General features: G+C 46.9%; 5 protein-coding genes and 1 pseudogene across 18 annotated transcripts in view; 3 read left to right on the forward strand and 3 right to left on the reverse strand.

Moving 5' to 3' along the window:
• Positions 1-9475: 9475 nt before the first annotated feature.
• Positions 9476-10396, reverse strand: LOC128334933 (cytochrome P450 1A5-like; annotated as a pseudogene).
• An 894-nt stretch (positions 10397-11290) lies between these two features.
• On the reverse strand, positions 11291-29028 carry LOC128334711 (protein SREK1IP1-like). Of its 4 annotated transcripts, none has more exons than XR_008311369.1 (3): positions 28066-29028; positions 21902-21974; positions 13539-13639 (listed from the first exon to the last, which is right to left on the reverse strand). XR_008311369.1 is itself a non-coding variant. In XM_053271766.1 (2 exons), exons 1-2 carry the CDS (start codon positions 15067-15069, stop codon positions 13424-13426), a joined length of 249 nt encoding a protein of 82 aa, XP_053127741.1. In that variant the 5' UTR covers positions 15070-15194; the 3' UTR covers positions 11291-13423. The 4 variants fall into 4 exon arrangements, 1 of the variants encoding a protein (XP_053127741.1); XR_008311368.1 differs by having other exon boundaries at positions 28030-29028; XR_008311367.1 differs by having other exon boundaries at positions 27927-29028.
• An 11690-nt stretch (positions 29029-40718) lies between these two features.
• LOC128334995 (cytochrome P450 1A5-like) lies at positions 40719-49266 on the forward strand. Its single transcript, XM_053272694.1, has 6 exons — positions 40719-41555; positions 42810-42936; positions 44632-44721; positions 44817-44940; positions 46851-46937; positions 48978-49266. Exons 1-6 carry the CDS (start codon positions 40719-40721, stop codon positions 49264-49266), a joined length of 1554 nt encoding a protein of 517 aa, XP_053128669.1.
• Positions 49267-54104: 4838 nt separating this feature from the next.
• On the forward strand, positions 54105-87692 carry EDC3 (enhancer of mRNA decapping 3). Of its 7 annotated transcripts, none has more exons than XM_053272954.1 (7): positions 54105-54228; positions 57953-58130; positions 59947-60266; positions 70964-71296; positions 80472-80625; positions 81599-81816; positions 85978-87692. In XM_053272954.1, the coding sequence occupies exons 2-7, from the start codon at positions 57967-57969 to the stop codon at positions 86310-86312; spliced, it is 1524 nt and encodes a 507-aa protein (XP_053128929.1). In that variant the 5' UTR covers positions 54105-54228; positions 57953-57966; the 3' UTR covers positions 86313-87692. The 7 variants fall into 7 exon arrangements, with proteins under 7 accessions (XP_053128929.1, XP_053128926.1, XP_053128928.1 ...); XM_053272951.1 differs by having other exon boundaries at positions 54198-54334; XM_053272953.1 differs by lacking the exon at positions 54105-54228 and adding an exon at positions 54248-54361.
• Positions 87693-91890: 4198 nt separating this feature from the next.
• Positions 91891-119180, reverse strand: CLK3 (CDC like kinase 3). 2 transcript variants are annotated; one of them, XM_053272677.1, is made up of 13 exons: positions 119015-119180; positions 111681-111832; positions 106651-106867; positions 104059-104152; positions 103725-103791; positions 101437-101553; positions 100401-100567; positions 98320-98414; positions 97699-97858; positions 97495-97577; positions 95279-95358; positions 94536-94626; positions 91891-92300 (listed from the first exon to the last, which is right to left on the reverse strand). In XM_053272677.1, exons 2-13 carry the CDS (start codon positions 111830-111832, stop codon positions 92115-92117), a joined length of 1509 nt encoding a protein of 502 aa, XP_053128652.1. In that variant the 5' UTR covers positions 119015-119180; the 3' UTR covers positions 91891-92114. The 2 variants fall into 2 exon arrangements, with proteins under 2 accessions (XP_053128652.1, XP_053128653.1); XM_053272678.1 differs by having other exon boundaries at positions 97699-97828; positions 119015-119176.
• A 5800-nt stretch (positions 119181-124980) lies between these two features.
• LOC128334989 (GRIP1-associated protein 1) overlaps positions 124981-141889 on the forward strand; it is a 36042-nt gene continuing 19133 nt past the window's right edge. Inside the window, exons 1-8 of one of the 4 annotated variants that reach the window (XM_053272673.1) lie at positions 124981-125074; positions 129816-129967; positions 130949-131261; positions 134010-134107; positions 135565-135667; positions 136819-136944; positions 139429-139533; positions 140335-140523. In XM_053272673.1, the coding sequence (XP_053128648.1) occupies positions 125000-125074; positions 129816-129967; positions 130949-131261; positions 134010-134107; positions 135565-135667; positions 136819-136944; positions 139429-139533; positions 140335-140523 (1161 nt within the window). In that variant the 5' untranslated portion in view covers positions 124981-124999. Of the gene's footprint in view, positions 125075-129815; positions 129968-130948; positions 131262-132246; positions 132361-134009; positions 134108-135564; positions 135668-136818; positions 136945-139428; positions 139534-140334; positions 140524-141889 lie in introns of those variants that run through there. The other 3 variants (XM_053272674.1, XM_053272675.1, XM_053272676.1) reach the window with 3 other exon arrangements.

A 141889-nucleotide genomic window follows, 5' to 3' on the forward strand; every position in this document is an offset into this window, starting at 1 on the left:
CCATTCCTTGATCCAGGCCAGCTTTTGACTGGGGCTTTTGTTACTTGTATTCCAATCCGAGCTTAGAGGCGGGGCTAACAAACAGCCAGCAGCAAGAGCAAGGAAAAGCAGCCTGCACTTGTCTCTCTCTAGTGTACATAATATCTATTTCATTAAACTATTCATATGCCTGATTCCACTCCACTGTCTTGTCCATGCATACCACAACTCTTTCCCTTGGAGTCTACATAGAGGGCTTTCCTTGGGGCTGGGGATCTCAGCTAGGGCCAGCTCAGCCTCCTTCTCTGAGAAAGTGTTCTCTGGGTTGGAGGTGGCTCCTGACACTAACTTGGATCTCATAGTGGAAGACGCAGAGTATTCCCAGTGGGGTATTCCAGAGTGGTCGGGCCTGAAGAAAGGAGTAAGTAAAGAGAAAGAAACCCCTGGGTATTTTGTCCGAGCGGGAGATTGGACCTGGTCAGAAGCCGTAGTCAGTAGCACATCAGTAGCAGATGTAGAGCCAGTGTGGTGTAGTGGTTAGAGTGTTGGACTAAGACCAGGACCTGAGTTTGAATTCCCATTCAGCCATGAACCTCACTGAGTGCCTCTGAGCCTGTAAACTCTCTCTTGGCCTAACCTACCCCACAGGGTTGTTGTGAGGATGACCATAACCATGTACTTTGCTCTGGATTCCATGGAGGAAGAGCAGAATATAAATGCAATCAATCAATCAGTCAGTCAATAAAAGCTAGCCGCATGGTTTACCTGCAGAGCCAGCATCCTGGGTCAGTATATTGGGCACTTACTTAGTGTGCCATTGAGTCGGTGTCGACTCCTGGCGCCCACAGAGCCCTGTGGTTGTCTTTGGTAGAATACAGGAAGGGTTTACCGTTACCTCCTCCCACGCAGTGTGAGATGATGCCTTTCAGCATCTTCCTATATCGCTGCTGCCCGATTTAGGTGTTTCCCATAGTCTGGGAAACATACCAGCGGGGATTCGAACCGGCAACCTCTGGCTTGCTAGTCAATTCATCTCCCCACTGCATCATTAGGTGGGGGACACTTACTTACTAGGCAGTTTATACGAATATGACAAATATTTATATACCACTTTTCAACAAATGTTCCTAAGGTGATTTACATATATATTCCCCAGTAGGGGAAGGGGGCTTCAGTTCAGTGGCAGAGTGTCTGCTTGCATGCAGAAGATCCCAGGTTCAATCCCAGGCAGCATCTCCAGATAAGGCTGGGAGAGATTCCTGTCTGAAACTTTGGAGCGCTGCTGCTAGTCAGAGTACACGATACTGAGCTACCGTGACCAAGGGTCAGACTCAGTATAAGGCAGCTTCTTATGTTCCTGTGTACCAAGGGTCGGAACCCTGAGGCCACCTTTGTGCCCATAACCTTCGTGCGAGGGTGGCAGGTGGGTGATGCCCCTGGGACCCACTCGAGTGGAAGGGGTCTCACAGAGGGCCGTTTGCCCAGGGCCGCCTGAAGCCAAAAGCAGGCCAGTGGCCTTGCTGGTTTGTGACTGCCCAGGTCAGCCCCGGGTTAAAGATTGCCTAGGTTTGCGTGAGAAGCCGTTTGGCTGAGTTTCGCAGTGACCCCTGGAGCCAAGCAGAATCAAGAAAACAGCCAGGGAGGACGCAGGGGAAAGGAGAGTTCAGGGGGAGTTAGGCTGAGAGGCAGAAGCGGAGGACAGCTGGGTGTGTGTGTGTGTGTGTGTGTGTGTGTGTGTGTGTGTGTGTGTGTGTTGAAGGGCCTTTTGAAATGGAGATGTTTGAAAAGGAAGCTCAACAATTAGTTGTCAAAAATAGAGGCTCTGCACACAATCCGTGTGTTGAACCTCACTGGGCTAAGCCCACTCTCCCCGCAGACGAGCAGGGTGGCCGGATCCTGGGTGGCCGGATCGGCTGCTCTCACCACTACCCGCTCCGTCACAGAGCCGGTAAGGGTGGAGGGGATTGGGGGCCACCTGGCCCCAGGAGGAGAGCTGGTCTTAGGGAGGAGAGCTGGGCTTGTGGTAACAAGCAGGACTTGTCCCCATAGCTAAGCAGGGTCTGCCCTGGTTGCATCTGAATGGGAGACTTGATGTGTGAGCACTGTGAGATATTCCCCTCCGGGGATGGAGCCGCTCTGGGAAGAGCATCTAGGTTCCAAGTTCCCTCCCTGGCAGCATCTCCAAGATAGATCTGAGAGAAACTCCTGCCTGCAGCCTTGGAGAAGCCACTTCCAGTCTGTGAAGACAATACTGAGCTAGATAGACCAATGTTGGTCTGACTCAGTATATGGCAGCTTCCTATGTTCCTATGACTTGATGTGTGAGCACTGGAAGATATTCCCCTTAAGGCAGTGGTTCTCAACGTGTGGGTCCCCAGATGTTGCTGAACTACAACTCCCAGCATCCCTAACCAAAGGCCAATGGAGCTAGGGATGCTGGGAGTTGTAGTTCAGCAACATCTGGGGACCCACACGTTGAGAACCACTGCCTTAAGAGATGGAGCCGCTCTGGGAAGAGCAGAAGGTTCCAAATTCCCTCCCTGGCACCTCCAGGTTAGCTCTGAGAGAGACTTCTGCCTGCAACTCTGAGGAACCTGCTGCCATTCTGTGTATATTTGTACAGCATAATGTCCTAACAGGGATCATGTGCAAAGCATGCGTGTTTACTTCCTACCCGTACCCTGCATTTGAGGGAGTCTGTAGCTAGGTTCACTGCTGATAAAACGCATGTAGTGTAACTCACACAAACACATGCACATGTGTACAGGCAACTGTACAGGAGGACCTCGTTATTCCCGGATCTGGCATCTGCAGTTTCACATACCCACAGTCAGGTAATACGCATCCAACCTCAGTATATGGAAGGAAAAAAATGGGTTTAAAAGGGTTAAATCTGCATATTCGCAGATTGAGGTGGCTGGAAATGACCTCCGAGGTCATTTCCAACCGCCATTTAGAGCACTGCAGCCATTTTGTAGCTCCTTTTCACTTTAAAAAATGCTTGAAAATCATGATTTCCCGCCAAAAAATGGCCAAATGGACCATTGGGGGTCATTGCTAGAACATTGGGGATCCGTATAGACAGTACGACATTTAATTTGGCATTTGTTGTTTTTTGTCCACTTTTCACCATTTCCATGCCATTTGGAACAGCAGCGTAAGGAGGCTGGCGGCAGGCCGTATGCGGCCGCCACGGGCCCCTGGACAGCCGCGCCCACGTGTCTGATGTCAGACCCAGGGGGCGTGGTCTCCCTTCCAAATGGGGCCGCGCAGCCCTGTTTAAGAGGGAGATCGGCCCGTGCTGCGTTGGGCAGCGTGGGCCAGAGCTGTCAATGCAGTGCGGGTCGATCTCTCTCCTAAATGGGCCACGCAGCCCCATTTGGGAAGGAGATCAATCGGCCCCACTGCATTGGCAGTGAGACCAGGATTGGTTCTCCCTGCCTTTATGGCAGCGCGGGCCAATTTTGGCTCCAAAAATAACAGCTCCTGCATCTGATGTCAGACATGGGAGGCATGTCTGGGGCCGCGCTCGCAAGCCCTGATTGGTGACGGCCCGGGTTCTTTGAATCCGTTCGCCCAGTGATGGCTCTGCTCCTGATTTGGAACCTAACCCCTGGATTTCCATAGCCACAATGCCTCAGTATTCGCAGTTCTGGTATCCTGAGTATCTGGTATCACTGAGAACAGAATCCCCGTGAATACCGAGGTTTTACTGTTTGCACATATAACATAACGAGGTCATTCACACAATCAAAAAACCCTGTGTTCTACCCAGGTTTGGAAGCTGTGTGTGCTCTCAGTTTTCGGTTGTGTGGAAGCAAGGTAGGATAAGAACCTGGGCAGAAGTGATTGTGTGGAAGCAAGGTAGGAGGGAAACCTGGGTGGACATGATTGTGTGGAAGCAAAGTCGGAGGATAACCTGGGTAGCTTTTCCTCCTCCCATGCTTCCATGCTATCACTTCTACCCAGGTTTCCCTCTAACCTTGCTTCCACACAACCAAAAATTGGAAGCACACACAGCTCCCAAACACAGGCAGAACACAGTTTCTGATTGTGTGCATGACCTCCATGTCTGAAGGGAATGTCTGTGCTGCAGTGCTGTAAATGCAGGGCCCTTTCAGACAGGCCTTCTCCTCTGACTGGTAAATTGCCTATATTTATGTATTATTTATTTGCATGACTTGTCCCCCTAGCTAAGCAGGGTCCACCCTGGTTGCATATGAATGGGAGCACTGTAAGATATTCCCCTCAGGGGATGGAGCTGCTCTGGGAAGAGCGTCTAGGTTCCAAATTCCCTCCCTGGCAGCATCTCCAAGATAGGGTTGAGAGAGATTCCTGCCTGCCACCTTGGAGAAACCGCTGCCAGTCTGTGAAGACAATACTGAGCTAAATAGACCAATGGTCTGACTCAGTATATGGCAGCTTTCTATGTTCCTATGTTCCTAAATAGTAGTAGTGTAGTAGTAGTAGTAGTAGTAGTAGTAGTAGTAGTAGTATATTGTGTCACTTACAAAGGGTACACACACATGCTCAGACTGTGGCTTTCCTTCAAAGAAGATTGTATGTTGACCAAAAGAAGAAGAAAACCACAGTTTAAACAAGTTCATGTCTTTAACATCTCATTGGATCAGCATGTATTTTCTATCCAGGTATCAGAAACCTGGTACAAAATGTCTGATGAGGAGAATCCAAATATAGTCGAAAGTTCAGAGCAAAGATTATCATGCCCTATACAGGGCCAATTCTGTCCACCAATGCCAGATTTAGGCACAAGTTAAGTAAGCTACTGCTTAGGGCCTCACATTATGAGGACCTTTGAATAAATTTTTTAAAGGCTACATTTCAAATTTTACATAATGTACACTTTCTAATGCAAAGAGACTCATTGCAAGATAAATGTTTTTGTTAAATTATTTGGTTTTTGTTGTGTCTTTGCCAAGCAAAAAGCAAAGCATTATTATTTCTGTTTTCATCGTCCTTTTTGTTAGAATAATGATTTTTTATTTCTATTTTGGGGTGTGTGCATGATGCTACATGGCCTTTTAAACATTACTTGCCTCCTGAGGCTGTGTTGGCATATTCTTCCACGTCCTTTCAAAGGGAAATGAACATCTTTTTATTTCATTGTATCTTTGATTTTACTGGACGATTTTGGAAAATTGCCACTGAGCCATTATCTGCTGATTTGATTTGTTGTTTTGATAATTGATTGTAGTTCTAAAGTAATTGTTTGAATTGATTGATTGATTGATTGCATTGCATTGCATTACATTTCTAGACTGCCCCATCCAAAGGCTCTGGGCAATGCACAACAAATTAAAAAAACAAACATTAAAAACAAACACAATTTAAAAACACACTGCTTAAAACAATATAAAACAATTTTAAAACAATTCAGAGCCATTTAAAAACCAATTAAAATACTTTAAAACAATTTAAAAACCTTGGAAGGCCAGGCCAAACGAGTACGTTTTTAGGGCTTTCTTAAAGCCCTAAAAATGGTCTTTGGGTCATCTCGGAGAGACCATATTACTCCTGTATTAAAAGAGCTACGCTGGCTGCTGATAAGCTTCCAGGTAAAATACAAGGTGCTGGTTATAACCTATAAAGCTCTAAATGGCTTAGGCCCTGGGTATTTAAGAGAACATCTTCTTTGTTATGAACCCCACCGCCTGTTGGGATCATCAGGAGCAGTCTGTCAGCAGTTGCCACCGGCTCGTCTGGTGGCTACTCCGGGATGGGACTTCTCCGCTGCTGCCCCAAAACTTTGGAATGCCCTCCCTGCTGAAATAAGAACTTCCCCATCTCTGACAATTTTTTTAATTGTCAGAAATGGGAAGACATATCTTTAAAGACACATCTGCTCACCCAGGCTTTTTAATTAAATGCCATTATTATTATTATTATTATTATTATTACATTGATATCCCGCTCTTCCTCCAAGGAGCCCAGAGCGGTGTACTACATACTTGAGTTTCTCTTTCACAACAACCCTGTGAAGTAGGTTAGGCTGAGAGAGAAGTGACTGGCCCAGAGTCACCCAGCTAGTTTTCATGGCTGAATGGGGATTTGAACTCGGGTCTCCCCGGTCCTAGTCTAGCACTCTAACCACTATACCACGCTGGTTTTAACATTGTTTTAAAATATTGGTTGTAATGTTTTAACTTTTTGCTGTCATTTATTTGAACCAGTGTTTTAATTTTTCTGTTGTTGGTTTGTTTTAACTAATGTTTTAACTTTTCTGTTGTCATGATGTAAGTTTTGGGCGGCATAAAAATATGTTAAATAAATAAATTATAAACAAATAAAGGCCAACGATGAGCCTAAATTAGGGATATCTGCTGGGAGGAGTGCATTCCATAGGCCTGGAACAGCTACAGAGAAGGCCTGGCTCTGAGTCGCCATCAGAGATACCAGTGGTAACTGGAGACAGACCTTCTCAGATGACCTCAACGTGCGATGGGGATCATACACTGATGTTGCTTTAATAGTTGTGTGTCATTACTGTGCACTGCTTTGAGAACAATTATGGCTGAAAAGCAGGACACAAATACTGGGAGGGGGAAAATACTGTAAATGAACAGGTGCCTTTCTGCATGTGTGAATGGCTGCACGTGTGTGAAAGAGATTGTGGATGACTGGGTGAACATAAACTGATATTGTAGGGAAAGATGGGGTCAATGAGGTGGGGGGAAGAAAAGGCAGCAACTGTAACATCACAATAACATAAGCAACAGAAGAAGGTAGGAAACTACCATCTATTGAGTCGCCCATTGGTCTATTTAGCTCAATATTTAACTTGGTTCACATGATCATTTGAATCGAGTTTTAAAGTTGGTAACTGACATTAACGTAATTGTGTAAACCCACAAGAAGGCAAGGATATTGGATTCCTCTTGGGTCACAAACTACCAGCAGCAATCTTGGCATGGTTTCACACAATCACACTAACGTCAGTTATTTTATTTTAATCTATTTATTTATTTATTTATTTATTTATCTATCTACCAACTTAACCTAGATTCAAATGATTGTGTGAACCCAGGAGCAGCTCTCCAAGGTTTCAGACAGGAGTCATTCTCTGCCCTATCTGGAGATGCCAGGGATTGAACCTGGGACCTTCTGCATGCAAAACAGATGCTCTGCCACTGAGCTATGGTCCATCCTAGCAAAAATGGCTAGTCTTGGCCCAGAGAAACTTAGAATCTAAATTTCATCAGTGGAGGAGGCAGCAAAGGGACCATAGGAGAGGAGAGAAAGGATAACAAGGCTCAGTATAACACCCCTTGATCCATCAATCCACCCATAGTTAAGCAACCAAGATTGTAATTGCGTGACTGCAGGATTACTCCGAGAGCCAGTATCTGGGAGGAAAAGGATTTCACATCAGCCATTCTTCTTTCTACGAGCAGATGACACAGTGTTGACCTTTCTTAGATAGCCATGCCCCATGGAAGCAATATCTGCTCCTGTCCAAAGCACAAGTTAACGATTGTCCAGGTTGCGTGCAAAGCAGCTTGGCTAATGTTTTCCACAGCAAACAAGGAGAAGAAAAGAGGTGGGGAGGGCATAGAAGTTCATGCATCTAGAGGACCTTTCCATGTTCTGAAACCATCTGGTCTGCATGGACAAGATATGACAAGGGAGACTGCTGTAGATACCACTAGTTGGAAGAAACCTGGTGGTGTCTTTGGAGAAGGTCTCTGGCAGTCTTCCCTCTAACAGGGATTCCCAGATGTTGTTGACTACAACTCCCAGAATCCCTAGCCGCAATGGCTTTTGCTTGGGATTAGAAGAGTTCTAGTCAACAACATCTGGGAATCCCTGTTCAAGGGAACACTGGTCTCTTGGACCTTGAAGGTCACCCCTACCATGAAGAGTTTTCCTTCCCCTTACCAAAATGTGGGTTGGTTGGTTTGTTGTTCAATTTTTAATACCACCTTCCATAAAGCATCCCAAGGCAGTTTAAAAAAGCTGGTGACTGGCTGTCAAAAACCACACAAATACATGGAACTCCTTTTCCCCTGCTGAGCAAAGAGGCGCCTTTTAAAAGTGGTGATGCTCTTTATTTAGCAGGGGGAGAGCAACTGGCCCTATCCATCCCCAGCACAGCCTCCCTCCAGGAGCTGTGCTCCAGCCTCCCTCCAGGAGCAACTGGCCCTATCCATCCCCAGCACAGCCTCCCTCCAGGAGCTGTGCTCCAGCCTCCCTCCAGGAGCAACTGGCCCTATCCATCCCCAGCACAGCCTCCCTCCAGGAGCTGTGCTCCAGCCTCCCTCCAGGAGCTCTTATGTTTCTAACCAACTCTTCTGTTGTTGTTGTTGTTGTTTATGGCTTCAGCAAGGTGACCATATTGTATGCTATAGACCAGGGCTGCTCAGTTTTGACCCTTCTGCAGACATTGGCTTACAATTCTCATAATCCCTGGCTATTGGCCACTGTGGCTGGGGATTATGGGAGTTGTAGTTCAAAAACAGCTAGGGGTTGAGCATGCCTGGCATAGACTATGCTCTGGCAGTTAAATCTCTGAGTGGGATATGTTTATGCCCTTTGCCTCCAGTGAGCATGTATCTAACGTTAGCATACAAACCTATGAATATAGGAAACTAGGAAGCTGCTTTATACTGAGTCAGACCCTTGGTCCATCTCGTTCAGAATTGTCTACACTGACTGGAAGCAGCTCTCCAAGGTTGCAGGCAGAAGTCTCTCTCAGCCCTACCTGGAGATGCTGGCAAGGAATGAATGGGGGACCTTTTACATGCAAAATGTCTCTGCCCCTGAGCTATGGCTCCAACCCCTAAGGGGAAGAGCTTACAACTCTCACATGTGATCTCCCATCTAGATGCACACCAAGGCAGACCTTGCTGAGCCGAGGGGACAATTCATGCTCACGACCACACGACCAGCTCTCCTCCCCTAATAAGCACTAAGGCCCAGTCTGCCATTTTATAATCTGAAGCTGCTGAGATCTATCGAGAACTGTGTGGGTAACGCTCCTCACTCCCTCAAGTGTTGAGAAATCCCAAAGGTGCAGTGCTGCTGTGCTTGTGACCTCCTCTGGAGGACAGATCACTCAAGCCTTGGGTTGCCTTTGTGATATTAGGTTTATTGACAAGTTGACCATCAGATGGCATTGGAAATGCAGAGCACACTCCGTGGAGTGCTCAGTTCGTGGAGGACAGGTTTGTCAAGGGCTACAGGTCTGAGGGCTATAGGCCACGTCAGCAGGAGGGGATCTGAAGTCACCCCTTGCCTGTGGGCCACTGTGTGAAACAGGATGCTGGACTAGATAGGCCTTGGGCCTGATCCAGCAGGGCTGTTCTTGTGTTCTTAAGTTCCTAGAAGCAGCAACAGGTTACATAAGTATTTTGTTGTAGTTGTTCCTACGGAAACACCATTGCATGACTGGTGGGTTGCTCCCTAGGAGCTCTCCCAGGTCCTGTAATACCAGAGTCTGATCAACTGACTATAATTGGGTGCTGCTTAGTTAAACAAATCATCTCCCTCCTTCCTCCTGTATCCAGAGATCTTCTGCTTGTTGCCTTCTGTGCTTCCTAATGCCAGACTGTGCCCCTGCCTTTACCTGGTTGAAGCTCTCATAGTGCTCCTTGACACGCTTCTGCAGGAAGGTGAGCAACCTCTTGTTTACAGCCTTGAACCTCTTCATGGAGGGACTGGGGAAATGCTGGAGCACCGGAAAGAAATCGGCAGGGCTCCCGGCAGCAGTGATGTCCTCAAAGGAATCAAAGACATTCACGATGCTGAGCAGTTCCTGATTGTTGTGGCTGTAGCGCGTCCCAAAACAGATGCCACACATCACATTCATCATCGAGATGACCACGTATTGAAAAGGGTCAAAGCTCTTCTTTTCTTGACTCACCTGCAGCAACTTTGTGACCAGGTAGTTAGCTTCTTTGGAGATGTGCTCTTCCAGGAGACAGGTGGAGGAGGAGGTCAGGCTGGGCGAGGTAGAGAAGGACTTCAGGGCATTCTGAATGAGTTTCTTGCGAGCCCGCCAGACTGCCTCGGAATCCCTCCCAAAGGTTAAGCTCTGGCCATCACCGATGAAGCGGAAGCTGTAGAAGTCAGGTCATCCCATGAAGTCTCCTCCTTGCCTCACCAAGGCCTGCTTGATGGTCTCCTGCCCACTTACCACCAGCACTGGTCTCATGCCAATGTGTATCTTCATCACATCCCCATATTTCTGCCTCATCTGGGTCAGACTCAGATGGGGGTTCTTCCCTAGTTGCAGCATGTTCCCAATCAATGGGTAAGCCATTGGGCCTGGGAGCTTCTTCAGAACTTCTGGCATCTGCAGCTGGAAGGATTTGACAATGGCAAAAACCAGGCAGAAGACGGCCAGTGCAACAAGGGCTTCAGTGACGGATATGGAGGTCAGGTTTCCAACAAGCATTGTTGCAATATCTCAGGAACCCTAGTTAATGTTAGAAGAAAGGCACAGGACTTTTTAGACTACAGCCACAGTGGCCAACCTACTGCCACAATGGCCAATCGCCAGGGATTGTGGGTTGTAGGCCAACATCTGCAGGAGGGCCAAAGTTGAGCAGCCCTGACATAGATGATCAAGAAAAATCATTTTTGATCTTTTTAATATATATTTCCAAAAGAGCTGGAAATGTTATGATCCTTATGAATGCATAACCAGTGCTGTGGAACCATTAGGGAACAGTGATCATAGTGTGATCCAATTTAGCATACATGTGAGTAGAAAACTGCCCAGGAAGTCCAACACAGGCACTTTGGACTTCAGAAGAGGAAACTTCTCAAAAATAAGGGGACTAGTGTAAAGAAAGCTGAAAAGGAAAGAGGGTCAAAATGCTCCAAAAAGCATGGAGCCTACTTAAAACCACAATAATAGAAACTCAGTTAGAATGTATACCAAAATGGAGGAAAGGTACCTCCTCCAGGAGCGTTCTCAGATAGCAGGCTTTATCCCAGGTTTACTACAGGTTCAAAGTTGTCCCCCCCAAACTTTGCAAAAACTCTTTTTTTTTTAAACTGGATCACAGTTCGAATTTGAACCGGACTGCCCAGAGCAGTTCCATGAACACCCCTAGAACAGGGCTTGTTGGAAGATAACCAGCATGGCTTCTGCAAAGATAAGTCTTGTCTTACTAATAATTTCTTGGAGTTCTATGAGAGTGTCAACAGGCATGTGGATACAGGTGATGCAGTTTACATAGTATACTTGGTCTTTCAAAATGTTTTTGATAAAGTTCCTCTTCAAAGGCTCTTGAGCAAACTTAGCAGTCATAGAATAAGGATTGAGGTTCAATCAATCAATCATCTTTATTACGGTCTTAGACAAGCATAAAATGAAGGCAAGAAGGTACATGTCATGGTAGCCTAAAATTATTATTACGTTATTTATTATTTAAAATCAGGAGTAAACTATAAAACTATCGAACTATTACACTATACAAAATTATAAATGTATGAACTCTACAGCTGCAGGGTATAAGACCTAAGACATATGAAAACTGTGGCATCATTAAAGTATATTCTATAATAATTAATTATATTAAAATAGTTGTAAAATATGATTGTACATATTATGATAAAAGTTGATTATAAAAGAGTGTAATCAAATGGCAAAAGCATGAAATACGAGCAGAGGCGCACTAATCCCAGGACCTTTGGGACCCGGTCCGGTCCTCCAAGGTCCGGGGGAACCTCCAAATGGCCAGGGTCCTCCAGCCACTGAGCCACCCTGTGCCCACCCCGCCAAAGCTCCGCTTTTAAAAAAAAGTCTTACCGGGACCGGGGGGGGGGGGGGCTGAGGGAGGGAGCAGAGCAGTCCTTTTCCCTCTCCCCCCCACTGGCGGTGGTGGGGTGGGAGCAGGAGAGACAGTGCCCCCATCCATCTGGGCCAGCATCTTTAAGCAACTGCTAGACGTGCCTGCACAGGTGTGATTGCCGCACGCCCGTGACGTCACGTGACGAACGCTCCGCTAACCGCATTTATTTGCTCTTGTGCCGCCACGGAGCTCAGCAACACATGAGTAGACTCCCAGCAGGGAGGCTACAAGCAGCCTCCGGGTTCTGGGGTCCCCCCCCCCCGAATGCCCCATGCACTTGCATCCTGGGACTTCCGGGGGCTGAGTGACCCCCAATCCCCGCAGCCCCCACCGGCTCTGTGACAGAGCCAGCAGTTGCGTGGGCAGGTCAGGACTACGTGTTTGATTGTCTGCGGGGAGAGCGGGCTAAACCCACTCTCCCCGCAAACCACCACGAGGCGCTTCACACCACCCATGTGAAGTGCCTCAATCAATCAATAAAACCAATAAAATCAATCAATAAAATAAAATCAATCAATAAAAACTAGCTGTCCCGAAGCATCTGCGCCCCTAGTTCTCTGTCTCTCCTCCCCATCTTCATTTCCCCTCCTCCCTTCAGCCCCAGTCCCCGTTCTGCTTTCCTTTCCCTCCCTTCAGCTGGCCTGGTGGCACTTTCCTCCCTGCCCACCGACGGCGGTTTCCCTCACCGGCCTGGCTGGCACTTCCATGCCAACCCACCCCTGGCGGCCACTGCTTCTCCATGGCCGCCTGCCGGCCTGGTGCACTTCTGCACCACGGCCGACCAGCCTGGTGGCAGCTGCTTGCCCTCCACAGCCGGCTGATTAGTAGCCTCCATAATTTTGTCAAAGCCCCTTTTAAATTTATTAGTATTATTATTATTATTATTACATTTATATCCCGCTCTTCTTCCAAGGAGCCCAGAGCGGTGTACTACATACTTGAGTTTCTCTTTCACAACAACCCTGTGAAGTAGGTTAGGCTGAGAGAGAAGTGACTGGCCCAGAGTCACCCAGCTAGTTTCATGGCTGAATGGGGATTTGAACTCAGGTCTCCCCGGTCCTAGTCCAGCACTCTAACCACTACACCACGCTGGCTCTCAAAAAGCCATCGAAGCTAGTGGCTTTCACCACATGCTTGGATGGCTTCGAAAGAGGCTTCGACAAATTCATGGGCGGAGACTGGACAGCAATTAGGGATGCTCGAGTGCTGGATTTCCGGCATCAAGCAGGGGGTTGGACTGGATGACCTTCAAGGCCCCAGGGATTCTGTAACTCTTTATGTTTATCATGGAGGAACCTGATTCTGTGGCAAGGCAGCTGCAATCCTTAAAGCCGGGGCTGTGAGAACACAGGGACACACATGAATGCATGTGGATGGAAGCCATGCCCAAGCAACCACAGGCAAATTCCCCCACCACACGCACAGCTTCTCCATAAATGCATCAACACCGGCATGTGCGTGACAACTAAGGCTGGCATCAAAACATCTGCCTGTGCCAGGCAGCAGGGTGAGATACTGTGCCTCCTGGCTGCTGGGTATCAGGGTTCGTCCTTGCGTGCCAGGGAACTATCGTGCGGCCTCGCACACCTGCTGAACACGCCCTTTCTGCCGAAGACTCTGCCTCCTCAACAGATTGCTGTGCAAAGCAGGCCGGCCGTGGGAAATGCATCTGGCTCCAGCCTGCGAGCTAGCAAAGAGGGCAGAGGGCATTTCTTTCTTTTCTTCTTCTTCTTCTTCTTCTTCTTCTTCTTCTTCTTCTTCTTCTTCTTCTTCTTCTTCTTCTTCTTCTTCTTCTTCTCCTTCTCCTTCTCCTTCTCCTTCTCCTTCTCCTTCTTCTCCTTCTAAATTTAAAAAATCCAGAAATACCAATTACAAGGTCTTATTCCGAGCCTTTGTGCGGTGAATTTAAACAAAACCATTTCAACAAAATGGAGAGAAAGAATCCAAAGCTGCTTAAAAAAACAATGTAAAAGTATTATATTAAAGCAAAAGGGAAAGCAAGGGTGCATTTCTACATTTCTTTTCAACAACAACAAATATTTATATACTGCTTTTCAACAAAAGTTTCCAAAGTGGTCTACATAGAGAAATAATGAATGAATGAATGAATGAATGAATGAATAAGATGGGAGCCCTGTCCCCAAAGGTTCACCATCTGAAAAAGAAACATAAGATAGACACCAGCAACAGCCACTGGAGGGATGCTGTGCTGGGGATGGATAGGGCCAGTTGCTCTCCCCCTGCTAAAGAGAATCACCATGTGGAAAAGGTGCCTCTTAGTCTTAGCCCAGTTAGCAAGGGATTTTCAGACAGACTGTTGTCGTGGTTACTATTCATTTGCATCCTTTGCAGTCCGATGTAGCTATTCATTCCTTATAGCTTAACACTAATTGTTTAACCAGGTCAAACTAGAGGGGATGTTTGGAATTCGGATTAAATCTCTCATGATTTTGAAGAGGTAAATGCAGGAGTGGTGTGTAGGGAGGGAGGATGAATTACTACTACTAGTAGTAGTAGTTTTAGATACTAGAATTAAGTTCTGTGGTGCTGGCAGGAGAGAGAACTTAACTCTTTCCTTCCATGCTTTTAGAAAAGATACAAGCACTTTGTGTGTGGAGGGGTGGATTTAAAGGTCCTGATCCATCTCCACACAGTTCTATTTACCTTTCCTTAAAAACAACAACACCAACACCTTGACATGGGACTTCTAACCACAGATCTCCCAATGGCACTGAGAAGAGAGAGAGGCATCATCAAATCATGTTAAATGCCCAGAGACAAAAGTTTGGGCGTTATATAAGTTTGATGAATAAATAAATAAGTCTGGGAGTTGGTTCCGGGCATCAGGGACATCAAGGTAGAAAGGGAAGCATTTTTTGAGAGGGCAGAGGTGACTTCTGGTAGCTGGAAGGGGTGGAGATGGGGGAACAAATGTTACAGGCAGAGATGCATCCAAAAGATCACCCTTATGCACCAAACAGATCATCCTTATTGGTATGGGGTTCCCATCCAATGCAAATCAATTTGAATTGTGTCGCCAGTGCAAAGGTGAGTCAATATTGCAAAGGTGAGTCATACTGCAAATATTGTGTCCCCGATATTGTGGCACCGCAAATACTGTGTCGCCAATTTTGCGATATTGCAAAATTGTGTTGCCGATGCAAAGGCGAGCCAGTATTCAAATTGAGCCAATATTGTGGGTCAGTTCAATGCATGGGGCAGGGAGGTAGGGGCTTACCTGGAGGAGAGCTGGTCTTGTGGTAGCAAGCATGACTTGTCCCCTTAGCTAAGCAACGTCCACCCTGGTTGCATATGAATGGGAGAATTGATGTGTGAGCACTGAAAGATATTCCCTTTAAGGGATGGAGCTGTTCTGGTAAGACCATCTAGGTTCAAAGTTCCCTCCCTGGCAGCATCTCCAAGATAGGGCTGAGAGAGATTCCTGCCTGCAACCCTGGAGAAGCCGCTGCCAGCCTGTGTAGACAGTACTGAGCTGGATGGACCAATGGTCTGACTCAGTATATGGCAGCTTCCTGTGTTCCTATGTACCTGAGTTCAAGAAGCAGGCCTCCCTCTAGCTTTTGTTTGGAGAGTAACTTCCTTCTGAGAAGCTGCAGTGACTGTGCTTTAAAATGATGCCTCCCCCACCCAGAATTGCCCCACAGTACCCCAGGGAAAGGAAGTGACATCATGACACTGCCTCCTTCCCCTGGAGCATTACTAGTGGGCAAGGGAGATGGCTGAGCCCTACAGTTATAGGATGCTGCTACTCCCCCCACCTCAAAAAAATGGAGAAATGTTGCATCCTCTCCCGGAGCATCGCGGGGCAATTCTAGGAAGAAAAGGCGGCATGTGAAAGTGCTGCTGTTGCTGCCGCCTCATAACAGCCCTGCGAGGTAGGTTAGGCTGAGAGATAAGTGAGTGGCCCAAAGTCACCCCGTGAGTTTCATGGCTGAACAGGGATTTGAACTCGGGTCCCCCCGGTCCTATTCCAGCACTCTCACCACTACAACATGTGTCTGGAATATGCTCACCTGGAGCACCTCATTTGTCTACATGCATAAAGGTAAAGTATGCCGTCGAGTCGGTGTCGACTCCTGGCGACCACAGAGCCCTGCAGTTGTAGAATACAGGAGGGGTTTACCATTAATGTAAACCACCCTGGGCCTTTTGGAAGGGCGGTATAAAAGTAATAATAATAATAATAATAATAATAATAATAATAATAATAATAAATAATTGCCAACTCCCACTCAGTATGAGATGATGGCTTTTTCAGCATCGCTCTATATTGCTGATATAGCTGATATATTGCTGATATAGCAATATATCAATAAAATAATAAATAAATAAAATCTATATCACTGCTGCCTGATATAGGTGGTTCCCATAGTCTGGGAAACATACCAGCGGGGATTCGAACTGGCAACCTCATGCTTGCTAGTCAAGTCATTTCCCGGCTGTGCCATTAGGTGGCTTATTCTGCATGCATAGACCAAGCCAAATGCTTGTAACCCCACGTACAATTTACTTGGGAGTAAATCCTATTGAAACCAGTGGGACTTACTTCTGAGTATATCTTCCTAGGCTTGAGTTGGAAATAGCAAGTTCCATTGTGTCAGTTCTATCTCCTGATCTCTGCCTAAGCCCGAGAGGCTGGTTGCTCCCGGGGTTAATGAGGTCAGGGATCAGACCTTGCGTGCCAGGCTGCTCCTGAGCTTCTCATGCAGCTGAACACACCCTGCCATGTGAACCTCCCATCCTTGGCCACAAATGGAAGGGACACACGAAGTGTCAAACTAGGTTGCAACAACAACACACCATTTAGGGCAAGGCCAGGCCTACAGAAGGAACTGGCTTCTAAATCCTTCTGCAAGCTGTCAAAAACATGGAGGAATGGAGAAAGGAGAGGCGAGATGCTAAGAGCCAGACTAAGAGGATTGCCGGAACGTGTGCCTAGATTCAGGCTAGGCATTCGGAGAATTGGGATGCAGAATCAGAATGCAGATTCAGGCAAAAAAAATCGAAGAATCAGGATGCAGATTCAGGCTAGGCATTTGGAGAATCGGGATGGGGAATCAGGATGCAGATTCAGGCTAAAAATTCAGAGTATCGGCATGCGGAATCAGGGTACAGATTCAGACTAGGCATTCAGAGAATCGGGATGGGGAATCAGGATGCAGATTCAGGCTAGGAATTCAGAGAAATTCCTGACTGTAAGAGCAAACTAGGCAGCCATATGTCAGGAATGTTTTCGCAGAATCTACACTGAACAAGGGTTTGGACTAGAGGACCTCAAAGACCCTCCCAACTCTAAAATTCTGGTTCTAAGAAGTGTGCTTCTAATCGGAAGCACCGTTTCCCCCACAAGAACAGTCTTGGCCGGGGGGCCAAGGGGGTGCTGATCTTACATAGGAACATAGAAAGCTGCCTTATACTGAATTAGAACAGTGGTATGCTCTGACTGGCAACAACTTCTCCAGGGTTTCAGGCTGGAGTCTTTCCCAGCCTTACCTGGAGACACTGCCAAGGGTTGAACCTTGGAGCATCTGCAGATGCTCTGCCATGGAGCTACGGCCCCATCCCATCTTGATAGTTCTTGTGATAGCAAGCATGACTTGTCCCCTTAGCTAAGCAGGGTCTGCCCTGGTTGAATGGGAGAAGATGTGTGAGCACTGGGAGATATTCCCCTCAGGGGATGGAGCCGCTCTGGGGAGAGCAGAAGGTGCAAAGTTCCCTCCCTGGCAGCATCTCCAAGAAAGGGCTGAGAGAACCTCCTGCCTGCAGCCTTGGAGAAGCCGCTGCCAGTCTGTGAAGACAATACTGAGCTAGATGGACCAATGGTCTGACTCAGTACATGGCAGTTGCCTATGTTCCTATGAAACTGGGTCCTTCTGCATGCCAGGCAGACACTGTGCTACAGCCCCATTCCCAATAAAGATAAAAGAATCACCAGTGACCTAGGAAAATAGGGAGCTGCCTTATACTGAGTCAGACCATTGGTCCATCTAGCTCAGTATTGTCTACCCAGCCTGGCAGCGGCTTCTCCAAGGTTGCAGGCAGGAATCTCTCTCAGCCCTACCAGGAGATGTCAGGAATTGAACCTGGGACCTTCTGCATGCAAAGTGGACGCTCTACCTTTGCCATCCCACAACCCCTTACAGCTTTGGGGTTTCCTTGCATGCCTTCCTGGCCTTGTATTCTGTGAAAAGAAAAGTGACATCTATCAATGCATCAGGGACGTTCGGCAGGCACGAGAAGAAGACCCCTGGGATCACCCATAGTGCTCATCTCCATTGTTGCGTTACTGAAAGGGCAGCTGAAACCCATGCTTCCCCATGGGTGTGTCCCACATCACCCTGCTAACATGTGTCATTCTGAATCCCATGGAATCACGCTGAACATGTTGTTCCTTCCCAGGCCAGCAAGAGTAGCTGGGAGGGGAGGATTACACTATAATGGGAAGGAACATGATCAGCTCACACTACATGATTCAGAGTGCCATATATTACCAAGGTGCCATGGGGCAGCATAGGAATATAGGAACATAGAAAGCTGCCATATACTGAGTCAGGCCATTGGTCTATCTAGCTCAGTATTGTCTTCACAGACTGGCAGCGGCTTCTCCAAGGTTGCAGGCAGGACTCTCTCTCAGCACTGTCTTGGAGGGCTGAAGGAGGGAGGGAACTTGGAACTTGGAGGGAGGGAACTTGGAACCTTCTGCTCTTCCCAGAGTGGCTCCATCCCCTGAGGGGAATATCTTCCAGTGCTCATACTTCTAGTCTCCCATTCATATGCAACCACAGCAGACCCTGCTTAGCAAAGGGGACAATTCATGCTTGGTACTCGACGACACACTTTACTTTACTTTACAAGACCAGCTCTCCTCCCCAAAACAGAGACGCACTTTGCATTGGCAGGGAAGTGAACCTCTGCCTCCCGCGTGGCAGGCGGAAATTCCACCACTGAACCACCAACGGAAAATGCTCACAGAGTTGCTCAGTACACAGAGTCCCAGGATAGGAAGCAGCAGGCAAGCCAAGTCCCACGAAGGGAGACGGCCCAACCAAGGCCCAACCTGTGAGTGACATGTTCTACAGCAAGGGTCGCTAACTTCCCCTAGCCACAGCAGAAGGAAGACACATCATGGGAATGCTCACTCTCAGCTGCTGCCCTCTTCAGTCCAGCCATATACCAGGAACCAGGGAGGATTTGATTTAAATCAAATTGATTTGAATCAAATCACTATTCAGTAAGACTAGATTTAAATCATGGTTTTTACATAAAGTCTCATCCTTGCTGGTATAATCTTAATATTTACAACCAGATGAAAGTTTCATTTTTGGTCCTCTTCTAGATAGAAAAATTGCCCAAAATAATCTTACGGAAACCTCTGGAAGAGTATGACATTGTGAATGGGTTAATGGAATTCATTTACCCAAAAAATTAAACATTGCGTATATACAGCCTCATGCAACATAATTAAAAACTAATCCTTATTTCATGATGAATAACCTTTGGACTATAATGTATCTTAAATAGAAAACTATCTTTAGATATTTTCCTCAAAAAGCATTTTATTTTTTAAAAAAAATCTGATTTAAATAAAAAATCTGATTTAAATTAAAAATCTATTTATTTATTTATTTATTTTTAAAAATCATTAATTTTTATCCACCCTGCCAAGAACAGAGGTTAGTTCATAAGCCCCGCTGGGACAGGGAACCATCATGCTCTAAATCCCTAACAACAACCCCTACTAACCAAGCAAAGAGGCACCTTATAAAGAGGCATTTTTTAATAAGGGAGGAGAGCTGATCTTGTAGTAGCAAGCATGACTTGTCCCCTTAGCTAAGCAGGGTCCACCTGGTTGCATATGAATGGGAGACTAGAAGTGTGAGCGCGCTGTAAGGTATTCCCTTTAGGGGATGGAGCTGTTCTGGGAAGAGCAGAAGGTTCCAAGTTCCCTCCCTGGAGGCATCTCCAAGATAGAACAAGATTTATTTATTTTTAAAATAGGACAAGATTTTTTTATTGTACCAACAAACTACCAAAGCACACAGTACGTTGCCAAAGCACAATTATATACAAAGTGGTTGTTTGTACATGATATATCTCCAAGATAGGGCTGAAAGAGATTCCTGCCTGCAACCTTGGAGAAGCCGCTGCCAGTCTGTGTCGACAATACTGAGCTAGATAGACCAATGGTCTGACTCAGTATATGGTGGCTTCCTAAGTCTCTATTACATATTCACACAGGGACGGGGGTATTGGATTGCTGGCTTTGTTCCCCCTGGAAAGAGTCCTGCTGGCGCCCCTAGATGCAAAGCAGATGCTCTACCACTGAACTTTGGCCCCATCCCTAAAACAGTATTGCCTTTTGCTCTGCTCTGCGGACCTTTGGGGGGTTGAAAGGCAGTATACAAATATTTTCGGTCATCCTGTCCAGGCTGTCCCTTTTTCACGTCTGGAGTACTTTAAGACCATAAGGACAGCCCTGCTGGATCAGGCCCAAGAAGGCTATCTAGTCCAGCATCCTGCTTTGCACAGTGGCCCACCAGATGCCTCTGGGGAGCCCACAAGCAAGAGATAAGGGCATGCCCTCCCTCCTGCTGTTACTCCCCTGCAACTGGTACTCAGAGGCATCCTGCCTTTGAGGCTGGAGGTGGCCTGTGTAGCCCTCCGACTAGTAGCCGTCGATAGACCTCTCCGACTTGCTGCAAGCCAGCCTGGCAGCCTCCAAGATCGGGCTGAGAGAGCAACGTGGAGAAGCCGCGCCCGCCCGCTGCTAGTCCGCGTCGACAACCCGGAGCTAGACGGACCAAGGGTCCGACTCGGTCCGTGGCAGCAGCTCCTCTGCTGCAGGCAGCCAGCCAGCCCTCGCGGTGGGTCTATGGATCCCGCCCGCCTGCCTGCGGCTGCCCTCCGCAGTGCCAGCTGGGCAGAATGAGGCCTTCTTCGGCCCTCTCTCTCCATTGTTCCCAGCGGAGCCCGGCAGCAGCAGCAGCAGCAGCGAGACGGGTTGTCTGGGAGGTGCGTGTGAAGGAAATGCCTCCGAGGGGTGTTGACGGGCTTTGCCCACACGCAACGATTGTTGCTGCTGCTGCCGCCGCCGCCGCGACTCCCTCGCTGCCCTCTGCGTGAGAAGAGGAGCCCGGGCCCCCGGCTTCCTGTCCCGCTCGCAGGACCAGCCACGCGGCTCTCGCCCAGGGCGCTGGCCCTGGAAGAACCCGCCCAGCATTGCGTGCCTGCAGTGACCAGGGCTGGGCGCCGCCGCCGCCGCCGCCTCGGGGTTGCCAGCCAGCGGCCCCTTCTCACGCAACCGCCCCCTAACCCCAGCCCAGCAGCCTGGCCTCCCTCCTCCCGCCGCCGCCGCTGCTGCAACAAGACGGCGCCCCAGGGCGCGTGGAGAGGCGGCCGCAGCCGCGATCCCCCAGCAGCTTGAGGCGGAGAGGTGTTGGAAGGAGTCTGCTGGGGCGGGGGGGGGGTGGAGAGGCAAACTGCCCCCCACCCCGCGCGCCCGGGTGGTCCCACAGCAAAGGCTGGTGAGATCCAGACGCAGTTAGTCAGGACTAAGGGAGGACTAGGGGGAATCACGAAATAGGAGTTAGTCCTGACTAACTGTGCCTGGAGGCGTCGGCAAACTTGGCCCTCCCGCTGTGGTTGCTGAACTACAACTCCCATCATCCCCAGGCTGGGGATGATGGGAGTTGCAGTTCAGCAGCTAGAGGGCCAGGCTTGCCCATCCGTGGTCAACTGGTGGATCATGCCCACTACCTACCTTTGGGCGGTATATTTGTATACTGCCCAAAACGCAAGTTTCTGGGCTGGTTTACAACAAAACTATTAATAATAATAATATGATATGATATAATATATGATATAATATAATATAATAAAGCCAGCGTGGTTAAAGCAGGGCTGTACAACTGTGGCCCCCGCCCCAGCTGCTTCAGACTACAATTCCCATCATCCCCAGCCACAATAGCCCATAGTCAGCGATTATATTTTTATACTGCCGAATATTTACATCTCTAGGTGATGCACAAAGTTTAAAACACAACATAAAACAGAGTAAAAACAGTTTTAAAATGGCAACATACCATAAAAACAGTCTGATAGAAACAAATTCAACAGTTTGAAATTGATTTCATCAGGTGTGTCTTGAGGGTCTTCCTAAAAACAAACAGAGAAGGAGATGCTCTTATTTCAGCAGGGAGCGTATTCCTCTAGCTGTTGAACTGCAACTCCCATCATCCCCAGCCTGGGGATGATGGGAGTTGTAGTTCAGCAACAACAGCGGGAGGGCCAAGTTTGCTGACCCCTGATCTAGGCGCAGTTAGTCAGGACTAACTCCTATTTCGTGATTCCCCCTAGTCACATTTTTTGCTGTGTTGTGAGCTGCTCAGAGAACAATTTGTTATGGGGCAGCTAACATCATATTAATTATCATCATCATCAATTTATTTTTTAAAAGCAGCTGCTAGAATTCAGACTTCCCTGAAGCTGCCCTCTGATCCCAGATATTAGATGAGAGACAAGTGGAGATGTTCAGAAGTTCTCTTTTCAAACTAATGGTTATCATTTGAACCAGATTCTGGGGCTGAACTGCTCTGTTTCCTAGAGAAATGCCCTATTCCTGGCTACCAGTCCTGGAGAATTGAGTCCTCTCGGAGAGACTTTTGGAGCTGTCTTTGTTCATAAGCTTGTGTGTGTCCTGTCCCCTGCATCTTCCATGTAACCACCTTCCCAGAACAGGGGTTCTCAAATCTGGGTCCTCAAATGCTTTCAGACTACAGTTCCCATCATCCCCTGCCATAATGGCCCACTTTGGTGGGGGTGATGGGAATTGTAGTCCAGCAGCGTCTGGGGACCCAGGTTTGAGAAGTTAGTACATGTTGCTGAATGTGTTTAGCTATTAAAGGTAAAGTGTGCCATCAAGTCGGTGTCAACTCCTAGTGACCACAGAGCCCTGTGGTTGTCTGGTAGAATACAGGAGGGGTTGACCATTGCCTCCTCCCATGCAGTATGAGATGATGCCTTTCCACTTCTTCCTATATCACTGCTGCCCAATATAGGTATTAGATCACCTGAAAGATTCAGCATTGTGTTAAACTTTCACTAACACAGGTGCTTCAGAAGCCTATGCAACTGCAAGACATGTTGCTGCAAACTCCATGAATCCTTCTCTTGTGACGTCAAACAGAATCCATTTTTGAGAATTTGATTGGGTCTCCCTCCAGGCACACTGGCATAGGGACATGGGAAGCCGCCATATACCGAGTCAGACCATTGGTCCCTCTTGCTCAGGATTGTCTACCCAGACTGGCAGTGGCTTCTCCAAGGTTGCAGGCAGGAGTCTCTCTCAGCCCTATCTTAGAAATGTGCTAGGGCACGCAGACGCTGAAGACTTCTGCATGCAGATGTTTCTGTTTAGAAAAAGGACGACTGCGGGGAGACATGATAGAGGTCTATAAAATCATGCATGGTGTGGAGAAAGTGGACAGAGAGAAATGCTTCTCCCTCTCCCATAACACTAGAACCAGGGGTCATCCCATGGAATTGAACTGCCAGGAAATCTAGGACCAACAAATGGAAGTACTTTTTCACGCAACGCATAATCAACTTGTGGAATTCTCTGCCACAAGATGAGGTGACAGCCAACAACCTGGATGGCTTTAAGAGGGGCTTGGATAATTTCATGGAGGAGAGGTCTATCGACGGCTACTAGTCGGAGGGCTATAGGCCACTTCCAGCCTCAAAGGCATGATGCCTCTGAGTACCAGTTGCAGGGGAGTAACAGCAGGAGAGAAGGCATGCCCTCAACCCTGCCTGTAGGCTTCCAGCGGCATCTGGTGGGCCACTGTGTGAAACAGGATGCTGGACTAGATGGGCCTCCTTGGGCCTGATCCAGCAGGGCTCTTCTGATGTTCAGATGCTCTTGCCCAAGTGGCCCCTTTCTTACAGTGCTCACACAGGTAGCCTCCCATTCATATACAACCAGGACAGACCCTGCTTAGCAAAGGGGACCAGCTCACCTGGTCTTCCAGTTCCCACCTTCCTTCTGTTAAAACTCAAATGCATACCTGTGTATCTGTTAAAATTAAACAAAATGGCTGATTCCAGACTTCCTAAAAATGTTTGTAAGATCAGATGGCCTCAGTCAGTTTCTGGGATGGACAAGGTGACAATTTATTTATGAAGTAACGATCTGTCATTTGAAACTTGAAGTACAATTGAGCCCTTGGTACAGAAAACGTTAAAGAGCAGATATTTGGTAAGACTTTCTAACAGCATATAGTGCCACACCTGAAATTAATATAGGGACATAGGAAGCTGCCTACTGAGTCAGACCACTGGCCCATCTAGCGCAGTATTGTCTACACTGACTGGCAGTGACTCTCCAGGCTATTAGGCGGGAGTTTTCCCCAGTCCTGCCTGGAGATTTCACCAGGGATTGAACCTGGGTTGTCCTTCCAGCAATGCTGATGCTCTGCCACTCAGCTAATATCACGTCTGTCTGTTATCTACCTTACAAAGGGTCCTGTTTGCTTTGACTAGTGCGGAAACAAGTATCTGCTGGATTTCATATTTTCTAATATTGATCATATGAGAACTCGGGGTCAGCACATAAAACTGTGAATCCAGGATGGACAAAAGGAGAGGAGAGCTGGTCTTGTGGTAGCAAGCATGACTTGTCCCCTTAGCTAAGCAGGGTCTGCCCTGGTTGCATATGAATGGGAGACTAGAAGTGTGAGCACTGTCAGATATTCCCCTCAGGGGATGGAGCCACTCTGGGAAGAGCATCTAGGTTCCACGTTCCCTCTCTGGCAGCATCTCCAAGATAGGGCTGAGAGAAATTCCTGCCTGCAAACTGAGAGAGATTCCTGCCTGCAACCTTGGAGAAGCTGCTGCCAGTCTGTGAAGACAATACTGAGCTAGATGGACCAATGGTCTCACTCAGTATATGGCAGCTTCCTATGTTCCTAGAAGGATGTCTTTCTGCACATAATGAGTAATTATTATATGGAACTCCGTGGCAATCGTCACTATGGCTTTCAAGGGGGCTAAGACAAATTCATGGAAGACAGTCTGTAAATGCCTATAAGCCAAGTGGAACCTCCAGCTTCAGTGGCTGCATATCTCTGAACACTGAGCCCTTCTTTGCCTTCTTTAACAGGGATTCTTAACCTTCTTGTACCTGTAGCGCCCCACCCCACCCCATTACTGCGAATTGACCCAAACCTATTTACATTAATAAAGTAGTGTGGTCCCCATGGACCCCACCCTATTTATATAATACAAGGGTTCCCAGCCTTGTGTCCCCATATATGTTGTTGGACTACAACTCCCAAGATATTATTGGACTACGACTCCCAAGAACCATTGTGGCTGGGGGCGATGGGAGCTCTAGACCACCAACATCTGGGAATCCATGTTTGGGAACTCCAGACATAATATATTTTCATCAGGGTCAGGTAAAAAATTAGAGAGAGAAATACCTGTAAGTATCTGCTGACATGATGAAGAAACTTACTCAGAGAAGTCCCATTGGGATGAAAAGGACAAGTTAGGCATTGCAGGTATCTAACTTGCCCTCTTAACTTGCCTTTAGGTATTGCAATATCTAATTTGCCCTCTTAATTTCAATGGGACTACTTTAAGTAATTTTCCTCATCGTGCCAGCAGGTATTTATTTTTACCAGGGCCATTACTAGGGTACTGGTAAAAGTGCCTAACTGGTAGGCATTGACTAACTTGTCCTTTTAATTTCAATAGATTACTTTGTATCATTTTCCTTGTGGCAACCACTGTATTTGATTGGAAACGGTGTTTTGGGGGGAGCTACCTTTAATTATAGCCACCTAATGGTGCAGCGGGGAAATGACTTGACTAGTAAGTCAGAGCTTGCCGGTTCGAATCCCTGCCGGTGTGTTCCCCATACTATGGGGAAGAACGCCTATATCGGGCAGCACCAATCTAGGAAGGTGCTGAAGGCATCATCTCATACTGTGCGGGAGATGGCAATGGTCAACCCCTCCTGTATTCTACCAAAGACAACCACAGGGCTCTGTGGTCGCCACGATTCGACACCGACTCGATGGCACAACGTTACCTTTTTCTTTACCTTTAATTATATATGTAACTGTCCACGAACCACCTGGGCCCAGGGCCATAGGAAGCTGCCTTCTACTGAGTCAGACTACTGGTCCATCTAGCTCAATACTGTCTACTCTGATTGGCAGCAGCTCTCCAAAGTTTCAGGCCCAGGGATTGAACTTGGGACCTTCTACATGCATGCAGATGCTCTACCACTGAACTACAGCCTCATCCCTTAAGGGGAATGTCTTAACAGCAGACAGTGCTATCACATTGTCACCCATCCAAATACCAAACCAAGGTGAACCCTGCTTAGCAAAGGGGACAATTTCTACTTGCTACTGAAAGAACTGCTCTCCACCCTACCTCATGGACCCCCAGGGGGGCTTGGACCCCAGGCTAAGAGCCCCGAATCTGCAGGAATCCGGACCCGGAAGCTGAGATGAGACCAACTCTTCCCACCCAGACATGGGTATTGCCTAACTGGTAGCCATTGCTTAACTTGTTCTTTTCATTTCAGTGGAATGACTTTGAGTCATTTCCCTCATCGTGTCAGCCACTGTGTTTAACTAGAAATGATGTTTTGGGAACTACCTTTGTATACTAGGAGATGAGGCCTGTTGTTGACAGGGCAAAGTCATTTTGCAAAGATGACATTGTTAGAAAAGTTCAAGGAATTAAATATATGCCATAGGGGTTTTTTGGGGGGTTTTTTTTAATTAATGTGCTTGCAAAAGAGAAGTAAAAGAACAGTTTGAAATTTGTAGGATTTCAACTTCAAACATTATTCATTTTATTGAATAATTAGTCAATGTGAATTCTAGTAAATTTGAATATGAGAAAGATCATCTGCTTCTCTTGGGCATAGTGTCATTTTTGAATTATTGATCTGATTAAAGGTAAAGGTAAAGTGTGCCCTCGAGTCGGTGTCGACTCCTGGCGACCGCAGAGCCCTGTGGTTGTCTTTGATAGAATACAGGAGGGGTTGACCATTGCCATCTCCCACTCAGTATGAGATGATGCCTTTCAGCATCTTCCTATATCGCTGCTGCCCAATATAGGTGTTTCCCATAGTCTGGGAAACATACCAGCGGGGATTCAAACTGGCAACCTCTGTCTTGCTAGTCAAGTCATTTCCCCGCTGCACCATTACTGAGTGTTAAAAATCTGTTGAGAACAACAGTTTAAAATATGATTGATGTACATCTATGTGTGTATCTATCTATCTATCTATCTATCTATCTATCTATCTATCTATCTATCATCTTTTCTGGCTGCCTGATATGTACATCTCTAGGCATTGTACAAAATGTAAAACAATATAAAAGAGAGTAAAAACAGTTAAAATTCCACAAAACACAGTAAAAACAATCTCATAAAATAAAAACAAATTAAACAGTTTAAAACTGATTTTCAGTTAAAAGCCTGAGAAAACAGGTGCATCTTGAGGGTCTTCTTAAAAGCAAACAGAGAAGGAGATGCTCTTATTTCATCAGGGAGCATATTCCAATGCCCTGGGCCAGCCACAGAGAAGGCCCAGTCCCGAGTCCAAACGAACCGACAGCAACCGTATGGACCTCTCCAGATGATCTCAACAGGGCACATGACAATGAAGGTGCTTGGATCCAAGCCATTGAGGGCTTTATAGGCAAGGACCAGCACCTTGTATTTTGCTTGGAAACATATCGGCAGCTGGTACAGTTCTTTAAAATCAGTGTTATATAGTGCCTTCAGGTTGTCCCAGAGACCAGTCTGGCTGCCTCATTCTACACCAATTGTAGTTTCTGGACTATGTACAATGGCAGCCCCACATAGGGTGCATTACAGTAGTCAAGCACCACTGTTTTAAGGACATATACCTTCAGAAATGGACAGAGCTGACATATCAGCCAAAGGTTATAAAAAGCACTCCTGGCCACTCACTGCCTCAACCTGAGAAACCAGGGAAAGTTTGGGATCCAGGAGCACACCCAAGCGACATGAGCTTTCAGGGAGAGAATAACCCCATCCAGAACAAGCTGGATTTACCTTTATCTGTATATCATCTATATGTATATACTGCCCTTCGACCTCAGACCCCGATATATGATTATATTCAGAATTTCTTCTACAAAATATAGAAGAAAAATACCCAAAACAGATTTAAACCTTTCATCCAGCATATTACAGGTTAAAAAGTAGTATATTTCGGCTCATTTCAGCAGCAGGGTTGTTCATGCACACTGTTGTATCTGGAAGTAATTGGGAAGTGCGATATTCAGAATGTCTTCTAAAAATGCCGCTGCCGCCCCCCAATTAAAAAGTATTTAAATTTTCACCGAGCCATTTTCACCCCCACTACCGCAAAAAGTAGTGCATTTGGGCTAATTTCATTGGCAGGCCTGTGCATTCAAAATTGGGTCATTGGAAAATATGAGATTCAGAATTTCTTCTTTAAATATGAAAGAGGAAGATATATTCCTCTTTCTCTCTCCCCCCCAGATCGAGCATATTCGGGTGCAAAAAAACCAGTGCATTGGGCTACTTTCAGCGGCAGGCTTATGCACGCAAAACTGGGTGTCTCTCTGTAGAGTCATCGGGGCAAGGACTTGGGGCGCAAGGTCTTTCTCGCGGCCCAGCAAGCAGCTCCTCCTCCAAACAGAGAATAGATCTGGCTTCTGCTTCTTCTTCCTGGCCTGGCCTGCTCCTCCTCCTCCTCCCCACAGCCTGGTCAGCTCTCCTCCGGGCATCATCTGGCCCCAGAAGCTGCGATCGGACCCGCTCCGCGACTCCCATGCCCGGCCACCCAGGCCTTGGCGTGCCGAGGTGGTGCCCGGCCAGCCTCCCTGCCGTCGTGCAAGGCTAGCGTGCTTCTTCGTGCCTGGGTGTTTCCCGGAGCAGCCGCTCCGGGGGCCGGGCGCTTCTTCCGGCACCTCCGAGGCCGCTGCCCGCCGATTAGCCCGGCTAATCAGAGCTCGCGATCTCTGCCCCCCTCCCGCCGCTGCCGCCGGGCCCTCCCCTGGTCACGCCACCGCTGCTGCTGCTGCTGCCCGGCGCCCTCCAGGGACGTCCCCTTTCCCGGCTCCTGCGCGCCCCGATGGCTTCCCGGCCGGGCTTCCTCGGAAGCGGCCAGGCACGCAGCCCCAGCGCTTCTCACGCGAAGGGGCCGGGCGATCTTTAACCCCAGCCACCCCCAGGAGGCCGACGGTGCAGCAGGTCGGAGGGGAAAGGAGGGTGGCCTCGCCCGGTTCCCCCTGCTTGGGCGGCTGTGCCAAAGAGGCTTGTTTTCATTGTTCAGACAATCCCTCCAAGTAGTCGCCCCTCGCTGAAATGAAGGGTAATGCAACTCCCTCCCAGTCTTCATTTAATTCACTCTTCTTCATTCCCTTGCCAGAAGCAACAACATGACTTCCAGTTTGGTCATTCGGGTTGCGTTTCAGTGCCAGTGTGAGGCCGCCTGGAGGAACTCTCCCCATCATCAGGTTGCCGGCCAATATTTATACAACAAAGTCCAGCAGCAAATATTCGGCGACCCAAGTGACCAAAGTTGACATAAGCAGAGGTGCGCCTAGGTAATTTTGGTGCCTGGATCTAAAGGCCGCTGGGAGCACCCCCACACCCCCTGCAAATTAAGCATCATCATGCTCCATCGGGTGATCACACAACCTGGGACAGACTAAAGAGGATTTGGGGGTCCCGGGGGCTGGAGAGGCTCTGGGCTTTGGCCCCAAAGTCCAGGGGTAAGAGCTCCTCTGAGCAGAAGGAATAAGAAGATAGGGCTCTGTCCTCCACGGACTCAGGATCTAAAAAGAAAACCCAGGCAGATGTAAGCACCAGCAGGAGAGGAATATCATGCTGAACACCACCACCATCATCATCATCATCATCATCATCCCAGGGGATAGACGAGTCGACAAAAAACAATTGGAGAAAATAACAAGATACAAGGACCTTCAGATTGAAATTGAGCGGCTCTGGAAAAAGAAAACAATAGTTGTTGGTGTCCTTGGTGCCGTACCAAAAAAATCTGAACACCACCTCAACACCCTGGGCATCAATAAAATTACAACACATCAACCACAGAAGGCCACACTACTCGAGACGGCACAAATACTACGATGATATCTTGAATTCTTCTTTCGTTATTCTAGACCCTTGGAAAGGGCCCGATAATTAAAGTATCAAATCCAGTCAATAACATCTGGTAGACTGTGTGTAAATAAATATAATAATAATAATAATAATAATAATACACCTGTCTGTGTAAATAAATAAATAAATAAATAAATAATATTGATCGGCTCCCATACTGGCCCATAACCAGTCTAACATTTGAGGGAGGCAGACAAAAAAGTGCACGGGGGGGGGGGCAAACAGCTTGCAGCCTGAAGCACTTAAACTTTTTGGTAGAGGAGGAGAGAAAAATGTAGCGGGACAGGCCTGTTGTAGCCCCCCCCCCCCGCCCACTGCTACAGGTCTAGTTATTTATTTGCTTGCTACATTTATTTGCTTGCTACGTTTACTCTCCCTCCAAGGAAGCCAGAGGTTGGTTCTCACAACCACCACCTTGGGAGGTAGGTTAGACTGAGAGAGAGGTGGCTGGCCCAACCTCACCCAGTGAACTTCATGGCTGTGTGGGGATTCGAACTCGGTCCTCCCTGCTTCTAGTCCAACACGCTAACCACACAACACCACACTGGCTGCTTACATACTGTGCAGCGAACCACCTGCCAAAGCAACAGTCAAGCTGGCTGCTTCCGTGCCCCTTGCAACCCCGCCGGCATGCCTTGCAGAGGAGAGGGAGGCTCTGCTGTTACTAAGGAGGGCATCTCAGCACTCCCGTCGCTGCTCCCGTTGGGAATCATGGGAGACACACTCCTTAGCAGTTATGGAACCTCCCAGCCTTCGCAGGCTGTGCGGGTGGGGTTGAAAGTCTGATGCCAAACTCTTTTCAGGTAGTGAAATCCAAAACAGAGCGTAAGGAGCTCCAAAAGGATCTCTCCAATTACATGGTGATTTTCCTGGTGACACCCTGATGTTAACCTGGCTGCTTTGTGTGAATTGGCACGCGGATCTTCTGGGTGGTATGTACATTTCCATGTCAGTGACAGCTGCCTTCAGGAATACCTGGCATTGCCACAGACTTGCCCAGAAGGATTCAAGGACTCATTCACACATGCATGTTCTACCACTTGATTCCACTGAAAATTATTGCATGTGAAAATTATCTCCCACTTCTTTACTATGTACTGTATGTATGTATGTATGTATCCTGTTCTTCCTCCAGGGAGCCCAGAGCTCCCTGGTTAGAGCCATCCAGTGGTTATATCCATGGTTATATCCATCCCAACAACCCATAGGAAGCTGCCATATACCAAGTCAGACCCTTGGTCCATCTAGCTCAGGACTGTCTACCCAGACTGGCAGCAGCTTCTCCAAGGTTGTAGGCAGGAGTCTCTCCCAGCCCTAACTTGGAGATGCTGCCAGGGAGGGAACTTGGAACCTTCTGTTCTTTCCAGAGTGGCTACGTCCCCTAAAGGGAATATCTTACAGTGCTTCACACATCAAGTCTCCCATTCAAATGCAACCAGGGCAGACCCTGCTTAGCTAAGGGGACAATTCCTTCTTGCTACCACAAGACCAGCTCTCCTTTCCTTAAAAAAACCCCTCTTCTTGAGGTTTGTGTAATACATAAGCAGGCAAATTATTCAGGAACCAACTTCACTCCTGTCCTGTCCTACTCACACACCTCTGCACCAGAGGTTCTCAATCTGTGGTCCATGGACCACCACCAGTGATCCACAAGCTCCATCCAGGTGCATCCAATGAGACTGCAGAACAGTTGACATGCGGCACTTGGTTTACTGTTTATTTATATACCAGTAAAACAGGCCTGCAGTTTGCAAGCATTCATCCCTGTAGGACAGAATGACCATACACTCTCCATTCACTCATTCATTGCTGGTTGATGTCCAGAGGAAATTATTGTTCTGAATACTGTATTTATATCTCCAGCACTGATGCTTTTTCATGTTTGTTGATTTCCTAAGCAATTCTCATGGAAATCTGACATGGATTTAAATTAAGTTAACTGGAAAAAATATATCGATTGTTTGTTGCTTCATAATTCAGTGGAAGTTCAGACTTTCTGTCTGGAACGGTACCCGAGAAAACTGCCAAATTTTACCAGAGGGTATAATTCCCCATCCGTTTCCAATGGGAGAGTTTTCCCACATTTGTTGGCCAATTAATCAATTGTTCCAGGATTTTTGATTTCTCTAATAGTCTGGATGAGGTCTGGGACCTAGCTGTAAAACTGCATGTTTCTATCTTTCATGGTTTGGTCCGGAAGTTAGATGTGCACAAAACCAACTGGCCTGGTTTAGTTTGAACCAAACTCAAACTGCACCAGGCCAGTTTGGTTTTTGCCCCCTTCAAACCCCCCAGTTTGGTGGGGGGGGGGGGAAGTGGTTCGACAGAACTTAACTTTTTTTTCTTTTACTTACCCCTCTGGGGGGCTTCTCTAAGGTGTGGGGGTTGGGGCTGCGGAAGTTTCGTCTCCCCACGCCGGCCTTCCTTCTATTTGAAATTTCCCAGTTGGGGCATCTCTGGCCCTTTTCGGGCCTATTCCCTGGCATGGTGGCCATTTTGGAGGCCACCCCGCCTGCGCAGTGGGACCCTGCATGGCCTGGGTCATGACCTGGGTAGTTCGGCTCAACCCTGAACCTTCTAACCGAATTGGTTCAATGTCAAACCAGTTCGGATTTGAGCCTGTTTGCACATCCCTACTGGAAGTTTCATATCAGTGAGTGAGTCCCTCCCCCCCACCAGCTGCTTGGGCCTCTCTATCTATCTATCTATCTATCTATCTATCTATCTATCTATCTATCTATCTATCTATCTATCAAAGTTATGTGCTTTTATTTGCAGAACCACCACCAAACATGCAATGAGTGAACTCAAAAGGCTGAGATCCACTTGGGGTGCAGTTTTGAAAAACTCCAGATCCCCGTTCCTTGTGCTTCCAGCTGGGATTCTGCGAGGACTTTTTGGAAAGAATCAGTGGCGCTCTTACCCCTGGACTTCGGGGCCAAAGTCTAGGGCCTTCACACCCCCTGGGACCCCCCAAATCTGTACTGGGTGGTGTGGTTGCCACTGGCCGGCACTGAGCTGGGCACTGAGCTGGGCAGCCAAGTGTGATTATGACTTGTGCCTGGTGCTGGGGAAAAATATGTGGGATGGGAATATATTAAGTTGCATGATGAGATGTTTCTGCTAATGCATATTTACATAAATATACCTGCTTTACATTCTTACATTCTTGTGAGTCCAGTTGTCGCTTGTGCCCTCAAGAACCCATGTGTTAAAAATACTGTGTGTCTCACGGTGTGTGTGCGTCATGGTGTGTACGTGTGCGTAGGAGGAGGATGCCTAACTTGCAGTGGCGGAACCTCTATTGGGTGTGTGTGTGTGGCCCCAGTGGCCTTTAGTCCAGGCTCCCAAATTACCTAGGTGCACCTCTGTAAGGAAGATTCAGAACTGCATCATGGTATGTGAGTGTAAATCATGCATGTCATGTGAACCATGACAACGCACACTTGTGCCTCTTCCTCGCCTGGGCACACAATCTTTGCTGAATAGAATCACAACCGATGAGATCCGGAAGTCTACACACCGTGGGAGAGAATCCTCAGAAGTGGGAATCTGACAGACAACTCTGTGGGGAGTAGCAGTGGAATCTGCAGGAATTCTATTTATTTATTTATATTTCTATCCTGCTCATCCTCCAAGGAGCCCAGAGTGGTGTGTACATGGTTATGTTTATCCTTACAACAACCCTGTGAGGCAGGGGCGTAGCCAGGGGAGAGGGAGCCCGTGTTCACCCCTCTCTCTGGCAGCTCCTCAGAGTGAGGGAGATAATGAAGAAAGTAGGGAGGGGTGGAGCTGGGGGGGTCCTCAAGAGCTGGGGGCCCGGGTTCTTTGAACCCCTTCGCTCAATTTCAGCTACACTCCTGCTGTGAGGTAGGTTAGGCTGAGAGATAAGTGGCTGGCCCAGAGTCACCCAATGAGCTTCATGGCTGAATGAGGATTTGAACTCGGGTCCACCACTCTAACCACTATGCCATGTGGGCTGTCTTTCAAAGGAAGCATCTTTGGCAGTGGTGGGGCAGAGAGAGAAGTGGAGATCAATGGGGAAATGGAGAAATGGGGACCAGGGTCTGGGTTCTAAAGAAACCTACATGACACACTTCACTTTTCTCCCAGTTACCAGTTCGTCTTGTTATCTGGCTACTCTGGCTGAATTAAAGTAACAGTAAAGTTGTGCCGTGGAGTCAGTGTCGACTCCTGGTGCCCATAGAGCCCTGTGGTTGTCTTTGGTAGAATACAGGAGGGGTTTACCATTGCCATCTCCCGCACAGTATGAGATGATGCGTTTCAGCTTCTTTCTAGATTGCTGCTGCCCGATATAGGTGTTTCCTATCACTGGATTAAATTACTCATAATAAGCAGTCTTCCTGAAACGGGAATTAGTGGGACAAGTTTACTTGCTCCATCAATTTCGATGGGAGTGTTCATGAGTAAATTAATCTGGATGTAAGTCAGTGACTGAAGCAGCCTATCTCATAACTGTTACACACACCAAAAAAAATCTCTGTGTGGTACCTGAGCTGAATAGAAGGGGAACACTTTTTTAAAAAGGTTGGAAACCCCTGATCCAACATAACAACTTTTGCAGGGCTTGAATTTTTGAACTGCACAGGTGTGCTTTTAGAATTGCACATTTATTATTGTTATTGTTATTGTATTGAACTGCATGTTTTGTTTCCCTGTCTAACATAAGATAACTTTTGCACTGGTGATTTATATGTTGATAGCAGCCAGAATGGTGATAACAAAAATAAAAATAAAAAATGGAAACATGGAATATTATCTGTAGATGAATGGTACAACAAATTCTGGCTTATTGCTACAGTGGAGAAATCAAATGAACCGATTTGTTGCATCTCACAACAGGACAATAAAAACCACATTCGTTCTTTGAGATCTGACAAGATTTAATATTTTTTATCAATCAAAGAAATTATGGTGAAGCATCACCTGCTCGTTACATTCAGATATGGAAAGATGTGTGTTATTCATAAAGTGCTCAGATTTGACTGGGTTAATGACAATGTTTTGAATTGGTAACACAGGAACATAAGAAGCTGCCATATACTGAGTCAGACTGAGTCCATCTAGCTCAGTATTGTCTAACCAGACTGGCAGCAGCTTCTCCAAGTTTGCAGGCAGGAATCTTTCTCAGCCTCATCTGTCAATTACGGGGAGGGAACTTGGAACCTTTTGCATGCAAGCACGCAGATGCTTTTCCAAGAACGGCTACATCCCTAAGGGGAATATTTTCCAGTGCTCAGACATGTAGTCTCCCATTCAAATGCAAACCAGGGTGGACCCTGCTTAGCAAAGTGGACAGTTAATGCTTGCTACCACAAGACCAGCTCTCCTCCCTCAGTATATTATCATCTTTAATAATAATTGAGAACTGATCTCTAGGAAGCTAAAGTGTAAGAAGGTGTGTGTGTGTGTGTGTGTGTGTTTAGATGTTTTAAAATATTGTTTTAAAATTTTAAATTGTTGTAATGTTTTAACTTTTTCGGTTGTCATTTATTTTGTTTTAACGAATGTTTTAACCTTTTATCCTGTCATTTATTTTGCTTAGTTGTAAACCGCCCCGAGAGGTAAGTTTTGGGCAGTATAAAAATATGTCAAACAAACCAACAAAAATGTATTCTGTGATATCATACTATGTATCGTTCTGCCTTTAATAAACAAACAAACAAACAAACAAACAAACAAAATTTTAAGACCTTTGCACGACTTGGATTCTAGAACTGCACGTTTCCCACCCACTCCCTTTCTAAAATTGCACGTTTTGTGTTCTCTCTCTCTCTCTCTCTCTCTCTCTCCTGGATTCTTTGTCCTTCTTAACCTCTCTGCTTATATATATATATATGCTTATATCTATAACCTCTCTTATATATAACCTCTCTGCGTATTATATATCTATATCTATATCTATATCTATATCTATATATCCTGGATTCTTTGTCCTTCTTAACCTCTCTGCTTTAGGCGCTCGCTTCGATCCAGGGTAGACACTTTCCTCCGCGCACCGAGCGTGCATGGCATGGACAATGGTGAAAACTCATGCACCCACAGAGATCCTCGCACTTCTGGCCAGCCAGCAGCGGCAGCCAGCGGCTCGCCTTCGCGGGATCGCCCTACTGCTGCCGCCGCCGCCTCTGACGCTGCTCGGTGGCTATTGCTCTGCAAGCGATCGCTTTTGCGAGATCGAGGGTTTTTTTCCCCCGATCGCAGAGCCTTGGAAAGGAAAGGTAGCAGCAGATCGCACAAGAGAAAAAGCATTTCGTGCGGTCCAGCCCGGACAACCGGCAGTTTTGTGCCTCTCCTGCCACGTGACCCAAGGGGGCTCGGCCAATCAGCATCCAGGGAGGTGCATATAAAGCTGGCAGAAAGTTGCACACGGAATGAGCACGCTGAGAGAAGCGAGGGCTTAGTCCGCGATCCGGAGGCAGAAGCATCCCGGCCACTCGACTGGCTGCACTGAGGAGCTACGATCTTCGCCCCATTGAGCGCAGCAGAGGTAACCGGGCTCCCCGCCCCTCCAGTCCCTGCGCTTCGAGTCTGCAAAGTCGGCAACGCTTGCTTTGATTGTGTGTTGTCTGTATGCCTGCAGGCGTGTCTGTCTGCTGATGCGAGTCTATTTTTGACCCTCTGGTCAACTTGCATGCTAGTGGGAGATCTTCCCAGAGGATCCAGCCCCTTCATGAGGCTTAAATGCTGCTAACTAGCCCTAGCCATGAAACAGTAAAGTGTGCCCTCGAATGGTATCGACTCCTGGCACCCACAGAGCCCTGTGGTTGTCTTTGGTCGAATGCAGGAGGGGTTGACCATGGCCTCCTCCTGCGCAGTGTGAGATGATGCCTTTCAGCATCTTCCTAGATCGCTGCTGCCCGATATAGGTGTTGCCCATTGTCTGGGAAACATACCAGCGGGGATTTGAACTGGCAACCTCTGGCTTGCTAATCAAGTCAGTACTCGGCTTTTAATTTTGATCCAGGGTCTGAGGTCCCTTCTGAATAGCAAGGCCAGGTAGACATGAATAAGGATATACAATATAGATCGATATATAGAGAGAGTTCTTAAGAACGTCAGGTAAAAGAGTCTAATCCTGATGCCTTTCAGGCATCAAATCCTTTCTCGGCTGCAATTGCATGATCGGGTCTGCACCTCTTTTGTTGAAACTGGTGGCCAACCTGGCAATTTATCAAACACAAGAGATAGGCTATAACCCATCTTCAAAATGCTGCAAGCAGGAAGTCATGTAATGTTCTATAACTATAGATTTACTTTTTTACATTTATGTCCCGTTCGTCCTCTGAGGCGTACATGCTTATTTTTATCCTCATAACAACCCTGTGAGGTAGGTTAGGCTGAGAGAGACATGACTGGACCAGAGTCACCCAGTGAGTTTCATGGTTGAATGGGGATTCGAACTCGGGTCTTCCCGGTCCTAGTCCAGCACTCTAACCACTATGCTATGCTGGCTCTTTTAAAAATTTATAGCTCACTCTAGCTCTCTGGAGCAATACAATAATCTGGTCTACTATGGGGCCCTCTGAAATGAATTGGTGGCAATACGCCAGAACTTGGTTGCGTTTCTATCCCTTGCAGTCTGTATTAACTGTGACTAGGAATCCCTTTTTACCTTGGCTTTTTAATTTCTTTTAGTAAGGTCTGATAAGGATAGAGTTAACATGTATTGCAAAATGTCCCTGAGCATGTGCAGAGTGCCTTTTGGTCTAGCTAAGTAACCACAATTCACCATGCACCAGCTGAGATGTCAGGATAAAGCTGTAGGTTAGAACAGGAGTGCCCAACTGCAGCCCTCCAGCTGCATTTGACTACAGTTTCCATCATCCCTGATGACTGGTGACTGTGGTTGAGGATGATGGGAGCTGTAGTCCAACTCTCAACAAGGTGGAGGGCTGAAACTTGGCACTCCAGGGTTAGAATGTGATGTTCAGGCAGGCTTGTTTGAGCTGGAACTAACCCCCACATCTCTGTTTTGAGAGATAAAATTAAAAGGAACGGAATAAACCAAATACTGTATGGCATTTTCACTATTCCAAGCACTTGAGAGACTTTTCAGATTGCTATACATTTATATATATATTTTGCATTTCTATCCCACTCTTCCTCTATGGAGCCCAGAGCTTTGGACATGGCTATGTTTATTCCCACAACAACCCTGTGAGGTAGGCTGAGAGATGCTTGACTGGCCCAGATCTGTTCAGTTCCATTGCATGACTTTCTGTGGGTGCCTCTCAGGGGCGTAGCTGTAATAGAGCGAGGGGAGACAGTTGTCTGGGGGCCCACTGCCTTGGGGGGGGGCAGAGGCAAGTCACATGACTGACTCCCCCAGCCGTGCACCTGCCCGGGCTTCCTTCAGTTGTATTCATCCTCCGAAAGTGACGTGAATGTTAAGACCTGGAGCTACCAGAACAGCATGTCTTTCTCTAGTCCCATGATATGACTTGCATCATCCAAAATTTACAAAACCTTTTAAAAAATAATTTAGGATGATGTTCTATTGTGGCACATTGGAGATACACACACACACGCGCTTTGTCTTACCACTATTCACCCTATTTCAAGATTTCTTTCCTTCATGAGCTGAGCTTCAGTGGGGGGGGGGCATTTTAAAATCTTATCTCTGGGCCCACTTCAACCTTGCTACGCCCCTGGTCGCCGTTCTTGCAGCATTTTGAAGAGCAGACATGCCCCTTCGGTCCAGTTACTTCTTTGTCCTCTCTGCCTTTGCCCTCTGTGCTCCGAATCCCAGTTGCTGGAAGAACATAGGAAGCTGCCATATACTGAGTCAGGCCCTTGGTCCATCTACCTCAGTACTGTCTACACAGACTGGCAGCGGCTTCTCCAAAGTTGCAGGCAGGAGTCTCTGCCAGCCTTATCTGGAGAGGCTAGGGAGGGAACTTGGGACCTTTTGCATGCGGAAGTGGCATGCAGGTGCTCTTCCCTGGGTGGCCCCATCTTCTCAGGGGAATATCTTCCAGTGCTCACACATGTAGTCTCCCATCCAAATGCAAACCAGGGTGGTCCCTGCTTAGCAAAGGAGACAAATCGTGCTTGCTACCATAAAACCCCATTTTTTCCTTCCTCCAAGCATTACGCCCCTGGACTGAATCAAATGGCAATAATCCTGCACTACATGGTGATCAGCCACCTAATGGCACAGTGGGGAAGTAACCTGCCTAGAGAGCAGGAGGCTGCTGGTTCAAATCCTTGCTGGTGTGTCCCCCAGAATATGGGAAACTCCTATATCAGGCAGCAACAATATAGGAAGATGCTAAAAGGCATCATCTCATACTGCCTGGGGGGAGGCAATGGTAAACCCTTCCTGTATTCTACCAAGAAAACCACCACAGGTTCTTGACGGCACAAACTCCTCCACATGACGATCGTCTGTGTCCTTATGTGAAGCTGGGACTACAGAGCTGCTAGCACTTAGTGGTGCTAGTAGCCTAGGAACACAGGAAGCGGCCATATATTGAGTCAGACCATTGGTCTATCTAGCTCAGGATTGTCTACACAGACTGGCAGCGGCTTCTCCAAGGTTGCAGGCAGGAGTCTCTCTCAGCCCTGTCTGGGAGATGCCAGGGAAAGGGGAAAAACACACACACATTACATCAAACACCATGGGCTATATTGCTTACATTTCACAGCCTTTGGCTTCCAATGCTTACAATTTCTCCCCATACCTCGGCAGGATATACATGTCGGCCAACTGAGGATAACCATCCAATAAAGCAGGCTCTAGGCCAAGAAAGCTGGCCTGTTAATGTTTAAAGGTGCCACAAAACTCTTGTATTTGCCATAGCAGAGAAACCGCCTTAATGAAAAGAGCAGTTGGACGGATGGAACCGATTGCCGATGGCAGGGAGTTGTAGACTCTCCCTTGCTGGAGGTCTTCCAGCAGAGACTGGATAGCCATGTCCATGGACACTCTAGCTCTGGATTTTCTGCATCAAGCATGGGTGGCCAATAAGACTCTCCAACCATATGATTCTAGCTTGCTTAGAGTTGCCATGCCCCCCCAAATTCTGGGTTTCACCTAGATTTTAAGCATCTCACCCAGATTGCTTAGCTCACCTGGATTCGCCCGGATTTCAGCTTTTTAAAGCACTAGCCCTTGTAGAAGCGGAGTTATGGAACAAAATGTGCAGTCACTCTTCTGCTCAGAAATTATGTTCAAGCCAATTTGCATAACATGCAAATTAGGCACTCGGATTTGGAAAGCCAGAATATGGCAACCCTAAACTTGCTCCACCTCTTTGCCCCCCATTCAGCCCCTGCCCCGCAGGGCCACCTCTCTGCCCAATGATCCTGGCACCGCCTGTGTGATCCCAGGTATGGTGAGAGGAGTTTTCCCATGACCCATTCTGTCTTCTGGAGAAATACTTTCTGTCTGAACATCCAATTGGCTGCTGGGAGCAGGAGAAAACTGGAAATCAAGTTCTAGTACAGATAAGAAGTTTATGTCATTTTATTTATTTATAGCCATATAAACCGCTTTGGGAACTTGTGTTGAAAAGCGGTATATAAATATTTGTTGTCTTTGTATAATGTTAAGATTGGTTTCTTCTAACCACTGAAACAAGATCATCCTCTTCCAGATCTTGCTCACAGAACGTTTCTCCCTCCTGCTTGCTTTGTTGTTTTAGGGTACTTAAGCCTATAAAGATGAAATCTGCTCTGATGGGGAGCCAGGACATCATGGATGTCACCAACCTCCTAATTGTTCTTACCGTTTCCTGCCTGGTTCTGATGATCCTCAAATCCTTCTGGCAGCAGGTCCCACAGGGGTTGAAGAGACTTCCAGGGCCGTGGGGCTACCCCTTGCTTGGCAACATCCTGCATCTGGGGAAGAACCCCCACCTGGCCTTGACTCGGATGAGCCAGAAATATGGGGATGTGATGCAAATACGTCTTGGCACCCGGCCAGTGTTAGTCTTGAGTGGGCTGGAGACCATCAAGCAAGCCCTAACCAAGCAAGGAGAAGACTTCTTGGGACGCCCTGATCTCTACAGCTTCCAGTTCATTGGGGATGGCCAGAGCTTGACCTTTGGAAGGGATTCTGGGGAAGTCTGGAGAGCCCATCGGAAGCTGGCCCAGAACGCCCTGAAGACCTTTTCCTCTTCAGCCAGCTTGACCTCTTCCACTTGCCTGCTAGAAGAGCACGTCTCCAAAGAAGCTGACTACCTAGTGGTGAAGTTCCAGGAGCTGATGGAGGAAGAGAAGGGCTTCGACCCTTACTGCTTCCTGGTGATCTCCGTGGCCAACGTCATCTGTGCCATGTGCTTCGGGAAGCACTATAGCCATGACGACCAGGAGCTGCTGAGTATGGTGAACCTGAACAATGAGTTTGGGGAGGCTGCCGCTTCCGGCAACCCTGCCGACTTCATCCCAGTCCTCCAGTACCTCCCCAGCCGCACCATGAAGGCCTTCAAGGATCTCAACCAGCGGTTCAATGCATTTGTGCAGAAGATTGTGAAGGATCACCATGCGAGCTTTGACAAGGTAAGGGAGTGTTGACCATTCTGTGTGACAGAATACTCTTTTTTTTTTTTGGTCTTTTAAATGTGCAACGGCACACAATGTGCTGTTCCAAAAAAACAAAATTGTGTGGTTCTCAAAATAATCTGTGCAGTTTGAAAACTGAAGCCGTGTGGAAGTTGCCTTGTGTTAGATCAGGGGTCCCCAACATGTGGTACTCCAGATGTTGTTGCAGAACCACAACCCCCATCGTCCCAAGCCACAACAAATTGTACCTGGGTATGATGGGAGTTATCAGCTGTGGTGGTGCAGTGGGGAAGCAGCTTGCCTAGGGAGCAAGAGGCTGTGAGTTTGAATCCCTGCCGGTGTGCTTCCCAGACTGTGCCTAGTAAATCTATATTTATTTATTTATTATTTATTTTGTTTTACATATTTTTATACCACCCAAAACTTACGTCTCTGGGTGGTTTACAACAAGATAAAAACAACATTAAAGCATTAGTTAAAAACAAAAAACAAGAAATTTAAAACACAACCATTTAAAAATTTAAAAACAATATTCTAGAACAATCAAAACAGTATCAGTTAAAAGCCTGGGTGAACAGATGCATCTTTAAAGACGTTATAAAAATTGTCAGAGATGGGGAGACTCTTATTTCACTAGGGAGCGCATTCCAAAGCCTCGGGGCAGCAATGGAGAAGGCCTGTCCCCGAGTAGCCACCAGTCAAGCTGGTGGCAAATGCAGACGGACCTCTCCTGATGATCTCAGTGGGTGGTGGGGTTCATGACGAAGAAGATGTTCTCTTAAATACCCTGGGCCCAAGCTGTTTAGGGCTTTATAGGTTATAACCAACACTTTATATTTTGCCCGGAAACATATCGGCAGCCAGTGTAACTCCTTCAATACAGCAGCTGATTTGTAGTCACCTACATATCAACTAGTCACCTTAAATGATGCAGCAGGAAAATGCTTGACTAACAAGCAGAAGGTTGCCGGTTCAAATCCCTGCTCGTACTATATCGGGCAGCAGCGATTCAGGAAGATGCTGAAAGGCATCATCTCATCCTGCGCGGGAGGAGGCAATGGTAGACCCAAGAAAAACCACAGGGCTCTGTGGGCCTCAGGAGTCGGAATTGACTTGACGGCACACTTTACCTTTACTTTACACATCAACTGAAGTAGTCCGATGCAAGTCAATACAATGGCACTGCAGTAAGAGAGAACTGATGTGTTTGAATTTGCCACTACAGCTGTTCTCTGGGCTTCTGTGTTGTAGGACAACATCCGAGACATCACTGACTCCCTGATCGACCACTGTCAGGATGAAAAAGGGGATGAGAATGCCAACGTCCAGTCCTTGGATCAAAAGATTATCAATATTGTCAGTGATCTCTTTGGAGCTGGTAAGACTCTGATAAGCTAAAGACAACTCCAGCCGCTTTTGTTTCTGCTGCAGCTACAGTGCTGCTTAACACTTGCTGCTGTCAGCTGCTTCTAAAGACAACAAACTCTTACAACCAGAACTTACGTAATCTGATATACTGTTCACACCAATGCACCACACACAAGAGCCAATGTATTGGAGCTTCAGAGAGCAGCAGACCCCCCTCACTTCATTGTGGCAGTAACATTTCATGCCTCTGAAGTGGGCTCCAGTCCACAAAAGCTTCTGCTGGAATAAGTGTTCATGGTTTGCAGGTACCCCCAAATCCCATGTTTTTGCTGCTGCAGACTACAGCACTTGGTAGCTCTCTTAATCCTTGCAGTTAGAGAGTGCAAACATCATTTGCCATTGGAATGTTCCTAGTGGCACTTAAATTCATTTAACATGTGTTGTTATTTGAACATGTTTTGGCTAGCAGGATTCTATAAACTGCAGAATTTTTACAAAAACAAAAAACCCACAACAATCCTACTTTATTATTATTTCTTGTTTACACAGTCAGACAGGTGTTATTGACTGGTTTGTTTTATCCAGACATCGAGTCCTTCCCAAGGACCTGGGATGCCAGAATTTTATTGTCAATGGTTATAGATATCATCGCAGAATATAGGCTGTTCCCAGTAAAGCTGCTTTTTGTAATTGGCTGATGGTGATTTCTGTGGCCCCTATGGTGTTGAGGTGCTCTTCAAGGTCTTTTGGAACTGCACCCAGGGTGCCAATTACCACTGGGATTATTTGGGTCTTTTTCTGCCACACCCTTTCAATTTCAATTTGTAGATCTTTGTATTTGGTGATTTTTTCTATTTCTTTTTCTTCTATTCTGATATCCCCTGGTATTGCTATGTCGATTATTTTAACTTGTTTTTCTTTCTTCTCGACTACAGTTCTATCTGGTGTATTGTGTGGCAGATGTTTGTCTGTTGTTGTTGTTATTATTATTATTAATATACCACCCCAAACACAGATTAAAACAATGATGGCTCCTAGAAGTCTAATTAAAAGCCTAGATGAATAAATGTGTCTTAACAGCTCTCTTAAAAACTGTCCGCTGGGGAGGCTCTTATTTCAGCCTATCTACACACACCTAGATTCTCTGCAGGGCAAGGGTGGTTGTTGTGCTGTTGACACCTGGTGCCCACAGAGCTCTGTGGTTTTCTTTGGTAGAATACAGGAGGGGTTGACCATTGCCATCTCCCGCACAGTATGTGATGATGCCTTTCAGCATCTTTCTATATCGCTGCTGCCTGACATAGGTGTTTCCCCCACACCAGCGGGGATTTGAACCAGCAACCTCTTTCTCCCTAGGCAAGTTACTTCCCCACGGCACCATTAGGTGGCTCAGGCCAGGGTCTCCATGAGAATCCATCTGTCTTTCTGGATGGAGATCCTCCAGAGGATCTCTTCTCGGGTCTTCTTCCAAAAGAACTGCAAAAATGTCCCTCCCCCCATTACTGTCCACTGCTGAGAGACACTATGATAGTCTTGGATCACTATTCTAAGAAGGCTTTATTCTCTGTATTAGTTGATAACTTTATGCCCACTGTGAGTTCTCAAATAGGTCGACTGGGGGGAAAAACAAGCAAGACTATATGTGCACTTAGGTTCATTCCTCTGCGCCTGACATCGAGCAATGTACTCTTTTCTGTCTGTCTAGGTTTTGACACTGTGACCACAGCTCTGTCTTGGTCCCTCATTTATCTGGTGACGTACCCAGAAACCCAGAAGAAGATTCAGGAAGAAATAGGTAAATCCTGGCCTTTGTAACTTCAGAGTTAAAACATGTTTCTCCTAGAGGCCAGACTTCCGGTAATCTCTCTCTCCCTCTCTCTCAACCTGCAGACCAAACCATTGGCAGAGAAAGGAAGCCACTGCTGTCTGACCGCACCATATTGCCCTACACAGAAGCTTTTATCTTGGAGATGTTCAGACATTCCTCCTTCCTGCCCTTCACAATCCCTCACTGGTAAGAGTTGTGCAAGAATGGGCTGGCCGGAGGGCAACTTAGACTGGGAGGAGAGCTAGTTTTGTGGTAGCAAGCATGAACGCTTTGCTAAGCAGGGTCTGCCCTGGTTCCCATTTGAATGGGAGACCACGTTTGAGTGCTGAAAGATATTCCCCTTAGGGGACGGGGCTCCTCTGGGAAAAGCACCTGCGTGCAGAAGGTCCCAAGTTCCCTCCCTGGCGTCTTGAAGATAAGGCTGAGAGAGACTCCTGCCTGAAACCTTGGAGAAGCTGCTGCCAGTCTGTGTAGACAGTACTGAGCTGGATGGACCAATGATCTGACTCTGATAAGACAGCTTCCTATGTGCTAAATTTTCTCTGATTTCAAACGCCCTCAGTCTTTTTAATTTACCTAAGGACTCATTTGTTTCTATATTTTTAAAAAATCTGTTTGTGTGGTGTGTGTTTTGAAGCAATATGAAGTGGCTTGCCAAAGCTAAAATACAAAAGAAACCCATAAATAAAATAAAATAATAATAATAATAATTATTATTAGTTTGATTTCTATACCGCCCTTCCAAAAATGGCTCAGGGCAGTTTACACAGAGAAATAATAAATAAATAAGACAAGATGGCTCCCTGTCCCCAAAGGGCTCACAGTCTAAAAAGAAACATAAGATAGACACCAGCAACAGTCACTGGAAGTCCTGTGCTGGGGGTGGATAGGGCTAGGTACTCTCCCCCTGCTGAATAAAGAGAGTCACCACATTAGAAGGTGCCTCTTTGCCAAGTTAGGAGGGGTTGAATGAAATGAAATAAATGAAAATGACCAGTAAATAAAAACTTGTGCAGCAGAACAAAACTAGCCTTAAAACTGGCAAAGATGACCACTTAATCAGAGATTGAACATTAGCTGGAAAAAGCCATTCTGGGGGCCTGTTGGATACCCTCGGATCAACATAGGAAGCTGCCTTCTACTGAGTCAGACCATTGGTCCATCTATTCAGTATTGTTTACTCTGACTGGCAGCAGGTCTCCGGGGTTTGAGAGGAGTCTTTCCCAGCACTACCTGGAGATGCTGCTAGGGATTGAACCTGGCACCGTCTGCATGTAAAGCAGATACTCTTCCTCTGAGCTGCTGCTCCATTCCCCATAAGGGATTACGCGGGTGTGGTGCCACCACCAGAAAGGTCCTGTCCTGGCTACTGCCAGTCAGATTGAGTTAGCAGTGGGACAGAGAGAAGGACCCATGATTACCTCAGGGTTCAGGCAGATTAATATGAGCACAGGCACTTATTTTCAGAGAGTACAATTAGGATCACAGCCTCAGTTTGTTCAGCCCATGCCACCATGGCGCTTTCTAGATTAACCCCTACAAGTGTCACAACGTATCTAAGTGTGCTTCCGTACTTCCTGTGTTGTGACACCGCAGTCCCTGCGCTGACAGCAGGGTGCCGTTCACATTTTGGTTGCCTTGTTTTGAATTTTATCACTGCGATTTAGTGGTATAACGTTGTATGTCCATTGGAAAAAAGTAGCTTTATTATTATTATTATTATTATTAATTATTATTATTAATTATTAATTATTAATTATTACATTTATATCCCGCTCTTCCTCCAAGGAGCCCAGAGGGGTGTACTACATACTTAAGTTTCTCTTTCACAACAACCCTGTGAAGTAGGCTAGGCTGTTAGAGAAGTGACTGGCCCAGAGTCACCCAGCTAGTTTCATGGCTGAACCGGGATTTCCCACTGTGGGGGAATTTTCCCATTGTAGATTCTGGGGATCGTTTTCAATTCGGTCCTGCCAAGCCAAAGCATTTTACCACAATTGTAGCGGGTAATCTGGAAAGCGTCCCTATGAAATAAGAACAGGAAGCTTGCAGACATGTGCCTTGATACAGCATTGTGTGTGCTTTCCCCCTTGTAGCACAAAGAGGGAAACTGTATTGAACGGCTTCTACATCCCGAAGGATCTCTGTGTGTTTGTGAATCAGTGGCAAGTCAACCATGATGCGTAAGTATCTCTGGAGCTCACTTTAAAGCTCTGCTGAGGCAGACTTTGCCAGCGTCTTGACACTCAACAGATAAGCTTCATTAATATCAGGCAGATCTAGATATGTGCCAGGTTTGGGGCGGCCCTTCTATGAGGCATGGTGAGATGTTTGCCTCGGGCGTGGGTTTAGGGAGGAGTAAGCCATCCCATCATTCACTGCCCGTCCTTGTTCTATTGGTACACACTGTTCATTTCCCCCCTCATCATCTCCCAAGAATAAACCTCTGTCCCCACCCCCAATTTAAGCTAGCAGTGCCCCTGCCACTTTGACCTAGCTGGGTGGCATAGTCTGAATGGACTCACATTGCTGCCACTGCTTTGCCAAGGTAGCCTGAAAATGCCTGCAGATGGGAGGGCATCCTATTGGGACATCCCTGGCCAAGTTCTAGATCAGGTCCCCAATTAAAGTGCAGGGGGTTTACCCATCAGTATTTCAGCTTCTTTTTCCAAGCACCAGCTGAACTCTTTAAACTGGGAAGGAGAAGGAAGGCTAGCTTGGAGGCTTAATGTGGGTTGCTGTCAGAAGGGAAAAGAGGCTAGCTCAATAACACTCTGAGGTCATTCACACAATCAAAAACTGCATTCCACCTGGGTTTGGGAGCTGCGTGTGCTCCCAGTTTTTGGTTGTCTAGAAGCAAGGTAGGACAAAAAGCTACCAAGGTTTTCCTCCTCCCTTGCTTCCACATAGCCAAATATCTAGGTACAGTTTTTGATTGTTTGCATGACCTCATTGTGTGAACCCATGCCAAGATGGGAAGCTTGGGTCATAAATCACCTTGGTGGAGATTCCCACAATCAGGGGGGGATTAAGCTTTTTGCTGCCTGTAGGCAACCAAAGATTTGCCGCCCCGGCTTGAGGGGCTCAACAGCTATACTTGTAAAGGGGAATCCGGCAAGGATTCCCCTTTAAAAGTAATGGGCTTGCCCCGGGTGGGGGAGTTAAATCTTTTTTACGATGCGCAGAGAGCCCCCCCAAATGGGCTGAAAACAGCACGACCTGTCATTTGGGAGGCAGGCGGGCCCGTGGGAGGAGCTCTCGCTGCCATCCTTACCGTGCCGCCACCATCCTTCCGCCATCCCGACGCGCAGTGGCGGTTTTTAAAAGGTAGAGAAGGAAGATTTAACTCCCCCCCCCTCAACCCAAGCCCTTTACTTGCACACCACTCCCAAAAGTTGCCAGCCCTCAAAATTTGGCGCCATAGGCAGGTGCCTATATGGCCTATGCGTTAATCCGCCCCAGGAAAAAGCTGCCTTATACCAAGTCAGACCTTTAGTCCATCTAGCTCTGTGTTGTCGATCCTGACCGGCAGTGGCTTCTCCAGGGTTTCAGGCAGGAATCTTTCCCAGCCCTGCCTGGAGATAACCAAGAGTTTAGTTAACTCTTAACATTTAGAAACATAGATGGAGCTGAGGTCAACCACTGGCTATCCAGGCATAGGTTACATAGGAAGCTTATACAGAGTCAGGCCATTGGGCTATCTAGCTCAGGGTTTCTTAACCTTGGGCCCCCAGATGTTGTTGGACTACAATTCCCATCATCCCCAGACATGGCCTTTGTGGCCGAGGATGATGAGAGTTGTCGTCCAGAAACATCTGGGGGCCCAAGGTTCAGAAACTCTGATCTAGCTCAGTACTGTCTACTCTGACTGGCAGCAGCTCTCCAAGGTTTCAGGCCGGAGTCTTTCCCAGCCCTCCTGGAGATGCTGCCAGGAAGTGAACCTGGCACCTTCTGCATGCCAAGCAGAATGCCACTGCGCTAGGGCTTCATTCACTGGATGGATCCTCTTTTAGAACTTCACAGCTTAGGTTGCTTTCTGTGTCTCATTAACGAGAATGTTCCCTCAATGTTCTGCCAGTATCAGGGCAGCCTGAGTTATCCTGTCCCTTAACTTTTCCCAGGATCTGAGGACAGCTTCAAGTCAGAATGGCTCCAGCCGTTCTGACTTTCATTTAGGGTTTATAAAAACGGCAGTCCTGAACAGCTGTTCTTCCTTTTCCCAGGAAGCTGTGGAGGGACCCTGATGCCTTCAACCCAGAACGTTTCCTCACTCCTGGCGGGACTGGAATAAACAGAGCAGAGAGCGAGAAGGTTCTGACATTTGGTCTGGGGAAAAGAAGGTGCATCGGAGAGTCCATCGGCAAAGGAGAGGTCTTCCTGTTCTTGACCAACCTAGTCCAAAAGCTGGAATTCAGCGTGTGCAGTGGAGAGACGGTGGACATAACTCCCCAGTACGGACTCACCATGAAGCACAAGAAGTGTGAGCATTTCCAGGTCAAACAGCGCTTCTGAAGGGCGAAATCTGCGCAGCAAGCAGAGACAGACTGTCGGACAAACAGGAAAACCAAACTTTCTTGCAAGGTTTGCCTTCCAGTGGGGTCGGCCACCAGGGCATCTGGATGCTGCCGATGCTAAGATAAAAGGCAGTTCGGATGATATGACTTTTGTAAAGAGAAGTGAGTGGTGGACATCTGCTAGGTAAAGGGGTCGCGAGGCTTGGTAAGCAGTTATTTGTTTCAAGCGACTTGAAGCAGTTTGGCCAGAACAGTGTATGCATAAGAGCATTTTGGGATTGTGATGGGATCATAATATAGTGCAACTCTGTTCATATAGTAAGTAAGGCATACTCGACTGAATGAACTTTTCGTGTGTATGGTGACTGATCAGTTAAGCAATTATCCTCTTTGCAAAACCATGAGACTTTAAGAAAAAAGTTGAGATGCATGTATGTAGCCATTGGATGTTACCAGCTGAAGGCCTTGTGATACACCAGGGACTCCCAACATGGGTTCTGCAGATGTTAGACTACAACTCCCATCATCCCCAGCCACAATGACGTTTGGGGGATGATGGGAGTTGTAGTCTAACAACATTTGCAGACCCAAAGTTGGGAATCCTTGTGATGGATTATTGGGAGGATGCATATTTTAATCTTCTTGCTTCTAACAGGGCTCTAAGGGGATCATATTTACTAACAAATATGCATGTAAACATACATATATATTTTGTAATGTATTTTCATATCTTTAAGCGTCACAGATGGAAGCTGGAAAACGGCTTGTTGGGTTTCAAAAGGATTTAATGTAAAATGGCAATCCAGTGAACAGTTATGCACACATTAAACCTCGTTAGTTTAAGGGAACAGGGCTGTAGCAGCTCAGAGGGAGAACATCTGCCTGGCATGCAGAAGGTGCCAGGTTCACTTCCTGGCAGCATCTCCAGGTAGGCCTGGGAAAGATCCCTGCCTGAAACCTTGGAGAGTTGCTACCAGCCAGGACAAACAATACTGAGCTAGATGGACCAATGGTCTGACTCTGTATAAAGCAGCTTCCTAAGCTGTCCTGCCTCCATTTTGTCTTCTCCAGTAGTGGGAACTGCCTGGAGGTGCCAAGGGCTGAATCTAGGAACTTCTGCATGCAAAGCAGATGCTCTTCCACTGAGCTATGATCCTTCTCCATTAGGGAAGATGAAGAAAAGCTTGAACATCAAGCCTTATTAAATTATGAGAGCTTTTCCATTCTCCAGAAGGTTTCAAGTTCCCTCTCTTGACTTCTTCAAGATAGGACTGAGAGAGATTCCTGCCTGCAAGCTTGAAGAAGCCGTTGTCAGTCTGTGAAGACAATACTGAGCTAGATGGACCAATGGTCTGACTCGGTATATGGCAGCTTCCTGCCCTTTATTCCTAGATCTCCCTCCCAGAACACCCACATAAATAAAGCCATCTCTCTTGAGAATCACATTTTCTGCGAAGACTTAACCTCCACAACCATAACAACACCTGAGTATGTGCAAAAGCAGATCACATTCATCCCTACTTATCCCTTGCATCTCCCCTTCCTTCTCCACTATCAGTATTCAGATTGTAAGCCACTTGGCGCCAGGAGCTTTAAGTAAGATGTCATATATAATATTGGTGTATAAATAAAAATAAGTGATTTCTAGAACACTGAAGCATGCTTTATTCATATTTGGTTGATGATCTTTGGGGAAAACCTCTTGGAGCATATTAGATTTTAATTTATTTTTACATTTATATTAGGGATGTGCCGAAACACGATTCGGCTGTCTTAATCGTAGGCACCTCCCTTTAAAATCAAGCCCCTTTAAAGCTCAAGAGAGCAACCATGCTGGCCATGCAAATGGTCGCCAGGGCAGCTGGGAGATAACCTGCTGGTGCATGGGCATAGCTGGGCGGAGTGATGGGAGAGGGGCGAGCAGAGAAGGAGCAGGTATGGACTGGCTCTCCTCAGCTTTAAAGGGGCTGTGTAAGCCCTCGGTTTTTAAAGGGAGGTGCCCACGATTCGGGCAGCCGAATCGTGTTTCGGCACATCCCTAATTTATCTCACACTTTGTCCACAGGGCCAAGTAGTGTCCACGGTTAAGGGAGGGCGGGGGAACAAATCAATTATATGCCTTTATAAATGTATTTCATCTTCCATTGGTTTTAGAAGCGAAGTTTTTAGTCAAGAGTTCTCTATATCGTGACATTTAAGCGTCTACCCTAAGTAGATGGATCTCTCAGCATTGGTTTCAGTGCACTCTTAACGTGTCTCTGAAATCACTACTGGACATTGAACATCCCCCAACCAACCCCGGGCAACCACATATTGTGATTCTTCTGTTTTTAAAAATCCAAATACTATGTTTGAAAAATAAAAAGATTTGCCAAAACAGTGCTGTGAGTACACTGACCCAGCTTTTTAAAATTTATTTATTTATATCCCGCTCTACCTCCAAGGAGACCAGAGCAGTGAACTACATACTTAGGTTTCTCCTCACAACAACCCTGTGAAGTAGGTTAGGCTGAGAGAGAAGTGAATGGCCCAGTCACCCAGCTAGTTTCATGGCTGAATGGGGATTTGAACTCGGGTCTCCCCGGTCCTAGTCCAGCACTCTAGCCACTACACCACACTGGCTTTATATGCCAAGTAGTAAAATGTCAAGTATTATTGATGTTACAGTCTTGGGCAAGTATTATTGATGTTACAGTCTCTCAAACTTGGGTCCCTATGTAAAATCTCCAGCCTCAAAGGCCAAGAGAGCAGGCAGGAAGTGGTGGCTGAATTAGGCTTCCTTCTGGGTGAATTTAGGGTCTCGGCTAATGGCGTAGGGCATCGGAGGCCTGTTTTCTTATGGGCAATCTCCCCCCTCCCCTATAGTGGCAGCACAGTCCTTGCCTCGCTCACCTCCTGGGAAAGACTCCTGCCTGATACCTTGAAAAGTCAGTGCAGACAATACTGAGCTAGATGAACCAGTGACCTGACTCCGTATGAGGCAGTTTCCTATGGAACAAGTATGGCATTAATCTTTTGCTCAGGCAGAATCTGAAAAGTCTGTGTAGTTAGCCATGGTCAGCAGAAGTCAGTGATCAGTAACTGGAATAAGGAACAACAGAAGGTGCATAGGAGAGTGGTGTGTTCCAGAGGTTGTCTTCCAAGCAGGAGATGTGATGTATGGCAAGGTGGCTAATTAGCATTTGGCAGTCCCAAAGGTTGCCAGTTCCAGACTGCTATCAGCTTGAAGGACACTGCAGGAAGGAACTCTGAGCAGCTCTACTATTTCAAGCAGCTCCCTGTGGAGTTTTGGGTTAATCCGTTCCTTGATCCAGGCCAGCTTTTGAGTGGGGCTTGAATTACTTGTATTCCTTCCTGTCCTGGTTGTAGAGGTGGGGCTAAAACACAGCCAGCAGCAAGCGCACTGAAAAGAGATGGGGCTAACAAACAGCCAGCAGCAAGAGCACTGAAAAGCAGTCTGCATTCGCCTCTCTGTACATAATCTCTATTAATAAGCCTGATTCCACTCAAGAGCCGATTAGCCTTTTTGTCAGCCTTAAAAAAAAAAGTTCTGGGGAGGGGGGGCAAGAGGAAAGTTGCCCCCTTTAATTTAGAAAAAAAAGCTGCAGCGGCAGCAGTAGCTGCGGGGAGCGGGGCAACAGGATGAGGGGAAAGCTCCCCCTTTTGCCCCCTAAAGATAACTGGTGGTGGGAATTGGATGGGGCGTGGTGGTGGCTGGCTGCTGGGAGGAGAGGCGAGGAGGAGAGAGTCACAGTGCCCCCCCCTTTTTACCTCTAAGCCCACTGTGTGGTCAGCGCCGCCACAAGCGCCTTCCTCTCCCCCCACCCCGCCAGGTGACCGCACGGCTGCCGGGCTCTGCTATGCAGCCGATTTCCAGCTTTGGGCTGCAGATAGCAGAGACTCTGCAGTCACCTGGCGGGGGTGGGGGGCAGGAAGGAGCTTGTGACGGTGCTGCCCACACAGTGGGCTTAAGAGGTTATAAAAATGGGCACTGTGACTCTCCCCTCCTCGCCCCCCTGCAGTGAGCCACCGCTGCCCCCCCCCGCCAGCAATCTTGAGGGGGCAAAAGGCGGAACTTTCCCTTCGCCAGGTTGCCACCCCCACCCCCACCCCCGCCACTACTGCTGCTGCCGCTTCTCAGATTTTGCCGCCATAGGCAGATGCTTGCCCTGCGTTAATCAGCCCGATTCCACCCCGACGCCTTGTCCTTGCACACAACTTTCCCCCTTGGATTCTATACTATGGTTTGCTATGATAAGCTAGCCCAGTAAGGGAGCGGGCTAGCCTAGTGGTCGCTCCTGAGGGTTCTTTTATTTTTTGTAGGGGGGTCTTCCATTGGAGGATTGGAGGGCGCGGGGAGAAGAAGAGCACAGGCACAGTGTCACACAGGGCACTCTTGCACCGGAAGTACTGGACTTCTGGGGTGCCGAGCTAACTTTTGCCCTGCCCCAAAGCCCCAGGCAGGTGTTGCCACGTGCACTGAGGAGAATGCTCTATAACAACGACATGGGTCCGATGTTCTCAGGCTGGGGTCGCCAGATGTTGTTGGACTATAACTCCCATCATCCCAGGTGGCTGGGGGTGATGGGAGTTGTAGTCCAACATGATCGGGGACCCAAGTTTGAGACGTGTGCGTAGTACAGCAGTCCAACCCCTCAGGCTATTTACAGCTTTTCCTACTCGTTGGAATCAGACGTGCATTTTTTTTTAAAAAAAGAGCATTCCAGGCGAGCCCTTCACACGACCTCGTGCAGAATCCCTGCGTAAAAGGCAGAGCGGTGTCTCTCCTTAGGCGCATGCGCAACAGCGCGCGCGCGGCCCTCCACTCAACGGCCACCCGCGCCTATTGCGCCAGGCAGGCTCGAGCCTCCCGACGCTGGCAAAGGGCGACGTGCGCATGCGCCACCTTTCTTCCCTCGAGCGCCTTCCCAAACCCACCCCCCGGTTCCCGAGAACGTTGGTAAGAAGGCGCGGAGGATGTGACGTTAGGTGACCTTTAGGGCTGCGAAGCTCTTCCGGGGCACGGGAATCTGGCGGGGAGGCGGAAAGAGCGGAGCGAGCAGCGAGTGAGTGGCCCCAGCCCAGGTGTGGAGGTGCGGCGGGAGGCTGCGGGGTGGCGGGCTCCTGGCAGCAAGGCGGCTTCGCCCTTTAGCGGGCCGCTTCGGGGAATGGAGTCGGGGAGGAGGAAAAAGGGGGCGTGAGGGAGCCTGCCCCTCCCCCACTCTTTGTGAGGAGCCGCCGTCGGTTTAACCGACGGTACAGGAAGGGGTTGGTGACGTCACTTCCTCCTCTCCACTCCATAATTACCTTAATGCAGAGCCACCAATTATGATTGTATAACTAATACAGAGCCAGCAATAACTTAGTATGCAGGGTTAATATAGGCCAAAAGAAGAAGAAAAGGGTCCCTTGCTTCAGGGAGCTTACAAAAAAGTTAGTGATGTCACTTCCTTCCACAGTTGAGAAACCACTCTTGGTTATAAAGGGTACCTTACAGCCAGGGTTTTTCAAACTGGGGTCCCCAGTTTGAGAACTCCTCCTTTGCAGAGTTTATTCAGTGCAAATATGTGCAGAATTACAAGCAGAAGCTGAAGTGGGCCATCTGCTCTGTTTCTCATACTTCTTAGTCGTAATATTTTGTGCATGAGCCATGTGTGTTAAAACAAATCTGTAGGATGCCCACTAGCTTTGGATCTTATAACTGCTGGTGTCCCATGTTTTAAAGCAGGCCGTGACCATTTTTTTCTTTGATTTCAGGAGCCAGCTCAAAACTTAAAAGCCAGACAATGAACGTTTGTAAAAATTACCAGATTTAGTGGAGGGCAAATGGGCTTCTCTTTACAAGTAATATACTTAGAACAGAAGTATATTACTTGTAAAGTGGGAAAACAAAGAATTTATTAAATAACTGTGCCTTTGAATATCCTGGTTTACGTACCATGGTTAAGTTTCTAGGTGCCTTGGCCCCCTGGTGCCTGAGATTTGTTAAGCCCTGCTCCAAATGATTTATATTTTTGCTTGAATAAATTCTTAGGTTTAGAAACACAAAGGGATACTCTCATGTATGTAAATAGACTTGGGATATTAGCTCCTTAAGTGAGTTGGTTAAAAGTGCTGAAGTATGGTCTTCCACTGTCTATACTAATGTTAAATTATTATTATTATTATTATTATTATTTACATTTATATCCCACTCTTCCTCCAAGGAGCCCAGAGCAGTGTACTACATACTTGAGTTTCTCTTTCACAACAACCCTGTGAATTAGGTTAGGCTGAGAGAGAAGTGACTGGCCCAGAGTCACCCAGCTAGTTTCATGGCTGAATGGGGATTCGAACTCGGGTCTCCCCGGTCCTAGTCCAGCACTCTAACCACTGTACCACGCTGGCTCTCTTATTACTCTCTTATTACTGCAAAACAGCAACAAAAACCCAAACCTACTCTTCTCCATGCTGGATAAAGTGTGGAGCTATAGATCCATACTACTACATTTGTTGACTCTTAAATTTGTTTGGGCCTGACTTCTCCAAGTTATCAAAACTATTGCAGGATATTCCATAGAACTGGCCTTTGAAGCAGGAGTCAATTGTCTGTGACTCTTGTGTGGCTTTCGCATTCTACTTGTCCATTCAAGTTTACTACGTGATCTTGGGTCAGTTACTGAGGCTGTTCACACACACAGCCAAGAGCGGGCTAAGGCAGTCAAGCCTGGTCTTGGCTGTACATGTGTACCGCCGGGAGGCGAGCGGCTCCCATAGGAACATAGGAAGCTGCCATATACTGAGTCAGACCATTGGTCTGTCTAGCTCAGTGTTATCTTCACAGATTGGCAGCAGCTTCTCCAAGGTTGAAGGCAGGAATCTCTCTCAGCCCTATCTTGGAGATGCTGCCAGGGAGGGAACTTGGAACCTTCTGCTCATCCCAGAGTGGCTCCATCCCTTGAGGGGAATATCTTACAGTGCTCACATGTAGTCTCCCATTCATATACAACCAGGGCAGACCCTGCTTAGCTAAGGCGACAAGTTGTGCTTGCTACCACAAGGCCAGCTTTCCTCCCGGCAGCGGCACATTGGCAAACCCACTTAGGGAACCCACTGCTTAGTCAGTTTTAAGGGCATGAAGGCTTCCTTAACCAAGGCTAAGTTCTCGTGCGTCTTCACCAGCTCCCGGCCAGCGCTGGGGGATCCCCACAATGCACCATGCACTTGCGCAGTGCATTATGGAGTTCCAGGGGCCAGGACATTTCATCCTGGCCCCCAAACCTCTGCGCTGCCAGGCGCAGCCAGTGTCCATGTGGGCGTGCAGTTCATGTGCCCAGCATGAACTGGACAATCTGCGGGGGAGGTAAGTTCTAGCAGCCTTCCTCCCCACCCGTCCGGTAGCCCTTCTCACTGATTGTGAGAAAGGGCTCACTGACTAACCTCACAGGGTGGTTATGAAGGCAAAATGGGATTACTCCATTTATGTTGTTCTGACCTCATTGAAGGAAGGGCAGGCTGCCCCCATAATATATAAATACTACCACCCGGGTTTGTTTGTTTGTCTTTTCAAGCAAAAACAACTAAGACCCTTGTGGAAATGGAAAGACTAATAAAGTATTGTGGCATAAAAAGAATCTTAAGGTTTGGCTAGGCATGGTTTCTTAATACATGCAGGGCCCACTCTCTGTGTTGCCACCTCCATTGCAATCCATCACTACTTCTGGTTTGGATGGGTGGGACTCTTGCTACCATCCTATGATAGCTTTCCAAGGGTGCCATTAGAAGAAATGAATGAGCTATGGAAATCATGGGGTTCAAAATCACTTTGAGCGTTCCCCCCAGTTCTCTTATCTTACTACACTTTCCCCCACAAAAACTCCTGTTTGCCATTCACATTACTGATTGTTGTTCTAACTTCCCCAAGTGACACATGGTGCTGGGGGGAAAAGAATCAGATTTCTGATGTAACTGCCAGTAGCTTTTGAAACTTCAAGCAACAATCATTTTTTCAAAAAGCACATTTTTATTTATTTATTATTGCATTTATATTCCGCTCTTCCTCCAAGGAGCCTGGAGCAGTGTACATAGTTAAATTTCTCCTCACAACAACCCTGTGAAGTAGGTTAGGCTGAGAGAGAAGTGACTGGCCCAGAGTCACCCAGCAAATATCATGGCTGAATGGGAATTTGAACTCGGGTCTCCCCAGTCCTAATCCAGCACTCTAACCACTACACCGTGCTGGCTCTTAATAACGAAAAACCCTGAAATCTAACTGGTGTGTGGCAATTTGTGTTAGTGTTCATGAAAGCTTGGAGTCTTCCAGTAATTCAACTCCCATGACTGATATTGTTTCTATTAATATTAGAAAGGATTTCTAACATATAGTCATAAAGGTTTGGAAGTTGACATCATGCCCAGTTAGAACAACAACAACAAAAAAATCCAATTGCTGTAACCTATTACTAGAATTAGAAACAGGATTAGATGAGAATTCAGTGGCTTTGCTACTGAAATCACTAAGAATTTGTAAACCGTAATGATTGGGAGTTAGTGATTGCAAATAGGGAGTATAAAATAAACCCATACTGGAAATATAAAGCAGTTAAGGCTAAACCCTGGGATGATCATTGATATGAGATCCCCCCCCCCCCCGTCTAATGCAGAACATCTTATCCATCTTATCTTCTTACACCTTCATTTTGCAGTGATCAGGGAAAATATGGCTACAGATTGGCTTGGAAGCATTGTCTCTATCAGTTGTGGAGACAGCCTGGGAGTCTATCAGGGCAGAGTGTCCGCTGTGGATCAGGTCAGCCAGACAATCTCCTTAACACGGCCTTTCCACAATGGGGTTAAGTGTTTGGTGCCAGAGGTCACCTTCAGGTAAGTGTCTTCTGTTTCTGCTTTCTCTGGACTTGGACAAGCAACATGTTGAGCAGCACAGTCTAATCAGAAATATGCCCTGAGCCCAGTGGCCACCGCTAATATGAATATTTAGGTGCATAGAATCCACAGTTTATTGTTTGTTTCTAGATCTGGCAGATGCCAGGGTAGTTGGTAAATACGTTGCCTTTTTTCTGCCTTGTGTTCTGAAATGGATGCTTTCTAGTTTGAAAAACTGGAGCCATCTCTTGTAGCATCTTGATATACATGCTGGCAAATCTTACAAGATAAACATTAATTTCAATGATAGCATTTATATGCTTTCTGCAAAGACATGATCATGAGCAAAAAACTTGAAAAACAAACAAAACTTGAATTCTTCTAATTCTAACAAAAGTGAGTGGTGGAGAGGAAAGATGCTTCCATGCCCTGCCTTGCGTGAAAGTTCTTCAATTTAAAAATGCCTTTCTTATCTTGTTGCTGTACTTTAGTAGTCTGAGAAACCACACTTTTCTGACTTCTGTTAGGTGATAGGTAGAAGGCAAGGGAATGTCTTCCGGTGTTGCTCTCTGCTTGTAGCAGTATTGCAAATCTGAATCCTCACTGAATCAAGTTTGTGCTTCATGTGTCATGTTGCCTGTCTCTTGCTTCTGACTAGGAGAGACTAATGATTGCAAGTTGATAGTTTTGCTTTCCATAAAAGTGAAAGAGTGTCCAAAGTAAGCAAGTTGACTACTGTTTAAGGACTGCCAAATTTAATTAACTTTAAACTGTGCTGTTCGCTTACTAGGTAGTAGACACTGAAGGTGTGCAGTACCGATTTATTTATTTATTTGATTTATATACCGCCCTTCCAAAATGGCTCAGGGTGGTTTACAACAGAATAAAAACAAAGAAAACCAGTTAACAATTAAAATCAAAACTATAAAAACAGAATAAAACCAATTAAACATTCAAACAGCTAAAAATCCTGGAGAACCAGGGCAAACATTAAAACAATTAAAACAAATTAAAAACCCTGAAAGGCCAGGCCAAACAGATGCGTTTTAAGGGCTCTCTTGAAGGACAGTAAGGAATTAAGATTACAAATTTCTGCTGGGAGTGCTTTCCACAGCCCGGGAGCAGCTACAGAGAAGGCCCGCCTCCGAGTCGCCACCAAACGAACCAGTGGTAACTGGAGACGGACCTCCTCAGATGACCTTAACGTGCGGTGGGGATCATGTAAAAGAAGGCGCTCTCTGAGATATCTCAGGCCCAAGCCGTTCAGGGCTTTAAAGATAATAACCAGCACTTTGTATTTTGCTCGGAAACATATCAGCAGCCAGTGTAACTGTTTCAAAACAGGCATAATATGATCTCTCCGCGTTGCCCCAGAGACCAATCTGGCTGCCGCATTCTGAACTAACTGAAGTTTCTGGACTACATTCAAAGGCAGCCCCACGTAGAGCGCATTGCAATAGTCAAGCTGGGAGGTTACCAGCTGATGCACCACTGTTTTGAGGTCATCCTTTTCAAGGAATGGGCGCAACTGTCGAATCAGCTGAATCTGATGGAAAGCACTCCTGGCCATGGCCTCCACCTGAGATACCAGGGTGAGGCCTGGGTCCAGGAGTACTCCCAAGCTGCGCACCTGCTCCTTCTGGGGGAGTGTAACCCCATCCAGCACAGATTTTCTCATCTTTTCCTCCCTCAAAATCTTCCTAATGTAGGAAAAGTCTTAAAATTTAAGTCACTTCTGTAAGAAGAGAAACTTGCCTTTAGAGGAGGGCACTACTGCAAAGTCACAGCTTGCTTTTTGGCCTCTTCCTCTGTTTAGGGCGGGTGACATTACTGAGCTGAAGATCCTGGAGATTCCTGGCCCCGGTGATAATGGACAATGTGGAGACTTCAAGCAGAATGACCTTGGCATTCCTGGTATTGGATGCCCAGGTGGTTCCAGCCAGAATGGCACTGGCAAGCTGCTCAAGAAACCTGGGCCTGCTAGCAGCGTCCCACAGAATATCCCCAGGAGGACAGATGGGAAGAGTCAGGACGCTGCCGTTTCCCCCCAGCAGCATCAGTGTTCCAAGAGCTACATGGATCGGCACATGGAGTCCTTGAATCAGTCCAAAGGCTTCCGTCGGAGGCACAACTCCTGTGAGTATGTTGGCCACAAACTGCTCTTCGGTCACTGTTTGTCCTGAAGACTGTGCCGTGGTGGCATAGATAGTTCTGATGGTGCCCTGCTATAATGGAGCTGAAAAGGTCTGCCTTTTTCATTAGCCAGAGTCATTGGCTACTGCCATCTTAGCATCCACTGCCTCTCACCCTCTAGGAGTTTATATGCCAGGCCAGTGGACTATAAGCTGATGGTGCATTAGATGAAAGCATGTGAAGCTTAGGGTATTTTGAGCGACCTATGCATTTCCAACACGGACTCTAGCATTGGCTTCTGTGTGGTCTGCTTTTACCAGGCCATTTGGGGGAGGGGTGGAGACCTTCATTTCGGAGTGATGTGCTGCCAAATCCAGAAAGCTTTCCCTGTAGTATGACACAAGTGGGAGCAAACTAGCAAGTAGGGATGTGCACAGACCTGTTTAGAGGCCCTTTTTCGGGCCTCCGAACAGGTTCAAAAGACCAGCAGTTTGAAGGCGGGGGGAGAGAACTTTAAGGACTGGGGAGAGTGCACTTATTCCCCCCCAGCCCCGCCCCCCCCACCGCGTATCCCCTGCCGGCACTCTCTTTAAAAACAGTCCAGCGGGGCGGCAGCTGCTGCCCCATTGCCACCACGGACCGGAAGTACCTGGTATGCCTGTGCACATTGGGCACGGGTGCGCGCACGTCGTGCCCACTTGCGTGCATGCCCAACGTGCGACAGGTAATGCAGGTCACTTCTGGTCCAAGGAGGCAACACGCTGCCATCCCGCTGGACTGTTTTTAAAGAGAATGCTGGCGGGGGAAACGCAGTTGGGGTGGTGGTGGATAAGAGCACCCTTCCCAGTCCTTAAAGTTACCCCCCTCCCCCGGCTTCAAACCAGCAGGCACCGGTTCTGTGCCTTCCACTACTAGCAAGGAGAGAGAGCCTCATTCTTGCTGGCATCTCTGTTTGATGTCTCTGTCAGCTTTGAAGAGATAGGCATAGCCACACAGAGGCTGGGCATTCTAGTAAGGGAATCGCTCCTCATCTTGTCCCTTCAGGCCCACTTTTCTGCCTGGCCTTCCATCAGAGGAAGGCTGAAATGGCAGCACCTGAACAAAAGACTGCCCTTCTCTCATCCAAAGGTGAGGGAGGAGCTGGACCAAGACCAAGATGCCAGTCTGTGCTTCGTATTTGTCTCTTTCCCTCCTCCTCCTATTTCAAAAAGCTTTAAAGGAAAGGTTTAGTAGCTAGAAAGCGTGAGCCGCAGAAGGTGGCGGTCAGGTTGACAGAGCTGAAGCAGCAGCATGCTAGTTGCGGACTCCTGGCCTAATGCATGGGGCTGTACATAGGAAGCTGCCTTCCACCAAGTCAGACCATTGGTCCATCTAGCTCAGTATTGTCTGCGCAGACTGGCAGTGGCTTCTCTAAGGTTGCAGGCAAGAATGTCTCTCAGGCCTGACAGGGAGGGGGAAACCTGGAACCTTCTGCATGCAAGCAGGCAGGTGCTCTTCTCAGAGTGGCCCCATCCCCTAAGGGGAATCTCTTACAGTGCTCACATGTAGTCTTCCATTCAAATGCAAACCAGGGCGGATCCTGCTTAACCAAGGGGATAATTCATGCTTGCTACCACAAGACCAGCTCGCCTCCTCACTGGAAGCACTGGGTCAGTGTGAAAAAGATGTAATGGTTCAAGCACTCTATAAAAGGAAGGATTATCTCCTGTGCACTTCCTTTCCATGCTCGGAGCGCCGGAGATGTCATTAACTTTCATTACACTCTTTGTGAATATATTGAACACATAAATCGGTTAGTCATTCTGGCGAAGGTGAAATGCTATATGCGAAGCTAGCCCTGTTTTCTTTGCAGATGTCCTAGGAATCATCCAGACAGGTTTGAAGATGCTTTTATGATGTCATCCACTTGACCATAAAGGCTCATTGGCACTTGCCTTGTTGGCAGATACCCATTTTCACAGTATTCCTGCTTGCAGGTCTGTGGTGGCTTATGTGAGAAATAGCCGGTATTAAGTGTTCTTTTGTTTCATGCCTTTGTATAAAGCACTGTGTCAGAGTCAGTGACTTCTCCAGAGTAATGTCTTTAGCTGTGTTGGCTGTTAGTGTTTGGAAACTGTCTCAGTGCCTCATTTAAGGACTGCTCTACCCTTTACTTCAATCTTACAGCTAGTAAGTGTTTTGAATGTTTCTTAATTGCAGCCGGTTGCTAGGCTGAGCAAGTTGCAGGGAGAGCTGGTCCATGGGAGGAGAGCTCGTCTTGTGGTAGAAAGCATGAATTGTCCCCTTAGCAAAGCAGGGCCCACACTGCTTTGCATTTGAATGAGAGACTACATATGTGTGAGCGTTGTAAGATATAACCCTTAGAAGAACATCTTAATGCTTGCCTACAGAAGGTTCCAAGTTCCCTTCCTGGCACCTTCAGATAGGGCTGAGGGAGACGCCTGCCTGTAACCTTGGAGAAGCCACTGCCAGTTGGGGTTAGAGTTGCCATGCAGTGAAATTCTGGGTTTCACCCGGATTCTAAGCATCTCACCCAGATTGCTTAGCCCACCCAGATTTACCCGGTTTTCAGCTTTCATTTTTTTAAAAAAGCAAGGGGGGGAAAACGCGAAGCTTTAGCCGTTGTAGAAGCGGAATTATGGAGCAAAACGTGCAGTCACTATTCTGCTCAAAAAACTATTTTCAAGTCAATTTACATAATATGCAAATTAGGCACACGGATTTGGAAAGCCAGAATATGGCAACCCTAGTCTGGGTAGACAATACTAAGCTAGATGGACCAATGGTCTGACTCAGTAGAAGGCAGGTTCCTATGTTCCTAAGTGTATGAGTTTGCATTTAGAGATCAGGAAGGCTCTGCAAATTAAATCTTGCTACTTGTTTCCTTTAGTTGCAGTTTCTGTGTGACAGTCTTTTCCAGCTTGAAACCTGTGCTTGCTCCTCTAGCTTGCCACTAATACCACAAAGCTGGCTTTTGGAGAAGGCTGAAAAACATTTTCCCCTGAAAACCTCCATGCATATTCATGTCTGTCAGCTTTTCTTAATTGCTTAGACTATATTATTATTATTTCTTGTTTACACAGTCAGACAGGTGTTATTGACTGGTTTGTTTTATCCAGACATCAAGTCCTTCCCAAGGACCTGGGATGGCTGAATTTTATCATCAGTACTGTTGGTTATTATAGATATCGTGGCAAAATGTAGTCTGTTCCCAGTAAAGTTGTTTTTTGTAATAGGCTGATGGTGATTTCTGTGGCCCCTATGGTGTTGAGGTGCTCTTCAAGTTGTTTTGGAATTGCACCTAGGGTGCCAATTACCACTGGGATTACTTTGGTCTTTTTCTGCCACAGCCTTTCAATTTCAATTTGTAAATCTTTGTATTTTGTTGTTTTTTCTATTTCTTTTTCTTCTATTCTGCTATCCCCTAGTATTGCTATGTCGATTATTTTGACTTGTTTTTCTTTCTTCTCGACTACAGTTATATCTGGTGTATTGTGTGGCAGATGTTCGTCTGTTTGTAGTCAGAAGTCCCATAATATTTTTGCATCTTCATTTTCTACCACTTTTTCAATTTTATGGTCCCACCAATCTTTGGCTACCGGTAGCTTGTATTTTTTGCAGATGTTCCAGTGTATCATCCCTGCTACCTTGTCATATCTTTGTTTGTAGTCAGTCTGTGCAATCTTTTTACAACAGCTGATTAGGTGGTCCATGGATTCATCTGCTTCTTTACAAAGGTGGCACGTGCTGTTTGTTGTTGATTTTACAACTTTTGCTCTTATTGCATTTGTTCTTAGTGCCTGTTCTTGTGCAGCCAATATTAGATCCTCTGTTTCTTTCTTCAAGTTGCCATTCTTAAGCCATTGCCAGGTCTTGGTGATGTCTGATTTTTCACTTATATTGTGTAAATATTGACCATGCAGTGGCTTATTTTTCCATTTTTCTGCTCGATTCTTGTCTTGATCTTTCTTGTAGGCCTGCTTTGTTTCATTGGTTTTGAATAGTTTCTCATTGTTGACCATTTTAAGTGCATTTTCTTCACTGTCCTTGATATATTCTTCAAGGCCTCTTTTCTCCTCTACAGTTTGATGGACTTGCAGCATTCCTCTTCCACCTGAGCTGCGAGGGAGGTATAGCCTATCGACATCACTGCGGGCGTGCAGAGCATGATTGATGGTCATTATTTTTCTGGTCTTACGATCTAGCGTCTCTAGCTCTGCCTGGGTCCAGTCTATTATTCCTGCAGTGTATTTGATAACAGGTAAAGCCCAGGTGTTTATGGATTGTATGGTGTTTGCACCATTGAGTTTGGACTTGAGGATTTTTCTAACTCTCCTGATGTTTCTAACTTTCTCTCTCACTTCCAATTTTTCTTTTAACTTCAGTGTGTGCGATGTTATCAGCCTGGAGGATGCCCAAGTATTTGTAATGTTCTTTCTCTTCCAGGTTCTTGGTGTTGCTTCCGTTGGGCAGTTCTATTCCTTCTTTTTTTCTTATTTTCCCTCTGTTCATTATTAATGCAGCACACTTGTCTAGTCCAAACTCCATTGCTATATCGCTACTGAATATACAAACAGTGTTTAGCAGTGATTCGATTTCTGACTAGGGCTTTCCATATAACTTCAGATCATCCATGTACAGCAGATGGTTGATTTTACTTGAAGTTTTAGATGTTTGGTATCCGAGGCCTGTTTTGTTTAGTATTTGTGAAAGTGGGGTCATGGTGATTATGAACAAAAGAGGGGATAGTGAGTCCCCTTGGAAAATACCTCTTCTAATGCTAACCTGTCCAAGTGTCTCGCCATTGATTGTTAACTGTGTACTCCACATGCTCATTGCTTTTTAAAATAAATATCTGAATGTTTTTGCTGACACCAGTTGTTTCTAAACATTTTAGTATCCATGTGTGAGGCAATGAATCGAAGGCTTTTTTGTAGTCAATCCATGCAACACTTAGATTTGTTTTTCTTCTCTTGCAATTTTCTAAAATCATTTTGTCAATCAGCAGCTGGTCTTTTGTGCCTCTGGTGTTTGGGCAATTTCCTTTCTGTTCAACTGGAAGCTGTTTTTTAGTTAATAAGTGTTGCATCACTTCATCTGCTATTATTCCAGTTAATAATTTGAACATGGTTGGCAGGCAGGTGATCGGTCTGTAATTACTTGGAACTGTACCTTTTGCTGGGTGTTTCATAATGAGATGAGTTTTCTCAGTTGTTAGCCATTGTTCAATATCACCTCCTTGCAAAATGTGATTGTTTTGATAGTTGTTTATGGAGGCTTGTTAGGTGTTTAAGCCAAAAGCCATGCAGTTCATCGTCGCCTGGAGCAGTCCAATTTTTAATTTTCTTTGCTTTTTCACTTATTAATTCTGGTGTTATTATTAGATCTTGCATTTGTTGGTTACATTTTTCGACCTCTTTCACCCAGCCTGCTTTTTTATTATAATCTATTGGATTATCCCATAATTTCCTCCAGAATTGCACTGTTTCTTCTTTATTTGGTGTTTCTATGTTTCTTGCAGTTTCTCCTTCTATGCTTCTTCTGCTGCTGCTTCTTCTGCTTCTGCTTCTTCTGCTTCTTATTATTTCAGTTTCTATACCGCCCTTCCAAAAATGGCTCAGGGCGGTTTACACAGAGAAGTAATAAATAAATAAGATGGACTGTACTCCTATAATTCCTGATTAACAAACTTCTGTAGCAAGCAGAGATTTGAAGGAGTTGAAGTCCAGCATCATCTGGGGACCCAGGTTTGAGAACACCTGCCAGTTTTTGTGGAAAGAAGATCTGGAACCTGTTCTGTTAACAGGTTTCTGAGGCATGGTGACTTGAGGATGTGTCAAGTGTTCTGGCTCTGAAATAAGCACTTGTTTATGGTGGGGCTGTTACATTAGAAAGTGCCCTGGGATTACAAACAATAAACTTTTACATCTTAATCTCATGAATTAGTTGGTAGTGTTAGATCATGAAATTGCAAGTAAACAGTATTTTCTTGTGACAATACTTGGTTTACCTGTGAAAACAAATTGTGCTTCTAGAGTATCTCCTCCCCTTTACATATGCCTGTACTGGATTAGTGGAAACTACCTGTTCCTCAGCGTTTAATGCTTGGCTGCATTGCCCAATCACATAGCTTTTAAAAAAGGAAACCCTTTAAAAAGGTTTGGGAAGGCATTTGTGACAGACTGCATAAAACACCTGGACGCAAGGCTGGCTGTCCCTTTGCCATCTCGATCCATGCTGTTGAATGTCCTGGTTAATGTCTTTAACCTCTTCTCCAAGATGCTGGCTTTGAGAAATCAAGGGGACAGAGGAATCCAAGGAGGAGGATGGTAAAATGTTGTTCAGCTCTGTTATCGGAGGTGGTGGCCTTCATTGAATGAGCTGTAGCTGATCTTTAGATATGATATATCCTGTGGCAGGTGTGCTGAAGGCAGGGGCAGAGTTACCTCTTCATAATGCTGGTGTGAAAAGAATCAGAGAAATTCTAGCACTGTTGGTTGCACAGCAATAACTTGCATACAAGGCTGGCACTTTTCTCTCGCATTATGGCTGGCAATGCAGCCTTGAAAGAGAGTTTGCCGAAAAAGACAATCTGCATGCTGAAGATTTCATATGCAGGTTTGAATCGGGCTGGGAGCCCTTGTTTACTTTCTCCAAGGGATGTTTCTCCAGTCTGCTGGCAGATGTCCAGACTGGTTTACAGCTATACAACCTCCACTTCTAGGGCAAGCTGGTCTGCAGATTAGGTGCAAATGGCCAGTTCAAGATGGGCTAACGTGGAACCACTTGTAGACGTGGAGAGCTGGTCTTGTGGTACTGAGTCTGAGTTGTCGTCTTTGCTAATCAGGGTCTGCCCTTGTTTGCATTTGGATGGGTGGCTTATACTTGAGCACTTTCTACTCAGCTAAACTTTGCACCTCCCTGCTGTTTTTGGACTACAACTCCCATAATACCCAGCCACAGTGGCCAGTAGCCAGGGACTATGGGAGTGGAGTTGTAGGCCAACATCTGCAAGAGGGCTGGTTGAGCAGCACTTGTCTACTGTAAGATATTTAGTATGGTGCTGTTGCTCAATGGTATAACATCTGCTTGCATGCCAAAGGGTTCACTCCCTGGCATCTCCAGGCAGAGAGACTCCTGCCTAAAACCTTTGAGAGTTGCTGCCAATCAGTGTAGACATTACTAAGCTAGATGGACCAATCATCTGACTTGATAGAAGGCGGCTTCCCGTGTTCCACTTATCAGCTTGGTTACTGGTTTGACTGGTCCAAAGTGTGTATATGAAGAGACAATATTAAGGGAGGTAGAAATTATTATTCTTTTCAACAGGCAGTTTACCGAATGGTCTGCATAGCCAAATGAATAAGAAGACAGTTTCCTGTCCCCAAAGGGCTCACAGAAAACACAAATGAGACTCCAGGAGTGGTTACTAGAGAGATGCTGTGCTGGGTTGAATAGGAACAGTTGCTCTTCTGCTACTGAATGTAAGAGAGCCATCTCTTTCAAAGGTGCCTCTTTGCTCAGTTAGCTGGAAATGGCTACTGAAAGGCTTGGCAGAGGCATGCTGGTTGTAGCCCCACCCATGCTGTGTTGTGGTAGTTGCATCATGCCATGTAGGAGAGGCGGTCCTTTAGTTGCTGGAAGTCTATGATTTAGGACAAGAGTCCCCAACCTGTGATACTTCAGATGTTGCTGAACTACAACTCCCACCATCCCTAACCACAACACATTGTAGCTGGGGGTGATGGGAGTTAGAGTTCAACAACATCTGGAGTACCACAGGTTAGGAACCTCTGATTTAGGAAGTGAAATGTTTCCTCATATTAGGCCATTTTATTCCACTTGCTTCTCATTGTGTGTTGAAGCACGGTAATCAACATGGGTGTCCCCAACAATCACAGCCCATTTGTGTCAGCAGTACGAACTTCCTTGAACTCTGACATTCCTTTAAGGACACAACTGCATGTGTTTTGGTGGCCGAGTTACACAAGTGATGCCACTTTTGGCTGCGGCAGTCTTTCTAGTGGAGCCAACAGTGGCAGTCAGCAAGATTTCAGGGCTGGCAAACATCGGGGTGGATTAAATGGCTGACCTCCACAATCCCCGTGTGTTTAGCTTTGGTAGGGCAGGAGCTTGGCTCCTATTCATGTTGTCTGTTGAGAGCTTGTGGAGAGCATTCGGACTATTGTCTTTCCTGCTTCTGCGATGGGCTTTTGTTCCGTCAGCATTTACACTCCAAGCGGGTTGGCTGCCCTTACCCTTTGGAAATCAGTCACTGTGGGTGCTCTTATATTGTTTGCAGCTATTCTGTGCCCTGCTCCGCGCCGAAAAAATCACAGTGTAGCCGGCATCTTGTTTGCAGAAGTTGTGAGTTGCCAGTTCTTGTGCCAGTTTTCTGGACCTGAATCTCTGGCTTGCTCCTTTAGTTTTCATGCTCACACTCGAAAGGGGGCAGGTCTGAGGTTGTTGGCTGATTCCAGACCTCAGAATGAGAGCAGGGAGCCCCTTGTTACTCTTGTTTAAATTGGAAATTAGGAACATAAAGAAAGCTGCCTTCTGCTGAGTCAGATCATTGGTGTACCTTCCTTATGAGGCAAGGCTACAACACCTGGGGCTATTTAGTTTAGAAAAAAGACGACTGCGGGGAGACATGATAGAGGTCTATAAAATCATGCATGGTGTGGAGAAAGTGGATAGAGAGAAATACTTCTCCCTCTCACATAACATTAGAACCAGGGGTAATCCCATGAAATTGGTTGCCAAGAAATTTAGGCCCAACAAATGGAAGTACTTTTTCACACAATGCATAATCAACTTGTGGAATTCTCTGCCGCAAGATGTGGTGACAGTCAACAACCTGGATGGCTTCAAGAGGGGTTTGGATAACTTCATGGAGGAGAGGTCTATCAACGGCTACTAGTTGGAGGGCTATAGGCCACCTCCAGCCTCAAAGGCAGAATCCCTCTGAGTACCAGTTCCAGTGGAGTAACAGCAGGAGAGAGGGCATGCCCTCAACCCTGCCTGTAGGCTTCCAGTGGCATCTGGTGGGCCACTGTGTGAAACAGGATTCTGGACTAGATGGGCCTTGGGCCTGATCCAGCAGGGCTCTTCTTACATTCTAATGCCCACTATTGCCTACATTAACTGGCAGTGGCTTCTCCAAGGTTTCAGACACGAGTTTTTCCTAGAACTACCTGGAGATGCTGTTGGAGTTAACCTAGGACCTTCTGCATGCAAAGCAGATGCTATACCACTGAGCTATGGCCCCATATCCAAAACTGATTCTCCAGAGGCACCATACCTCTGATTTCCAGTTGCTAGGGGCAAACATCCTAGGAACACAGGAAACTGCCTTATGCTTATGACCATTGGTTCATCTAGCCCAGTGTTGTCTTCACGGACTGGCAGCAGCTCTCCAGGCACAAGTCTTTCTCAATCCTACCTAGAGGTGCAGGTGCTTTCAGCTTTACAAGGTATGTGTCACACACTTCTGGTTTAGCACACAAGTAATAACCCCAAAGCACTGCAAATTGCCATCTTGATCCACTCTGATTAGCCAGCGTGGATAGGAAGTTCTGTGAGTGGAAGAGCTGATGGGCATGTCAGGGATAAAACATTTAATTAATAAACCATTAAAACACATCTCTTTAAAGATGCTTTAAAATGTTTTATCTGCTGCTTAGTTTTTATAGTTCTCAGTTTTTAGCTTTTTATTAACTTTTAATTTCAATTTTTTTTAAACAAAATATAATGTGATTTTAAATGTGGATATAGCCTGGTCTTTTAACTTGTTTAACTTTATTAATCTTTTATTTTACATTGTATCTAATTTATTAATGTTGTGAGCTGCCCCAAGCAGTAGTGTACTGGAGGGGCGGGGTATAAATATTTTGAATAAAATAAATAAATAATAGGGAACTGAATCATTCAAGAAATAAGGAGCAAAGGTAAATAGATACAAACCATTTTCTAATGCAGTTTGAGGTTTCTCTGAAAAAAGAGGGGGGGGGGGGCTTTAGAATATGAGCTGGTGAGAGAAGAGGGATCTGTAAGAGAGAAGATGTTAGAGGGTCCATAACATTTGTAGAGGGCATGTTTTGGATGTGGGTGGTCCCAGGAGCAATCCTTGGTGAATACAGTCTTAAACAGACTAGAAGGACTGGGAAAGGCCTCTGCATGTTACCTTGAAGAGCTGCGTTCAAGATTGGACTTTATGAACCAATGGTCTGACTGAGTACAAGGCCTTTCCACATGTTCAAAGAGGCAGAAGGCTCCACACATGAAAATATGTGCTGTTTAGGACATTCTCAACCTGTAGTGTCTGTCTTCCTTAGATTGTGAACTCCCTTGGTGGCAGGAACTACTAAATTGTTGCAGGTCCATGGGATGGAATGAGCTGTCCATGGAAAGAAATGACATTCCTTGGTGTCAGTGTTAATGGAAGTCTCCTCTCTCCATTGGATCTCTTTCTGCAGAACGTTTTTGTGTGTGAACAAGAGCAATAAGGAAAAGACAGGGAGGCTCGTGGACAGATGTTTCAGATGCAACATAGAGGCCTTAACATTACCTGGCAAAATAGATTATACTCTGTTCCTTTTGCAGTCCACAGATTTGAGTTCGTTCTCTCTCCTCTCTCTCTCCTCTCTCCTCTCTCTCAGCATCTTTGACTGATCCTTGATCTGCCATGTGCTTCAATTCAGGGTCCTCCAGTAGCCGTCATCCGAACCAGATGACTCCGAAGAAGAGTGGCGTGAAGAACGGGCAGATGAAGAACAAAGATGATGAGTGTTTTGGAGACGATATTGAAGAGATCCCAGATACAGATTTTGATTTTGAAGGAAATCTGGCGCTTTTTGACAAGGCAGCCGTGTTTGAAGAGATTGAAACGTACGAGAGAAAGAGCGGGACCCGCTCCAGAGGCACTCCGAACGAGAGATCTGCCCGCTATCGCCATGATGAGAACATCTTGGAATCTGAGCCCATTGTGTACCGAAGGATCACCGTACCCCAGGCGAGCAAAGAATTCTGCACTGGTATGCTGGCTCTTGAAACTTCCATGCAGCCGTTTCTTTGGGATATGCTGGGGTGAAGCTTTGAAAGGGTATGTCTTGTGAGTTTAGTGTCAAGGTGGCTATTCAGATTGGTTTCCTCTGTACTGTGCCACTTGCTATGTGCTGTGTGATCCGCATCTTTCATGGATTGGGTCAGAAGCATATAATATGTGGCTAAGCAGTAATAATAACTGGTGTAATGTAGCACTTTTGACTGTTCATTGTGTTCTGCTATCCATTCTTGTAATCCTCACAACTTCCCTGCAAAGTAGGGCAGTGTTTCTAAATTGCAGGGTAGTGGAGTGGGCTTAGAATAAACTTGCCCTTCTATTTTATTTTTCAATTTATATCCTGCTCCAAGGAGCCCAGAGTGGTGTGCATGGTTATGTTTATCCTTGCACACAACCCTGTGAGGTAGCTTAGGCTGAGATAAAGGGACTAAAATGGTTCCCGGACCTTCTGTTCACAGGTTATGCTTGTGGCAGTACACAGACTTGTCTTCTTTCTCCAGCATTTGTGCTACTTAAAAATAGTCTCATCCATTCTAACCTAGACATCAGAGTTAGATCAAAGTTAAGGTTAGACTGGCCCTGTTCCCTCTAAGTCGTGCGCACGTGCGTGTGCTCACAAGTTTTTGGATGTCTGCTCAGTTCATTTTAGATTCCACTGAGGTTGAATCAGGAAGGCCCCATTCCGAATGCACGTGCATGCACACTGCTTGGATACTGCCAGCCAGAACAAAAATCATTCTGCACACAGATGGAAAAAAAGTAGAGGGACCACTGCGCCCTACTATGACACATGACTGTGAATGCCCTTTCTGTTGAAGGCATTTTTCCGCAGTTGTCTGATTTAATCCTAGATAGTGGGTTGTATTCCAGATCATGCCTCAGAGACAGGAAGTAGTTTTAAAGTTGTCGCTCATATCCAGTAGCTAGGTAGGCGTTGCCCAATTCCCCAGTTCCTTCCTGACTCGCTTCAGAAAAGCATGTTTCCACAGAGCTCCTCATATTTCAAGGCTTGAATGCTTGTTTTGGCTATTTTCTTTATTTCCCTGTGTGAGGGTGGGAAGGGAGTCCTTAGCTTTTCAGTTTCTAAAGTGACCTTTTTTCGTTCCAATTTGGCTGTTTGCTTAGCGTTTGCAATTTTACTTTCACTTTCCCCCAGAGGTTCCCCGTGGCCGCTTTAGCCTACATCATGGAACCGGCTCATGCTAGCGATTTTCTGGGAGGCTCCCTATCGGAGGGGAACACCCCCGCCGAACCGAAAGACGGCCCCAGGGATAAATCCCACGATGCGGGTAGTCACAGCGGCAATCGACCTCGCTCCCCGCTGCCTATGCCGGCCTGTGCTTCTACCTCTAACATCCCGCCCCTATCGGGAGATGTGCTCCCAGCGGCGGTGGCCTCCGTTTCGCCTCGTAAAGCGACTAAAAAGAACAAGCTCCATGAGGAGGTAGACTTGGGCACAGGGGAGGGCAATAAGGGAGAGCACAGTAAGCCCTCCAAAAAGCAGAAGGTAGCCCATGAGAAACATAAGCACCACAAAAGGAAAATGAGTTGAAATCGACTTGATGGCACACTTTACCTTTTAATATACACCAAACCATGAATCCCCATGAAAACTCTGTGTTACTTTTGGACAAACTGAAGTTACTGGACACTGGGAGCAGGCCCTGCTCTGGAGTGCATAGTTGTGGCCCAATCTGGATTATACCGAGGCACGGATGATCATGACAAGATCTGACCTTTCCAGGAAAGAGCATGGCTGGCATACCGGTCTAAGCTGGAAAAAAGACATTCTTGACCTCTGCTGCCACCAGGAACAACACCACCCCCGCCCCGGCAACTGTGAATTGGCATTCTAAAGCAAGTCATTCTCTTTCCCTGATCTGTACTATGTTATCATAAACTGCCCAGAGATGTACTGTATTTACCTGAATCATATTCCGAATTTAAGACAACCCCCTTTTAAAAGTAGAGGTTAAATACAGGTTGTACCTGCATTTACTCGAAAGGAACAGGATTCTGAAGGCAACTTCCTGGTTTCTAATATCAAAAAACTCGGGGGAAACCCTAGTCTTAGATTCAGGTAAATATAGTAAGCTTGGGGCGGCATACAAATCAAATAAATATTTAGATGGCGCTCTGCAACTGTACAAGGTAAGGATTATTGCTATTGCATGCACGTGACATTTCCCCCACGTAAAACCAAAGTTGTTTTGTAGCATGTAGCTATTCGACAGAGCAAGAGCAGAGCAAATGTTCATGGAACATAGCAGTGACAAGGAGGTTTACTAAGAGGAGGAGGAGAGAGGAGGAGCAGAGCAGGGAGGAGAAGGGCTCTCTCCCAGTGGCCCTCACAGGGCTGCGATAACCATATCTGTCTTTGCTTCGGCAGTTATGAAATGTGTGTGTATTCAGCTCTCAGCTGATCTGTTTTATTGCCCAAATTGTGGAATAATGCAATCCATCTTCCAACCCAAGCAGAGCTGAAGTTTGGCTGCAGTCCAGCCCCCACTTGCGGCACTGTTGTTGTTTTTCGGGTTTACACGCCGCCTCTTTGATTGCTTTCCACTCAGAGTTTGTTTAACACGGTCTGGTTTTGATAAGCCGGTCTGACTGGTTGGCCCTTGCGTGAGTGAAAAGAAGGGAAGTCCTCTCGGAGCTTGCACGCTCCTGTCAAAGAGCAATTAGGGCAAAGTGTAATTTAGCTTAGACCTTGCTGTTTTTGCATGCAACCATGCGGTGTAATCTCACACCTTATCTTTCCCCTGCACTTCAAACAATATCCCTTGAATGAAGGCATATTAAGGGCAGAAAGTTCTCAGAGGCACGAAATGCTTGTGAAGTGGGTGCAGGACAATGTTGCTGTGTTCGCACAGAATAAACCCCAGATGGCAGATCCCAACGGTGGTGAAGATGAAAGGCAAGTTCTAATAGATCAGACCAAGAAAGTGGTCACACTTCCACAACTCCCGAAAGTGCCTTTGTGCAGGCGAACTTGTCCAGAGCTTCTGCAGGGCTTGACCAATCCCCAGTGCTAGGGAGCCATGGCACCTAGGCGTTTAACTGTGGCATCTAGACTTGCTTCTTCAAAAGTAATTTAATAATATCCTTATTTGTCCCAGGCAGCCCTTTTTCTGTTCATAAAGGTGACAAAGAGAAAACTATATACCCTCTTTTACTCCGTGTCTGTCAGTGAGGCTGGTAACTTTCTCAAGTGTCGATTGCCTGGTTTCTGAATTTTTGGGCTGGTTCCTAGATTTTTTTTTTTTTTTAAAATGCCACAGCCTGCTTTAATGCCTCTTCTGTCAAGCCTCTGAACTAGGGATGTGCACGAATCATTTTGGCACCTCTGATTTGAGGTGCCAAAACGATTCGAGTTCCCCCAGCCAAAACATTTCGTCACGGCAAGTGGGTGCTTTAAATGGAGGGAGGCAGGTTTTACCTGCCCCTCTGGCACTGCTCTGTCGCCCAACCGTGGTGCTGTTGCTTCCAAGTGGCTGCGCCATCTCTGCAGATAAGCCGCGCCGGGGGCTTCCTACATGGGGACAGGGAGTTTCCTGTAAGACCTGCCTCCCTCCATTTAAAGCGCCTGCCACCCCCATGGGTGTTCGCAAAGCACTTTGTGCACATCCTGACTCTGAACAGGAGGGAAGCTCTCGGGGATGGCTGTTGATCTGGTTGGAGGAATGAGGGCTCACCATCCTGACCATCTTCGCCACTGGCCATGGAGAGCTCAAGAGAGGCCCAGAGCATTTGAAAGGCAGCCTACTGTGCTCAGATCACCACACGTCTTGTCCGGCTTGCATTTTTTCTTGCTTATTGTTTTGCCTCGTCCGTCTTCCTTCCCACCGTTAGTTTGACAAGCCCTTCAGAACACGGAACGTGCCTAGTGCCATGGGACCTTAGCAGCGTGGACCTGTGCATCGTTCTTGGAAATTAAATCCCATTATGTTCACCTGGACTTGCTTCTGAGTAAACATGCCTAGGGCTGGGCTGCCAGTGTCTTAGGACTAGTGTTCCCTCTAAGCCATGTGCATGTGCATGCACTGATACATTTTTTGATGTCTGCTCAGTTAATTTTCGATCCCGCTCGTGTTGCATCAGCCCCGCTCTGAATGCACATGCGCACACACTGCCTTGATATTGCCTCCCCAAACCCCTCCTATTCTGCTCACAGATGAAAAAAATTAGAACACTGCTTAGGGCCACTTGAAACTACAGAATTCACAACGCCTCTCAGATTTTAGTTAGTGGGCCAGGTCCAGAAATGTTAGTGAGTACTATCTTTCACTGTCATGTAGTCTTGATGGAATCTACTGCCATAGAGTGTGGTGGATTTTAAAGGGCAGTCGGACAAACACATAGGGAGGTGCCTTAAACTGAATCAGACCATTGGTCCATCTAGCTCAGTATTGTCTGCACGATACTATGCAGGGGTAGTGGCTTCTTCAAGGTTGCAGGCAGGAGTCACAGTTCTATCTGGAGATGCCAGGGAGGGAACTTGGAACCTTCTGCACGGCCCTTTCCCCTAGGGAGAATATTCTGCAGTGTTCACACATGTAGTCTCCCATCCAAATGTAAACCAGGATGGGCCTTGCTTAGCAAAGGGGACAATTCATGCTTGCTACCACAATACCAGCTCTCCTCCCTTGAGAAGGACAGAATTTATTATTTATTTATTTATTTGATTTGTATACTGCCCTTCCAAAATGGCTCAGGGCGGTTTACAATTAAAACAAACCACTAAAACAGTAAAGAGCTAAAGCAAATTAAAAACAATATAACAATTAACAATTTAAAAACATTTTAAAACAACAATTAAACAATTACAGTGATTAAAATCCCAAAATCGGGTTTTTAATTTTAAAATAAACAGATCTGATAACAGCTATCATTAACAACAACAACAGTATTGATGATAAAATTCAGCCATCCCAGGTCCTTGGGAAGGACTCGATGTCTGGATAAAACAAACCAGTCAATAACACCTATCTAACTGTGTAAACAAGAAATATTAATAAACAACTTTATTTGTTAGCTGCCCCATAACAAATTGTTCTCTGGACGGCTCACAACAGAGGATTAAAACATACAATAAAAACACATAACACATGAAATCATAACAGACAAAAAGGGTGAAAAGAAAATACAAAATACAATACAAAGCAGCTTAAAAACTCACTTTAAAATTAGTTTAAAATCAGATCAAATCTGAAGAACAGAATTTAAAAGGCCTGGGTGAACAAAAAGGTCTTTACCTGGTGTCTAAAAGAACAAAGTGATGAAGCCAGGCGAATCTCACTGAGGAGGCTATTCCATAAATTGGATGCAGCCACCGGAAAGGTTCTCTGCCTGGTAGCCACCTGCCTTACCTTGTTTGGCAGGGGCACCCAGAGGAGGGCCTCCAGAGAAAATCTTAAGGTTGGGACATATGGGGCAAGGCGCTCTCTCAGATAAACTGGTCCCAAGCCATTTAGGGCTTTCAAAGTTAAAACCAGCACTTTGGATTGGGCCTGGAAATGGACTGGGAGCCAGTGCAGCTGGTGAAGCTCTGGCGTAATATGGTCAAACCGTCCAGTCCCAGATATCTGAATGGAACCTCCATGCTCAAAGGCAGAGTATATGATTGCACACCAGTTGCTGCAGAGCAATAGCAGCAGAGCTGTGGCCTTCCTGTACTGGTGGTTGGGCTTTGGGAAGCATGTGGTTGGCTATGGTAGGGAAACCGGATGCAGGACTAGATGGTCTGACCCAACAGGGTCTTTCCTTATGTTCGGAGCATGGAATTTGCTGATACTTAGGAATTTGCTGATACTAGGAAGGACAAAGGAATGTCACATGGTATGAGACATGGAAACTGGCAGGAGCTAAGCAGAGAGGGAATGAGCACCTGATTTGAGCAGCATGCCTGAGATTTCTCCCAGGCACTGTTAGAGAATCAAGATAACTTGACCAAGTCTCATGGCTGAATGGGGATTTGAACTCGGGTCTCCCTGGTCCTAGTCCAGCACTCTTACCACTACACCATGCTGGCTCCCTTCAGGCTATATAGGAGAACCTGGCTGTGTAAGGAAAGCGCAGCTGCTGAAACGTGTGTGACTCTGGAAGGGAAGGAGCTCTGTGAAGGCTGTGTGGCTAGTTTGCCTGATGCCAGCTCTTCTGTGACTTTGAACCACAACCGGAGCGTGGTTTTTCCCTTTCAAACTTCTCCTGTCGGATGTTCTGAAGCTGATTTCAAGAACAATATATTGTTAGCATGGGGGCTGTGTGCAATAAAACGGATTAAGGTGAGGCCGTTATCTTAATGGACTGTTAACATGCAAGGTCAAGTTGTATAAGCAATCCACCTTGCCTGGGTCTGTCTCAAATGTGTCCCAAGGGCTGTTAAAGACTTGATGTTGGACGTTCCCATAATCTATGGTTCCCAATAGATTAGGGTGCCTGGTAGCACTTCCTGTGAAGTGACTGGCCACCTTTCTCACAGCCCTGGCTTGAGTTCTCAGTGTCGCTGTATTGACACCTAACTACATTTACTTGACAGGTTCCATTGACTTCAGTGGACTGGATGCCCAAGTGAGGGCAGCTTGACATGTCGCACAGCAGTCGCACTTCCTACACATGCCTGCCATTTTTTTTGCAGTAGAGTTGTTGTTGTTGTTGTTGCTGCATTTATACATGCATATACGTAAATCTGGAAATCCTGATTGGGCTCCCAGCAGTGTTCTCTCTGATTTTTTCTACTTGTGTGTGGAATGAGTTTTGTTCTGAGCGGCAGTATCAAGGCAGTACGTGCGCCCCTGCATTCAGAGTGGGGCCTTCCTGATTCGGCCTGAGCGGGATCTAAAATTAACTGAGCGGACATAAAAGAAACGTGAGTGTACGCACAGCTTAGAGGGAACACTGGCTCCCAGTTGTGTGTATGGGAATGCTCTTTTAAAAGTGTGCGTGTTTTCACAACTGCTGCGTCTTTTGCTACACAACTCGAATACCTGCCCTAAGTATATGTGAGTGGATGTTTAGAGCGAACACAAGGCTTCGGAGGTTGCAAGCCATCGGAAACGGCAGAGCTGAATCCTTCTCTAGTGTGTCTATATAGGGTCTTTCTTGACTTTGAAAAGTGTCGCCTTGCTGCCCATCCAATCCCTATGTGGAAAGCTACTTCATGAAAGGGCCACCGTTCAGTGGTAGAGCCCTTGTATTTTGTATGCCCAAATCCCAGATTGGCCCTGCCTTTGCATGCTAAAATGCAAAGAGCCTTTGGAGTCAGGTGGCATATAAATTAAATAAAACCCTGGCATCTTCTGGCGAAATGATCTCGGGTGCAGGGCTGGGAAAGATCTTCTACCTGAGACCTGGGAGAGCAACTGTCTGTCAGAATAGACAGTACTGGGCTAGATGGACCAATAGTTTGACTTGGCAAAAAGCAGCTTCATGTGCTAGGGAGGGGCCATAGTTCAGTGGCAGAGCACATGCTAGATCAATGGACTGATCCAGTGTAAAGCAGCTTCATACTCTGAAGATACAACCAAAGCCTCTGAAAGAGCCTCTTGCCCCTTACTATTGGGCAACGTATTGTGTCTCTCCTCCTACTTCAGTTTCCATAGGAGCTTAAGCTCTGCAGGTTTAATTAGCATTTTAAATGTATATAGAACATTGATTGACAAACAGGAATATAATATGCAAGACGTCTTGGCTTCGGTCTTCTTCAGTTGCTCAGATGTTCTGTGAAGGGGGCAGCAGCTGCCGTAACAGTTCCAGAATGTCCAGGATGGAGTGTTCTGCAGCCTAGGACTGGTTGCTGCGGACATGTCTTGTGCTGAGGCCTCCTGGGGCGAGGGTCCAGAGTGCATAGATCCCGGATTTTTCTCTGCATCCAATAGCATCTTTATTGCAATGATTGACCAGTCAGATACTTTGTGTTTGGGAGTGTTTGAAATATTTGGCTACCAGTTGGTCTAATTTTTTGTTGTTCTTGTTATAATTGCAGACTTGTGATTGCGGAAGTGTCTGCATAGTCATTTGTTGTCTTTCCCATGTACTGAATATTGCATCCTGGTGATTTGCACTCAATCCGGTAGATCTCACTACAGGATCTGCAGTTGATGTTCTGTTTGATTTCATAGGAACATAGGCAGCTGCCATATACCGAGTCAAACCATAGGTCCATCTAACTCAGTACTGTCAACACAGACAGGCAGCGGCTTCTCCAAGGTTGCAGGCAGGAATCTCTCTCAGCCCTATCTTGGAGATGCTGCCAGAGAAGGAACTTGGAACCTAGATGCTCTTCCCAGAGCGGCTCCATCCCCTAAAGGGAAGATCTTACAATGTTCACACATCTAGTCTCCCATCCATATGCAACCAGGGCAGACCCTGCTTAGCTAAGGGGACAAGTCATGCTTGCTACCACAAGACCCGCTCTCCTCTCCACAGGTAGGCAGCTTAATGGACATACTCTAGCTACAATACCTTTCATATAACATCAGAGCAACTGCAAAAGGTGGAAGCCAAAACATCTTGCACATTTATATTTCTGTTTGTTAGTCAACAATAAATTTATACTATCCTCTTCGTTTAATAGCATCCTTCTGGGATCCAGATAATACTTGACTGGAGTTCTGTTTGCAGCTTTAAAAATAATCATATTCATATTATCTCTATACACACACACACACACACACACACACACACACACACACACACACCCTTACCCTTTGCATCTAGATATAAGTTAGAGTTTGTGTTTCATAATTTCTTTTTAAAAAATATGAACTAGATTTTAGACTAATATGAACAAGATTCTGAGACCTCTTTGCCTTCTCTCCTCCTTTGCTGTAGTAGCTCATAATCCTGAAGATGGGTGCACGCGCCCAGTGCAACATTGTTTCTTTTAGGCATGCTTCTTTGCTGGCATGTAGAAATGGTGTGTCTGCAATTTAACTGATTTTTTATTATTTATGTGTTGGTAAAGCCGTTATGTCTAGATGCCCAAAGGCCTTCCGAATAATTCAGTGTTGTAATGTTAAAGTGGCCAAGTTCTAAAGCAAGCAACCTCACGTTATGTCTTGAGTGCTGGCTTCGGTCCTGGATCTGGAGAGTTGTGCCCCTTTTGCAAGGCTCGCTTCACGATTGCTTCCCGTTTTATATTCCAGACTCCGGGCTGGTGGTTCCAAGCATCTCTTATGAGCTACACAAGAAGCTGCTGTCCGTGGCAGAGAAACACGGGCTGACTCATGAGCGGAGACTGGAGATGACGGGGGTATGTGCCAGTCAGATGGCCCTGAGTCTGCTTGGAGGGCCCAACAGGTAAAGAGCTTCTCTGGGAAGGAGCAAGCCGTCTTTGTCTTGCGTGAAGCTGTGGCTGGATCCTGCAGGCCTGTCTAGCCATATGGACACTCTGGTGTGTTGTAATGTGGCTCTTGAGTGTGACCTTGCCTTGATTCCCTGCCATCTGGGCACAGAAAGAACATCCCAGGGTCTCATTCCTATAGTGCATGACTTGACTCCCTCTTCTGGAGCTGCTGTACAGGCACATTTCAGACATAGCATGCCTTGGGCTGGGTTTTGTGGGCTGATCTGGCTGCAACTTGATTCTGGGCCATTGGCTTTGAGATGAACAGGAAATAAACGTTGTGCATTACCTAAGGTAGGGCTCTGTTTGGGAGCCTCTGCTTCATGTCCCTCTACCAGTTCCAAAGCAGAATCAGCCTCATTCTGAGAAGAGGTTATTTCTGTTCTTGCACATCAGAAGAATGTTTCAAAACAGCCAGACTCAGGAACTCCTTTAGCAATGAATGCAGAGCAGAAGATGGAATTGGGAGCTCTACAGAGAAGCCACTGGGGCTAAGAGGCTTTCAAATTTAAATATTATTTGGATCATCAAAAGAACAAAGTTATTCTGGTTCTTTGTTCTACAAAGGTGTTTTTTTTTTTAAACAAAATGCCACATTTCTAGTTTGGTTTTTTAAACCCACTCCAGCTTTTTGAGTTGCATGCTTGCTTTTTGCTCACACACCCCTTTACGCTGCCCCCTGAACTCACAGGGACATTTCTGAATAAACGTGCATAGGACTTCACTGTATATGATGAACCCTTAAGAGTTGTTATAACTGTAGTCACACTCTCAAAATATCTAGGATACATGCAAGCCAAGGCAAAAACGTGAAAGTATTGTTTCCCCTGTAAGGGAAGCAAGTTTTTTAAATTTTATTTCAGATGCAGCAATATTGCAACAGAAATCTGTTGATGCTTAAGAATCTTCACGTATCTTGATTTTCAGGCTGAATCCTAAAAATATCCACCAGCGACCCACGGTTGCCTTGCTATGTGGCCCTCATGCAAAAGGGGCCCAGGGAATCAGCTGTGGCCGGCACCTTTCCAATCACGATGTACATGTCATTCTCTTCCTTCCCAATTTTGTCAAGATGCTGGAATCGATCACCAATGAGCTGACACTCTTCAGCAAGACCCAAGGCCAGCAGGTGTCCAGTGTCAAAGGTAAGCCATGAGCAGCCGCAAGAGAGACGGTCTGATGGCCACGGTCTGATTTAAGCATGACCCTGAAAGGTGTCCGTCTGTGTTCTTCATTGTAAGGCCCAGGGTCAGTGGTGGCCCCCATCAGCCCTAAGTGTGACTCAAATCAAATCAAATCTTTATATATAAAGAAGACAGGGAGAACTGTCAGATGCTCTGCGCCAGGTCAGCTAGTTGTCTTTATTACAGTCCAAGACCAGCATAAGATAGCGTGAGGCAGAAATTATGGGGAGAACATCCTTACTTGCTTCCTTACTTATTTGATTTCTATACCACCTTTCCAAAAATGGCTCAGGGTGGTTTACACAGAGAAATAGCAACTATTATTATTATTATTATTTTACATTTATATCCCGCTCTTCTTCCAAGGAGCCCAGAGCGGTGTACTACATACTTGAGTTTCTCTTTCACAACAACCCTGTGAAGTAGGTTAGGCTGAGAGAGAAGTGACTGGCCCAGAGTCACCCAGCTAGTTTCATGGCTGAATGGGGATTTGAACTCGGGTCTCCCTGGTCGTAGTCCAGCACTCTACCCACTACACCACGCTTGACAGGGAGCCAACTAAATAAGATGGCTCCCTGTCCCTAAAGAGCTCACAGTCTAAAAAGAAACATAAGAGAGACACCAGCAACAGTCACTGGAGGGATGCTGTGCTGGGGGTGGAGAGGGCCAGTGACTCTCCCCCTGCTAAATAAAAGAATCACCATGTTAAAAGGTTTCTCTTTGCCCAGTTAGCAGGAGTTAATACAGTAGGATAGAACAGATTAGAAAGCAATAAAACCATATTACGTTAAAATTACTACATAAAGATTACTATGAACTGTAAGTACTATAGTAAAATGTATTAAAATAGGGAGAGAACAGAGGCAGAAGTATGAGTACAAGATCACTACATTTATATTCAAAGTTGTATGCATCTGTCTATGAGAGGATAAAACGTAAAATATTTAGACAATAGGAACGGGTGACTTTATGTAGACCAGGATAACTAGCTGAGAGCGGAGCAGGCAAGTAAAATTAGTTGATTATGGGCTGGCAGTCAGGGCCCAGCAGATTCTGTCCACTGCCGCACAGAACTTGGCAGTGTTATACGTGAAGGGCCCGACCTTCATCCGAAAGCAGCGGCCTAGTATAAGCTTGAGTAGGGCAGCCGGGGTACTTGAGGAGCAGTGGAAGTATAAGCTGGTCACGACTGTCCTTATAAGTGTGGCTCCCTGACTTCTTGTTTATGGGGCCTGTGTGGAGCTTCATTTGAAGCTGAATGCTCTCCACAGTCCCCTGGCACCATGCAGAGATGGCCCTTCTCACCGTGCAGTGCTGTGCCTTGCCCAGTGGGGCTCCTTTACAGTCCAACTGAGCTCTCTTGAGCCCTTGGACCATCTTGGAAAGCATGCACCAAGTGCTGGGAAGTGTAGCCCTTCCTGGCACTTTCCTCCTAGAGCTCGTAAGAGAGGGCTCCGTCTCTCTTAAAGAGCCTTCCCAGCCCTGAGAAAAGCCCGGTACTGTGCAGAGGTCAGCACCGTGGGAGAAGGCTGACATCATGGCTTTAAGTAGGGCTTCCCAGAGGCATCTGGTGGGCCACTATGGGAAACAGGATGCTGGACTAGGAGGGCCTTGGGCCTGATCCAGCAGGGGTTCTTATGTGATGGGCTGCAAAGTGAGGTCCAGGCTGAACCAGCTCCTCAAAACTTACCCCATTAATGGATCCAGTCAAAATGAATTCATGTAGATATACACTAATAAAATATTTGAGATCATTCACACAATCAAAAATTGTGTTCTGCCTGGGTTTGGGAACTGTGTGTTTCCCCAATCTTCCATTGTGTGGAAGCAAGGTAGGAGGAAAACCTGGGTAGAAGTGATAGCATGGAAGCAAGGTAGGAGGAAAAGCTACCCAGGTTTCCCTCCTACTTTGCTTCCACACAACCAAAAATTGGGAACACACACCTCTCTGAAACCTGGGTAAAGTAAAGTGTGCTGTCAAGTCAATTTCGACTCCTGGTGCCCACAGAGCCCTGCAGTTTTCTTTGGTAGAATATAGGAGGGGTTTACCATTGCCGCCTCCCACACAGTCTGAGATGATGCCTTTCAGCATCTTCCTATATCGCTGCTGCCCAATATAGTACCAGTGGGGATTCGAACCAGCAACCTTCTGCTTGTTAGTTAAGCATTTCCCTGCTGTGCCCCTTAAGGTGACTGAAACCTGGGTAGAACATGGTTTTTGATTGTGTGAATGACCACATTGTATTTTGCACATCTCTCTGTGACCGCTGAACAGGTATTGTTTGGTGGTATCTAAACGTTTTTAATATTAAGAACCTTTACCAACTGTGCTTTTTAGAGAGCTTACTTCTGAGGCTCAGGGTAGATTTAAGTTGTAAACCTACCCTAAGCTTTTGGAATAGAACAGTATAAGAACTTGTAAGTTCACTGACAGATTCCAAGAAAAATATTGCTCTGGATTGATATTAGGATGAATGACACTGACTGCTGTCTATGGATTGAAGCATCCTTGTGAATCACAGTGCTGTTCATTGCCCAGAGCAAGGGAGTACCCCCGCACTCACATCTCTTGCACATAGAAAAAGGACATGTGGAGGGAATGTTGTGGGGGCGGGAGCAGGCTGAAATCCTTTTCCCGGGGTCCTTCCTAGACATAAAGTAGCTTTTTGGGGAGTAGAGGGGAATTCAGTCATGGTCTCCACCTGCTCTCTGAAGACTCTAGGAACAGCTTCATCAGTTACTGACCCTGACCATCGGTCTGGTATTTGGCCTGATGGAAACAGATACTAATGCAACCTTTGAGGATGTCCGTGCAAGATTGCTTCCAGTCCAGCAGCACCATCTAGTGGCAAAAGGCTGGTTTATCCTTGCATCCCTGGGGACTAGTAGGCACCGCCTAGTCTGAAAAGTGTGAGCTGGGGTTCTCCTAGGATCTAGTGTTCCCTTGCCTTTGCCATGCAGAGACGGCAGACTGAAAACAGAGGAAGAAGTCCCCGTCTTGAAGAACCAGACCTCTGTTTGAGAACTTGTACCTTGCTTTAAAATGCAAGCAAAGGTTCTCAACCCAGGTGGTGCTGGACTACAGCTCCCATCATCCCCGGCCATGATGGCCATTGTGACTGAGGATGGTAAGAGTTTTAATCCAACAGCATCTGCATTAGAGGATGACTGTAGACACATTCATGGAAGAAAGCTGGATTCGTGGCCATTAGCCATGATGGTTGTGTCAAATCTCCACGTTCAGAGGCAGTATGTTGCTAAATATCCACTGCTGGGGGGCAGGCGATGTAAGTTGTTGTTCTCATGTGTTTCTTCTGGGCTTCCTGGAGGTATCTGGTTGTCAGTTTGGGAAATGGGATGCTAACCTAGATGGACCTTTTTGGTCTGCTGCTCTTATGTCCTTATCAGCATAAGGGATAAGAACACAGAGATATTGTTGTTCCTAATACTCCTTAGGGCTGTTCTGACAATTATTATGAGGGTAGGAGAAGCCTCCTACCTGAATTCAGAAGTTGGGCGCACTTCTGATATTTGATTGTGTGTGAGGTAAAAGCAAGCATTGTCCCCTTTGCTGAGCAGGACTCACCCTGGTTTGCATTTGAATGGGAGACTACATGTGAGCACTGTCAGATATTCCTCTTAGGGGATGGAGCCACTCTGGGAAGAGCAGAAGGTTCCAAGTTCCCTCCCTGGCAGCATCTCTGACATAGGGCTGAGAGAGGTTCCTGCCTGCAACCTTGGAGAAGCCGCTGCCGGTCTGTGAAGACAATACTGTGCTGGATGGACCAATGCTCTGACTCAGTATATGGCAGCTTCCTATGTTCCAAACTTGCTTCTCTGTCAAGCCGCAGCGGGGTGGGATCAGCACGCCCGATCCAGATTCCTTCCCCCACTTCAGAAGGAGCTAGGAGGGAAAGCCCTCCTGCCAGTTGGGGCTCGACAGACGAGCAAGCTCCCTGCCTCCAACCTTGCTTTTATCTAACATGCGGTAAAATATAGGGAGCACTCGCAGCTCCCAAACTAGGCCAGGAGGCTTTTCCTACCCTAATGATCATGGCGAGGACAGTCCTCCTGAATATCACTACTTGATGACCATGACACCGTCGTCTCTTCTGTTTCCAGACCTCCCCGACACACCTGTCGATTTGGTGATCAACTGCTTGGGCTGCCACGAGAATGCCTTTCTGAGGGACCAGCCTTGGTACAAGGCCGCCGTGGACTGGGCCAACCAGAACCGAGCCCCTGTCCTCAGCATCGACCCCCCCGTGAACGACGCGGAGCAAGGGATCGATGCGAAGTGGTCTCTGGCCCTGGGGCTGCCTCTCTCTCTGGGCGAGAGGGCAGGGCGGGTGTACCTCTGCGACATCGGCATCCCCCAGAAAGTCTTCCAGGAGGTGGGCATCAACTACCACTCGCCTTTCGGCTGCAAGTTTGTCATCCCCCTGCACTCGACCTAGAGCAGGGCCCTGGGCCCCAGAGAGGAAGCTGGGGCAGGATTGCCTCCACCCGTACGACCTATCCTGACTGTATTAAACTCTTTTGACGCCTTAAGGATGTTGACGTTCTGGGCTGAGTTTCTTCCAGGAGAAGCCCCTGGATTAAAGAGAACCAAGAGGACTCGGGTTCCTCTGAGCCTTCGATGCTCTTGTGCCATGGTGTGAAGACGCGCCCCAGAGGGTGGTGTCTTCAGCTGGCTGAGGGAGTTGGTGGTGGGAGGGCGGAGGACAGAAGTGCCCCTGCTTGGGTGTCTGCTAGGCGGCCAGTTTTTTCCCCTCCCGGAGGGGGAAGAGTTTTGAAGGGTGCAGCCCTTTCCCTCAGTCATGATCGCATGGGGATGCTTGCAGGTCTTCTGCTGCGTCGCCTTCTTGGGCAGCTACCGTCTGTCTCTCGGTGCAGACCGAAAGCTACTTGGGACCTTGGCTGACTCAGCCGGGGGCATTCCCCCCCAGGCTCCTGCTGGCGGCTTGGAATTCCTCGAGCAGCACTTGATCGGTTTTGATCCACGGCGAGCTAGCATTTGCTTCCCCTCCTGCTTGTGGAGTGAATGATGACCTGTGTGGAATAAACGTGGCTTAAGAGACTAGATCGAGGGGACAGACGTCATGGTGCTGGTACTTGTGCGCCCACAAGTAGTGTCCTGCCCCCTTAGTATAGAGCTGGTGTCTGCTCCTCTCGTCCTGGGTGTGTGTGGGTGTGGGTGGGTGTGGGTGTGTGTGTGCTTGGAAAGCACATCAGGATGCTTCTGGCGCAAAAGTCCACCGGCTCGGCCGTGGCACAGCCTTGCACTTGCTCAGTGGTGCGTCTGGAAGAAGCACACGGCTCTCCTGAAGCCCTGGGCTGGCTGTGGCGTCGTCTGTCAGTGCAGCAGCGTGTTGCCAAGAGGGCTCCTTGGGGCAGGAGCGGTTAGCCCCCAAAGGCCTCCCGTTCCACTGAGCAAGCGGACTGACCTCGCAGCCTCTGTCCCTGCATGCACCATGCATTGCACTGATCACTCGTCCTCTTGTGCTTCAGGTATGAGCTCCTGTTGGTGACTTGTGCATCTTGGCTGCTGCCTCTCATCTCTTCTCCTCTCCTTTTTCTTTTTTTGGGGGGAAGGGGACTGCCCTGACTTGCTCGACGGGGACCAAGCTGCTGCCGTAAGTGGCTTGCTGTTGCTCTGCCAGTAGAACCTCTTCTTAGCCAGACTCTGTAGACGTCAGGGCAGCGCATAGTGCAGTGGCCAGGTGGACAGCTGCTAGCCCTGAGCAAGCGCCTACGCTTGGCCGTCCTTGTCTCCAAAGGTGCCATATGGAACTCTCTTGCTAGTCATGGCAATGATTAAATTGTGCAGTACAGCAGCTGCGTGTTTGTGATCATTTCTGCGGGGAGGAGCCCAGTTCTGGGACAGGCCGGAAATCACACATTGCTCTTCGCCTTCTCGGTGTGCTCATCTTTCTTCTGGTTGAACTCAGCGTGACAATCAGGGTGGGGGGTGGAGCAGGAGTTCATTCAGGTGAGGCTTAGAACCAAACCACCTGTCTTAATGAAGCCGCAGATGCTGGGATCCACAAAGCTACTCCAGTCATGTCCCTTGGGTGTGCAGAACTGGTTCTCTAGATCCTGGCCAGAGTGTTCTCACTGAAACCTCAACAAGGATGGTGTATTAAGCCTTGGGTCATCAGAGGTGGTTTGTTTGTTTGTTTATTTGATTTCTATACCGCCCTTCCAAAAATGGCTCAAGGTGGTTTACACAGAGAAATAACAAACAAGATGGATCCCTGTCCCCAAAGGGCTCATAATCTTAAAAATACCTAAGAAAGACACTAGCAACAGTCACTGGAGGTATTGTGCTGGGGTGGATAGGACCAGTTACTCTCCCTTTGCTAAATAAAGAGAATCACCATGTTAAAAAGGTGCCTCTTTGCCAAGTTAGCAAGGGTTGGATTACAACTCCCATCATCCCCAAGTTTGGAAACCCCTATATAAAATTAAGTTCAAATTTCAGTGGCTAAGAATCACTTGTACCTTAAAGATCGTGCCATCGAGTCAGTGTTCTCCTAGTGATCACATTCCATGTGATTTTCTTGGTAGAATACAGGAGTGGTTTACCAAAAAGGGATCCATGGGTGATCTGGGAAATTACAGGCCCGTTAGCTTAATGTCTGTTCCAGGCAAATTGATGGAAAGCATCCTCAAGGATAAAATTGTAAAGCACATAGAAGAACAGATCCTGCTGGGAGTGAACCAGCATGGCTTCCGCAAAGGTAAATCTTGCATCACCAATCTTTTGGAGTTCTTTAAGAATGTCAACAAGTGTGTGGATCAAGGTGATCCAGTTAACATAGTATACCTGGACTTCCAAAAAGCTTTTGACAAAGTTCCTCATCAAAGACTCCTGAGGAAACTTAGCAGTCATGGGATAAGGGGACAAGTACCTATGTAGATTGCTAACTGGTTGAAAGACAGGAAACGGGGTAGGTATAAATGGAGAGTTTTCACAATGGAGGGAAGAAGTGGGGTCCCCCAGGGATCTGAACTGGGACTGGTGCTTTTTGATTTATTCATAAATGATCTAGAAGCAGGGGTAAGCAGTGAGGTGGCCAAATTTGCAGATGATACCAAACTCTTCCGGGTAGTGAAATCCAAAATGGATTGTGAGGAGCTCCAAAAGGATCTCTCCAAACTTGGGGAGTGGGCGACAAAATGGCAAATGCAGTTCAATGTTAGCAAATGTAAAGTGATGCACATTGGGACAAAAAACCCCAACTTCAAGTATATGTTGATGGGATCCGAGCTGTCGGTGACGGACCAGGAGAGGGATCTTGGGGTTGTGGTGGACAGCTCGTTGAAAGTGTCGACTCAATGTGCGGCAGCTGTGAAAAAGGCCAATTCCATGCTAGGGATCATTAGGAAGGGGATTGAAAATAAAACGGCTAATATTATAATGCCTTTATACAAAACTATGGTGTGGCCACACTTGGAGTACACCACATCTAAAAAAGGACATTGTAGAACTGGAAAAGGTGCAGAAGAGGGCAACCAAGATGATCAGGGGCCTAGAGCACCTTTCTTATGAGGCAAGACTACAACACCTGGGGCTTTTTAGTTTAGAAAAAAGACGACTGCGGGGAGACATGATAGAGGTCTACAAAATCATGCATGGTTTGGAGAATTTGGACAGAGAAATTCTTTTCCCTCTCACATAACACTAGAACCAGGGGTCACTCCATGAAATTGATTGCCAGGAAATCTAGGACCAGCAAATTGAGGTACTTTTTCACACAACACATAATCCATTTATGGAATTCTCTACCAGAAGATGTGATGACAGCCAACAACCTGGATGGCTTTAAGAAGGGTTTGGATAACTTCATGGAGAAGAGGTCTATCGGCTACTAGTTGGAGGGCTAAAGGCCACCTCCAGCCTCAAAGGCAGGATTCCTCTGAGTATCAGTTGCAGGGGAGTAAGAGCAGGAGAGAGGGCATGCCCTCAACTCCTGCCTGTAGGCTTCCAGCGGCATCTGGTGGGCCACTGTGTGAAACAGGATGCTGGAACAGATGGGCCTTCTTGGGCCTGATCCAGCAGGTCTGTTCTTATGTTTTCACCCTCCACACTGATCAAGGACTTCTTAAACAAAGTAGCTTCTCAATGCTCTAAAAAGAATGGAAACTGCAAGTTAGGGTGCCCCATTTTAATGATGGCTTTAGAAATGAGGCTCCATGCACCCACTTTGCATTGATCAGAGATGCATTAGGTAGAAATTCATCAGGGGCATCTCTAGGAAGTGTTTAGGGAAACTGCACCTGTTAAATGTCTGCCTGGATGCATCCTTCTCCAGCCCAATGTCCAGCTGAAAGACCTAGGCAACGTGTGTGGGTGCATGGAGCCTCACGGGAGACAGCAGCACATTTGCCTGAATCTTTTAGGCTTCATTCTCTGGTTGAAACAAAGCCGAAGTACATGCAGATACATTTGCTCAGATTAATTACTGGTTCCCTTTACTTGTCACTTCCCCACTTCAGTATTTAGATTGTAAGCAAATACTAAGTTTCATTAACAAATGCAAGATCCAAACCTTTTCCATATGCATGAGATCATTTTTTTTCCACCCTCTGGTTTCTGCCTCTGTGCTGCATCAGTTGTTACTCTGGAGTAGTCCCCAACTTCCAGAAGCATATTTTCAAAGGCCATGATAATTGCTGTGGGAATACAAACCCAGGCAGCCCTTTCAATCTTAGGTCAAAGACTACAGATGATGACTGAAGAGATGGATTTCTTCGCTCTGGCACACATGATCTGGAACTTCTTCCTCAGGAAAGCTCACCTGTCAGCAAACTTGATGTCCTACAGTTCCAGGGAAAGGGGGTGTGTATCAATCGGTTGACAAACACTGAATCCACTCATTTGCTACCAGAGAATCTACTGAGAACACCTCAGAAACAACAAAACCCAGTACCCCATAGTCTTGTGTTTTTGGGGGTGGTTGGCACCCTATGTGCACTACACCACCACTCGCTCTGAGCTGCCCTGATGCCCCCCAAGTGGAGTTATGGGGCTGCTGAAACCCCCATTATTCCCTATGGGGGGGAAAGCTTAAAGATATGCAAAATTCAGAAATTCTTTAAAAATCACCCCTTTCACCAATTTCTTTGAAATCTGGATGGTAGCAGGCACCCATTGGGGCACTACCACCTGACCCACTCTTCTGCTCCCCAAACCCCTTTTCTGACTTGAATCTGTCCCAAAGACATGCCAACTTCAAAAATTCTTTAAAAATCACCCCTTTGCCCAATTCCTTCGACATCTAGGTGGTAGCTTCTTTGCACCCATTGGGAACTACCACCCATCACAACCCACACTGGGCCACCCTGGAGCCATCCCCCCCCCCCCGGAGTTATAACTAGGGCTGCTGAAATTCCCATTATTCCCTATAGGGAAAAGCTTAAAGATGCGTAAACTTCAAAAATCATTTAAAAATCACCCCTTTTGCCCAATTTCTTTGAAATTTGGGTGGTAGCTTCTACCCCTTGGGCACTACCACCCAACCCACTTTAGCCACAAAATGGAGGTCCAAATCTCTGAATTTTTCAGATCCGAATCGGGGGTGATTTGTTTTGCCCACAAATCATCTGAATTGGCCAGATTCAGGTACAAATCATTTTGTACCCAAATCATTTTGCACATCCCTAGCCGATTTCCCCACACTGGCCGGAGCAAGAGCCAATGCAGCGGTGAAAAAGACAGCAATGGAGGAAACTATCGTGCCGCCATGGGAGCACACGATGTGACTGCATGGCTGCTGAAATCAACTGAGTGGGGGGCAGCCATTGCTTAGAGGGAATTCAGCCAGGGGCCCTCACCACTGGCAAGCTGGCTAGTGAATTTGTAGCTGCTTGACAGACAGATATGTAGCACAGCAAGAAATTACTTTGTAAATCCCCAATGCAGATTTGTGGCAAGATATAAAACCACTGCTTTATTGTTCAACAGGGGTGGGTGGGGGGAATTCAGTAGGGTTGAGAGCAAAAATAGCTGGACACCGTCATACAAGTAAATTATCAAACAATATGAAACACTTTATTTTAACTTTACAACATATAAATATATGAGACAAATCTGTGCTTTTGGATTGATGTCTCCTCCCCGCTCCACACGCCCAGGGTCCATTTGACATTGCACCAACACCTTAGAACACTGCGCTGAGTCTCCATAACCAAGGTCAGGCCCATCTCAGAGTATGTACATATATCCCAACAGGTGTCTCCACCATCGCTCATTGTCATCTGCTCAGGTCCCGGCTGGAATCTCGGCAACTGATCCGCCTTTCCTCTGGAGATAAGCCCGTGAAGAACGGGTGTAGCAGAGCTTCAGCGAACGTGATCCGCTGGGAGGGATCAAACGCTAACATTTGCCTCATCAGATTGAACAGTTGTAGGTGCTCGGAGGAATCCTGCAGCATGTACATCTAGAAGGGGAAAGTGGGGGTGGGGGAGGGAGAGACACAAGAATAAGAACAAGGAACAGAGTGGTATTGCCCCCGAGTACTGAAGGAGATGAGATCATATATTACGGCAGTGAAAGGTCCTTCATTGTAGTGCAACAGCTAAACCAAAAGGAATCTGAAAGTGTTTTAAACAGTAGTTCTGGAAAAAAAAAAAAAAGACCACAAAACCACCATGGAAAAAATTGGTGGGCTAGCATATAGTATGGAAGAAGCTGAAACAGGCCTATGGGCTGACCATGCATCTACTAATTGCACCACACCAGCACACAATTAGTATTTGGCACAGAAATGTCCATAGTGGGAGTTGGTTTTCATTTCACTGTTAAAGTCGTTTCTTAGCCCACCCTGGCTAAGAGAAACCATTATGCAAAATTGGGAGGAGCAACCTGTCGTTGGCCAGGCAAAGTCATTTTGCATAGATTACACGGATAGGAAAGTTCAAGCAATTAGATATATGTAACAATGTTTGGCTGCAAAAGGGAAGCAAAAGAATCGTTTGAAATTGGTAGGATTTCAGCTTCAAGCATTATTCATGTTATGGAATAATCTCATATCGTAAATGAGAATCTGAAAACCATCTGCTTCTCTTGGGCATGTTGTTTTGCAATTATTGATCTGATTGAGTGTTAAACCTGTTGAGAACAACCATTAAAATCTGATGGCTATATTCAGAATTTCTTCTTTAAAATACAACACACATTTTTAAACCTTTCCACCAGCACACTATGATGTAAGAAGTACTGCATTCAGATCATTTAAGAGAATATGGTTATCTCTAGGCAATTGGGAAGTACAACTTTATTTCGCACAAACACACCCACAAACTCTCTCTTCAAAATATATAATGGGTAAGCCTATGCCAAATGAGTAATACACACCGTTTAGGCAACTGGGGTTCTTCCACAAACAACGAGATGTCCAATCACCTCAATTTGCTTTGCCAGGGATGTGTGTTAGCCACCACCCTCCTCTTTGCATATTGACACTTTTTTCACAAAACCCTGCCCAGAATCATCAGTTCAATAAGGCAGTGCTGTGGAATGATTTAGAAAGCCTGTAACCAGCTGACTACCCAAGATAGTGGCCAAGGCTGAATGTCGGCAAGTTGCAGTTTGTGCCAGATGTTTCTGGAAAGGACCCGGTCAACCTTCTGCAGCCACTCAAGCCCCAACTAGGGATGTGCATGAACTGGTTCAGAGGCCCTTTTATGGGCCTCCGAACTGGCTTGAAGGTCCGGCGGTTCGAAGGTGGTGGGGGGAATAGTTTTAAGGACTGGGGAGGGTACTCTTACCCCTCCCTCCTGCTATGTTCCCCCCACTGGCACGATGTCTAAGAACGGCCCCATGGGGAGGAAGCAAACATCCTAGCCACCTTGGTGTATGTCAGAACGGAAGTACCAGGAGCACACGTGCAACGTACGCACTGAGCACTTCCAGTCTGCTGTACACCAGCGCTGCAAGGAGGCACACTGCCACCTCACAGGACCGTTTTTAGACACAGCGCCAGCGGGGAAAACATGAAAGAGCACTCTCCTCAATCCTTAAAGCTCCCCCCACCACCTTCAAACCAGCAAGTGCCGGTTCCACGCACACCACTAGCCCCAACCCTTGCTTAGGCCAGATCAACTGCGGAACATAGCACAGCCTGGCTTTTTCACAAGAAGTCACTTGCTAGATTTGTTCAAAAGCATCAAGCTGGATTACAGATTTTTAGAATTCAGCATCAAGAGTGATCTGACAACTGCCGATGCATCTCAAAGACAAGAAAGCAGAATTTCCTACTCCCTAAAATATGGAACTCTATTCACTGAGTTTCTCCACCACCCAAGTGAAGTGCCAAATTCATGAAAAGTTCTCAATGATCGTAGGTGGAGACATGGTCTCTTATTGCTGCAGGGTAGAGAAAAGAGGTGTGTGTGGGGGGGGGGGGCGGGGTAGGAAGTCTGGCCACTTCCCAGACTAAGAAGGGAGGGAGACCAAACTCAAAAGCTCAAGTATACAAAGAGGTGGTGTGTTTCTGGCTGGTGTTTCAGAGGCCACACTGAGAAGCAAGCAATGGTGATAAACCCAGAGATCGGTTTTTACCCAAACATCTTGGGTGAACATTGTGCCATTGTGTCTAGGCAGATTAAGCCAAACAGATATTTACTTTCAGAGCAGCCAAAGCTTTGACAGCAGGAGATGGAGTAGCTCTCACCTGTAGTGGTTTACAGTTCTCTTGGACATATCTGCCATCAGATGTGTTCTCATCCCACACCAGGCTTCCCTTGTGAAAATACTTCTGCTTCCTGTGTGGGGAGAAACACAGGAGACTATTCAGGTTGTCAGAGAACATATACGAGCCTTCTAGAGCTATGGAATCCCTTTCCCAAGAACTCCAATTAACACATGACAGTCTAAAAATGTACAGAACGTTTACACCATGTAGGAACATAGGAAGCTGCCATATACTGAGTCAGACCATTGGCCTATCTAGCTCAGTACTGTCTACACAAACTGGCAGTGGCTTCTCCAAGGTTGCAGGCAGGCATCTCTCTCAGCCCTATCTTGGAGATGTTGCCAGGGAGGGAACTTGGAACCCAGATGCTCTTCCCAGAGTGGCTCCATCCCTTAAGGGGAATATCTTCCAGAGCTCACACATGTAGTCTCCCATTCAAATGCAACCAGGGCAGACCCTGCTTAGCTAAGGGGACAAGTCATGCTTGCTACCACAAGACCAGCTCTCCTCCTATGTGCACAAGGTCACAGTCTGCAGGGTTTACCCCCTCATATGGGTATTGCTCTTTCACAGAATCTTTGTGATTTCCTCCAGAACACAATCATGGAGTAAATATTGTGACCAAGTCTCTTTCCCCCTGTAACGCTCTTCCCAGAGTGACTACCTCTGATCTGTGGATGCCTATTGTGGTATCCCAGGGAGAGAGAGAGAGTAATTCCTACCGTGTTTTGCGGACCATTTGTTGTGGGATTGGGCCGAGGATTTTCTCCATCATCACAAGATGCTCTCTGTTTTCATGAGTCTGTGGAGTTAAAACAAGAGTGCTTATTTATGACGACGAATATTTATATGCCACTTTTCAACAAAGGTCCCCAAAGCCGTCTACATAGATCTAAATAAATAAATTTTATGGCTCCCTGCCCCCAAAGGACTCGCAATCTAAAAAGAGACACACCAGCAACAGCCAATGGAGGGATGCTGTGCTAGGAATGGATAGAGCCAGTTGCTCTCCCCCTGCTAAATAAAGATAAAGGGCAAAACCCCATCTTTACCCCTGCCTCCCCAACACTACCCCAAGAAGCAGCACCAAAGTCATGTTTGTTTCTAGTTCTCAAGACAACAGACTGGAAGTCCCGTGGTGTAGTGGCAGCCAACTCATACTGCAAACATGCCAGAGGACACAATAAAGGCATCCTAGTGACAGATGAATAAGGGAGCGTACCCTTTACAAATTTTACTTCCTGCTGTGCCAATGTTACCACTTACTAAGCGGGCAGTCACATCTTAACAAGTAAGAAGAGGTTGAATGCACTTCTGCACCCGAATCAGAAACCTATAGAACTGAGGAAAATTAAAGTTCTCCCCGCCAGTGCACAGGAAGAAGTTAACTGGTGACTATCAGTTACATACTCTGCGCGACTGATTTAACACTTGGGTAGTGGTCCTCTGGATTCACCCTAGAAGGACTGAAATAGCACCACAAGGAAATGCTGCAACCTAGGCCACCCTGCTCTCCGGCATCCTCAACCCTGGGGCCTCAAAGTAAGATTGGATATCCATGACCAATTCACAGGCATTAGTTCCTCCAGTCTTAAAATGAGAAGACCCAGCCTACTGCTTCTAAATGGGCAATGCAGAGGAACTGAGGAAGCTGCCTTCTGCCAAGGCAGGCCATTGGTCATTCTAGCTCAGAATGGCCTACTACAGCCACTGGCAATGGCTCCAAGGTTTCAAGCTTTCCCAGCCCTACCTGGAGATGCTGCCAGGGACTGGGTCTGGGATATGCAGAGCAAATGCTCTGCCGTTCAGCTATCCTACAAGAGACAGGGCTTCCATGCAGTTGCCCATCCAACTGCAAGCCAAGGTGAACCCTGCTTAGCAAAGGAGACAATTCCTGCTTGATACCACAAGACTTGCTTCTCCCATCAGGGGCAACTGTTCCCTCTAAGAGGAATTCCCAGATGTTGTTGACTACAATTCCCAGCATCCCCAGCTGCAGTGGCTTTTGCTTGGGGATTATGGGAGTTGTAGTTAACATCCAGGAATCCCTCTTAGAGGGAACACTGATCAGGGGGGGTGGGGCATGCAGGTAACATCTTCATCAAGAACACAGACCCACCGATTACATATCAGGTGGCTGAGTTTGCAGAAAGGAATTGGGAGCAGCGAGATAACTGCAGACATCCAAGCAGAATCTCTTGGCAGCTAAAGGAATGCCACAAGGCCTGCCTACCAGTGGGGTCTCCCGCTTCAATGCACTCTGAGCTGCAGGGGGTGCCTTGCCCAATCCTCTGGCTAAAGAATCACAAATAAAAAGAGTAAAATGTCCACAGATGAGAAAAAACCATGTAAAATGAAGAAAAATGCAGTGGAAAACCAATGAACCATATAAAACATATTAACCATACTTTTTATAGATACTAAATCACAATTCATATATACCATTTAGAAAATCAAATGCAATCAATATAAATGTAAGAACCATATTATTATACAAAACAGATAACCATAAAGCAAAATATATGGGAATAATATGTTTTATATGCTTCATTAGTTTTCCACTGCATTTTTCTTCATTTTACACAATCCTCTGTCTGGCCAGGCCAACTGCCTGCCTGTGATCCACCGTGGTATAGCAGAGGTTCAAGATGGAAAAGTCTGTTTCTGCAGCTTCTGCCATGGTTAACATTGGTTTAGATTTAAAGACTGGGCAAAATCCAAGCCATTCAGTGTTGAGAAAAGCTCCCGAGGTTACTATTGAGGAAAGCCAATGGTTTAGGGCTGGGTTCCCTCCAGATGCTGCTGGACTGCAACTCCCCAGCTACAATTTATGGTGGCTGGGGATGATGGGAGTTGTAGTTCAGCAGCATCTAGAGGGCCACAGGTTGTCACCCCCTGGCTTGGGGGGAAGGCGTCTTGATGTATTGCAGTTCCATACCTGAAAGAGCGTGAACCCACGGTAATACTCAAAGAGGATGCAACCGATGCTCCAGACGTCACATGGCTGCGCCCAGCCCAGCTCTACAAGGGGAATACAGAACACTGACTGAATCCCGGCCACCTCTGCATGGCCAGGATCCGCACCCACCACTTCTTTAGCCCACCCTCCACTCCTCAGAGACAGCAGCTCAGCTCCACTCACCTAAGATCACCTCTGGCGGGCGGTAATGCCGCGTGGCTACAATGGTGGTGTGATGCTCATGGTCGAATGTGGCACTCCCAAAATCGGCAACCCGGATGCTTGTGTTCCTGATGGCCTTCTCCTCACAGCTCTGCAACAGACCCCAGCTCCATTCAGTGGCCTTCCAAAGATGAAGCAAGCCTTACAGAAGGAATGCCTTACAGATTGCTATTACCCATCGGCTGTCAACCGCCCAGAGTTTGGGGCAGTGTACAAATAGACAAAATCAATCAAAGATAAAAAGGGAAGCCATTGTGCACACACTGCCTGGATTTCGGCCATGAAACTCACTGGGTGCCTCTAGGCCAGTCACTTTTCTCTCAGCCTAACCTACCTCACAGGGTTGTTGTGAGGACCAATATAACCATGGACACTGCTCTGGGCTCCTTGGAGGAAGAGCATAGTAAAAAAACATAAAGCACTGAAAATCAAAACAAGCTAACATTCAGCATGTCAAGGTGTGCACAGAAAGCGGGGTAAGAAAGGACACAAATCACTGGACAGGTTGTCATGCCTTCCACACCTTCTGTTCTAATAAGGACAGGCTGCTCTACAACATTCGCACTCTCAAACAACACCCACCTTTTTCTCATTGAACAAAGTATCATATTCTGAATTTACAAACAAGATGTTTTCAGGTTTGAGGTCAGTGTGAGTCAGCTGGTTGTCATGTAGAACTGCAGAGAAATGGCACAGAGAAAGAGAGAGAGAGAGGCTTTAATGACCCTTAAATTCTTACCTGCATGTTTAGCAAATAGAAACTCTCCACTTTGCTAAGCAGGGCTTGCCTTGGTTTGCATTTGGATGGGTGACAGCACTGAAAGTTGTCTGCTGTAAGATACCCCGCCCCCTTTACAGGATAGGGCCCTAGCACAGTGGTAGAGTGTTAGCTTGGCATGCTAACAGATTCAACCCAGATTCAACTCCTGGCAGCATCTCCAGGTATGGCTGCGAAAGATTTCTGCCTAAAACCTTGGAGAGCCACTGCCAGTCAGTGTAGACAAGACTGAGCTAGATGTGGTCTGACTTGAGAAGAGGCAGTTTCCTCTGTCTATGTCAGTGGGTGAGTTTCAGAGTTCCAACCTCTTCATTAAACGGCTAGCACATCTATTTAGAAATACAGGTAAGAGAATCAAAATTATGCAGGCCTGGATGCATAAAATGACTACCCTCAATTATTTACATAACATGTACAATATTTATCCAAGCTTCAGGCAGCTGTTAAAGAATGCTTGATGTTTTGGGAGCATCTGGCGATACTCCTCCTTGAGCACATAGGAAGCTGCCATATACTGAAACTGACCATAGGTCCATCTAGCTCAGTATTGTCTTCACAGACTGGCAGCGGCTTCTCCGAGGTTGCAGGCAGGGATCTCTCTCAGCCCTATCTTGGAGAAGCCAGAGAGGGAGCTTGGAACCTTCTGCTCTTTCCAGAGCGGCTCCATCCCCTGAGGGGAATATCTTGCAGTGCTCACACTTCTAGTCTCCCATTCATGTGCAACCAGGATGGACCCTGCTCAGCTAAGGGGACAAGTCATGCTTGCTACCACAAGACCAGCTCTCCTCTCCATGAAAGACTCCTTCCACATTCCCACCCAAGTTGTATGGGTGTGGCTGGATAACAGACTAACATTAGCTACAAAAACCTAAAACGAAGGTCCATTCACAGATATGGGATATATAAACTCAAGACACATGATCAGGCTTTGGGCCAGCTGCTGAAAATGAAGAGTTTATCTTCTTTTATAAGCACCCCTCTCTTTAAATTCAAGTTCATAAATATACATCTTCATACTGCAGGGGTGGCAAGATGTGTTCCAATAAGACAACGCTGCCTCACCACAGAGACTTCTGCTCAGATCCAGTCTGGTTTCTGAGCTCTTAAGACACACTCCAATTGCTTTAAAGCTGCTCTCTTCAATTCTATCTTGGATTGTTTTTCAGCACTCAGGATTCTGCACGCTGAAAAATTTGGTAGCCAATTCGCCATCACTACTTCCCTGGCGATCTCATGGGATCAAAAGCAGCAGTTCTGCCTAGAGGCCACATTCCTAGAAGCCTCACTACTCTTTTTTTAAAAAAATCATCATTATTAATTTAATTTATATACCACTGACTCCAAAGGCATATCTTTTGATATGCAAACTCTTCAAGTTGTGAGTAAAATAATAAAAAAATACTGAAAATCAAAACAAGCTAACATTCTTGTTTTATTATCTCAGTATAATACATATTGTTAAGATAACAAGCATTGTTAAAGGAGGAGAGCTGGACCTGTGGCAGTAAGCATGAATTGTCCCCTTTGCTAAGCAGGGTCCACCCTGGTTCGTATCTGAATGGGAGACTACATGTCTGAGCACTGGAAGATACTCCTCTTAGGGGATGGGGCAGTTCTGAGAAGAGCACCTGCATGCTTGATTGCAGAAGGTTCTAAGTTCCCTCCCTGGTATCTCCAAGATAGGGCTGGGAGACACTCCTGACCATAATCTTGGAGAAGCTGCTGCTAGTCTGGGCGGACAATACTGAGTTAGATGAACCAAGCTCAGTATAAGGCAGCTTCCTATGTTCCAGAAATATGGGAAACTGACAATTGTGAACAAAAGTCCTAGCCTGCAAGAAGAATGGGCATATTTCAAAACAAGCACAAAATATGTGGCACTCACATTTCAAAGCGTGGCAGAGCTGGAAGGCCATGTGCCGGATCTGAGGAAGGGGGTAGGGGAGGAAGTTGTTCTCCTTCAGGAATTCAAAGGTGTTCTTGCCCAGGAGTTCAAACGCAATGCACATGTGGCCATGGAAGTTGAACCAATCCGACATCAGCACACACAAGCTGGACCCCAAGAGAGACAAGAGTCAGTGGGAATATTGTTCCCAAGGAAACGGTGTTGCCCATTCTCTTTCTCCCTGAAGCCAGACTCGTTCTAACAAGCATGAGTGACTGAATGTGTCTCATAAGGTTCATGGTGACATTATGGGGTGGCCATTAAGAACCTCCCTGACTTCCCACCAAATTAACTGATTACGGCATTAATTGCAGAAATGGGGAAATTTAGCTTTAGGGAGCCAGCCAGAGCTTCCAGGTGATTTGAGGATAACCCAAGTGTCAGGAGATTCATCCTGCTCTAGCTGGATGCATTATGAGTATGATGAAAATTGACATACTGCTATTCAAAAGAGTCCCCCAAAGTAGTTCACATTGCAAAAGGAATAAAATGGACCCCTGTCCCAAAGGGGCTTCCAGTCTAAACAGAAATGAAACCCCCCAGCAACAGCTGGTTGGGACGCTATGCAGGACTGAATCATTTCCACTCCACTGCTAAATTTATGAGAGCCACCACTTTAAAAGGTATCTCTCCGCTCAGTCTGCATGTAGCTGGAGTACCACCTGTGTGTAAGTATACAAGAGCATCTGCTACTTAAATACCTCAGAATCAAGAGGAATAAAAAAAAAAAAACACTACAGCATGATAGTACCCTGGGAGAAAGGTGGCAATCCCCCTTCCTCCGAGTAAGGAGAGACAGCTGGTTGTTTCAATACTTTACTCTCAGAGCATCCTGAAAAAACTCTGCCTTGGGAGCCCCCCCGCCAGAATTTATTTATTTATTATTTATTAAATTTATACCCCACTCAAACTTACGTCTCTGGGCGGCTAACAAGAGGGTCGTTAACATCAAACCAATCCTAATGGCAAGACTTACTGTTTGTTTTCCTTGTCTTTTTCTTTAATTTTCTTTAGGACATTGATTTCTAGCCGGGCAGCCTCACGATACTTGCCCACATTTCGAATAATTTTCAAAGCTACCAGAGACTTGGCTCTACAAAGCAGGGTGGGGCGGAGAGGAGAGACACAGACAGACAGGAGAAAGAGAGTAACGAGACGTGAGCCATGACAAACACCAGATGTCTCCAGGCACAGAAGCTGCTGCAATCAAATTCAGACCGATTCAACCCGGAAGGGAGAGGAACCAACTCTCACCCCTGCAGGGGCAAGATACAGGGCTGCTCAACTTCGGCCCTCCTACAGATTGTTGGTCTACAATTCCCATAATTCCTGGCTATTGACCGCTTGGCTGGGGATTATGGCAGTTGTAGTTCAGACATAGCTGGGGGGCCAAAGTTGAGCAAGCCTGGACAAGAACTCGAGGGTTCATCTGCCCTTCACTTCCTCATAGTTGTGCCAGACAGTTCGTAAATGAAGACCCCAGACAAGCTCACAACTCAGCAGGAGGAGCTCTCTGCCCAGCTCAAGCAAGAATGAATTGCCACTGCCAGGTTTCTGTTCAACTGAGCCAGCGGAGACCAACTCCAGGGGCAACCATAACTATCAAGGGACACTCTTGCCACAGCTGGTGGGGTGGGGGGAGTTCCTAGATGGGCAAGAACAGACTACCTCTGCAGTTTCCTGCACTGAGGAGGGGGTTTGGCTAGAAGACCTCCGGGGTCCCATCCAACTCTAAAATGCGACTATTCTATACTGCCCTCCCACTCAGCCATTTTAAGACCACTGACTAGCCAGAAGTCTTGACTGGTGGGGCAGGGGAGGAGGAGGAAATGCAGAAAGCTTAGCATCAACCTACACCAGTTCCAGATTTTGAAGGGAGAAAAGAGGCTTATTATAGTCCTTCATAATCACGTCACATCTGGTCAAACACAGCACACCCCAAGGCATAGGAACATAGGAAGCTGCCTTATATTGAGTCAGATCATTGGTCCATCAAACCCGGTATTGTCTGCACAGACGGGCAGCGGCTTCTCCACAGCTACAGGCAGGAGTCTCTCTCAGCCCTATTTGGAGATGCCGGGGAGGGAACTTGGGACCTTCTGCATGCAACCAGGCAGGTGCTCTTCCCAGAGTGGCCTCATCCCAAGTGGAATATCTCCCAGTGCTCACACATCAAGTCTCCCATTCAAATGCAAACTGGGGCAGACCCTGCTTAGCAAAGGCGGCAATTCATGTTTGAGACCACAAGACCAGCTCTTGTCTCCCAGAGAAAGCGACAAGTGAAGTAGATGAGGCACTGAGTGACTATGAGTCCTGGAGAAGAGGTCTGTCAAATAATCTGTCATTCAGATTATTGATTGATTAAGTGCCGTCAAGTTGGTGTCAACTCTTAGCGACCGCATAGAGAGATCCTCTCCAGGATGATCTGTCTTCAACTTGGCCTTGAAGGTCTCTCAGGGGTGCATTCATTGCTGTCGTCATCAGGTCCATCCACCTTGCTGCTGGTCATCCTCTTCTTCTCTTTCCTTCAACTTTCCCCAGCATTATGGAAGGGAGCTGGGTCTTGGACATAATGTGTCCAAAGTATGATAGTTTGAGCCTGGTCATTTGCATTCAGATTATACCGTCTCCAAACTCACATGCATCAAACACACCTTCTCAGGTGGGACCACTGCTCAGTGGCAGAGCGTCTGCTTTGCATGCTGAAGGCCCCAGGCTCAATCCTTGGCATCTCCCATCTGAAACCTTGGAGAGCCAGTGCTGGCCAGTGTAGACAATACTGAGCTAGATGGAGCAATGATCCGACTCGGTATATATCGGCAGCTTCTGAGGTTCTTTGTCCACTAGGCTGACCCCATGCATCTGATCATGTAGACTCAAGGGCCTAACAGCCATTCAGAAATTCAATGCATTGCATGGCCATTTGGAAGGAACAAGTGCATTTTAGTTGGCATTCCCTGTCATTCATTTTAACATGTCCTGACACCAGCCCACTGTAGGACTTGCCTGCAGAAGGTCCCAGATTCAGTCCCTGGCAGCCTCTCCAGGTAGGGCTGAGAGAGACTCCGGCCTGTAACCTTGGAGAGCTGCTGCCAGTCAGTGTACACAATACTGAGCTAGATGCACTGACAGTCTGACTTGGTAAAAGGCAGCTTCCTGTGTTCCTAGTACTTGGAGTTCAAGACGAGAATCCTCTTTCAGTCCCTTTCCAAAGCAACAAAAGCTCGTGGTTCTCAATGCATTGAGGCACAAGGGATGGCCTACCTGGCATGGTCCACGCACTCCACGACTTTGCCAAAGGTCCCTTCCCCCAGGCTCCCAACAATTTCATCTAGGAGAGAAAACAAAAGCAGATGTGAGCTCTGGGGACGTGGGGGGAGCGAGGCCTTTGTAATTTCACAGCATTCAAGTCTCAAGAAAGGCTCTCTCACTGTTACACTCTTTAACACACAAGTGTCTATGTTCTGTTTCAAGCAATTACTGTTCAGTCCATTTATAAGCAATAAACACTAGAGACCCCTCCCGTACACTGAGAGCGATCTCATCTAACATGGGGATAGAAAGTAGAGAGGTAAAGTTTTACGAAAGGTGGCTGTACATCGCTCTTGGAGCCAATCGCCGATCCTGCACACCAGGTGACCTTCCTTGTCATCTTCCACGCTCCTGCTGCGCTTATTGCTCTGTTGGCTTCTCTGCACACACCGCCCCCCGAAACGCCATCCGACCAATCGCACACAGCGGGCAGTTCCGATTGGCAGATTGAGGAGTCATTCAAAGGCGGAGACGACGATGCGTCGGTGGTTGGATTTTCCAGATCCCAGCATTTCATAAGGCACACAGCATATATAACGATAGGGATATTGCAAGGGACACGTCAAGACACAAACCGACTTCAAAACAAAAGTTAAAAACAGCTACAGGTATGTAAAGAAACTGATTGGCTGCGGAAGGCAGGCCTCGCAGCAGCACCACGTGGTTCTTGAGCAGGGAGCAGCAGCTGGGACGCTCCGGTTTCTGGGGCACCCTCCCACAGACGCGTCTGCCCCCTCTGAATCTCCAGCGGGGAGAGACAGCAAGCAGTGCAGGAAGGAGGACTGCACTGTCATTAGCAGGGATGACGGGCAACCCAGAAGGCCAGGAGAAGCTGGAATTGCCACAGCCTCATCCCCCTGGGAAGCCTGTCTCACTGCTCCGGGGACCTGTCGATTCCAGCCTGATCAGCACTGGAAGGAAACCACTGCAAATCTGACTCTGTTCTATGCACTTTACAAGCCTCGCTTAATCGCTTCCATGGACCCGTGCCGGATTAGTTAGCTTTAGATTCCAAGCCAAAATAAAGCTTAGTGGGCGCCAGGAGTCGACACCGACTCAATGGCCAAACTTTACTTTAGAACTCTAGAAGCAGTAGCCAAGTATGGAGCCACACAGCTGAAGTGCTACTGACCACTTAGAAGTACCAAAAATCAACCAGCTTAGAGAGACATCAGACCCCCACTTCCCCAGTTCTCAGGCTCATAGTTTCTGCTCTCTTGGGGGTGGGTGGGGGGAGAAGAGATTTCAAATCCTGTATTGCTCCTGACAGCTACAGAAAGAGGAAAGGGGGAGAAAAAAGCCACGCCATCCAAGCGATCCTGAAGGGTTCCACTATCAGAGTTCTCCCAGGCCCTGAGTTGGTCAGTATAGCCTTTGAAACTGTGGACAGTGATGGTCGCTTTACGCTGAGCTGCAAAAACAGTTTGCAGGCTCCCCCGCCTGTGGCCCCCACCCCCCGTTTCACCTTCCATTCCCCTTCACGGCAGAACAAACTACATACAAATCCTAAGAGAGTATCTGAAACGGAGAGAAGTTGAGAGAATACTTAAGATCCTTAAAGAAGGTTGATAACATGGAAACAGTTTGGATCACGCCAACCAAAATCCGTACCCTTAGCACCACACACACATACTGTACATCATTATGGGACAAATTGTGGAAGGGGAATCATTATGGGGGCATTAAAGTAATTAACTTAGGCTCTCAGACATAAGCAAGTGTAACTGAATAAAAGGAGGAAGGTCATGGCACATTCCAGACCATTCAGGTCTTGGCAACAGAACTTCTGTCACATTTACGTGCATAAGAGCAGCAAACTAACACTAATTAGAATATTCACAATTTCTGATAACTGGAAAGTATGTGAAGCAAAGCTGTCTGCGCATCTCAGTATTTCCTCGTCTCCATGTTCGTGACTTTCTTTCTCTCTTTGTGGGCAGGAATGGCTGAGTGGAGGTGGTTTTGGAGCTGTTTGTGAATTATAGTCAAAAACAAACATTCTAATAAAGAATACTAAATAAGGAAGATAGCGTGAGTTGCAATCAGGAAGTACCAAAACAAAACTGAAACCAAGAGTCTACGCTGCAAGTTGTAGCCATTTCTTGTGGCCTGTCAGGTGCTTGAACCTCCCTGCACTCTGAGCCCCTGGTGGGCCATTTCTTGTGGCTTGAACCTCCCCACACTCTGAGCCCCTGGCAGGCCACTAGTTATGTAGGCCTACTATATTTATCAGGTGAAACAGAGGTAGCACTTAAGAACGAGTATGAAACCCAAATACAATGAATGTTCACAGCACTTACTGTTTTGGGGTTTCATACTGCTTTATTACCAGCCTTGTCCCAGAAATATTGCCCATGAGGGCTGTAGGAAAAGAGAGCAAGATCTACAACCCTAGCAATTCTAAGATATGCTAAGGATTCCGCCCTAAAAACATGCGGGCACTGGTGCAATTGCCCCTCTGTAGCTGCAAAGGAGTGCTTTGTGCCACCAAACGCAACCACCAGGAATCACAATGTGCAGTTATGGAGTGGATCATCACATGTCCAAAACGAAGGATGTGGCTCAACCATTCTGAGCCATGCACACCAACGCCCCCTGGATCAGTATGGATGTGTGCCGTATTTGGTTCAATTCCCCTCCCAATTCATCTTGAGAAATGTTCGTGTCTTGGGCACTACGATCATTCACAGCTGAGCTAAAGACTTAAGTGCACCTAGCACAACCAGTATCACACCAGAACAAGAAAACTGAATTCTAAACTGTACTGAGGAGAAAGAGAGGGATTAGAAGTACTCACCCAGTGTTATTCAAAGCTGGAAAAGAGCTAAAAGCTAGTTAAACCCTGACCAATCCGAGACTCATTCTGGATGCTACTCACCGAGGAGGTACTGCTACAAGACCTGGTCCTGCGTTTCCGGCAGCGGTGCTGGTGCTTCCGTGTCCGGTGACGTTCTCTGTCCCGAGATCTCCGGTGGTGACGTGAGCGACGTGTAGAGTAATAGTCCTCTCCAAAAGATGAACTTCGCTCTTCAAACCTGTAGACATCACTGTCTGCTCTGTCTCTGTATCTCCTCTGGTAGGCCATTCTGTCCTGGCTGGATCGCAAAAAAAACCCACACAATTACTAAGTGATAGGAACAAGCAATACAATGTAAAATAGACACACTCTGCTTCCTACCCTTTCACTGCAGGGCAGGGTGAGACCTTTGTGGTAGTCAGAACAGCTGGTTTCTTTGAGTTATCTTTGCAGAAAGAGGCAGCCCAAGCTCCCAGGACTGGCAGACCAAGTAGCTCAAATGCATTCTCAACACACCGGCCTAACCACTCACTCAGCACACCCACCGATTACTACACAACATAGCACAGGAAGTCTAACCACCCAATGCCTATGCCCCATGACATAACCAACCAACCAACCAACCTCTGAAAAGTATACAGTGTACTGTGCTTGATTGGCCAGCAAACTCGCCTGACCTGACCCCATAGAGAATCTATGGGGCATTGCCAAGAGAAGGATGAGAGACATGAGACCAAACAATGCAGAACTGCTGAAGGCCGCTAATGAAGCATCCTGGTCTTCCATAATACCTCATCAGTGCCACAGGCTGATAGCATCCATGCCACGCCGCATTGAGGCAGTAATTGCTGCAAAAGGGGCCCAAACCAAGTACTGAATACATATGCATGCTTATACTTTTCAGAGGTCCGATATTGTTCTATTCTACAATCCTTGTCTTCTTGGTTCCATGTAATATTCTAATTTTCTGAGATTGTGGATTTGGGGTTTTCATGAGCTGTACGCCATGATCATCACAATTATAACAAATTAAGGCTTGACTTATCTCACTTTGCATGTAATGCATCTGTCTCATATATCAGTTTCACCTTTTAATTTGCATTACTGAAATTAATGGACTTTTGCATGATATTCTAATTTTCTGAGTTTCACCTGTACATCATTTCTAATACACCTTTCAAGATAGGGAGTGTTTTGCAATTCTTATTTGCTCTCCCAACCCTATAAAGTGGCTACAACATGGTCAGACAAGACACAGTGATTCTCAATGGGCTTTATGGATGAACAAGTATTTCAGTCTGAGCGCCTTGTATTTTAAACCCAACACTTACTCTAGCCCAGGGTTCCCAAACTTGTTGTTCAGCAACATCTGGAGCACCACAGCTTGGGAAACCACTGCTATAGTCACTGCGCCATACCACTCATTTTTAAATTTTATTCGAGTACCCTGAAAATGTATTTCAAAAATGATCTTTTAGAAATATGAAACCGATCAAATATTATCAATATCTCAAAGTGGCAGCCCCTTCAATGTGCCCTTCTAGCAATTCTCCCCTCAAGAGACTGCTGAACCAAATAGTGATCTCTCATTATCAGGGAAATTGGCCAACATTGGCCATTTCACATCCACTGGGCTCAAGTCACTGCTGACCTTTGAGTCTTCTTTAGTTTCATCTAATCTAGCTCCCCATGCCCTCTGCCAAGCAGTGCAATGAAATCCTACGCAAGTGAAATCCTTTCAGGTTGGTAACTTGTGAAGCCAAAGAGAGTGGGTCTTCCTCCTCAGCCCCACAGTTTATTTCAGGAAGGAGGACACAACCATCACGTACTTATCATGCAAAGACACACAGTGTTATCACTCCCTAAAAGGACACATTTCCACAGGCTGAAACAAGAGATTAAATGTTTTCTCTCTCAATAATTACACAAATCCAGGCCTTCTCCAGCTCTCTCCGTTCATTAGACACGAGGCACCACTTTCAATGAACTATTTGGCTGGGCACTAGACAGAACTCTCTATAATAGGAGTTCTCAAACTTGGGTCCCCAGATGTTGTTATACTTCAACTCCCACCACACAAATAGCGTAAAAGGATCTGAAACTAAGAATCCGAAACACAACCCAACAGATCCAATGATACAACTAGAAAAAGAGGAAATAAGGAATGAATACATAAATGAAAACTATATTTTAAAATTATAAAGTCATATAGTGATAATGATGGATCGTGTGAGGCAGAAATGCTAACAAAACATAATACACTGAACAGCAATTGATCCATAATAGATATTACAATGACAGCACTCCAGTGATAAGCTGTTTCAAACTACTTTGTCAAATGTCCATATGGATCTATATTGTTTCTCATGAATCAAATCTTCAATGAAACTTCAAAGCTTTGTTGAAAAAGATGTTTGAAGATAAGAAACCTCAATCTTCTCCTATGATGCAACACTTGCAAATTATTTGACAACCTTACTCTTCAAAAGTCTCTGAGATACTCAAATCTTTGAAGAGTAAGGTTGTACTCATCAACGTCATCAGGAAAGCAGTCATATTTTAGACAAGCACTAACCAACATATTGTTTTATTCTGAAAAGTTTATTTTCCTATTTTAGACGTACTCTTTTAAAAAGACTTTCAGGTTCTTAATCTTGAATTAAATAATTAATTCATCCCTGGCAATATCCTTAATCTAGACGAGGGGTGACAAACTGCGGACTTCCAGCAGCTGTAAGCCTACAACCCCCATCACTCCTGGATACTGGCCACTGTGACCTATGCAAGCCAGAGGAGGAGCGGGGAGTTCACTGGGGCTGAATCCTTGACTTCTGCTCAACTTCGGCCCTCCTGCAGATGTTGGCCTACAACTCCCATAACCCCTGGCTATTGGCCACTATGGCTGGGAATTATGGGAGTTGTAATTCCAAAACAGCTGGGGGGGCCTAAGTTGAGCAGGCCTGACTTAAGGGGTTCAATGTAGGCTGCCACCATCCACTTTATTTTGATGTGGGGAAACCCACTGCCTGTATAAGGTTCCTGGGAGGGGCCAGCATGGTGTAGTGGTTAGAGTGCTGGACTAGGACCAGGGAGACCAGAGTTCAAATCCCCATTCAGCCATGAGACTTGCTGGGTGACTCTGGGCCAGTCACTTCTCTCTCAGCCTAACCTAGTACACTGCTCTGGGTTCCTTGGAGGAAGAGCGGGATATAAATGTATAATAATAATAATAGTAGTAGTAGTAATAATAGTGGCAAAATCCTCCCAGAAGGGGCTGAGCAGTCCTAGGCCTTCAGAGGTGTGTGACTAAGGCAAACCCAAATGAAAAGCAGCACACCTGAACAAGGATTTATTACTAGATTTAAATAAAAAGGTATACGTTAAGGAGGACAATTATAAGAGAGTTTTCATTAACTCTGGCAACACAGCTTTCAAGTAATAAAAAGAAAGAAAAATAACTTTCCTAATGCAACTCTTACTACTCACAGGCTGTGGCCTTCCCAAATCCCCAGCAGAGCTCTCTCTTCTCCAGGTGGCAGCTGTGCCAGAAAACCCTGCCTGGTCCTCTGGATTGGTGGCTTGGATTTCCCGGGCTTCCCCCACCCCACCCCCAGTTGCCCTAGTGAGGCCAAGTCCTCCCCTTAAGCCTTACTCTCACTACGTAGGACAACAACAGCTGAAGGGCTGCAGTTGCACAAGGGCTGCCAACTGTCCCGCAGTGTGCATGATGTCCCTACTTCCTGGGGAGAAATGCTCATCCCGTTTGGGACTCAATTCCCCCCAGTCCTTGACTGTTTTTACTTTTAAAGCTGCTGCTGCTGCTGCACAGCAGCAGTGGTGGTGGTGGAGGAGCGGGGATGGCGGCGAAAGCTCTGCCCACCTCCCGCTTACCTGGCAAGGCTGGTGGTGATGGGTGGCGGCTGCTGCTGCAGGGCGGTGGATCGGAGATGGCGGAAAGAGAGCTGCCAACCACCCAAACTATGACGGGTGAGGTCAGGGTGGCGCACTGGAGGCAGGCGCTGAGGGGCGCGTGCTGGAGAAATGGCAGTGGAGCTCCTCCCTTGGGCCCGCCTTCCTCTCAGATGAGGAAGGCATTTCGTGTGCCCAGGCCTGAAATCGGCCCGATCGACCTCATTTGGGAGGAAGGCAGGCCCAACGGAGGAGCTCCTTCGCCGATGTCTCTCCTGCTCACCTCCAGCGCACTGCCCTGATCTCACCCCGTCATCGTTTGGGAGGCGGGCAGTGCTCCTGCCACCATCTCCAATCCACCGCCCTTACCTGCAGCAGCAGCAGCCACCCAGAACCACCAGCCTTGCCAGGTAAGCATGCCCAGCAGCTGGCAGCACCCTTGCCACATAGGGCCAAGACCCCGCACTTGTGTCCAGAATTCGACCAACCTAATGTTGGCAACCCTAAGTTGGACGCCCCTGAAGATGGTCACAGGCCAACCCAAACAGTAGCTTTATACTTTCCACTTTCAGGGGAAAGGCGAGGGAGGGTGGGGACAACACTGCTCTCTCAACAGCCACCACCATATCCAGAGGCAACAGACTTCAGATTATCAGATGTTGGGATCAAAGTTGAGGATGGTTACACCCATTACACCATTACACCCTGCTGGTGAGCTTCCTTGACCATCTGGCTGGCCACTGCTGGAAACAGAACACTGGACGAAATGGCTAAAAGGAACCTCCATGCCAAATGAGCAAAGAGGCACTTTTTAAAAAGTGGTGATTCTCTTTATTTAGCAGGGGGAGAGCAACTGACCCTCTCCAACCCCAGCATAGCATCCCTCCAGTGGCGGCTGTTGGTGTCTTTCATATGTTTCTTGACTGTGAGCCCTTTGGGGACAGGCAGCCATTTAATTAATTAATTAATTTCTGTATGTAAACTGCTTTGGGAATTTTGGTTGAAAAGTGGTATATAAATACTCATCGTATTTGTATTCCATGACCAACAGCTGTTGATCAGCCTATCCTCCGTGATTGCTACCGCACAATGCACGAGTTCTTTCTAGCACGATGCAACAAAGATTCTAAACTCTGAAGAAGAACTTGTATCCTAAGCAGGTATATACAAAAGCCCGCCCCCCAAGCAGCGCCTTGACTCGCCTTCTAGAACGTGATCTCCTCGAAAGGTCCCGCCGGGCTGGATACCGTGCTCTTCCTTCATGATGCTCTCTGCTGCGAGACCGCCTCTTCTTCCATCTGTGGCTCGTGTAGGGCTCCTGCTCCGGGGAGCGGTAGCGTTTACAATGATGCATCTAGGGGTACAGGGGAGACACTTGCATGAAGACCAGAAACCCCTCTCCAGTAAAATGAGCTCATCCCAAGTTCTACTTCTTGGCCAACCATGCTTTACTACCTTTCACAAGCCTTTGGTGAGGCTGTGCTATATTTTAAGTGTTCTTTAAAAAAAAAAAAAAAAACACCTTAGGGAGAGTCAGACTAGTGTGTTGTGAAATCCAAACCCAAAGAATATTCATAGCAGCAGTAAAAAAAAGTCCTTTGTGACATAGGCAAGAGACCCACTAAGACTGATCATGTTAAAGGGATACTGCCTATGCACATAAGCCACCTAATGGCGCAGCAGGGAAATGACTTGCCTAGCAAGCATGAGGTTGCTGGTTCGAATCCCCACTGGAATGTTTCCCAGACTATGGGAAACACCTCTATCGGGCAGCAGCAATACAGAGAGATGCTGAAAGGCATCATCTCATACTCCGTGGGAGATGGCAATGGTAAACCCCTCCTGTATTCTACCAAAGATGACCACGTTGTTCTGTGGTTGCCACGAGTCGATACTGACTCGACGGCACACTTTATTTTTACCTATGCACATGATACCTTTTAAGAATTGTAACTCAAACGTAAGATGAGCAGCATAAAGGGGCTGCTATTCTGGCATCTGTTGCCTGTTACCAGTAATTCTATTTTAGTATCTATGTTTATGAGAAGTGCTTTCAGGACGGCAGGTGAGATCCATTTCAATACTGCCTCTGGCAGAAAGGGCCTAGTAAAACAAATGCGACAGCCAGAATAAGAAATGCAAATATAAAAATCAGCACATATGGCAGGGAGAACTCTGGAGCAGCTGGAACACACTTTAAGGCTACAATCCATCCTTGTTTATTTGGGAGTAAGCCCTACTGAACTTGGATGGAAACATGCACAGGATCAGGCTGCAAGTGTTCTTAAGGAACTAGATGGCTTAAGATGCTCCTCACGAGCATTTTTTTCATTGATGTGCAGAATGAGTTTTGTTCTGGGCAGCAGTATCAAGGCAGTGTGTGCGCATGTGCATTCAGAGTGAGACCTTCTTGATTTAACCTGAGTGGGATCAAAAATTAGCTGATATCCAAAAACTTGTGAGCGCATGCACGTGCACATGCCTTCGGGAACACTGCTCATGAGACTCAGAACAAATCACCTCTTGGTCAACAATCTCAGTCAGCCAATCCCCTAATAACTGTGCAAAGAGGCACCTTTTAAAAGTGTTGATTCTCCTTATTGAGCAGGGGAGAGCAACAGGCCCTATCCATCCCCAGCACAGTATCCCTCCAGTTACTGGCACTGGTGTGTATCTTATGATTCTTTTTAGATTGTGAGCCCTTTGGGGACAGGGAGCTAACTTATTTATTTACTAGCTGGGCCGGGCGCAAAGCATCTGTGCCTCCGGCCGGCCCAACCACCACCAACCACTGTTCCCCCACCACCACCACCACGCCCGGCTTTCTGGCTGGCTACTCTCCCCCACCCACTGCCCGCTTCTCACCCCCCTCCCCATGTTTTCTGGCTTCCACCTCCAGCCTCCTCCCTCTCCCAGCAGACAGCCCAGGCCAGCCAGAATGCGTTAGGATGTGCGTGTGGGCAAATACTGGCAGAAGTGATCCTTGCCTTACCCCTCTGAGCATTTCCTGTGCACAGTTTTGCATAAAGGGCCGCCCCCCCCCCATCGCCTCACACTGAAAGCATGCAGCACAGCTTGGAAAAAGGCATGTGCCTCCATGCAGTATCAAACTAATTCTATAGTGTAGATGATTGGCCTCTCTCATGCCATATTAGTGTCCTCTCAAGATTTAGAAGCCAAATTTAAATAAAAACTGACCAGTTTCTTGCACTCAGCAGGAGAGAATCAAGACCAACATACAGAACAAATCCTCTTTCTATAGTTGCTAGAGACAGGACCAGAAAAATACAAACTCCTTATATTGAAAGATCAGCATTTTCAAGTTCCTGAGGCACATAAAAATGTTTAAGCAAATTTTAGTTTATGAATTAGCATATTTCTTCCAAATACTAAGATCTGAAATCAGATTCCCTATTTGTTCTTCTAACTGGGAGTCAACATGAAGAAAAATTCAAATATCACTAATTTAGATAAATTAAATAATTAAATTTAATTCTTAAATACCACTCTTTAAGAAGCTCCAGTACAAAAGGCAGGCAAGCAAAGGGACATTTTTAAGAACCCAGCGACAAGGACAGTTGGATTTGTTGGCCTGCAAGCAACCAACGACCACAAATGCTCAATTAAACTTGCATCAAATCCAATGAAAGGGACCAGACTAACACAGAACTCAACAAAATTATAATTCAAAGTCCCTTCTAAACATTTTATTAATTATACTTCTAGTGAATTACTATGTTTGCTTAAAACTATTTTCTACCCTACCAAAGAGGCTCATGATACTGCTGGCCAATTTCTTACATTCTTTTACAACTTTAAAATTCAGGGGCCAGTTTGGGGTGGGAAAGTGCATTAATAAGCCCTAACAATTAGAATAATGACAAACAGATAATACATCTAAAATATTAAATGAGAGAAGTGGGCCAACACCTTCAGCTTAATTATGGATCTCTGTCTGAATACACGTTAAGATAAATTAAAACATTTAGGCTTTGACAGACCTCCATCAAAAGGATATCCCACAACTATTTTAAGGAGAGGGAGAGAGTGTGTGTGTTTGATTAGATCCAATGGTAAGGATCTATTAAAAAGAGCAAACAAGAAGGCCAATCTCTTCATGGGTGAACATGAAATAAAACAAGGCAGAACACACTAATACAGGGGTGCACAACTTAAGCCCTCCAGCTATTGATGGACTACAACAGTCACAAAGGCCAAGAGTCAGAGATGATGAGAGTTGTAGTCCAACAGCAGCAGGAGGACTTAGGCTGTGTACCCCTGCTCTTACATATTGAATGCAAGTCTTGTATATCCTTAAGGCACCTAAAATTATGATGAACTTCAAACCCCAACATCCTCATCCTCCACCATCCCAGTTTTGTATTTTGATACTCCCAAATCTGCTGTATTCCACCGTGTACATATAAAGATAATATCACCAATCAGATTGGGGTGGGTGGGAGGAGAGAACGGAACAAAAGAACAGTTAAAACTAATAAACCTTTATTCACCTGATAGGCCTATTTCAGACATTAACCCAGCTTAGTAGAGGACTACATCTGAACTTAGCCGTCCTTCCAGACAGGACAGCAACTTAATCAGACAAGGGGGATTCCCTCCTACCTCACAAGCACTCTCTGACATTCTGTTTTGTCATAACAGTAACTCGTTATTGACATGTTGAAGAAAGAAAGAAAAAAGAGTCACAACTTCCAACCCATGTATCCACTGTCTGAAAAACAAACAAACCTACACAGTAAGGCTCAGTCCATGCAATCAGCAGCATGAGGGAACTCGTGTTGATCTTTAAAAAAGAAGAAGAAGAAGAAGAAGAAGCCAACAACAACTTTACAGCCAAAGCTGACAGTGTTGCAACCAGCAGGTCTTATAAAGGGAGATTGATGCTTAAAGGAAATAACAGAAGCAAGCAGCTCTTCCTGTTTGAGTGCTAGCTGAAGCAATCAACCTGTACCTGGATTGTGCCTGTATCTGGGCTGTACTGCTTCAATTGCAGGTGCTGAGTGTTCATATAACTGAACACTATAACATGCAGGGGGTGGGACTGTACACAGGACGCTGAGACAGCAGGGCCTGGGACTGACCTTTCTCCTCCACATTGACTTTTCTATTCTGTTTTGCATTATGTCATGAGCATCCAGCCTGAAGTGGTACAGGCCAGCCACAGCCCATGCCTCGATAAGAATTGGGCCAGAATCTATATCCATGGGGGAAAGTAGCAAACACATGTCCACAGTGGCAGGGGAATGTAGGAAAGGGACATATTCAGAAGAGGTGTTCTTCCCTACACACAGAGAACTGTTTTGTAGAAAATATTTGCTCACAAGCCCCTGCCTGCACCCTACAGTCCGGTTTAACACCTCAGTGAGAACTAAGCCAGAAATTGTGTCCAATGGTGGCTAATGAAGTAGAGTCATCCCTTGCCAACCACTAGGGTTCCGTTCTGGCAAAATCTCGCTGTTGCCAAATTCGCGGTTGGCGAGGCATTAAAGTCTATGGGGAACAGGGGGTTAGGGGAACCATGACTGCAAAAAGACCTAAAAATAAGGGGTGGAAATACCCCCCAAATGCTTTAAAAACCCCTCAAAACATCCTGTAACATCACCAAGAGTCAGCAAGAAGAATGAGCGGATCGAACCCCTGGAAATTCTTTGAACTCCCCAAAATCACTCAAAGGCATTTTAAATTGGCAAGGTCACCAAGAGGAAAGAGCAGATCAAACCTCTGAACCCACCAAAATAACTGAAACCCCCCCATCACTAAAAAAAACCTCGCCAACTGCAGATACTCAGGTTGCAGTTGGCAAGACCGGTCACAATTTCCTATTTGAATATACTCAAAGCTGCGGTTGGTAAAACCATGTTTGTCAAGGGATGACTGTAGTCCTCCATGGCAAGGAGGTAGTAAATAGTCTCATCAGGCTACGCTAAAAATCTTCCCCGGCATGCTAGTTTTCTGTTAATGCTAGTTTGTTTTTTTCTTAATGGGAACTGCTTTATACAGAGAAACATCTGATCATGTGAGCCCTGACCTGCAGTCTGAAATGGTACAGCCCAGACACACATTTGCCCTCAGACTAGGATCCCAACTCCACTTGTTGAGAAAGGATGCAGAGGAACCTGGGGATAGGCAACCTGAGGCTCTCCAGCTGTTAGACTACAGCCAGCGTGATGTAGTTTAGAGTGTTCAACTAGGGCTGGGGAAACCCAAATTCAAATCCCCATTTAGCCATGAAACATACTGGGCGACTCATATCTCAATCTAATCTACCTCACAGAACTGTTGTGAGGATAAACATAACCACATTCAACACTTTAGGCTCCTTGCAGGAAGAGCAGGATAGAAATGGAACAACACACACCACATAGGAACACAGGAAGCTGCCATATACTGAGGTCTATCTAGCTTGGTCTATCTAGCTCAGGATTGTCTTCACAGACTGGCAGCAGCTTCTCCAAGGTTGCAGGCAGGAGTCTCTGTCAGCCCCATCTTGGAGATGCTGACAGGGAGGGAACTTGGAACCTAGATACTCTTCCCAGAGTGGCTCCATCCCCTAAGGGGAATATCTTACAGTGCTCACACTTCTAGTCTCCCATTCAAATACAAGCAGGGCGGACCAGGGGACGTCATGCTTGCTACAAGACCAGCTCTCCTCTCCTAACAAATAAGCAAACTCCCATTATCACCAGCTGGGATGAAGGGAGTTGTAGTAGTTGGGAGTCCTGCAGGAGCCCTGGTTTAGAGTACTGGATAAGGACTGGGAAGACCTGAGTTCAAATCCCCATTCAGCCATGATACTCAATGGTGATTCTGGACCAGTTACATATCTCTCAGCCCAACCTATTACTACGGATATTTATATGCCGCTCTTCAACCAAAGTTCCTGAAGCAGTTTACAAAGAAAAATACATACATAAATAAGATGGTCCCCTGTCCCAAAAGGGCTCATAACTTAAAGTTAGAAAAACATTGTATCCTTCCTCCTCTGGAAACACCTGAAGACAATAAAACAAAGGCTCCATGGCATCAGTAGCGTGGATTCTCAGTGTCCCTGGGATCACAGTGATTATCATGGTACCTGTCCCTCTCCCCTGCTGTCAGTCCACAGCCACACTCTGTTGGCTTCCCCTGGCCTGCACCCAGGAAATGCCCACAGGAATTAAGGAACTCTGGAAATTGTAGTTCTTGAGACACCATTTTACACACATACATCTGGAGCAGACATATTTAGCTCCAGCAAAGACAGCTGTTCTTGCTGGAATTCAAGAGAGCAGTAAATGGAGGCAGAGTGTTTAGAATGTTGGACTAGGACCGGGAACGTAAAGTAAAGCGTGCCATCAAGTTGATTTCAACTCCTGGCGCCCACAAAGCCCTATGGTTTTCTTTGGTAGTATACAGGAGGAATTTACTATTGCCTCTTCCCACACAGTATGAGATGATGCCTTTCAGCATCTTCCTATATCACTGCTGCCCAATATAGTACCAGCAGGGATTCCAACCAGCAACCTTCTGGTTTTTAGTCAAGCATTTCCCCGCTGCGGCATTTAAGGTGGACCAGGAAGACCTGAGTTCAAATCTCCATTTAGCCATGAAACTCACTGGGTGACTCTGGGCCAGTCATGTACCTCTCAGCCTAATCTAACTCACAGGTTGTTGTGAGGATAAAAATAACAATGTACTCTGAGCTCCTCAGAGGAAGAGCAGAATAGAAATGTAAAAACAAACAAACATTCAGAGTGGCATCCATTCAGCCTCCATTACTACCAACCTCACAGGGCTGTTGTGGGGATAAACATAACCATACACACTGCTCTGAGCGCCTTGCAGGAGAAACAGGACTACATTGTAACCAACTGATGACTTAAGAGACAAACACCCATTATCCCCAGCTAGGATGATGGGAGTTGTAGTCCACCAACAGCTGCAGGGCTGACTCACGCTGGGGACAAGCTGAGCGGGCCATAAGACAAGGCTTCTCAAGTTTGGGTCTCCAGATGTTGTTGGACCACAACTCCCACCAACCCCAGGGATGATGGGAGTTGTGGTCCAACAACATCTGGGGACTCAAACTTGAGAAGCCCTGCAGCCAGAGGCCGGTGAGACCATCAACTCCCAGCCAGCAGCTCGTCCGCGTGACCTTTTCGCGTCCAGGGACGCGGTTCCCGGCCCCTTGCTACGCAGCCCGAAGCTTCCTTCGCAAGGGACGAAGGAGCAAAACGGAGCCGCCCGAGCACGTACACATCCCGCGAGATTAACCCCCGGGTATCGCGACAGGTGCGGGGCGGCGCCGCGGCGACGGCGTTCCAGGCAGGGGCTCCCTTTGGGCCCCCCCGGGGAGGGCGAGGGGCGTGGCCAGCCCCTGGGTGAGGAGAGAGCAGCCCCGCCCCTCGCTTCAGGTCAGGGCGCCCCTCACCGCGGGCCAGGCGCGGCCTACTCCGACTAGGCCGTCGCGGCAGCAGGGCGGGAGCCTTGGCCCCCGCCAGACCACAGCGAGCGGCGAAATAACTCCGTCTCTCACCGCTGCTTTCGGCACGAAGCCCGAGAGCGGAGCTTTCCGCCGCGGCCCTCCGACTCTCCTTTGCCTCCTTCTCTAGCGGCGGCGACGTCGACGACGAAGAAAACGACACTCCGCGCAGGCGCACTCGCGAGCTCTATGCCCCGAGGAGGCGTCGCGCAGGCCAGAGCGGCTGACGCCCCCCTCCCGGACGCGACGCTCCCGTGCTTGGCCGCTCTGCCTCTCCGCCTTTGTGGTAAGGAGGACTGCGGCAAAAAAAGGAGAGGGGCGGAATGGAATGCGGCGGCCCAAGGAGCTGCAGTCTTCGTGGGTTCCTGCATTCTTCCGACTGCAGCGCGCAGGAGCTGCCATCCATATGCGTGGGCGAGCGAGGGGCAGAGAGATCTAGGAGACGATGCGAAGTTGCGAACTCCCAAATCAAAGCCAACAGGGATTTAAAAAACACTTTTTCTTTTCTTTCCCCAAAAACAAGATAAAAGAGAATAAGAAAACATATTTGAAAAGGCATGCATTTAAAATATAGGCATACCATCAGTTACAAAAAAGTAAAGTATGCAAACGTTAGTAGGAGAAGCTTGATTACACAAACACACAGGTATGTATATATTTGTTAGCAGCCCCATAACAAATTGTTCTCTGGGCGGCTCACAACACAACATTAAAACGTGATATAAAAACACAAAACAAAACAAATCATAACAGACCCCCCCCCAAAAAAAAGCGTGTGTGAGGGGGGTGGGGAATACAAAATACAATATAAAACAACGTAAAAGGTATTTTTAGTTAAAATCAGATCAAAATTTAAAAGGTCTTCACTTGGGGTCTAAAAGAACACACACATATATTCAAGCTTCCTTCCATATATATATGCCTTTCCCCTCCTCTTCATGTGCTAACCAGGTGCCTGATTAGATTTACTGAGGGTGTTTGAGATATAGGAGTGTAGTGTGGTCCTGAAGTTGACATCTGTACGTTGAAATGTTTGCTCTTTGCTTGCAGCTTATATATATATTTCTTTTAAGTCACACAATAAAAAACGTCTGGAGAGAAGAATTTGGTGTAGATCCATAATGCGTATTGCGTCGTCAGTATATCTATATCTATCTCTAATCTATCTGTCTGTCTGTCTATCTATCTATGCTGCCTCCATGGCAGGATTTACACTTTTGTGTGTCAGTGGCAGAGGTCCTGTTTTCCAGTGACAAGCAAATATTCAACAGATAAGAAGAAAGCCCTGCTGGACCAAAGCCAAGGCCTACCTAGTCCAGAATCCTGTTTCACACAACGGCCCACCAGATGCATCTCAGGAGGCAAGAGGTGAGGGCATGCCTTCTCTTCATGCAACTGGTATTTAGAGCCATCTTGACTCTGAGGCTGGAGGTGGTCTATAGCAGGGTTTCTCAACGTGTGGGTCCCCAGATGTTCTTGGACTTCAACTCCCATAATCCCCAGCCCCAGTGGCCTTTGGTTGGGAATTATGGGAGTTGAAGTCCAATTACATCTGGGGACCCATACGTTGAGAATCCCTGGTCTATAGCCCTCAGACTAGTAGCCATTGATAGACCTGTCCGGGGTTCCCTCTAACAGGGATTCCCAGATGTTGTTGACTACAACTCCCAGAATCCCCAGCTGCAATGGCTTTTGCTTGGGGGTTATGGGCATTGTAGTCACAACATCTGGGGATCCCTGTTAGAGGGAACAATGGGCCCATCCTCCATGAATTTGTCTAAGCCCCTTTTAAAGCCATCCAAGCTAGTGGCTATCACCACATCTCTCGTGGCAGAGAATTCCATAGATTAATTACATGCTGTGTGAAAAGGTTTGTCCTTTTGTTGGTCCTAAATTTCCTGACCTTCATTTTCATGGGAAAACCCCTGGTTCTGTTGTTGTGAGAGAGGGAGAAAAATTTATCTCTGCCTACTCTCTATACTCCATGCATAATTTTATACACCTAGATCATGTCTCCTCGTAGTAACCTCTTTTCCAAACTAAAAAGCCCCAGATGCTATAGCCTTGCTGCATAAGGAAGGTGCTTGCACCTTTTCCAGTTCTACAATGTCCTTTTTAAGCCGCTGCCCGTCTGTGAAGACAATACTAAGCTAGATAGACCAATGGTCTGACTCAGTATATGGCAACTTCCAATTTTCCTATATGGTGACAAGAACTGTATGCAGTACTCCAAATATAGCCACAGCATAGATTTGTATAAGGGCATTATAACATTGGCATTTTTATTTTCCGTCCCCTTCCTAATGATCCTTAGCATGGAACTCGAATTTTTCATGGCTGCCACACACTGTCTACACTTTCAACGAGCTGTCCAGCACGACCTGAAGACCTCTCTCTTCGTCAGTCACTGACAACTCAGATCCCTTCAGTGTATATGTGAAGTTGGGGGGGGGTTGCCCCAATATACATCATTTTACACTTGTTTACATTGAACCGTATTTGCCATTTTGTCGCCCACTCACCTGAGGCAGAAACTCAGGTTTGCGCTGGTCAAGAAATGGTTAATAGGGTCTATAAGCTGCCTTGTTGTTAATTGCAAATTGTTACTTGCTAGAAGTCATAAATCTCACTGGCCGGAATGCAGAGCGAGAGGCCCTGTTTGGGATCTGGAGATAGCTGGGCACTAACTATGACACCTTCAAGGACACAGCATCTGGCCAAGGAAAGGAGTGAGATAGTTTGCTTATCAACATGTAGAGTAGAAATGCTCCATTGTACTAGAGGAATGTAGTCTAATCGCAATAATTGTAATAATTGTAATATGAGGTTTAAGTGATGCTAACCAATGAAGATTGTATTTACTGAATGTAATTGAGATGGATATAAAAAGCTGGAATCACGATGTAATCTTTATCTCAGGTTGGGAGAGATTCCACTGAGATCAATTGCCAGGCAATAAAATCTGTTTTCTCTCAATTCACTGGTGTCAATTCTCGCATTCTGAACCCGGGCTAAGGAATTCTGCTACACACCCAGTTTGGAGAGATCCTTTTGGAGCTCCTCACAATCTGTTTTGGATTTCACCACCCTCAACAGTTTAGTGTCATCTGCAAATCTGGCCACTTTGCTGTGTACCCCAACTTCTAGATCATTTATGAGCAAGTTAAAGAGCACTGGACCCAGTAACGATCCCTGGGGGACCCCTCTTCCTACATACCTCCACTGTGAAAACTGTCCATTTATTCCTACTCTCTGTTTCCCGTCCTTCAGCCCATTATTGATCCGCACATGAACCTTTCCCCTTATCCCATGACTGCTAAGTTTACTCAAGAGCCTTTGGTGGGGAACTTTGTCAGTGTCAACCGGATCACCTTCATCCACATCAGGGCTGTCCTTAGAGGCTGTGGGGCCCAGGGCAAATCAGCCAGTGCAGGCCCCCCTTCCAGTTAATTCTAATGGGGGTTAAAAGAGAGGGGCCAGGGGTGGTCGCCCTGCTTGCCATGTCTTAAGGACAGCCCTGATCCACATGCCTGTTGACACTCTCAAAGAATGATGCAGATGCAGTAATGGGGAAACCATTGCCTTTTGAATTTCTACCTGTCATCTAGGTTTTAAAGGCACAGATGAGCATTTTTACAGACTCCCTTTTGCTCTACTACTACTACAAATATTTATATACTGCGCTTCAACCAAAGTTCTCAAAGCAGTTTATATAGATATAAACAAACAAACAAATAAATAAAATAAAATCAGATGGCACCCTCTCCCCAAAGGACTCACAATCTAAAAAGAAACATAAAGGTAGACCCCAGCAACAGCCACTGGAGGGATGCTGAACTGGGGTTGGATACGGCCAGTTGCTCTCCCCCGGCTCAGTAAAGAGAGTCACCACTTTTACAAAGGTGCCTTTTTGCTCAGTTAGCAGGCGTAGTGCTTTTAAGACATCCTGTCCATATGCCACTCCCCCACCCACACCCCTGCAAAAAATAAAACACAAAACCTGCACATGATATATTTTCAAAACGCTAAATCGAGCTGTGAGTTGGTGCAAATTAAATTGGTGCAGTAATGTGGCGGGGTGTGTGTGTTTTAATGCCTCTTCCCATCCTGTTTCCCTGACCCAAACTGTTCCCCACAAGCGTTAGTACCCACTAGTGTTTTTAAGCCCGTTGAAATAATGGGCGCTAGTAGGGGAGAGTTCCAAGAGTGCCGCCCGCCCCCGCCTTTTTTCCCTTCTCTGCAGCCGGTCGGGACCCGTTGCCGCCGCCTCTGCTCTCCTTGTGGCCGGTATGGACCCGCCCCGCCGCCGCCGCCCCTGTTCTTTTCGGCGGGCGGGCCAGACCCGCTGCCGCCTCTCCTATCCCCGCATCCGGGCTGGACCCACTGCCCCAGCCTCTGCCTCCCTGCGGCCAGGCCGGACCCGCTGTCAGCACCTCTGGCCTTCCTGCGGGCCATCCGGACCCCCCGCCGCCCCCGTTCTTTTCGGCGCCGCCAGCTCTCCTACCCCTGCGGCCGGGCTGTACCCGCCGCCGCCGCCTCTGGCCTTTCCGCGGAGAGGCAGCATGGCCGCCGTGTCTCTGCGGCCGTATCTTTCTCAGATGTTCTGGGCATGCGGTCCGCGCATGCTCAGATCGGCCGAGAAAGACACGGCCGCAGAGACACGGGATCACACTTTAGCATTTTATTATAGAGGATGCACCCTGGCTGCATAAAAATGTGATGGTACAATATGGCTGTCTCTTCCCCCCTCCCCCTGTGGGGCAGATTTGTGGGAGGATAATTTTGATCAGGGAAATGGCAGGAGAGATAAAGGGTTAAATCCTCTTTCCCCCAGCATGGTGGTCCTGAGCAAAACTCCTGGTCCACTGCTGCTGAAAGATCGAATCCAGGAATTCCCAACCTTGAGTTCCCAGATGTTGTTGGACTACAACTAGCATCATCCCCAGCCACAAGGGTCCCACCATACTTGGGGACCCAATTATTAGGCTTCTCTGAGGCCACCTGGGGGTAGGGGTTCCTGCGGAGTCCCCCCCCCGAGTCTGCTCTGTGTGGTGGCAGCCATTTTGGAGGCCACTGTGCATGCCCAATTGGCCACCCAGGCCGCACAGAGGCCAATTGGGCATGCATGACAGCCTTCAAAATGGCTGCCACCACACAGGGCAGGCCCAGAACGGAGACAATCTGGCCCTGGCGATTTTTACCATAACAGAGGCTGGTGGAGAGAAGGGGGGACTCTGGAGGCTCCCCACATGGCCTTGCGGTCCCAGAGAAACCCCCTGGAGGGGGTGAGTTAAAAAAAAAGTTTAATTTTTAAGAATATATATATCATGAACCCTGTTGAACTGAACTGGAGGGGTTCAAGAGGGTGCAGAACCAAACTGGCCCAATCCGGTTCGGACACGAACTGAACCGGGCCATTTGGTTTTGTACACACCTCTAGAGCACACACCGCTCCCAAATTGGGGTAAAACACAGTTTTTGACACTGCTAACTTTTTTGATCCCTGCTAACTTGGCGAAGAGGCACTTTTTGGCAAAGAGGCACCTTTTAACGTGGTGATTCTCTTTATTTAGCAGGGGGAGAGTAACTGGCCCTGTCCACCCCCAGCACAGGACCTCCAGTGACCGTTGCTGGTGTCTATCTCATGTTTCTTTTTAGATTGTGAGCCCTTTGGGGACAGGGATCCATCGTATTTATTTGTTATTTCTCTGTGTAAATCGCTCTGAGCCACTTTTGGAAGGATGTCATAGAAATCTAATTAATTAATTTAATTAATTCCCTCCTTGAGTTCATCTGAGGACTCAAGGTTGGGAACCCCAGAGTAGGCTACGCCATTCCATGGGGCCCAGAAAAGCTTGTGCAGAGGGCATTTCCAAGCTTTCCCTCCTCCTCCACCACCGACTGTGGCAGGCTGCCCCTCCCTCTCTGAGAGATGCCTGTGTTTCTCAATGGCCCATTGATCAAGAGGCAGGAAGCAGGCACTTCCAGGCTTGTTTCAGCCACGGTCTCCATAGCAGCCGCTGCCCTGGGCTTCTCGACATGGGAGAAGTTGGTGCATACAGTTTGGAAGCCTCTGCCTTTGGAATCCACAGTTGCGGTGCTGGTGATCAGGAGGTAAGTCTGGACCAAACCCAGAGTTCTAGTCACACTCTGGTAAACGCCGCCCTCCTCAGCATGTTGCTTTGAGTTCCCTCGCTCAAGACATCTGGAGCTGTTTGCAGCACACCTTGTCTTTGATCCAGATACGCAGCTGGGTGGTCCAGAGGGGCTGCTGGGTGGCCCTGTAAGGTTGTCCCCTGCCAACCGCGGCTTTCCCAGTTGTGGTTTTGAGTATCCGCGACTGGGAAATTGTGACCTGTCTTGCCAACTTGATTTGAGTATCTGTGGTTTGGCTAGATTTTTTGGGATTTTTTTGGGGGGGGGTTCCTCAATTTTGGTGGGTTCAGAGGTTCAATCTATTAATTCCTCTTGCTGACCCTGCCAACTCCTTGCAATTCAAAGTGATTGTGAGTGGTTTGGGGGGGTTCAAAAGTGCTTTTGAGCAATTTGAGGGGCTTCAAAATTTTCCAAAGGTTCAATTTGCTCACTCCTCTTGTTTATTCTCAGTGATCTTAAAGGATTCTGGATGATTTGGGCTTTTTTTTTTTTTTTTTTGGTATTTCCTCTTTGATTTTCTGGCCTTTCAGTTCCCTTAACCTCCTGTTTCCCATTCATTTCAATTACTTCAACTAAAAATTTGCCGAGGTTTTGCCAGAACAGAACCCCTGCAGCTAGCGAGGGGTGACTGTATTTGGGAAGAGAGTGGCATTCCATGCCCTCATCTGGGCTATCCATCACACGTCTCTCGGCTCCGAAGTTGGTGCCCTCCATGTGTGGGGTCTGGGGTGATTGCCCCCTTGCCACCATGCCCCCCACAAAGGCCTTGGCTATAGGGATGCTGGCAAAGGCTCTATGGCTTAATGAACTATCACTTGTCACTCTTTAGTCCCTGTATTTCCATGCCAGAAATTGCTGAAGGTATTTTAAAAGTCATATTTGGATTCTTGGTAAAATCTCAGGTGTGTGAGAAGTTTCATTTCACTTCTGACACCACGTACAAACGATTCTGTTGATTTCCTTAGAGTCATGGGATTTTGGAATCTTCACTATCAGCTTGGAGGAGCAGAATTTTTTCCATGAGATCTCCCATCAGGATCCCTCTTTTTGCTGTCCTTGGTGAAATTCCTAGGATTCTATCTGTTCCCTTTGCCCGGAATCTGGTTTTGTAAGGCGTCCGGTTCTACAATCAGTGTCAAGCCTTACACAACTTGCTCGTGATTCCTCAGCTCTGTAAATGTTACTCCAGAAGTGGAGTGGATTTACAGGGTTTCCTTCCCAGTTTAGTGGTGGCAACAAATATTTCCAGTATGGCTTCTCAGAAACAAAGGCCCCAAGTCTGCCCAACAAAGACTTGGGGAGTTCTAGGGAAAAACGTCCACTTTCTCAGCCTTTTTTTTCTGGAGAGCTAGAAATCAGCAAAACAAACAGAGTTGTCTCTGCAAAGGGTCATTTTCCATCAAAGATAAGAGAGCAAACTTTATGTTAAGTCTGGATACTTTCCTTGGAGTCCATGGTCATTCATGCTGTATTAAAGCCTCAAAAATATTTATACCACCCCTCCTCCAAGCTCAGAGTGGATTCCTGTTTTGTCTGCACGACAACCTAGTAAGGTAGGTTAGCCACTCCCTGGAAGTTTTTCACTCAGGGGGTTTAGCTCACATCTCCTCTCGAATGGAGGCTGTGCATTCACATATCGGCCAGATTTACCCCGAAGTCCCTATGAGCTATCGGGGAGCACTTCACACACAATTTGGATATTTCATTGAGTGTTAGAGTGTAACCTGATTTATATCAGGGTGTGAATAAAAAATTCAACCTTTTGGGTCTTTTTTTTGGGCAATTTCGAATTCTTGGCCAAGCCTGCTGCATGAAAAACACCTTGGCCAAATTTGGGGACATTTTTTCTCAAATTTCAGCCCCCAGCTGATGGGGGGAGGATGGGAGTTGTAGTCCAACAACAGCTTGGGACCCAACTTTGAAAAACCCCTTTGAGAAACCCTTTCAGTTCTGATGGCATCTTTTCTTCGCATTCATACTGTTTTTAAAGGCTGAGAAACACATATCTCACCCTTCCACCATGGAGCTCAGAGTAGTTCCTATTTTGCCCTCATACAAAAACCTTGTATGGTGGGTTAACCAAAGGCCATTGTGGCAGGGGGTGATGGGAGCTGTAGTCCAACAACATCTTTTGAGAACAGCTGCTCTTGGGCATTCTCCTATTGCTTGATGGGAGAGGTCCCTACCGGCCAGAATGGGAGTGAGATTCTGCTCCTTCTTGGTGGAGTTGGGGTTGGTGGGGGTCAGGATTGCCATTCCAGGGGGTCAATTCTACATCAAACAGGCCACGGGGTGGACATGCCTGCTAGATTGGTTGGTTGATTGATTGATTGAATCTATATGCTGCCTACTATAGATGGTATATATAATGTAGCCAAGGCAAGAGGACGCTGGTGAAATGTCTCTGATGTTTATTGTCTTCAAATGACAGGGTTCTGGCGTCACCCCACCTTGTTCAGCTAGAAGCTTTGCTTATTATTAGTGAGATTTATAGCTAAGCTATAAATCTCACTAATAGGAGAGGAGGGCTGGTCTTGAGGTAGCAAGCATGACTTGTCCCCTTAGCTATTCCCCTTAGGGGATGGAGCCGCTCTGGGGAGAGCAGGGTGTTCCAAGTTCCGTCCCAGCAGCATCCTCAAGATAGGGCTGAGAGAGATTCCTGCCTGCAACCTTGTAGAAGCTGCTGCCAGTCTGTGTAGACAGTCTTGAGCTAGATAGACCAATGGTCTGACTCAGTATATGGCAGCTTCCTATGTTCCTATGAAGCTCTCCTACCCACATTCATATTTATACACTGGACTAGTCAATGGGATGACATTATTTATCATCATTGTTACAAATATTCAAAAACCCTTTTCAACACACAAAAAATACACAGCAGCTTCCTTTACAAAAAAGAAAGAAGAGATGATTCCCTGTCCGCAAAGGCCTCACGATCTAAAAAGAAATACAAGGTCGACGGCAGCAATAACCACTGATGGGGGTGCTGTGCTGGGGTTGGGTAGGCAGAGGCGAATCTAGGGAAAATAGCACCTAGGACAATCACTGAAATTGCGCCCCCTGTCCAAACATCTGACACCCATCTTTCAGATAACTTTAGCATAATATCAGCTCAAAAATACAAGTCATTAATCTTTTAATATTTCAAAAACTATTTAGCAGTGGACATAGCCAGATCAAAAAATGCTGGAAAACTACACATTTCAGTATGCTGGGGCTCATGAAATACCCAAATACTATGTGGAGGTGTACTTGGAAAACTAAACAGAAGTGCCTGTCTAATTCTCTACTATGCATTGTAGCATCACTATTACATAAGTTTTAAAAATAAATGGGGAATTTGACTTTTCCCAGATACTCTGAAAATAATTAAAGGATATGCAGAGTAAACAGTGTCACTGCTTGGAATATATTCTAGTCTTTCAGAAAGACAGTTAAAATGAGAGAAAGAGAGCAAGAAACTCCCAGTGAGCCTTAATACTAAGGATTTCAAACTGATTCAAAGACAAACTCACAATTAATATTATTAAGACATCACATTTAACTCACTTATCACAAGAAGCAAAGTAAGAGCAAATGAATACAATCCTAGTTCATAAGCTTCAGCTCAGTATTCACAAGCCCTGATTCTCTGTACATAGTGCCAATCTGAATATGTGTACAGTGACTTATATTAAATTAAAAAGAAAATTTACCTGTAGCCCCTTTGGGGGACTTCCTAAAGGCTGTGGGGCAGTCTGCAAAGGTTCCCCCTCCCCCTGCTGGCCCCTAGGACCTTGCAGGGACCATTTGAGCATGTGCAGTGGCCATTTTTAATTTTTTTTAAATGACCGCTGAAAACAAAATGGCCACTGTGCATGCTCAAATGGCCTCTGTGAGGCCTGGCATGGCCTAGGGCCTCACAGACGCCATTTGAGCATGTATGGTGGCCATTTTGTTTTCAGTGGCCATTAAAAAAAAATAAATTAAAAAAATGTTGCCCCCTTTCAAGTGGCACCCGGGGCACGTGCCCTGCCTGCCCCACCCTAGATACGCCCCTGCGGGTAGGGCGAGTTGCTCTCCGCCTGCTAAACGTAAGAGAATCACCACTTTGAAAAGTGTTTCTTTGCCAACGGCAGGGGGAAACAACAAGGAAGCAGATTCGAGCTAGAACTTGTAAAGAAGCATTTCCTAATTGTATGGGCTGTTCAGCAAAGGCCTACCTCCTGCTGTGGTGGTCTCTCTCTCTCTCTCTCTCTCTCTCTCTCTCTCTCTCTCTCTCTCTCTCACACACACACACACACACACACACACACACACACACACACACTTCAACAAGAGGCTAGATAACCATCTGCCAGGAATGCCGTTGCACTTAACAGGAGGCTGGACTAGAAGACTGTCCCCTGCTAACCAAGTAAAGAAGCACTTTTTAAGGGGGGCAATTCTCTTGTATGTAGCAGAGAGAGCAACTGACCCTATCCATCCCCAGCACAGCATTCCTCCAGTGACTGATGCTGGTGGTGTCTACCTCATGTTTCTTTTTTAGATGTTGAGCCCTTTTGGGATGGGGAGCTGTTTTTTAAAAAAATATTTATATCTCTGTAAACTGTTCTGGGAACTTTAGATGAAAAGTGGTATTCCACTTGAGATTTGCTATATGTGCTCGTATTGTGCTGTGATTCACCTCTCTCCCCCACCTCCTGCCCCCTTTATTCAGACAGTTATCAATGGGACACCAGGATCCCAGGAGTTCAGTGGCCCAAGAAGCCCAGTGAGAGAATATAGCAGAGAATTCCTCAGCTCCAGGCATCCTCCAAGATCCGAGTCCTTGAGTCCACAGAGGAGCACTCACTCGAAAGACGGCGGCATGTAGGTTTGTCTTTCTAGGGGCATGGGGCAGGAGAGCTTAAACTTCAGCCCTCCTGCACGGGTGAAAGAGTGCACCTTGGATGTGATGCATGCAAAGAAGATTCTCTTCCTCTAAGCCGTGGCCCCATCCCCGACTGGCAGTGACTCTCCAAGGTTCCAGGCAGGAGTCTTTCCCAGCCCTACCTGGAGATGCTGCCAGGGAGGGAACCAGCATAGTATCATGGTTAGAGTGTTGGACTAGGACAGGGAAGACCCGAGTTCAGATCCCCATTCAGCCATGAAATTCACTGGGCCAGTCATGTTCCTTTCAGCCTAACCTACCTCTCAGGGTTGTTGTGAGGATAAGAAGAAGCATGAGCTCCTTGGAGGAAAAGCGGGATAGAAATGTAAAATAAATAAAATAAAATAAAATAAATAAAACCTGGGGCCTTCTGCTTGTAAAGCAGGTGCTCTGCCACTGAACTACCGTTCCCTCCCCCACTTGATGCTTGATCTGGTTTCAAGATCCAAGGCTGGGGCTGGTCCTGCATCCTCTGACTCAGAATCAGCCCTGTGAGCAGAGACTGTGGCAGCCTGGACCATGACATCACTGTGTATCACATCCCAGGTTCACTCCCTGGCAGCATCTCTAGGTAGGGCTGGGAAAGACCCCTGTCTGAAAACCTGGAGAGCTGCTGCCAGTCAGTGTTGGCAATGCTGAGCTGAATGGACCAATTGTCAGACTCAGTATGCAGCCGCTTTCTATGTCCAGAACCAGACTTATTTGGTTTTGGATCAAGAAAACCAAACTCCCATCACCCCCCAACCTTCAGCCATTGTGTCTATGGATGATGGGAGATGCAGTGCAAAAGCAACAAATTACCCAAGTCTGACCAGAATCTGAGGGACCCCTGGAGCTGGAGTCCCCCAGAGTAGCTCCCTCGGGGCTTGAGCTCTGTAGGAAGTACTCTATAAAAAGTATGACATACTTCTTATTATCAGCAACGTAACCAATGGGATGGAATACAACGGACAACATTCCAGCTCAAGAGTCCCAAGGAGGCATTCTTTAGCTCACCTCCAAAATGGTGATTCAGGAGCAGGTAGCCAGACACCAGCCAGAAGAGGGTGGAGTGGCTCAGAGCTGGACCTGCGGGCATCCTTACCTGGGACGGTGCAGTGGGAAGATGCACTGGGGACCCTTCTGAGAGACACGGGTACGACGACCGGAGGATGCTCTGCAGAAATCCAAAAGCGGAACCTGGAGTTGGAACTGGACATGATGGAGTTTGAGCTGCTCTCCCTGAAACAGAAGGTAACGTGGGGCCTCATGGGACTTGGCATGAGCAGAAGCACATTGGTCTGCTGCCAGTGAAGGGGGAGAACAGAACTTCACACAAACACACCCGATCCCATTGGGTGGCCCACGTGCTCTGCCCACATCTGCTCAGTCGTGGATCCGCCCCTAGTCTAAGGATCACTAATCTTGAGCCAGTGGTAGAAAACCACTGGGCAGCATGAGATGTCACACCAAATCACAATTAGGTCTTGGTCCTTCTGTGTGGCATCAGTGGCTGTAGAGGGCAGATTTTTAAAAATTCCCTACACTGAGCTACACTGACCGTATATGCCCTTATTGTTCTGGAGCCGTGGAATCAGGGTATAGGAATTCTTCCTGCCTTGCTTCCCCACAATCACTTCTACCCAACTTTTCCTCCTGCCTTGCTTCCCCACAATCACTTCTACCCAGCTTTTCCTCCTGCCTTGCTTCCCCACAATCACTTCTACCCAGCTTTTCCTCCTGCCTTGCTTCCCCACAATCACTTCTACCCAGCTTTCCCTCTTACCTTGCTTCCACACAACCAAAGATTGGGAGCACGCACAGCTCCCAAACCTGGGTTGAACACAGTTTTTTGATGGCATGAATGACCTAAATGTCTCTATAGGGCAAGGGTTTTCAAACTTGAGTCCCTAGATCTTGGACTATAGCTGAGGGTCATGGGAGTTGTGGCCCAACAACATCAGGGGAGCCAGGATTGAAGACCCTTGCTGCAAGGGATCTTAGCACTCAGGCAGGTTTATAAGGGAGCAGGTAATCCTTCCGACTCAGATAATCCAGTCTCAGATGGTTAAGGGCTTTATAGGTGTCATGACCAGCCACCCTTCCCCTAAAGAGTTAACCAGAAGTGAACCCTGTCCTGACTGATAGGCTGGTGAACTCTGGAGCTCAGCCAATCAGAATACCAGGTGGGTGGGACCTAGAGAGCCCTTGGGAGAAAGAGAAGAGTTCTTTGTTAGAAGGAACTGGCTGGAGGAGCAGAGGAGGACATGTGGCTGTGAGCTGCAGGAAAATGCCTCTGCAAGTCCTGGGAAGCCAGAAGGGCAGGAAACTTGAATCCTCTCCCAGAGTTTGAGTGAGTTCAAGGCAATGAAGCCTGGGCTTTTGGCTTCAGGAAGTTAGTCTAGGGCAGGCTTCCCCAACCTGTGGCACTCCAGATGTTGCTGAACTACAATTCCCATCATCCCAGCCACAATAAGTTGTAGCTGGAGGTGATGGGAATTGTAGTTCGGCAATATCTGGAGGGCCACAGGTTGGGGAAGCCTGGTCTAGGGGACTTTCTGAGTTTAGTCAGACTTTGCATCATATTTTCAGTTTATTTTGTGTGTTTTGCATATTCCTGATACTGGTCTGTAGTTGTTTACCTGTAACGTAACTAAACTAAGAAACACAAGCCTTCGCCCATCCAGCCAGGGCACTGCAAAAGACTCTGTAAGCTTTTAAAGGTACTCTTATATTTTCCTTCATACCTGTTCCTTGCAACTGGGTAACCATGGTTTTTAAACCATAGTGCTGCCCCAACATCATCTAGGGTGCTTTTTGAAGTATTCTTGTAACCTACTGGTTATTTTTATCTGCAACTAAAAGCTGAGAAAGCCTCAGATAGAAGCAGTCCATAGCATTTGAATAAAACTGTTTTAATTTTAGTTCTTTGCATTTTACAAGCCTCTCTGAGTGTGTTTTTAACTGGAGAAAGTGAGGGCAGCTGGAAGGGGGTCTCATTCTGGTGTTCACACACCTCAGACGTTCAGCAATCTACCAGTTTTGTCTCACCATGTGTAGGCTTGCACATGGAAAGTTTTTGTATACTTTTCCAATAGTAAAAGAAAGAGAGTTTCCCTGGGATTTCCATCCAAGCCCAGAGGGGGTCAAGCTCTATCGATAAATGGGAGGTGATGGCAGCCTTTTAAAAAATTGATTAAGTGCGATCAAGTCGGTGTCGACACTTAGTAACCACATAGATAGATTCTCTCCAGGATGATTGTCTTCAGCTTGGCCTTTAAGGTCTCTCACTGGTGCGTCCATTGTTGCTATGATCGAGTTCATCCACCTTGCTGCTGGTCGTCCTCTTCTTCTCTTTCCTTTATGGACTTCTCAAAGAGCTGGGTTTTCGCATAATGTATCCAAAGTATGATCGTTTGAGCCTGGTCATTGGTGCCTCAAGTGAAAATTCTGGATTGATTTGTTCTATGATCCATTGGTTTGTTTTCCAGGCTGTCCATGGTCTCTTCAAAAGTCTTGAGAACATAAGAACAGCCCTGCTGGATCAGGCCCAAGACCCATATGGTCCACCATCTTGTTTCACACAGTGGCCCACCAGAAAGTCTTCTGGCAGGCTTTAGAGCCTACCAAAGATTACAGGAATGTTTAAGGAGAAGCCTAGCTTGGAAAGCAAAGAGGGGATGATTCAGCATTTCTCTAAACCCTCATGTGGGCTTGCTCTGAGACAAAGGATTTAATCTGCTACAATAGGACTCTCAATTGTGCCCAGAAACACATGGGTAGCCACTGCAAATCTTTCAACACTGTTAAACAAGTTTTCCATTGGTTCTGGAGTGTTGAGTCAAATGCTGATTAAATACACACCAAGAGTAAATCCATGAAATAAATACACATACACATTGAGACCAGGTGCTCCATCTCAAGGATCTGCCACCTGCAATCCAGTTCGGTCAATTTACAGTTTGCCTCCAAAATCTTTCTGATTGCTTGCCTTTCGTGTAGCAGATGGAGAGCTCCTTTGCTCATCTAGAAAAGGAAAAGAAGTGGTTGGAAACGACTCGCTCTGAAGGCAGGAAACATAAAGGGGCCCTGGATGAGAAGTAAGTAAAGTCCTTTGGTTTGAGTTAGGAAAGAAAATAGGAAGCTGCCATATACTGAGTCTGACCCTTGGTTCATCTAGCTCAGTACTGTCTAGCCATGCTGGCAGCAGCTTCTCCAAGGTTGCAGGCAGGAGACTCTCTCAGTCCTAACTTGGAGAAGCCAGTGAGGGAGCTTGAAATCTTCTGCTCTGCCCTGAGCGGCTCCATCCCCTAAGGGGAATAGCTTACAGATAGTGCTCTCCCATTTAAATACAACCAGGGTGGACCCTGCTTAGCTAAGGGGACAATTCATGCTTGCGACCACAAGACCAGCTCTCCTCCCAAGAACAAACTGTTGTGGATTAAGATGTGTGAGCAGAGCACTGGAAGATATTCCCCTTAGGGGATGGAGCTCCTCTGGGAAGAGCAGAAGGTTCCAGGTTCCCACCCTGGCAGCATCTCCAAGATAGGGCTGAGAGAGATTCCTGCCTGCAACCTTGGAGAAGCCGCTGCCAGTCTGGGTAGACAATACTGCGCGAAATGGACCAAGGGTCTGACTCAGTATGTGGCAGCTTCCTATGTCCTTAGCTCAGGGGTCCTCCAACTTGGATCCCCCCATGTTATTATATTACACCTCCCATCATCCCCTGCCCCAATGGCCAAAGGCCACTGTGGCAGGGAATGATGGGAATTTTAGTCCAACAACATCTGGGTACCAGTGTTCCCTCTAACAGGGATTCCCAGATGTGTTTGACTACAACTCCCAGAATCCCCAGCTGCAATGGCTTCTGCTTGGGGATTCCGGGAATTGTAGTCAACCACATCTGGAAATCCCTGTTAGAGGGAACACTGCTGGGGATAGGGTTGCCATAGTCAAGCTTCCCAAATCTGGGCGGCCCAATTTGCATATTATGCAAATTGTGGCAACTAATTTGCATTTTATTTATTTGACAGATGTGTATACTTCCCCCTGTCCCCTTCTCTTCCCTCCTATGCTATTGGATCCAGAGTAAAATCTGGGCAATCTGGGCAGTGCATTTGAAAACTGAAATCTGTGTAAATCCTGGTGGGATTTAGCAGCCAGGTGGAGGAGCCAAAATCTGGGGGCTACCCTAAATTCCGGGGGATATGTTAAGGCTAGCTGGGGACCCAAACTGGAGAACTCCTGCCTCCACGTGGTCATTACCAAAGCTTTGGATCTGTCTGTCTAATTCCCCCTGCTAACTGAGCAAAGAGGCATCTTTCCAAAGTGGTGGTTCTCTTTATTGAGCAGGGGGAGAGCAACTGGCCCTGTTTACTCCCAGCACACCATCCCTCCAGCAGCGGTTCCTGGTGCCTCCTTTGTGTTTCCTTGTCGACTGTGAGCCCTTTGGGAACCTCTTCCGTAAACTACTTTGAGAACTTGCTCATGGAAAAATGGTATATACTGTAAACAAACGCATGCAATCCATGCTAATCTGGAGGTGCATGCCTTCTAGGATCTCTCATGTAGGAATGGAACTGGAAAAGGCCAGAAGTTATTTCAGGGAAAGGAACCATGGCACGCCATCACTGGGTCCTAGTCAGAATGCAGCGATGATGGTAAGAAAGGTCTTATACAAGAATTTCAGCGAGAGGCAACCCTTCAAGACAGGCCAGGGGGTTTGGCAATCAATTTCTAGAGCAGTCTTGGATATTGTAATGGCTTGATGATGGGGGGAAGTATTGAGAAGTTGGGGGGGGGGAGGTTGGGGGAAATCTCCCAGAATAACTTCAGTTAAGGTTGCCAACCCAAGCAGGCGGCATTTGGGAATGGAAAAGTGATGCACAAGGGCTGTGTGCCTGGTGTAATTCTGCAGGAATGCAGAAAAAGTTCAGAATGTGTGGGCACAGAACTGAACAGCCTAAAAATCCATATTTTCAATTTAAAGGGGTGGGGGATCAATTTGTTAGACAAGGCATGCTCAAATGTGTGTCACAGTCTGTCGAGATTTCAGAAGCTAGGGGATGGTTGAAATTGATTTCCAGTGCAAAACCAGAATCACACAAAGAGGAAATTATGCACAGTTGCTCAGTTTGCTTCATTGATATAGATCACAGAATTCAGCTTGATTGTTTGGGCACAGAATGTTTATTTTATTTTTATTTTTTAGCACATATTGGCTACAAGCCACCTAATGGCGCAGTGGGGAAATGACTTGCCTAGCAAGCCAGAGGTTGCTGGTTTGAATCCCCGCTGGTATGTTTCTCAGACTATGGGAAACATCTATATTGGGCAGCAGCAATATAGGCAGATGCTGAAAGGCATCATCTCACACTGTGTGGGAGGAGGCAATGGTAAATCCCTCCTGTATTCTACCAAAGGCAACCACAGGGCTCTGTGGTCGCCACGGGTCGACACCTACTTGATGGCACAACTTTCCTTTTTACTTTACCTATTGGCTTGTTCATCAGAATCAGTACACTACAACTACAATGTAATATCTATCGTGGGTGAAGCAAAAAGATTTTTTGCCATCATTGGCAGTTACCTGTACTAGTGCCAGTCTTATCTTTACATTGATATCCCACTCTTGTGCAGTGTACATGGCTATGTTTATCTTCACAACAGCCCTGTGAGGTAGGTTAGGTCGAGAGATACGTGATTGGCCCAGAGTCACCCAGTGAGTTTCATGGCAGAATATGGGGATTTGAACTCGGGTCTCTAACCACTACGTCACACTGCTTCCATTTACTGCTCTCTTGAATTCCAGAGAAAGAAGGATGCTGACCAAGAGCTGATTATTCTCCAGGCAAGCTTGGTTGCTCTCAAGACGTCCCTGAAGACAGTAGAGGAAGAACGAGACACGATGGCCAAGCAGCTAAATTCAGCCAAGGAGGTTTGTCCTCCTCATGGGCAGCTGCTTTGAGAAGTTTTTTTTGTTGAAAAGCAAAATACACACTTCTTTGCTCTGCTTTTAAGAATTCCCCAAAGCTGCTCACATCACAAGATGAATAAGAAACTGGTTCCCTTTCCCAAAGGGACTCGCAATCTAGAAAGAAGTGCAATGGAGTTGCCAGCAAGAGTCACTGGGTGGGATGCTATGCTGGGCTGAATAGAACCACTTGCTGGTCCCTCTCTGCTCAGCAAAATGAAGGCGCTACTGTAAAAGATGCCTCTTGGCTCATTTTAGCAGGGATTGGGCTCTCTTTGTTTTTGAGCAACATCCATATCTCCTTAGATTTGAAGCTGCTTTACATCTGATCGGACCATTGATCAGAGCCCAGTGGTTCCCAATCTGGGTTCCTCCAGATGTTGCTGGACTACAACTCCCATAATCCCCAGATGGAATAAATGGTAGCTGGGGTGATGGGGGTTGTAGTTCAGCAACATCTGGAGGAACCCTGGTTGGGAACCATTGGATCAGACCAAGGCTGCACAACTTTGACTCTCCAGCTGTTTTTAGGCAACGCCCACCCCCAGTCACTGTGGCCAATAGTCGGGGATTATGGGAGTTGTAGTCCAACACTGGCAGGAGGGCCAAGGTGGTCTGCCAGGGCTGGCAATTTTGTCAAGATTCTAGCTACTTTCTAACAATTTTGATTCAGAGTCTTTCCTGGGATCTTAACTTCCTTGAGGGGCAGGGGCGTATCTAGGGTAGGGCAGGCAGGGCAAGTGCCCCGGGCGCCAATTGAAGGGGGGCACCATTTTTAAAAATTAATTTTCTTTTAAAAAATGGCCGCTGGAAATAAAGTGGCCACCATGCAGGCTCAAATGGCCTCTGTGAGGCCCTAGGCCATGGTAAATCCAGCTAATATGTGGACTGGCACACCCCAATCTGGAATGGATTTGAAATAAAAGCCCAGTCTGTAAAGCCTTCTGGAGGCATCTCCAGGTCGGGCTGGGAAAGACCCTTGTCTGAAACCTTGGAGAGTTGCTGCCAGTCAGTGTAGGCAATACTGAGCTTGAGGGATCAAGGGTCTGACTCAGCAAAAGGCAGCTTCCTATACATGTTCTTCTACCAGCAGTTGAAATAATCGGGGCAAATTGTACTCTGAGCCCCCTATTTTTGTGGAGGTTCACTGTGTGGGGGCAGCAGGAGAGTTTAGGACCTTTTTCTCCAAGAGTGCTGAGGGCTATTAACCTAACGCAAGCTCCATTTCCCCCCAGTTCTGGAGTATTTTTATTTTCTTTATTCCCTAAGGACAGCAGAGGGCAGTCTGCCAGATTGCCGAGGCTGACCAGAGAGCAACAGAGTTACTGCAAGCCAATCATGCATTCCACAATGAAATGGGCAGACTCCAAGTGGCCTGTGATAGCATCAATCTGGTCTGTTCGACACGCAGGCGTTTCTTGACTTAAGCAACAGTTTGCCATTGCTTAGTTCCTGCTAACTAGACAATGACTTTGCTCACAGTTAAAAAGTTAGTTTGCAAAATAGGAACCACAGCATGCCACAGAAATGGCTCTATTAGACCAACTAATGTTTCAGATGCTAGAGGCAAACTTTTGAGTCAGACAGAATTATTCTTCCGTTCAAGGAAAGGAAATTAAACACAAGGGCCAGGATCTAAAGGACCAGACTAGTAGCTCTTTTCTTAAAAAGAGAAACACATTCCTAGAGATTGCCAATGGCCTCCTCTCCTCTCCTTGTGCTTCTTGCAAGCTTTGTGAGGAGTGGGAGGAGATGCACTCCTCACAAAGTTGGCAAGGGTCAGATTTGTCTGAGCGAGGTATGTGCAAACAGGTTTGAATTCGAACTGGTTTGGTTCAAACTTGAACCAAACAGGACATTGAATTGGTAATGCTGGTCTGAGTTTGAACCAAACAGAGCGTGATTCTATTCGAACCAGTTCGAAAGTTTGAACCTCCAAAACTGGTTTGGGGTCATAGGCACCCATGGGTGCCAACTACCACCCAAACCCAAAAGCAATTGGACACTCCTGCAATTTTTAATGATTTTTTGAAGAAGAAAAATTGCATTTTCCCCATAGGGAATAATGGGGATTTGAGGGTGCCCCAACTGCCCCCCTGAGATGTGCTTGGGCACCAAAGTGGGTTTGGGTGCAAGGCAGGTATGGCCATAACTCCCTCCAGGAGCCCCAGGCCAGTGGGGTTCGTGGTTTATTTTTTATAATTTTTAAAAGATTTTAGCCTGTTTCAATGCAATGAACAGTGTGTGACCTTAATTGCTGTGAACTCTGAGCCCGAATAAGTTGCCGCCTGAGGCCATGGTGTCACTGTGCCTCATGAAAGGGTCGTCTCTCTGGACTTACTGTTTAATTGTACGATACTGTTTGTATGTTTTTGCAAAGCACCTTTCAGTCAAATCAAATAAATGTACAAGACGTTTTAAGATAATTATACACTTCTTCGCCAACAGGAGAAGGACCGACTGTCCACCAAAGTAGTCAGTCTGGAGGAGAAAGTGAATGAGCTAACCCTGAAGTTGAAACCTGCTCTTTCTGATACGGAGCGACTCCTCCAGGTATTGTGGGAAAGGGAGGGGGTTGTTTCAGGAGAAGAGGATGGAAAACTGGGTATATACCAGTGTCCCCTGTAATAGGGACTCCCAGATGTTGTTGACCACAACTCCTTAATCACATCTGGGGATGATGGGAGTTGTAGTCAACAACATCTGGGAGTCCCTGTTACAGGGGACACTGATCTTCACTAGGGGTCAGTGTTCTCTCTAAGAGGGAATCACAGATGTTGTTAGCTGCAATTCCCATAATCCCCAAGTAAAGGCTATTGCAGCAGGGGATGCTGGGAATTGTAGTCAAAAACATCTGGGACTCTCTGATAGAGGAAACACTGCTAGGGGTTCCCAAACTTTCAGCCATTGTGGCTGGGGTTGATGGGATTTGTAATTCCCAAGACCTATAGAGCAGGAATTCTTAACCCTGACTCTCCAGATGTTTTTGGACTACAACTCCCTGAAGGCCATTGCACCTGGGGAGGATGGAAGTTGTAGTCCAACAATATCTGGGGATCTAAGGTTAAGAACTCCTGCTTTGGAGCCTCAGGTTGGTCATCCCTGTTGTAGAGCCCCGGGTGTCTTGGTGTGTGGTGCAGTGGTTAGAGTGTTGGACTTGGACCGGGGAGACCTGAGTTCTAATCCCCATTCAGCCATGAAACTAACTGGGTGATTCTTGGCCAGTCATGTATCTCTCAGCCTAACCTACCTCAAAGGGTTGTTGTGAGGATACACATAACCATTTACCCCTTTTCTGGGCTCCTTGGAGGGAGAGCGGGATAGACATGTAAAAAATTGAAATTGAAATTGCAGGAGAAGGTTGCTCTCCACCAGCAAGTCCAACACCTCACTCTGGATTTGGAGTGTGCACAGAAGAAGCAGGAAGGATTCGATGACCAAGTCCCGGCTCTCCATTCAGAGCTTGTCCATGCCAAGACGCAAGTCAACCACCAGGACCAGGAGAAAGTTGTCATGAAAGAAGAACTGGAGTCCATCAGACAGGTGATGCCCATCTTGAGAAGAGACATTCTTCCTGTTCTTCCAGTGGTGGGTGGGCCTGTACAAATTGGGAAGAGAGTTGTTCTTGTAGTAGCAAGCATGAATTGTCCTCTTTGCTAAGCTGGGTAGGCCCTGGTTTGCATTTGAATGAGAGACTATGTGTGTGAGCACTGTAAGATATTCCCCTTAGGGGATGGGGCCACCCTGGGATGAGCACCTGCATGCTAGGGATGTGAAAGGACCAGTTTGGAGGTCTTTTCTGGACCACCAGACTGGTTCGGAGGTCTGGAGTTTGGGTTGGTTTGGCGGTGGGAGGAAGGTTACCTTTTAAGTATCAGGGAAAGTGCTCATTCCCCTCCCCACTGTGGTTTTCCCCTGCCAGTGATGTCTCCAATTCCGCTGGCGTGGGTTGGTAGTGTACCTCCTTGCTGCTCTGGTCAGCATCAGACTGGAAGTGTCTGGTGTGCATGCACATGTCACGCATGCACACCAACCACTTCTGGTCCGACACTGACAGCGTTGGTTGTGCACATCCCTACTGCACGCTTGCTTGCAGAAGGTTCCAAGTTCCCTCCCTGGCATCTCCAATAGGCATGTGCACGGACCGGTTCGGAGGCCATTCTAAAGGCCTCCAGACCGGTCCGGACACGCGTGGTTTTGGTTCGGGTGGGAGGTTCTAACAAAGTACGGGGGGGGGCTTTACTTACCCCCCAAAGAACGTGACCGAATTCTTTTGAGTAAGCGGGCGGCATACCTCCCTGCCGCCCGCTTCATTCCCCCTCTGGTGCGGCTGTCTGTCTCCTTTCAATTCTCCATCGGGCGGCAGGGTATCTCCCAGTCCCTGCCGCCCGGCTCTTCAATGTCCCCGATCGGCTGGCGGCCGCCCCCTGTGCAGCCTCAAGACCCCTGCCGCCCCTTCCCTTCCCATTTCAAGGGGTCGGCAGGAGAACTCCCCTGCCGACCCCGTCCCCTTCCCCGGCTGTGCTGCAAATGGCTTCTAGGAAGCCTTTTGTGCGCCTGCGCAAAAAGCTTCCTAGAAGCCATTTGCAGTGCAGCCGGGGAAGCGAGCAGACGGCAGGGAGTTCTCCCGCCGCCCGCTCGCTAAAGTGTAAACTTGTAAAGTGTAAACTTTAGCGAGCGGGCGGCGGGAGAACTCCCTGCTGTCCGCTCGCTTCCCCGGCTGCACTGCAAATGGCTTCTAGGAAGCCTTTTGCGCAGGCGCACAAAAGGCTTCCTAGAAGCCATTTGCAGCGCAGCCGGGGAAGGGGACGGGGTCGGCAGGGGAGATCTCCTGCCGACCCCTTGAAATGGGAAGGGAAGGGGCGGCAGGGGTCTTGAGGCTGCACAGGGGGCGGCCGCCAGCCGATCG

This window comes from Hemicordylus capensis, chromosome 10 (genome assembly GCF_027244095.1).
Source record: "Hemicordylus capensis ecotype Gifberg chromosome 10, rHemCap1.1.pri, whole genome shotgun sequence".
NCBI classification, from domain to species: Eukaryota; Metazoa; Chordata; class Lepidosauria; order Squamata; family Cordylidae; genus Hemicordylus; species Hemicordylus capensis.

Coding starts and splice junctions, on each gene's coding strand:
- LOC128334711 (XM_053271766.1), bottom strand. CDS start 15,069: ATGCTTGCTACCACAAGACCAGCTCTCCTCCAG. Junction 13,640..15,036: donor CAAGACCAGCTCTCCTCCAG/GTAAGCCCCTAC, acceptor TTTTAAATTTAG/AAGGAGAAGAAGGAGAAGGA.
- LOC128334995 (XM_053272694.1), top strand. CDS start 40,719: ATGAAATCTGCTCTGATGGGGAGCCAGGACATCATGGATGTCACCAAC. Junction 41,556..42,809: donor ACCATGCGAGCTTTGACAAG/GTAAGGGAGTGT, acceptor TCTGTGTTGTAG/GACAACATCCGAGACATCAC. Junction 42,937..44,631: donor CAGTGATCTCTTTGGAGCTG/GTAAGACTCTGA, acceptor CTGTCTGTCTAG/GTTTTGACACTGTGACCACA.
- EDC3 (XM_053272951.1), top strand. Junction 80,626..81,598: donor CTGCTTGGAGGGCCCAACAG/GTAAAGAGCTTC, acceptor CTTGATTTTCAG/GCTGAATCCTAAAAATATCC. Junction 81,817..85,977: donor GCAGGTGTCCAGTGTCAAAG/GTAAGCCATGAG, acceptor TTCTGTTTCCAG/ACCTCCCCGACACACCTGTC.
- CLK3 (XM_053272677.1), bottom strand. CDS start 111,832: ATGCATCATTGTAAACGCTACCGCTCCCCGGAGCAGGAGCCCTACACG. Junction 97,578..97,698: donor CCCGCCAGAGGTGATCTTAG/GTGAGTGGAGCT, acceptor TTCCCCTTGTAG/AGCTGGGCTGGGCGCAGCCA. Junction 94,627..95,278: donor CAAATGGTCCGCAAAACACG/GTAGGAATTACT, acceptor CTCCCCACACAG/GAAGCAGAAGTATTTTCACA.